This window comes from Schistocerca nitens, chromosome 11 (assembly GCF_023898315.1).
Source record: "Schistocerca nitens isolate TAMUIC-IGC-003100 chromosome 11, iqSchNite1.1, whole genome shotgun sequence".
NCBI classification, from domain to species: Eukaryota; Metazoa; Arthropoda; class Insecta; order Orthoptera; family Acrididae; genus Schistocerca; species Schistocerca nitens.
Window position 1 is genome coordinate 51,047,801 of NC_064624.1, and position 144,179 is coordinate 51,191,979.

General features: G+C 41.5%; 1 protein-coding gene across 7 annotated transcripts; it reads right to left on the reverse strand.

The window, feature by feature from the left end:
* Positions 1-3,742: 3,742 nt before the first annotated feature.
* LOC126213194 (zinc finger protein 726-like) lies at positions 3,743-121,562 on the reverse strand. Of its 7 annotated transcripts, XM_049940825.1 has the most exons (8): positions 121,481-121,562; positions 114,356-114,444; positions 93,212-93,274; positions 68,065-68,157; positions 22,440-22,477; positions 17,141-17,205; positions 10,094-10,406; positions 7,118-7,252 (listed from the first exon to the last, which is right to left on the reverse strand). In XM_049940825.1, the coding sequence occupies exons 2-7, from the start codon at positions 114,425-114,427 to the stop codon at positions 10,153-10,155; spliced, it is 585 nt and encodes a 194-aa protein (XP_049796782.1). In that variant the 5' UTR covers positions 114,428-114,444; positions 121,481-121,562; the 3' UTR covers positions 7,118-7,252; positions 10,094-10,152. The 7 variants fall into 7 exon arrangements, with proteins under 7 accessions (XP_049796777.1, XP_049796776.1, XP_049796778.1 ...); XM_049940820.1 differs by lacking the exons at positions 10,094-10,406; positions 17,141-17,205 and adding an exon at positions 3,743-4,309 and having other exon boundaries at positions 4,436-7,252; XM_049940819.1 differs by lacking the exons at positions 10,094-10,406; positions 17,141-17,205 and having other exon boundaries at positions 3,743-7,252.
* Positions 121,563-144,179: the final 22,617 nt, after the last annotated feature.

The following is a 144,179-nucleotide window of genomic DNA, read 5'->3' on the forward strand; positions in this document are numbered from 1 at the left end:
TATCACTACTGGGTAGGCCTACTGGCTCCTATTTTGACACCCTTGTCCTAAATCTAACATCATATTCACGCCAATTTACATAATGGACACTTCCAAAATGTGGTTTCACTCTCACCTTTGGTTTCCTAATGAAGTATAGAATTAGCACAACTACAGTAAATCATACACATTGGCCAAATGTTGACCTAATTCTGCAATATATCAGGCTATAACGTCTTTTGTTCTTTCTAAACGCCTGCCAAAAACAACTGGCTGTGTATTCAGTCCTCTCAACATTCAGCCCTACTTAACATAACCCATCACTATTTTTTCGAAAGAATAATAAACGCCAAACTTGTGCAAAGTTTCAAGACAACTAGCACCTGTGACAGGCTATAAATACTGCTGATCATCTTGACTGCAAAGCCATCGAACCTTGGTACCCTGTTGCAATTGCCTCTACATGAGTGCTAACTCTTGCAGCATGCAAGCAGAAACGACCAATGTGTACTATCATCCCTGTCTTTTCACTCTGATTTAATTCTCCTTCACTGAATTATAGACACTGTTCATCCTGTGAACAACGAGTCACAGAACCACTCCACAATGCTATGCGAGTTTGGTTTAATGGAAGTGCAGCTGTGCTGAAAACAAATTTGGTATCCCTGCTCAGACTGATGCTGATTGCTGTGATAAAGTTCCTTGTTGTTATGCAGTGTCACGAAATCTTAGTAAGCTGACATGTGCAGCTCAATCACACTGAAGACAATCTTTTGGCTACCACCTGACAAATTCATAATATAGCCACTGTGCTAATACTGCAATATTAGGAACTTAAAAATGCGATCCAACGTGATTAAATACACAGGGCACTGTGCAAACTGACTGCTACTTTGGGAGTAACCAAAGCCTTCCAGATCTTGTTGTATAACACCCACACAACAGTTGCATGTTAACACCCTGCACACTACCATTCAACCAAGACAGCAACAGAGACTCATTCCTAACTTAGTGCCCACTGAAACCTTCCAGCAAACCATAACTAATACTTCATTTCATGCATCAGTACACGTGCAAATGACTACTCCATGTAGGTATCAACCCTGCCGTATTATTGCACTGCTGCTATTGTACAACTGCCATCATCTATAGATGTGTTAAATGTACAGATATCCTAGACCGTAACTTGCACCAGTCGCTAATTTGAGTGTTATCACATTCTCTTTCCCTGTCCCCTATGTACCTAATTATGAACGTGATGTTTGGCAAACGGACATCCTGTCTGTTTGCAAGGGGTATCCATCAGACTGTCACGTAGTTCAAGATTCATCTGTGCTTTAACACTAATTATTACAAGCATCCTACCTTATTACTCTGCACTAGTGTCAAATGTGAAACTGCATTGCTTTTAGAGGAAACTAAAGAATTCCCTTGCTCTCGGACTGTTGAGGCAGTGCACAAATTTTTATTTAGGCCCACTGGGAACAGATTACTGTATTTGGTAGCGCAGTCAACTATAGTTGCAGTTCTCTGCTGTGACCATGCATTTACACTTCAGACTTATCGAGTTTTTCTAATGGTATACTTTTATTCAACTTTCTTATTGTATATGCATCACACCTACCATTAGGTTATCTGCTCATTTAACTTACACACACTACAGCTTTGAACGTTTCTGCTAATTTGCCTAAAACACCTTTTGTGCTGGCACCCAACTGACAGCCTGCCTACACAACCTAAAACAATCAAAGTTACCAATGACCATGGCACTGCACACATCACTGAGAGGAATAAGCTGGAATACCTATAAAGAGTGGTTGACCCAGTGTCAGTCTCTCTTCCAGTCACTGTAGTTGTCCTCACAAATGGTTATATGGATCATATGTAATCAAAGATATTGTGAACCATTCAGATCATGTGGTGCACAAGCAGCAGCTGTTGGGTAATTTTATACTTAAGTGGATTTTGGATCCTAGCACAATTCAGTCACGACTTTTTACAACTATGCATTAGGAGATGGGATGCTGATATGTATTAGTTTGTTTCCATTGTATAATTTTGTCATTTTGCAACATGTGAAGCATTACATTCCACTTAGCTAGGACCAAACCAATGACATATTACTTAAGAATCAATATCAATTAATTACATGAAATAAGAATTAATAGAACAATGCTAGTGTCACAGTTGTGTTAATAAGATTACTTTATTATGGCTATATTATCTGCTTGTAATGTATCCTTCAATAACTTTGCAATTTCAACTTTCATACTACAAACTGCAAAGATTATAGGAAAAATAATGAATCTTATCAATATGATTGAGCTAAACCTCCTTTTGTATTCAATCCACATCCTAAAATGTATTTGTCCTTGACCGTTCTTGTAGAATAGTTTATTCTGTTGTGATTAGCTTACGCTATGATTTTATTAGGTGCAGTTACACTCTTTAATTCATGGGCATGTATTGTGTTTTTGTAGACTCAATTATTTAGGTAGTTTTCCACACAACCATTGAATATGTTCATTTTCTGCTTACATCTCGTGTACCAAAGAAATGCTATATGACCCATCTTTAGCTCACACATATAGTTATTCAGTCCATACGTTGTATCTTTTTTAACACGTTACTACAAATTTTACTGTTTTTCTTAGAGATTCATAATATGTATACTCGCCACACATAGTGTATTTTTGGACTCATCGGAATATAAAACTACTGTCAAGAAACCCGGCTTTTCCTTCCTTTTATAGGAAAATAATATTTAATGCAAATGTATGCGGATGTTGCCTATTATGAATACTCTATACAGCAGTTGTGGATGTCCTATCACGAGAAAGATGGAATAAAATGTAATCACATCACTACAAAGTGTCATAGCTGAAGTGTAGCAAAACAGAACAGTGGCAATCACTTAATTATAACTATCTCCAGTTGTTACACATGCACTTTCACCAATACGAAATAGGTAGGAAATCAAAAATAAAAACAATCTTTCTGAAAATAAAAATGAAGCATGAATACAGATTTCCAAAAACGTCATGTTTATTTACACACATTAAGGAAACTATCCACAATGGAAACATCTTTGAATAAAATGCAGGAAATATTTAGTACTCACGTTCTGAGCTCTCCCAAGTGTTGTACTTGTGTATACGAATAACTGGATTCAAATCATAAGACCTAATGTTTGTTTACCTATTTCATTTTGTGTAGAACTTACATGGTATTAAATACTGAAATAATAATTAAGACCTTTAGTGCATAACACTTATCTACATCATCTCTCAATCATGTAAAGAGCTTTGTGAAACAAAAAAAATTTGCAAAAAATATAGCTATCGTGCACTGGTGTAAATGGCAGCCAAGAACAATGAATTTATTAGATTACACATTTTAGCATCTGACCCATTTATGTGAAGATGCACTGATGAGCAAAAATGTCATGAATACTCCCTGTGAGGAGAATGAATGCCACATGTTGTACATACATGATGCAATAAGCAGATTACAAGTATACAAGCAGACCAGAAATTAACAAGGAATTGTTCTACCAATTACATGGGTCACGAACATGTAAGCCTAATGACATAAGTGGCTTTAGCAAAGGGCAGGTTACAGTGGCATTGCAGTTGGGAACTAGAACCTCAAAAGTGGTGAAGCTAGTAGGCTGGATCTATGCTACTGTTGTGAACGTCTGTGGAAAGTGGCTGAAAGGTGATAAATCATTAACCTTATGAAAACATGTAATGCACCTATCCATCACAAATCATGGAGGTCACAGGCTTGCCTGCTCTGTGAAGCTGGACATGTGGCAATATGTAGCATATCTAATTACAGAAAACAATGCTTGAGCAGCTATGCACGTTTTTGAACCCACAATTATATGTACATTGTTGGACACAGGGCTCCAGAACATGTGGTAACTGTATGTTTCCATACCAATCCACCAAAATGTTCAATTGCAACTGCAGTGGGCAAGGGATCATTGAGGCTATAATGAAGGTCAATGCAAATGTCAACTGTCAGGATGGATGACATTTCCACCAGGTCAGCTGCCACATCCAGATATGCTATATCTAGGTGAATGGCACCAGGTGGAGTGCCCATTATGCTATGGGGACAGTCACTCGGGCTCCTTTGGGACACCTGGTAGTAATTGAAGGGATCATGACAGTTGCCGACTGTGACCTTTGTAGCTACCGCATAGATTCCTTCATGCCAGGATATTATCTCCCATGGTGAAGGCATCTTCCAGGAGGATAACTGTCCATGTCTCATGTGCAGACATGTGCAGAACGACTCCACAGTGGTCTGAGTAGCATGGTACCTAACAATGGCTCTGAGCACTATGGGACTTAACATCTATGGTCATCAGTCCCCTAGAAGTTAGAACTACTTAAACCTAACTAACCTAAGGACATCACACAACACCCAGTCATCACGAGGCTGGTACCTAACACATCTTGACCACACCATGTAGCTGATCTGAACATGTGGAATGCAAATGGTATAACATTCATCCCGAAACACAAATGACATGTCAAGTCCATATCATGAAGAACTGTCGAAGTATTGTGTTCCGAAGGTGAACAAACATGCTATTAAGCACGTTGCTATATTTGTTGTTACGTTTACTGATACAGGATTAGTACCAACAGAACATAAATGTACACACTATTAATGACATCTCCTGAGAAAACATATCTGAGTAAAATAATTGTTATAACCATGTTTCTCCAGTGTTAAGTGTACTAGCGTGAATGAAGGAAGTGCCATTAATATATTTTTACTGTCACTGTTTCTAAAATACAGAGTAACAAGTACTACATGATGACTATGCAAGTCAACACACATCCTTGGCCTTATACTGAATATTGCAAGGTACTTATGATTACTGACAAACATATGGATTTATCACAATACACAATCTTCCTGTCTCGAGACTGATAGGAGAAGAACATAAGTGTTAATGACAAATATACATTTGAGTCCTATTTCTGGAGTATTTAGTAATAAAATTTCTTGATGTCTCAAGCTGCAGATATGAATTATATCATCACATTATCTGTTACCAATCTATAGTACACATTATTGCACACTGTTTCACAGTTAAACCACATTTTTATGTTACTTCACAGCCATTATAATTTATTGTCCCCTTGCTTCATCCATTATTTTACAGGCCTTGAGGGCACCAACCACGAAAACCTATTTACATAAACTACCACTTGCTTGTAGTTTCTTTCTGATGTGAAGTAATGCATGTGTCTTGAGAGTGCCCAACTGAGTGCACCTTTTGTCACATATCACATTTGTGTGGTCCCCTTCCAATGTGTTCTAATGCATCTGCCTTGAGATCAGCTGATCTAAGATTGATCACTACATCACTTTTGTGAGGTCTTTTCCCAGCGTATATGAATGATGTGTCTTGAGATAGCCTGCCCTAACAAAAGATTCCCCACAAATATCAAATTTGTGATGTTTCTTTCCACTGTGAATTAATGTATGTTTCTTGAGATAACCTAACTGGGCAAACGATTTGTCACAAATTTCACATTTGTTAGGTATCTTTCCAGTGTGAATTAATTACCGTGTCTTGAGATTTCCCACAAATCTCACATGTAGGAGGTTTCTCTCCAGTGCAAAGTGATACGTTTATTGAGAACGCTTGAGAAAACAAGATTACCAATAAATCTCACATTTAAGTTTCTTTCCAGTGTGAATAAATGCATGTTTCTTGAGATAAGCTGACTGGGCAAAAGATTTCCCACAAATATCGCATTTGTGGGGTTTCTTTCCAGTGTGAATTGATGTGTGTGCCTTCAGATTAGCTGACTGGGTAAACGATTTGCCACAAATCTCACATTTGTGAGGTTTTTCTCCAGTGTGAATTAATCCGTGTTTCTTGAGACTGCCTGCAGCAGCAAAACATTGCCCACAAATCTCACATTTATAAGGTTTCTTTCCAGTGTGAAGTAACATGTGTGTTTTGAGTCCACTTGACAAAACAAAAGATTTCCCACAAATCTCACATTTATGAGGTTTCTTTCCAGTGTGAATTAATGCGTGTTGCTTGAGATAAGCTGACTGGGCAAAATATTTCCCACAAATATCGCATTTGTGGGGTTTCTTTCCATCGTGAATTAACGTGTGTGCCTTGAGATTAGCTGACCGGGTAAACGATTTGTCACAAATCACACATTTGTGAGGTTTTTCTCCAGTGTGAATTAATCCGTGTTTCTTGAGATTGCCTGCACCAGCAAAAGATTGTCCACAAATCTCACATTTATGAGGTTTCTTTCCAGCGTGAAGTAATATATGTGTTTTGAGTCCGCTTGACAAAACAAAAGATTTTCCACAAATCTCACATTTATGAGATTTCTTTCCAGTGTGAATTAATGTATGTTTCTTGAGATCGCTCGAGACAACAAAAGATTTCCCACAAATATCGCATTTGTGAGGTTTCTTTCCAGTGTGAAATAATACGTGTTGCTTTAGATCGCTTGGGAAAGCAAAAGATTTCCCACAACTCTCACACTTGTGAGGTTTCTTTCCAGTGTGAATTAATACGTGTTTCTTGAGATTGCCTGCACCAGCAAAAGATTTGCCACAAATGTCACATTTGTGGGTTCTGTTTGCAGTAAGTAGATTACCCTGGAAACTGACATTAACAGTTGTAGATAAAGTTCCATAATGATTTGTTTCCTCTGTATCATTTGTCAGAAGTGTGTTACCTATGTCATTATCAGACTTGTTTGCAGCTTTCCATGTTTCCTTGTATGAATTCAGCTTATTGAGTTCTGTGACAGAAACTTCTGGCTCACTATCTGAGAAGTTAGTGCTTTGATGCTCATCACTATAGCCATAATTTTCATGGTTGCCGGCAGTTGAGAAATGGTAATTCTCACTCATTCGCAAATGTTTTTTCAAACTAACATTACTGTGAAATACCTCACCACACCACTTACAAACATATAAAGGTGGTAGCATACCATCAATGTGAATAAACACATGCTTTATGAATCTGTATTTTGAAGGAAAGCTCTGTTGGCAGAAATTACAGTTATATACATGTAATTCCTTTTCCCACGTACTACAGTTATATCGCGTGGCAACTGAGCAGTTCTTATCAACAGTCATATCTTCTGTATTGGTACCAAACTCTTGTGCTGACTTCTCCATGTCTATCAACAACTCATCCTGGACCAGTCTATGGTGACAAGTTTCTTCACATGATATGCCACTGCTCCCACCAGTACACTGAGTCAATCTGAAGAGTAAGGAGGCGGATGTTAAATACTGATATACATACAACAAAGAAACAATATTTAGGTGTCCATAAATCCAGTACTATTAGAGAGAATTCATAAAAGTGCAGAAGAAATTGTTAGAGATTTAAAATTGTAATATTTCACCAGAAGGAAGGAACTGATGAGGTAAAAATGATTAATCTGAGTCACTGCCAATTTGATCTGAAATTTTTAGATGAGAATTAAAATAATTCACTTTCAAGTGTTACAGTCTTTTTAAAATACAGTGCTACAAATTAATAGTCTACACCGATTTATTAATTGTATCAAAAAAAATTTCAGTTACATGTTTTAACTAAGAGAAATAATTTTTAAATGTTCCTCTTCTATTATCGTAGCTCTGTAAATGGCTTTCCTTTGTCTGGCAAATACTTTCACCTTTGAAAATTTATTTCACCTAGCAAACAGTTTTTTTTGTTTGATTCCCAATGAGTCAAGAACTACTGGAAGCATAATTATTTTGGTTAGGTATCTTGTATGGATGTTTATCAGGTGGATAATGACTGTTCATGAACAATAATCAATGTCACAGCAATCTATGGAAAAAATGCATACTGATGAATGAATGTGAATGACAAACTTGCAGATGGTTTTTATCTAAGACTATGTTTTTGGCACTGCAACTTATATGAAGCCTTGTACAAATGGAAATGCTGTCTAAAATGATTGAAATGGTTCTAAATTTTCCAGTATATTTGCAGTGAGCCTTTTTGAAAATTTTTACATTTGGTCACCCGACACTGCAGAACACAAATAACTTAAGGACACACACATTAAACACTGCAGGCTGAGACTACATATCGAGTGGCAGTGACAATTGCTAATGCATGAGCTACCCCTGTAGTATATGGGTCCCATAATTCCACCTGCAGTTAAACCCTTTCCCACAGAACAGAACTGTGATTCCTTTCAGGTCCCCATGTGCATCATGTTGCACATGAAAGATCACAAACTACTGGAGGCATGCATGCTCCAGTGTTATCTTTTGTTCTGACTGTAACTTCTAACTTTTTTGCATTGTGTTTGGTATATAGTTCTGTTTGGCATGGTATCTGGTAAATTTCGAATGATTTTAAACTCTTAATTGGGATCACACGGGTTTTTTAACGTAACCAGTATCGTTGTGTGTCAGATTCTAGAAGTTGACAACTGAATCACTAAACATTGTAACTTTTTAAAACTCAGTTACATGTATTTTCATACATATGGAAGTGAAGTAACAGAATATAAATAATGAAGAAAGAAATCAAAAAGTATGCAAGTGAGGTTTCAAACAAATAGTTTTATTTCTACTACTTTAAGAAATAGAAAGGTAACAATTAAAATTTTAGACTATGCCAGTCAACCATAAACAAACCAGAATAAAAACCAGAATTTCTGGAAAACGTCAACAATACATAAATTTTGATGAATTATTTATCAATTGTTTAAGAGACCTCCACGTAAGCATTGTGTAGGTACTGAGTACTTGTGTCATATCCTTAATCTTTACTGCACAACATTTTTTGTGGCATGTACATTCATAGACTCTTAATGCAGTCATGATGGAAGTGCACATGTATTCTAATAACACACGTACTACAGCCTGAACAGCAACACTGCTGATGGTTTACACATTTGCTGAAACGTTTGGCACTATAGCTGTTACCTCGACTTTATTCCTTCCTTTGTTCTCTCAATTCTCAAACCAAAGAGCTGTCATTATGCACAAAAACAGTTTCTTACATTCTATCTAGATTCTCTAGTACCCCTGTATCATACAACTAGTGCGGTTGGGGGATTAATGGGACTTCATCACTTTTACTTGGTCTTTCGGCTGAGGATGGTTGCGAAGTGCCATTGCATATATACACTAGTTTTGCGATGGGGTCGCCACTCCCAAAGACTACCGCCACTCCCTCTACAGGACAGGATTAGTGTGCCCTAACTGCCTACATCCGGTGTAATCCATGGGAAAGTGTGAATGTCTGAAAATGGTTGCAAGCCGTGTAATTGAGACAGAATGTGGAGACCAGCCTGGTATTCACCCAGTGGGATGTGGAAAACCGCCTAAAAACCACATCCAGGCTGGCCAGTACACTGGCCCTTCATCATTAATCCACCAGATGGATTTGATCCAGGGATGGCGTGCATGCCTGAATCCAGGAAGCTGCGCGTTAGCGCTCTCGGCTACCCTGGTAGGTCGTTTCTTACATTACCATGAAAATATTACAGTTGGTTCCACCTAGTAAGGAAATATTGTCAATGCATTTGATGCCAGGGTTGGAGACTGCTGTGAATACAAGCAAGCCTATTAAAGCTTTTACTCAGAAAAATTAATATCATGCAAAGAAGGTATGTTCTTTTGAACATTTTTATATTATCAAGATTTTGTTTCATCACTGTTGAATCTCATCTAAAATACCTTGAGAGAAAACAAAACTTTGTTTCTTGTACAATGTCTCGATTTCTACCCATCATGTCACCACTAAGTTACAGGGCAGGAATCTGCAAAGCAATGTTCTATTGTGTAGCACAAACATTGCTTGGATTGTGCATTTCTCCATTTGAAAGAGTTTCCCCTACCATAAAAACAGGAATCATGGTGATATGACTGTATCCTCTGTTGTTATCATTTCCTCCTCCTCCACCACCACCACCACCACCACCACCACCACCACCACCACCACCACCACCACCACCACCACCCTCTTCTGAAATTGTATCACCAATTTCCATCGTGTAATGTTGATGAATATTACTGTCAACTAGAACTTCATATACCATTTATCTAAATATATATTAAAGTACAGTTGTCTTACTTTCAGAACTCATGGATGATTGGTTTGTGGGGGCTCAACTGCATGGTCATCAGTCCCAATTACTGCAGTCTTTTTTTACACAGTCCAATGTAGCCACTGTCACGAATGATGATGATCAAATGATGAGGACAGTGAAAACACCCAGTCATAACAACACAGCCAGGAATCAGACCCAGGATGCCATATTCCAGAAGCAGCAATGCTAGCCAGTAGACCACAAGCTGTGGACAGAACTCGTGGGGAATAAGAAGTCTGTTATGGCTGGTTTGAATGGTTAGAGATATGTGACACACACTGCATACTGTAAAAGACACTGAAAGAACACACCATAATTATTACACTGTAATAACAAGAATAAACACAAGCTGCTGATAAAAAAACCCTGCTGAGCAGTATTTGTTGAACGAGTGTAGTATCTCTGTTGGATGTCATAATAACTTTATTATGAATTTACTGAGTGTAAAACTGTCTGAAGAGCAACCAGTTTTCATAACAAGAAGTCGACCCAAGGCGTTTTAAGTGATTATAATTACACTGACAGTGTTCTGGATGCTGCTGTGTGAGCTCTATACTTTCCAGGATGCTGTGGCAGTTTAGGGTGTTCATTAACAGTTGTCCTCATCGAGTACACTGAAAAATAATTTTTCACTTTCCGCCAAAAGGTGAAAATATGGCGCTATAAGCAGTGAGAATGAGACATCAGTGCAGGAAAAGAGGAGAAACGATCAGACCAATGATACTGGTGGTTCTGGTATGTTTATAAGGATATGATGAGAAGTTACATCTTCAAAATGGTCTACCTGTACAATATGCTGTATCCATGACATGACATGTCATGGTTGCCTACAGCATATTCAGAGTGAGGGGGGCGAGAGAGGGCGGGAGTCAGACGGGGGGAGGGGGGGAGTGGGCGGGAGTCACGGGGGGGGGGCGAGAGAGTGCGGGAGTGAGTGAGGTGGAGGGGACGAGAGAGACGGGGGGTGGGGGGGGAGGAGTCGAGAGAGACGGGGGGTGGGGGGAAGGGGTCGAGAGAGACGGGGGGTGGGGGGAAGGAGTCGAGAGAGACGGGGGGTGGGGGGAAGGAGTCGAGAGAGACGGGGGGTGGGGGGAAGGAGTCGAGAGAGAAGGGGGGTGGGGGGGGAGGAGTCGAGAAAGACGGGGGGTGGGGGGGGGAGGAGTCGAGAAAGACGGGGGGTGGGGGGGGGAGGAGTCGAGAAAGACGGGGGGTGGGGGGGGAGGAGTCGAGAAAGACGGGGGGTGGGGGGGAGGAGTCGAGAAAGACGGGGGGTGGGGAAGAGGAGTCGAGAAAGACGGGGGGTGGGGAAGAGGAGTCGAGAAAGACGGGGGGTGGGGAAGAGGAGTCGAGAAAGACGGGGGGTGGGGGGGGAGGAGTCGAGAAATACGGGGGGTGGGGGGGGGAGGAGTCGAGAAAGACGGGGGGTGGGGGGGAGGAGTCGAGAAAGACGGGGGGTGGGGGGGAGGAGTCGAGAAAGACGGGGGGTGGGGGGGAGGAGTCGAGAAAGACGGGGGGTGGGGGGGGAGGAGTCGAGAAAGACGGGGGGTGGGGGGGGGAGGAGTCGAGAAAGACGGGGGGTGGGGGGGGGGAGGAGTCGAGAAAGACGGGGGGTGGGGGGGGGGGAGGAGTCGAGAAAGACGGGGGGTGGGGGGGGGGAGGAGTCGAGAATGACGGGGGGTGGGGGGGGGGAGGAGTCGAGAATGACGGGGGGTGGGGGGGGGAGGAGTCGAGAATGACGGGGGGGAGAGGACGAGAATGACGGGGGGGAGAGGACGAGAATGACGGGGGGGAGAGGACGAGAATGACGGGGGGGAGAGGACGAGAATGACGGGGGGGAGAGGACGAGAATGACGGGGGGGAGAGGACGAGAATGACGGGGGCAGAGGACGAGAATGACGGGGGCAGAGGACGAGAATGACGGGGGCAGAGGACGAGAATGACGGGGGCAGAGGACGAGAATGACGGGGGCAGAGGACGAGAATGACGGGGGCAGAGGACGAGAATGACGGGGGGAGAGGACGAGAATGACGGGGGGAGAGGACGAGAATGACGGGGGGAGAGGACGAGAATGACGGGGGGAGAGGACGAGAATGACGGGGGGAGAGGACGAGAATGACGGGGGGAGAGGACGAGAATGACGGGGGGAGAGGACGAGAATGACGGGGGGAGAGGACGAGAATGACGGGGGGAGAGGACGAGAATGACGGGGGGAGAGGACGAGAATGACGGGGGGAGAGGACGAGAATGACGGGGGGAGAGGACGAGAATGACGGGGGGAGAGGACGAGAATGACGGGGGGAGAGGACGAGAATGACGGGGGGAGAGGACGAGAATGACGGGGGGAGAGGACGAGAATGACGGGGGGAGAGGACGAGAATGACGGGGGGAGAGGACGAGAATGACGGGGGGAGAGGACGAGAATGACGGGGGGAGAGGACGAGAATGACGGGGGGAGAGGACGAGAATGACGGGGGGAGAGGACGAGAATGACGGGGGGAGAGGACGAGAATGACGGGGGGAGAGGACGAGAATGACGGGGGGAGAGGACGAGAATGACGGGGGGAGAGGACGAGAATGACGGGGGGAGAGGACGAGAATGACGGGGGGAGAGGACGAGAATGACGGGGGGAGAGGACGAGAATGACGGGGGGAGAGGACGAGAATGACGGGGGGAGAGGACGAGAATGACGGGGGGAGAGGACGAGAATGACGGGGGGAGAGGACGAGAATGACGGGGGGAGAGGACGAGAATGACGGGGGGAGAGGACGAGAATGACGGGGGGAGAGGACGAGAATGACGGGGGGAGAGGACGAGAATGACGGGGGGAGAGGACGAGAATGACGGGGGGAGAGGACGAGAATGACGGGGGGAGAGGACGAGAATGACGGGGGGAGAGGACGAGAATGACGGGGGGAGAGGACGAGAATGACGGGGGGAGAGGACGAGAATGACGGGGGGAGAGGACGAGAATGACGGGGGGAGAGGACGAGAATGACGGGGGGAGAGGACGAGAATGACGGGGGGAGAGGACGAGAATGACGGGGGGAGAGGACGAGAATGACGGGGGGAGAGGACAGGAGTTAGAGATGACAGGAAAGCAGCTAAGGCTTGAGGTCCACAGGACAAATGGGGAGGGGAGGGGGGGAAGGAAGGAATGAGGACTCTCCTCCCTGTGCTTTGACTAATTGTATGTGTAGCAGCTCCTATTCCAAGTGCAGTTCAGATGCATGTCATATTTCACTGATATGAGCCTCTGACACCTCTACTCCCATGGCCAGTGCTCCATCAACTTTCATGAAGCACACACTGTCCCGTGCATCTCACATCTCTGAGCCCATTACGTCATATCATGATACTACAACTAACATCTATGAAGTGCTGCACATGTTACATTGTTTAAAATGCCTGTCCATCTAAGAAACGTTTGAGAACTGATCTACCTGTAACTTTCATATGTTTTGTTACTATGTAAAATGACGATGACGCCTGATCTTTATGTACATGATTACCATTCATAATTATGGGCCTGGCAGAGGGTCATCCAACCATCATTTGTAATCTACTTCTCTACCATTCCACTCTCACTGCACGCAGGGAAAACGAGCACTTACACCTTTTCATGTGGGCGCTGATTTCTCATGCTTTACTATGATAATTTCTCCTTGCGTAGATGGGCATCAATAAAATATTATCACACTGTCGACAAAATTCGTGTTTCAAATTTCATGATAAATTAGTGCCACAGCGAAAAAAGTGTTTTAATGACCAGCACCCCAGTTCACGTATCATATCCATAGCACACTCTCCCTTATTTTGCGATGGTATAAAACGAGCTGCACTTCTTTCAATTTCTTTCACGTCCCCCACCACACTGCAATAGTCCACAAGATAATAGATAAGCATAATGTAAGCCGGTTCTTTAGTAGACCTGTTACGTTTTCCAAGTGGTCTGCCAAGGAATCAGTCTTTGGTTTGCTTTCTCAGAGCATTATCTATAAGGATGTTATGATTCAATTTATTCATAAGTGTATTTCCTATGCATTCAGTTGAGTTCACAGCTTTTATGTTTGTACGATTTATCGTGTGAACGAAATTTATCACATTCCTTTCCGTACTCACGTGGTTGACTTCATACTCTTCATTATTTACAGTCAATTGCTATTTTCCACATCATACAGATATCTTTTCTATCACTCCACAATTCGTTTTCATCATCTGATGACTTTACGATAAGGTAAATGACAACATAATCTGCAAACAATCTAAGAGATTGTCTCTTAAATCGTGTATGTAGGTCAGGGACAAGAAAGGGCCTATAACACTTACTTGGGAAACGTCAGATATTAATTCGATGACTTCCTGTCAGTTATTACGAACTGTGACCTTTCTGATACAAAATCACGAATCAGTGCACACAACTACGATGATACTCCAGGGGCACACAATGTAATCGGAAGTCACTTGTGAGGAATTGAGTCAATAGCCTTCTGAAAACCATAAATATGGAATCAATGTAATGTCATCTGTCCTAATCAGTCATTACTTTGCGAGAATAAAGAGCTTGTGTTTCACAAGAATTATGTTTTCCGAATAAGTGTTGGCTATTTGTGAATAAATGTCGTCTTCAAGGTAATTCATAATGTTCAAACAGACTATATTTTCCGAAATCCTACTGCAAACGACGTTAGTTGTATGGGCGTGCATTTCATCGGATTACTCACATTCCCTTTCTTGGTTTCTGGTGTAATTCGTTCAACTTTCCTGTCTTGGAGTACCAATCTTTCTGCCATTGAAGAGTTGTATATGACTGCTAAGTATGGAGCTACTGTATTAGCATATTCTGAAAGGAAGCTGGATGGTGTACAATCTGGACCAGAGGCATTGCCTCTCCCAACTATTAAGCTGCTCCACTACATTTATCCTGTGACAGAATTTAGAAAATCCGTCTTCAGTGACTCGCTTTAGCAGCACTGTTGTCAATAACTTTACCACTGTTATCACGCAGTGAAGGTATTAATGCACCTCTTAAATTATATACTTCACATACAACCAGAATTTCTTTGGGTTTACGATCAGATTTCGAGACAGAATGTCGTTCTGGAAACTATTAAAAGTCTCTCTAATTGATTTTGCGCTAAATTTCGAGCTTCTGTAAAACTTCGCCAATCTTGTGGATTTTGCGGTCTTTTAAATTTGGCATGTGTAATTCATTGCTTCTGCACCAGTGGTCTGACCTGTTTTTTTTTGTCAGTACCACATTTCATTAATTTGACGCGTATCTCTCAGTTATTAATCATTTGACTTTAAACCGCATCTGGACTAAGTTTAGAAAGACTTATCAGACGGAGTGGAAACTGTATCTTCGGAATGTGTCAAGTGAATTTTTACCTGCTTTAAGGGTGAATTTTGATTATTTTGGTCAGTCTCGATGTTACAGTATTCACTCTTGTGAACTCTTCATGGCTCAACAACATTGTGGTCACTAATCCCTGCTTGGTCAGGGCTATTATGATGTCAAGGATGTTTTCGCACTTCTGTACCCATTGTTCAAAATAATTTTCAGAGACGCCATTCAGTACGGTTTCGGACGACGTTTTATGCCTACCACTGACATTAAACATTTACTTTCGCCAATATATAGAGGGTAGTTTTTCTTCCAATTATTCGCAATATTACGGACTGTATTGGTAAAGTTCTGGCCAAGTTTCAAGTTCAAACAATCTTTAGACCTACAAAGAAGATTAGTGAGTGTAAACGTAAGCTTCCGCGTCCGTTGTCACACTCAATAAAATTCTTCTGGGATTGAAGCCGCATTGTCAACTATAAAATTTCGACGTCTTGGCGACTGTTGCAAGACGCCTTCCTCAAACCCAGAAGATTTTTACTGACCAAGATTAGTGAATGTATAAGATTGGCGAATATAAAATTGCATGTGGCTGTGGGAAGGTTTATATTGGAACAACGATAAGAAATGTCAATACCCTCTGAACGGAACACAAAAGAAATGTCGACTGGGAGATACTGACAAATCAGCTGTAGCGGAACAAGTTTTTTAAAGACTGTGATCATGAAATAAAATTAAGTGAGACAAGCGTGTTAGCCAGGACATCTATTATTATGCACGTATGTATAGGAAAGCTATAGAGATTAAGGAACACCACAATAATTTCAACAGAAAAGAGGAAGGCTTACAGTTACACAGGATACGGTGGTCGCCTCTCCACCAACCATTTGACGATCGATTACATTCGATCGAGAATAATGACGCTAGTCAGAGAGACTTATAGTCGGTCCCAATTGAACGTATGATGGTGCCCTCTATATGAACGGGAATTCCACTGCCTGGCAGCCATAATTGACACACCTCCAAAGATGTTCCCGCAGTTGGCAACGAAACGCCAGGAAGTAGTAGCTTTACAGATCGAAAACGGCATCTCAGCCCAGAGCTTTTAACTGATCACTACCCATACTACCTCAAAGGAACTATCTACTTAAATTTCACTACAGGGTAAACTACTTCCACCAGCAATTAACACTACACCACCAACTGTATCTCATCTATTCTTTGTGAACACTGTTAGGTCTCTTGAAAAATTTCAGCTTAACTTATTTCCATACCTTTATTGTGGTTGTATCTACCCTCTTTCGGTGTTCTACTTTCAGCCTTTGAAACTGAAGCCCTTTCTGCACTTACCTGAGACCCTCTAACCTAAAAAAAGCCCAGTCTCCTCTACACATCCCCATACTCGTGGAACTGCTTCCTTTGTGTAGTTGACTCCTGACCCACTCAGCAAAAAAATGAATGGAAATTTCAGAGAGTGACAAATACAGGATTGTAACTGTACCAGCAGTAGCAGTTCCACATAGTGCAGGTAAAATAACCTAAGTTTAGTCTGAAAGACTAAACAACTTACTTCTAGAGTATACAAATTGTGGTAACTAAATGAAATCATAGCTCAATTACAACTGTTTACAGCTTCAGCTGGTGAAGAGAATGCTGATCACATGAGCAAAATATTATCGATCTTACCTGAGCTTTGAAAAATATGCATCGTCGAGTAATTGGGGAGAGAATTGTCCACGAGCTTTACAGACCTGCATGCAGAATATTTCTGATAATACAAGGAATGGATTATGCATGGCAGGCTGATATCAGATACGCAAGGCTACTTAAAATCAAATAATGGTTTCAAGTACATTCTCACAGTCACAGACACACATTCCAAATTTGCTTGGGCCTTACCTTTGAAAGTAAAGACACGGAAGGAGGTTTGAGAGGTTTCTAAACAATTTTTGCAGACAGGACTAACTCGACGCCACAACAACCTTGAGGAATATGATTGAAGTGATTTTTACGACAGGCATTTCAAAGCAGAATTGGAATGATGTTGGATAAATCACTACTCAACATTCTCCCATTTGGAAACTAGTATTGCCAAATGGTTGAACTGGACCATGAAAAACCGAATGTGGAAGCAATTTAATCTTCAACGTATGTGCAAATGGCTGAACATACAGCCACAGATCATTGACAAGTATAATCGCATTATTCACCACAGAATTAAGAACAAACCTATTGATGTCACAAACGAACTACGGGATAGCTTTAAACCCATTATGTTCCTCATAGAGCAGATTGTACGATGTTGAGGGAACAGGGCTTTGATGAAATGGTTTAGTTTCTCATCGAAGCTCAACAGTTGGGTGAACACTCGCAAACTACTACGTAATACGAAAAGCAAAGTTCAAAACATGCAGTAATGTGACAAGTGCTAGGAAATGTATCAACAAAGTTGGAGGTGGTATTCTCGAGAATCTGTCATCAGAAGTTTGTATCTCTGGATATAATTTCTGTGGAGCTGGAACAAAATTGAAATAGCACCAAGATTATGGTGATAAGGGCTTCAACGCATTAAAAAATGTGTGCAAAGAGCACATCACCACCTACACTACAAATAAAGATCACCATACTGCACACCAAATACTCACTGATAACGCTGCACAGGTACGTCAAGAGACGGATATTCATGTAGAACAACCTATTTCTGCATATGCTGTTGATAAGGAAATGTTTGCTAGAACTTAAATTGGGTACTGGACTAACCTTCAAGCAATACTGAATGCATCTCACTGCATACTGAAGAAGAAGAAAAACCTATGGGATGTTTAAAAAATTGGTGACAGCTCCAAAAGGTGCCTCGAGGCAGAAAAAAGGAAGGAAATGATGTGTTAAAACGCCCAGGTTCCTACCAATACCAAAGACATCTGGTGGAATAATTCTGGCTTTGATACCTACATTTGCTGGGCTGTCAGCCACTGGTTTCATTAGCTAGGAGAGCTGATATATTTGAAGCACTAGAGAATGCCTGAAAAAGTGAAAAGTAGTTACAAGCAACTAAAAGGCGCAATATGACCACGGAGGCCATCGCTATAGGTAAAGGCCTCTATTTACAATACAGAAGATGGCTTGGGTTGTACATTAAAAAAAACGCCCACAGCAATGGTACTGGAAAGAAGGGTAAAAACATAGATCTGCTTAGACTCACCAGAAAATTTAAAATCGTGAGATTTTACAGCGTGTTTATGTAGGATACTTTGCCTGAGACAATGTGCAAAACCACAAAACGTGGAACAGTAAATTTAGATGTTGTTCGAGGTATGGAGCTCTTGGTGATTTAAGGCCACCTAAAGAATTGTGTTGTCACTTCACTAATAGGAACCAGCTGTTGTACAATGTTCGACGCTACCATGACTTCAGTTCATACCTCTGAGGATATTTCTGACTGATATTTTTCATCAAAATCGCATAAAAACAAGCAGTATGCAAGTCTCTGCATCATTTGAAGCTTTGAAGCTTTGATGTACTGACGTTCACTCTAATCCTAATTGGGCTAAAGTGAATGCAAACTACTTTCCTGCAATATATGAGCAGGGGGTAGTTATGTACAGCATTGACTGGCTGGAAACACACGAAACCATAGCTAACGTCACTGGCTTAAGGAGGCAAGTTGATTTAGAACTGAAACCGATTGTAAAATCCTTGACGAAAAGGGAGCTGAGATGCATGGAGGGAGAGTCCATATGGTTAATGGGGATAGCAAAGGCAATGCTACAACGAGCATTCAGGCATCCCGTTTTCCTGGATAAATGTGTGTGACAAATCTGAACCATATAAACCTAGAGAGAACTTTTGTCTTTCAAAACTTCCTCTAGTAAATGTGTAAGATGGCCTCTGAAGTCCCAGATGTATGGACTACAGGATACCAGAACTCCAGCAGATGTATCATGATGATTGTTTAAAATGTGGAGAGCACATCTCCGCAAGCGAAACACATTGCTGCATGCCTCAGTCCACCAGGGAACACAACATGCTACAGTAAACTTTAAGTACATGGCATGGAACATACTTGGGCGGTAAGGATAACGTTTGGAAGATACTTTACGTGGTCATCACAGCTGTGTAAATGTCGTGAGAGAGGGGTAAAGCCTCCAGTTGGCCTTGGAAAGCTGCCAATTGGAACTGCACTCAGGTGGGATAGGAGTCGGCCAATGGATAGCACACAGAAATTGATCACCTGAGTATGTGTCAGAGGGAATGGGCCATTCAAGATGATGAGCGAGCTATACAGTGCAGAACGAGAGGTCCAAACGGTAATAAATGTCCATGGAATCTGAAAGGAACGTGAGTGCTCCAGTGCTAAGATATGATTCAGGAAGTCAGCTAAGAGGGAACCTCTTGGACAGGTTCTCGCAGAGCACCAAAGCAGATGGTGGGCATTAAAGTCGCCAAGCAGCAAAAAGGCGTGAGGGAACTGACCAATGAGCTGGGGTAAGTCTGACTTAGTAAGAGCAAATGATGGAGGGGTGTAGAAGTTATGTAGACAAAAGGTGAAATGAGGAAGGAAAATATAGACTGCAACAGCTAGCAGTCGAGTGTTCAATGATATGGATGACCAGCATGGCTCCCCCATGAGGTACAATGCTGTCCTTGGGGGAACATCACAGAGGACCAGAAGGAAACATGAGCGATCAAAGGGGTTGTGAGGACAATTTTTAATATGACAATTTTTTTTTCTTGGAAGCAGAAAGAAAGTGGACACTGCAATTCCAAAAACAGCTGTAACTCCTCCTTGTTGGATCTAATGCCATGAATGTTCCATTGGAGAAGAGTCATAACAGGGTATGGGGATTGGGGAGGAGGGAACAAATGAAGGTTAGTCACCTTGGTGGCTGCTGAGTGCCAGCCTTCAAAAATCCACTGCTACAGGAGGCAGAGGCTGGAGAATCCTGTTCCATGAGCTCTGCAAACATATTGGCATTCTCCCTTAGTCAGCCTGTGAATTCTATGGCAGAAAACCAGTAGGCAGTGGGCACCAGCAAAATTGAGGTCAGCCAGGTGAGAGTATATGTTGCAACACCACTGAAAAAGATCTCTAAATCAGGTAAGGAGAAAACAGTTTGTTTTTGTTTGAGCTCTTAGAACTTTCTAGTTGGCAGATGAAGACTGTTTTTAACTGTAGAAAGTCTTTTGCAGGAGTACTGCTTTTGTCCTTTCAGCCTGACAGTTGTGTAACAGGTTATTTCACCACCAGGGGCAAAGATCTGATGCCTTGTTGCGCAGCTGTAGGAGCAGATGGAGACGCTACTGTGACCTGGGTGACTTCACTACTGCAATACTGAACTTGGGGTCGCAAGTCTGGGTGGGCATATCCTCTATTATGCACAACATAGCAAAAACGATACTGCAAATGCCAATCGTAAAATTCACAGATTTTGACTAGCTAACAACTGTGAGTGACAAAGTGGAGTTTGATGTCCCACTCAGATCTCCTAATCGGCTTGCTTGTTAAGACACATGGGAAATTCATGGGATTACAATTGATACAGCAGAAAGGAGGAGGCAAACTGCTGCCCTCGTGAGCATCTCTGCCAAGAGTAACACATTTGACCATGTTTTGACAGGATACGTGTTTTATTATAATGTTGACACTTGTAGGAACTCATCTGGTTTGTAATGTACGGTTGGACCATGATGACTTCATAGCCTGCCTTAATCTTTGAGGCAAACATTACTCAGTGAGGCCATCAAGCATCAGAATGTAAATAACACCTTGCAAAGAGTTAAGTGTAAGATCGTTCTCCACACGAACAGGATAGCTCTTAAGCAGTTGAGCTTGAGAATGACAATACATCTTCAGAAGCACAGTTGCATTACATAAATGGGAATAGGATTTCACAGGGCCTGCAACTGCAACACCACCTTTCAGAATAATGCACACATTAACTGTAGCAAAGGACGGACCACCTCCAGTACATGATACCATGAGGAACCGAGGTGCAGTTGGGAGGGCCTTCAAATCTTTAGCCTCATTCTGTTTACGTATAGTAGACACACACTAAGATGGTGAGTCATTGCAAAAAAATAAATAAATAAATAAATAAATCCCCATGGTTGCCAACATCTACAATGGCATGCTCCTTCCGACTGGGGGCATCCTCAGAGGGGGGATTCACTCCACCGTAAATGACTGTTCACACCTCAGGTCACATCTCGCGAACTCTTGACAGAGGGACGAATTGGGATTTGGGAAGGTAACAGCTTAGGCAGTTACCCATCTCTGGGCCTGGACTGTATAAGAGAGTACGTGCGAACCCTACCTGTTGACCTGGAGCTTGGCATTATCCATTACCTTGTCACCTGTAATGTGCGTAATGAATGGGCCAGCCTCCAGGAACACACCGGGACAAAGGAGAAACAAAGAGAATGAGGATTCACCAGTTAAGTCTTCACAGCCTTACTGAAAGTGGCACCAGCTACTTAAGATTCTTCTTGATGGTGACCTGTACACTGTCACCACTACAAACTTGTGTGCTTCCTGATCACCACTATGGCACAGCATTGAAAGAGCTGTTCAACACTATGTTCATTAATCTGGAAGGCCAGGAATCAGCTCCAATTTTTGGATATGTAGCCACTCACCCTTCCTTCTTACTTTTCTATTGCAGTATATTAGCTTGGGCTCATCAAGAGGAACCTGTTGAATTTCAGTGAGTCATGTGACATTCTGAATTCAGCCCAATACAGCTGCTGACATTCCACCTGAACTTTTATTTACCTGTACAGATATTAGACATTTGCTCTATTTATCTAGGAAGTCACATAAAGGTTGTTGCAGAGAATAGCAGTACTGACCATACTGCCTTGTAATGTTGTTGCTTATCGGTGATACTGAGTAATTAGAGTAGGGCATTTTATATCTGACGTACTTTCACAAGTAATAAAAATTTATATTTCTCAAAAAGTTCTGCAGTGAATTATGAAAACTTACCTTGCACTATCAGATGCGTATCTTGTTGAGGTTTCCACCTGAAATATATGAAGAAACTGCCTGTGACTTACAACTGATGAGACAGTAAATAAATATAATTGAATTAATGCCCACCAACATGTGATTGGTCCACAAAATGCAGTAAGTGAGGCTTGAAAATATCATTAAAGAGGACATGATAAACTGTTTCTGTTAATGAAACAGAATGTCAGTAAGAATTCACTCTCCATTTCCTCACTTTGTCTTCAGTTCTGTAAATATCTACACAAGCCAGTAATTTGGTTGTAGCCATACTTCCTACTAGACACTTCACAAAGAAAAGTGACCAAAACATCTTTCATCTGTCATGTACTTGTGTATTGTATAAGATTTTCATTCATTTTTTTTTTATTATGAAAAGTGAGAGATGAATCGATCATCGTAAGTGACACATTTGGGCCTTTGTGCTCTGGCCAGCCCAGACCAACTTGCAGAGGTGAGGAGTGACTTCTAAACCCAACTGTAAGTTCACACTCAGAACTACATACACGCTTGGACCATTAAATATACAAACATTAATAAATATTGGCAGACTCAAAATACTTTCAGACATTGTAAATGGACAAGTTAAAACTGGCATTACAAAAAAAGCACATTCACAGATGAAGAAATACAACATTCAGAGAACTATAGATTTTTCAAAGAGAACACAGGGAAGAAATTCGTGAAACTCCTCCAGTACTAGGCTCTGCATTTATAAATGGCAAATATATTTTGCAATCAGCAACAAATTTTTCATTACCTCCAGAAAGACTCTCTCCCTGCCATAATTCAATATTTAGATGAGAGGTACACAATAATTAATGCACATGCAATAATAAATCAGGGTAACAAGAACAGTTCAGAAAGTAAAACTGTCCTGAGAACAATATTGAGAAGCATCTGATGAAGTGCTACAGGAAAACATAAAAATTTTGTGTCTGTATAGTGTGGATGGATATATATGTGTGTGTGTGTGTGCGTGCGTGCGTGTGTGTGTGTGTGTGTGTGTGTGTGTGTGTGTGTGTGTGTGTGTGTGTGTGTGTGTGTGCGCGCGCGCGCGCGCGCGAGCGCGCGAGTGTATACCCGTCCTTTTTTCCCCCTAAGGTAAGTCTTTCCGCTCCCGGGATTGGAATGACTCCTTACCCTCTCCCTTAAAACCCACATCCTTTCGTCTTTCCCTCTCCTCCCCTCTTTCCTGATGAGGCAACAGTTTGTTGCGAAAGCTTGAATTTTGTGTGTGTGTTTGTGTGTCTATCGACCTGCCAGCGTTTCGTTCGGTAAGTCACATCATCTTTGTTTTTAGATATAAAAATTTTATTAAATTTTTATCCTCAGACTGGCACAAGATGCAGATGAGAATATTTTCTGCATAAAAGTGCTATTAAATGTATTTATTCACAACTGGAATTTTGACTTATGCCATTCTCCAGTGACATTTTACTATGAACTACATCAAAATTATTAAATGTCATAACTAGTGCTTAGGGAGTGGATATTAAGACGTGCAGTATGACATGACTGAAATAAATCAGTACATGAAGTACTACCATTGTCTGGACATACAGATTAGTAATTTTTTTTATTTTGATAAATATGCAATTTGTGAACATGGTTAACACAAGGAAAGTATTACCTCAAAAGAATTATAAAGGATTCAGATGTCACACTGGGCTACCACTTGAGAATTGTACAGCTGCCAAATTAATTTTGAATAAATACTTTCCATAACAGTCCAAGGAGAAAATGTTTATGTCTGCCTGACTGTGGATGTAAGAAAAAAGGAAAAGTGGTAAGAAAAAGACATTTAGCTAAATTGTTGGCAGATAAACCCCCCCCCCCCCACCCACATACACCACTAAAAAGATATGAGGTCAACAATAATATGATTTGAGAATATCAGATAGCTTATGTGCCAATAATGAAGCACAATTCCAAGAAGGTGATGATTTCCAGAGTCAGACATAGATACCTGTTGAAATTGACTATTATCACTGAATCATAAAAGTAAGATTCCTGGCCTGTAATAAGAGATAGCCATGTTCACAGAAGATTAAAAGAAATTCCACGAAAAGTTCAAGGAGAAAACAACACAAACAATTCCAAAATAGGAGATATATTAGAGATAGCTTAGGGCAGGATGGTCCTCTGAAGGGCAAATTGTTAAGGACTAAAGGAGCAAAATACTATTGGAATACATCTGTAAAATTTTAGAAGGCTTATGACTATAAAGCAAGACTGCTTTTATTCAAACTTCTTAAAGAATCTGAAATACAGAAGACAACACGGGTCCTCTGAAAAGAACTACAGCCTCATTTGAGATAACAACAGACTTTAGCCAAGGCAAAGGACTAACTCCATTCTTCTTCCAGACCATACTAGAAAAGTTAACATTGAACAGATGGAGCAGTTGTCAGAATCCAATACCAGAAGTTGAATACTACTTGGTTAGAAAATGGATGCCAAAATTGTCTGTTCAACTTTTGTAGATAATTTAGCAATACTCGCAGTGTAGAGAAAGCACAAAACAGAGAGAAAGAAAAACGGTAGGAGAAGCATGACTACTCATCTCCTCTGGTAAGAAGCAGTAATGGGTAACAACAGGACTGCAATATCCCAATCAAATACGAAGTATCAGGGGAAGAAAAATTTAAGGATCTATGAGAAGTCATGTAGCCAAATGGTGGGGAAAATGGAGCCACAAAAGGTAGACTATGAAAGATGGTCTTTGCATTTCTGTTAACAGAAGATGTTTACGGTAAAAATTCTTTCTCCAAAATTGCAGAACCTCCAACTTGCAAGGCAGTCATTTGGCCAGAATACAGATCTGAATCACAAACACTAAATTTAAAATCAACAAATGATAAGAGAAAATTATGAAAAAAGAAAAGATATTAGGAAACAGAACACCAGTACAAACATTTAAATTCAGAAACAATACAGAAGTATAGATAAATATGTACGAAAATAACTGGAGACAAAATTTGGCAAAGAAAGCTAATGAATCTTATCATACTAAAAAGAAAAACTGTGCAGAAGTACTAAAAACTTAAGAAAAGAACTCATTGGCTTACAGAACTGCACCAAGACCTACAAGAAACTTGTATAAATAAGCAAGAAATTTAAAACCAAATACAAAAACAGAATTGAGTTGATAAATACTCCACAGCAAAATAGTTCCAAAAAGAGAAAATAGAAACTGGATGTCACATGAGTGGAAACAAGAAAGTGTACAGATGGAGTAGTATAAAGAAATGTAAAACCTTGGCTGGCTTGTAATTGAGAAGGGAAAAAAAATAATATTGTTCCACATTTCTAGTACCATCTCAGTAAAGCACAGCAATTGTATTTGTACTGCAAACATATTACAGCAAGTAGGTCAAAGTGTCTCTGCAAATATGCAGGGAACAGTATTTGGAGTGTTTTGTTAGGTTACAGCAGTACTCAGAAATACTTTGCAGTTGTGTTATTCTGCCAGTACTGCTTGCAAGCAGTCACAAAAGAGCAACACATGTATGTGTCACTACAGCAAGAGCTTCATGCTGCTGTGGTTACATATCTAGTGAACGAGCAAGATCATACAACAATGTAAGTATATAGTGACTTACCAAACGAAAGTGCTGGCAGGTTGATACACACACAAACAAACACAAACATACACACAAAATTCAAGCTTTCACAACTAACGGTTGCTTTATCAGGAAAGAGGGAAGGAGAGGGAAAGATGAAAGGGTGTGGGTTTTAAGGGAGTGAGTAAGGAGTCATTACAATCCCGGGAGCGGAAAGACTTACCTTAAGGGGGGAAAAAAGGACAGGTATACACTCGCACACACAGACACAAGCAGACATTTGTACAGGCAAATGTCTGTGTATGTGCAGATGGATACGTGTGTGTGTGTGTGTGTGTGTGTGTGTGTGTGTGTGTGTGTGTGTGTGTGTGTGCACGCGCCAGTGTATACCTGTCCTTTTTTCCCCCCCTAAGGTAAGTCATTCCACTCCCGGCATTGGAATGACTCCTTACCCTCTCCCTTAAAACCCACATCCTTTCGTCTTTCCCTCTCCTTCCATCTTTCCTGATGAAGCAACCGTTGGTTGCGAAAGCTTGAATTTTGTGTGTTTGTTTGTGTGTCTATCAACCTGCCAGCACTTTCGTTTGGTAAGTCACATCTTTGTTTTTAGATATATTTTTCCCATGTGGAATGATTCCCTCTATTATATTCATAATGTAAGTATATATATAGATAATGATCCAAAACACACCTCTCTATTTTCTAAGAAATTCTTTTCAGACCAAAACCAAACTTTTTGAGTCATATGATTGACACTGAACATTTCTCATTTAACACTGAAACACCAACAAATATACACTTAATATTTTGCTCTGGTGAACTATATTCCTCCCATGCCATGAGAAATGCCACTAATCTGTTATCCATTGGGAATACCTTCCTGTGAGAGTAAGCTAACGACTGTAAGGCAGTATTTAAATTCACATTCATACAACTTTTTACAATTCTTTGAGGAATTTTAGGACTTTGCCAAGGTCAATGCCATGATAGCAAGTAGAATTTTTGTCACACATTTAAATATACTCATAAACTCACTGATGAACAAAAGATGAATGGCCAAAATAAGCGAGGAACGGAAATAAACAAAGGATGCAACAAATGAAATATTCTAACTCTGCTGACCATTGTCTCAAAAAACCAGATTTATAGCTAACTGCTAACTTGTCACTTTCCAGCTATAAAATATTATTCCCAAATATTACATAGAAAACCACTAAAATTCAATTCATCACTAATATATCAATGTTTATAAACACTGATTACAATAACACTAAATTGTACTACTGGTAAGCCAAAACTGCCACAAGCATAACCAATACATCAAACTGTACAGTGAATACATAATTTGTCTGGAACTCAACTAGATCCAGGGTATCTATAATTTGACAAACTACTTGATTAATTTGACCAGAGCTAAATATACTCCACACTTCCATACACAAAAAGACAGCATATTTTACACTACACCTTTACCTTTATCCTTAGTGAATGTGTCTTAAGTACTGTTTTTGACAAATTAACTATTATGCAGTATGAGATAAAGATATTTCCACTTCAACTGGTTGTAATTCATACTTGGTATGTGCTACATAGTAACCAAAAACACCAAGTAAATGAGCAGGAAATTATTATCTCACCTGATATGATACACTTGTTGGTATAGAAATATTTTCTTGTATTTACTTATTTTGACAGTTGCATATGATGGCAGTTTATCATGTTTTCACTGATATTTAATGTAGTATTTATCTTAGAAGGTTTCATAAGGTTCTAAAGTGACCAGCATGTGGAGGTGCTTATCTCAAGCCAGGCTTCAAAAAATCCTCACTAGAGTACCAACTAATCCAGAAGGTACATTGAGGAAGGAGGAGGGGAATATACAAAGACAGCATACGAGACACTGGAACTGCTCCGCAAAACTTACTTTCCTCAATATGCTCTGGCTGATAACGTAGACCAGAACGTGACCCCTGAAAGACAATGGTTCTCAGGCACCCTCGTGATGACTGGGTGTTGTGTGATGTCCTTAGGTTAGTTAGGTTTAAGTAGTTCTAAGTTCTAGGGGACTGATCACCATAGATGTTAAGTCCCATAGTGCTCAGAGCCATTTGAGCCATTTTTCTCAGGCACTCTAAGAGAGGACTGGGAATTGGCTAAGGAGTGTGACAATTTCAGTAAAATCCAGTGGGCAGTGGGAACATTCTAACTGTTCAAGCCACCTGGCCCAGATGGCATCTTTCCAGCTCTCTTGAAAAAAGTAGGAGAGAATCTTGTAAGAGTCCTGTGCAGGTTATTCAGGGTTAGCCTAGCAGCAGGAGTCATTCCCAATGCCTGAAGAGCAGTGAAGGTTGCTTTATTCAAAAGCCAGGGAGAATTGATCATAACAAGGCCAAGGATATGAGACCAATCAGTCTGGTTAATGTATATGTTGGGGAGAGGAGGTTAACTAGGGCTCCTGCGCATTCAAACCCCAACACGCACAACCAGGTATATCAAGTGAGACAGCTCTCCATGTATTTGTTGGTAGGGTGGAGAAAGCACTTTGCTTTCAAGAAATAGCCCTCTGCATCTTCCTGGACATCGAGGGGGCTTTTAGTAATTCAACCTTCGATGCCATGGTTAGGGCAGCGAAGGTGCATGATCTACTGACTTCTATATGTGGGTGAGCTAGGGCCACACTTAGTGGAAGAAGGGTAGAGGCCACAATAATGAATGAAATGGCAATTAACGCCACTAGAGGTTGTCCACCAGGCGAAGTTTTGTCCCTTTTGTGGAAGCTAGTGGTGAATGAACTCATTTAGGAACTAAATTCCAGTCAATGTTTTTGCCAAGGATAAGCAGATGACCTTGTCATAGTAATACTTGGCACAAGGTTCGCTTGACATTGTGGAAGACTGGTGCATTAAACAGGATGTACAGGTTAATCCTAAGAAGACTGATGTATCAATCACAAAGAAGCATATCCAACACTCAAGTTGGAATGTAAAGCTTTTCAATGAAATCCTACCTGTGAAGTGGATAGTGAAATATCTAGGGGTAATCTTAGCTGAGAAACTAACATGAATTCCTCACATTAAGATTATCTGCTCGAAGGCGAATTGTACTCTAGTGAGTACCAGAAGGGCTTATGGCAAAAACTGGGGCATAAGACCCTGAGGTATGCACTGGATATACACCACAGCAGTTAGACTTAGGAGAAAGGTAGAAAGGAAGGTAGAAAATCAGGTTGCAGCTAAGGTAAAGAGACTGGCCTGGTTAGCCATAACAGGGAAAATTAGTAGCACACCAAATGCTGAGATGGAGGCCATGCTGGACATGCCTCCACTACACCTTTGGGTTTAGATGAAGGCAGCAGCTGATGCATGCAGACTCAAAACTAGTAAAAACTGGATCTCAATGGGACACACACACACACACACACACACACACACACACACACACACACACACACACACTAAATCAGTAAGTGGGGCAAATATATGAATGGCTGGAGAAATGCAGGCTGACTACATAATAACTCCAACTGCTTCAACAAGCCTAACAATATAATAATTGGAAGCAGAGAGCAGTGCGAAAAAACAGTTCGACACCATATGGGTAGAAATCAGACCAAGGAGCTGGGGTCGGGGTGTCTCGGATTCAGCAAAGACTGGAGGGCATCATCACTCTAGGAAAACTGGCCTTGGTATTCCAAGCTGAAATTACTGAAATCAGTGTGTGTGTGTGTGTGTGTGTGTGTGGAGGAGAATATACATAGGTGCTACAAGGACCGTAGCATCTATATCTATTCAGCCAGGCAGCCTTGAAATCATTGGTAGCTCCTGCAACTAGATCTAAGATTATTGTAGTATGTCGCAGTGCTCCGGTGGAGCTAGTGGAAGCAATAGGGTAAACCTAATGTGGGTCCCTGGCCAGAGATCGGTGGCAATGAACAATCCTAAAAACTGGCCAGGATGGGGGCAAAGACTCCATTCATTGGACCCTAACCTGCCCTTACAATCACCACGACTATGATCGAACTATAACTACAGAACTGGCTTACAAGATAGTACATAGAATACTGGAGCAAGGTCTATAACCAAAACATGGTAAGATAATGATGCCAAAGCCATGTTTTAAAAGAAGCTCTATAATCCTAGGCTTGAACGGGAAAAATATTAAACTTATGGTTGGGATGAAGACCAGCCATGAGAATTTCAAAAAACACCTACATACCACAGCAAGAGGGGCAGAAATTTCGGGGCAACTAGAAGTGGAGAAATTGTGTCTAACAAAGAACTGGTAAAGGGACTCCTTGCACTACCTAAGGGCACTGGTTGGCTTTACTAGATACACAGGGAGCGATACCACACAAACTGTTTCAGTGCGGGCAGTGTCAGGTTAGATCAAAGCTGTTTTAGCTTCCCTGCCAAAATCAAACGAAATCAATCATCCTTAGTGAATTTGTGTTTAGGTATTTTTTTGACAAATTGACTATTATGCAGTGAGATCAAGATGGGCCGAGTTCAATTGGTTGTAATTCAAACTTGGTATGTGTTACATAGTAACCTAAAGCACCATGTACATGAGCATTAAATTATGATCTCATCTGATATGACAAACTTGTTTGTAGAGAAATATTTCCTTAGATTTGCTTATTTTAACAGTTGAATATGATGGCAGTGTAACGTTTCTTCACTGATATTTAATGTAAAATCAAACTTAGAATGTTTGGTAAGCCTCAAAGTGAACATCATGGGAAGGTGCTTATTTCAAGTTGTTTAGTTTCAACAAAAACAATGTACTTTCGATCACTGTTAGTTCCATTTACTTTTGTAAGATGCTTTGGAGCTGACTAGCATTGTATGGTTTCTTGAGGTTTTAAATAAGCAGTGCTTTTGCGCCTCATGCTCTTTGGTAATATATTTGTGTTTCTCACACAGTCTGGGCTGGTGAACAGTTTCTGTTAAGCCTGCGCAGGTTTTGACAGTAGTTGAACTGAAGTCTCTGGGCAGCCAACCAGTTGTGCGATTTAAGTTCTCTAAAATTGTATGGACGATATGATTTTGAGCAAAATTTGAGGATTTTCACATTTTCTCATTGTTGTATGTTTTTGTGACTGAAGAACTTTCACTTTGTGGAACTGATAGTTCTCTTTTGTGTTGAACTTTGATCAGACAGTGACACAGCGTGAAAAATGAACTTATATTGACCCAAAGTTGGAACTTAGATTTTAGTTCTGATTTCAAAGTAGCTCATGTAACTGGGGAATCTGTCAAATATTCTTAATTATTCACATAATTGAACTGCATTATCTTCAGTCTGAAGTGTTCAACCTTGCTATGTGAACCTATATAATTCAATTTCATGATTTTAAATATGGCTATTTCTACTTTTGTGTCTTACATTGACAGTATACACCATTCAACTTAACTTTGCCACTGTGTTTACATTTCCTTATTTAGTTTTCACTGCATTTAAATTCAGTTTAAACAACATGTTTAAGTATACATTAACTATTGCAATATATGCCTAACTTCATACTTTTAGATGTTGCTTGACTGACAAAATATAGTGTAGACAGCTGGTGGTTTTAACAGGGTAGATACTCAGTGGTGGATGGCTGTGACCCATGCATGGGACTGTAGAGGTACATTCCAACATCAGATTTGGTCACTAGCCTGAAACTCAGTACATCATAGGACCAATTTCAAAACATTAACATTACACGTCTTGAATGAAATTTCTCAGTAAGGAGTAAGCTCACAGTGTCAGTAGCTGGACTGAAACCATCATCAGTGACCCTACTGTCACACAAACTGAAGGTAACAGATAATACAAGGCCAAAAAATTCAATTTGCTCTTCCAAAGTTATTTTATCATGGAATATTGTAATGGAGTTCCTCCTTTCAGTACCGGCATAAACATCAAAATTACAGATTTTGAGATGATCAATAACTGTTGATTTTATACTGTGTAACCACTTAATAGAAAAAAGGCACCTGGACCATATGAGATGGCTGTGTAATACTGCTCATATTACAATGAACTACTCCCTTCTCTAACAGCAGCATATCATATGTCTCTGAGCCCATGAAAGTTTCCTAGTGATTGGAAGAAGGCACCAGTCAATCACATTCTCTATCTGTGTCACCTGATAGACGCACATAATAATAGCAAAATGAAGCATGTGCATGAATAACGCTGAAGGGCACATTTTGGACTTTTTAGGAAATTGACAAAAACCATTAATAGTAATGTAATAGCAGATATGTGTTGTTTGAAGATGCAGACTGTTGAAAATACTTGCTTGTCCTTTTTAAAATTTGCACTAAGGGTAGGTTTTAGAAAATAGATAATTATTGTAACAGAAAAACAGTGTATAGCAACTGATATACAGCATTACTGTATAATCACACTCTACTATAAGGTTACCTAGAGTCTCAAAGTTTTAAATAGGAAAATTATAACAAGACACAAACGGATTTTTATTGTAAACTGATTACTTTGGTCTTAAAATAATAGAACATGAGTTTGTTATCAAGTGGAGACCCAAAGCCGGCACATTACACTCATATTGTACACAATGTTTTTTATAATTTTGATTTCGTCACATCCAATAGATCACTTTTCTTCTCCTTACAAGTTTCAGTACCCCATTGTAAAGTAACCAAAAAGCAAAACGCAACAATTTCTTTTACCTCATGTTCACACCCACGTTTCAAAATGAAATGTCTTCCACATGGATGAAGCATCCTTATGCCTCAAGGATTGTCACTGCATAACTTCAACCAGAGCACACCAGAAATTTTTAAAGCATGTGGTGTTTTGATAACCAGCTCAACAGATCCTATGCCCTTGAAGTCTTCCATCGTCTCCTGAATGGTCAGTTTTGAAAGTTCAACAGAGGTCTAAGCTGTGACATGCTTCCATTCTAAAGGAGCCATAACTTTTGACACTTTCTTTTCTCAATCATAGCGAAGTTCCTGTTACAATGTAGGAAACTGTGACTTGAACATAATAACTTTTTATGTTTTTCCACACAGTACTTGCAGTTGACCAGACTGAAACAAAGTGCTAAAATTCTCCAGTTACTGTTCTGCCCAACATGGTGGTCATACCATATAATTAGTTTGTGTTCCACACCTCCTTCAAGCATAACAAATTTAATCAAACTGGAAACTATTTTGGCTGAACCAAATCTTGCATCAGATCCATCCCCTAAATTTACTGTGTTAGTTAAGTACCGAAGTCACGAACCATGAAATTATATGATGGCAGCTGTCTCTGGCAGAATACCATGGAATGTGCCAATGTATGACAAAGTAGAACCTGTTGTACGTCAACACATGTAACATTTATATTGTTGTTCTTTTGTAGCCATTTCTGTGTTGTCTTTTAGCAGTCTGTATGCTCGGTCTGCTTTTGCATGACAACTGACCCAAGTTCCATGTTGTGCATTTGTATCTCACCTGAAGCTGCGAGCATAAACGAGCGAAAAATTCTGAACAGATTGAGATTGTGGTACAGAAATTCTTCGGAGATTTATTCCTACTTTGAGAAACTGAAACCGAGTTCCCGAATCAGAGACTTATCATTTGATATGGCTGTGACCTACACAAATATTTTCCTCAACCATCTTCAGGAGTGGTCACTCCACTTTCCAGTTTATGCTGAAGAGAGAGTTTTCATTGCTGGGTGATTCAGAATGCGTAAAGATATGTTTGACACACTTCTTTTGACTGGACTTCGTATTTCAAAGTAGCTTGTTTCAATGATGTACCATCTGTCTTACCTTCCTTTCGTCTGCCTGGCACACCTATGTACGTGGAGTTTATCAAGTTAATTGACTTTTCATTGTGCATCAAGGCATGGTATTCTTTGCACAACTTTAATTTAATTTACATACTTAAATGTCCTAGAATCCTTCTTTTGAACACACTTCAGTATTGCATACATGATCCTGAATCATGCTGTCAATATTACTACACAATATTCAACTAAAGTATCATACCCCACATTGTCTTAATAATATAGCAGTGTGTATTCCACTTTTTCATTAATGATAAAGACATAACTGTAGTTAGTTTTATCCATGTTACTTATTTTTACTATAATATTGTCAGAAGATGCACATCAGGTATGTTGTTAGAGCCATGTACTCTACAGGGCACATATGCTGTCATTCAGGACACATGTTATTCTATTAACATATGTCCTTTTACGAAACCAAAGAAACCAATCCAGCATTATTCCACTCACTTGCATTGGTGGCTGTTTCACAGGAACTACCTTACCTTTTGTGATTTCTGTTGCAATCCACCGTCATGAAGTCTTTTTCTCTTAATATGCTGCCAATTACCCGAAGTTAATTTTCCTTTTCTGTGCATTATTTGCACTTTTTGGACCACTTACTGTTAGTGTTACTTTGCTAAACTATGCAATTCCTGTAACGCCTTGCAAGCAGACAAGATTGTGGTTATCTCACACTGTGGTCATATTGTGTCCTCCAGTACCTGGTCTCCACCGATTCCACATCTGCCTCACTGTTGATGCAGCTTGCCTCGTGTGAGCCACAACATGACAGAATAACCAATAATTCTGCCCCATTTGAACACACACACACACACACACACACACACACACACACACACACACACACACACACACACACACACACACACACGCGCGAACACACACACACACACACGCGCGAACACACACACACACACACACGCGAACACACACACACACACACACACACACACACGCGCGAACACACACACACACACACACACACACACACACACACACACACACACGCGCGCGCGCGCGAACACACACACACGCGCGCGCGCGAACACACACACACGCGCGCGCGCGAACACACACACACACGCGCGCGAACACAAACACACACACACGCGCGCGAACACAAACACACACACGCGCGCGCGAACACACACACACGCGCGAACACACACACACACACACACGCGCGAACACACACACACACACGCGCGAACACACACACACACACACACACACACACGCGCGCGAACACACACACACACACACGCGCGCGCGCGCGAACACACACACACACACACACGCGCGCGAACACACACACACACACACACACGCGCGCGAACACACACACACACACACACGCGCGAACACACACACACACACACACACACACACACACACACACACACACACACACACACACGAACACACACACACACACCGATATTTCACCTTGTGAAACTGGCAAGGAATAGTGGCACTTGATTACATGTTGCTATTTCATATGACATCTCTGCACCCAGTGCTGTGTAACACTGACCTGGCCTATCACACAAAAGAAGGCAATACTGGGCCTATGCACACACGACTCTCTACCAATTAAATCACATATTATGTTTCTACTGTTCTACAGTCCTTTTATCATGGCATGGTGCAGACCACTGCCTCTAAGTGTGTTACACTCTTGAAACAGTAGGGTATTACGGGGAGTACATGAAGTCCAGGAAAACTTTCAATCATTTATTGCACAAGAACCAAACACTGTACAGATAGCAAACATATGTCATTTTGAAGAGAAACATGAAAATGTTTTTTGATGTATACCACCAGCATAGTTTGGTAATTTGCCGGTGATAGTCAGTACGGCAAGTTCAGGTGTGGAGCGAGCTTTCTGTGTGTTGGAGTTTGACAAAAACCAGTATGCTACAGCTCTTCAACAGATGTTTAGAACCAGTAAGAAGCCACCAACAAGGAAGGCCATTTACCACTGACACAACAAATTCGTTATGACAGGTTGCTTATGCCCAGCAAAGAGAAGTGGACATCCCAGTAAGAGTGAAGTGACTGGAGTACATACGAGAGACATGCTGGGATGGATATGGCAAGAATTCGATTACCGTATTGATGTCTGCTGGGTCACTCATGGTTCGCATATCGAGTGTTCATAAAAAAACAACTTTCAGAGTTTCTTTTCAAACTGCAATATGTATGATATATGTACAAAGCTTAGTTGCTGTGCAATAAATAACTGAAAGTGTTCTTTGACTTCATGTACACCCTGTATTTTAACAATATTAATGTATCCATATTCGGGAGCTACATATACACACCACAAGATGACAATAAGTAATCTAGCCAACTTCAGAATTATTATGAAATTAAGTTACCTATTTTTTATTTACATTTTGATCATGCCAATTATGTTAAGAACAGTGAACCTCCTACAAAATGTACTTCACTTTAATAACGCCAGCTGCAAATTTCAAGGAAAGAAAAGACAAAAAAAAAAAAAACCACAGAGTGAGACCTATACTACTACTATAACATGACCTTCATTCATTTACACTGCATTTGTGCATTGCAACATAAAAATATTTGAAGTAGGAGATCTCTGTCTCCAGTTACAGGTTAGAAACCACACACTTACACAATGAATGAAACACAAAAGCAACACCAAAACAGTATTTCACGAACACTTTACCTACTCAACAGTGTAGTACTTGTTGCTCAGGCATTGTGTGGCTCCAGTGGAGTGGAGTAACAGACAACTTGAGAATGTCTATCTTTAAAAGCTGTCCTTTCAGTTGGTCATAACTGCGAAATATTAGAATTGTAGCCCAAATTTCAATGTCGCATCAACTACAGCACTGATGTCCTGCAAGTATAGACTCAAGTAATGGAAAACCATTGATGAAATGTAACAATATTATGAAGAACAAAGTTGATTGGTTGGTTGGTTTTGGGTATAAAGGGACCAAACTGCAGAGTTATCAGTCCCTTTCTCTTGACAAGCAAGGCTCAAGGTAGAAAACACTCAACACCACACCTAAAAATAAAACAAATGGAACAAAGAAAATGGGAAAAACATACACCACAAGGAGAAGCAGAAGGTATTAAAACCATAGAGCATATGGTCTAGGCTGGCTGATCACAATAATAAAAGAGGATGAGCCAGCCACTCTGCAACACATTAAAATTTCCACCCCAAAAAGGCAAGGCAAGATGAATACATGTAGGGAAAAGACGACCACAAAGACAAATAAATGCAAAGAAAGTGCGGCAGAGTTAAAATGGAGGGAGGGTGGCGACCTCAGAGAGAAGGCTAGACACCTACCCTAGATGGTACAATAAAACAACCCCTCACAAATAAAATGTAAAACAAAATCTGCTGTTGAAGCACTGTTGCTGGGAATGTTAAAAGTCCACCGTAGAGCGACTAGATTTGGGCAGTCCAGCAAGATGTGCATGACAAGTCATATGTGAGCCACAGTGACACCGAGGTGGGTCCTCGCGACAGAGGAGGTAGCGATGTGTTAGCTGCACGCAGTTTATTGTGCATACTGAGTGTATGCCATTCCATCTCCCAAACCTGAAAAACCTTGTGGCATAATAATGATCACAGGTCAGTCACAAGGATGCCAATCTCCAGAAGTGGTTTCCATGTAGCCTGTTTGGCTAGCCTGTTGGACAGTTCATTACCTGGATTTCCAATGTGGCATGGGGTCCACACAAACAACAGGGATCGACTGGATCGTTCCAGGGCACAGATGGACTCCTGGATGGTCGCTACCAAAGGATGGTGAGGGTAGCACTGGGCGATAGCTTGTAGGCTCCTCAAGAGAAGAAACGACTCACCAGCACATGATCGGATGCGCTCAAGAGCACAAGAAATGGCCGCCAGCTCTGCAGTCCAAACACTACTGCAGCCATCTGGCAAGGAGTGCTGTTCAATATGACCACCACGAACATATGCGAAGGCAAATTGACCATCACCCATGGAGCTGTCAGTGGCAACCACTTCATGGTTCCGGTACGTGTCAAGAACCGAGAGGAAGTGACAGCACAGAGCCGAAAGGTTAACTGAGTCCTTAGGGACCTGTGAAAGGACCAGGCAAAGTTTCGGCCTCAGTGTACACCATGCAGGTGTACGTGAATGGATCTACAGCATAGGTGGTAAAAGCAAGGACTCCAGACAGAAGAGATCGGATGCGAACCGCATTCTTAAGCCCTGACCTGGGCCCTGATGTTGGAGATGAAATGCCGTGGATGGGAAAAGGAGATGGTAGTTCGGATGCTCAGGAGAACTATGAATGTGTGTAACGTAACTGGCGAGCAGTTGTGCACGCCTAACCTTCAATGGAGGAACTCTGGCATGGTCACTGGACTCGTCCTGAAACTTCCTGCTGCCAGTCAAACATCACAGTAGCACACTGGGTCAAGTAAATGTAATGTTCAGGGTGCCGCCAAACAATAAACCAGACTCCCGTAGTCAAAACAGGATTGAACAAGGGCTGTGTAGAGCTGCAGCAGCGTAGAGTGATCTGCACCCCTGATGGTGTTGTTCAAGCAGCAGAGGGCATTGAGGTGCCGCCAGCTCTTCTGCTTCAGCTGATGAAGATGAAGCCACATCAATTGGGCAGCGAAATCCAGTCGTAAGAATCGATATGTCTCCATTACAGTGAGTGGACCATCATTAAGATGAAGTTCTGGTTCCAGATGAACAGTATGAAGCAGACAGAAGTGTGTGACACATAACTTTGCAGCTGAAAACTGGAAGCTGGGGGCTAAGGCCATGATGACTATGCCTCGTGAATGGTTCCCTGTAGGCGCTGCTCAGCAACACCAGTATTGGAGGAGCAGTACGAAATGCAGAAGTCATCTGTATACAGAGAAGCTGTCAGGCCATTGGTCTCAGCAAGACCGTTAATGGCCACTAAAAATACAAATACACTCAATACAGAGCCCTGCAGGACGCCATTCTCCTGGACATGGTGGAAACTGTGGGGAGGCACCAACTTGGACATGGAAAGCATGGAGCGATAGGAAATTTTGGATAAAAATCGGGAGCGGGGCCCAGAGACCCCATTCATATAATGTGGCAAGGTTATGATGTCGCCAGGTCGTGTCTTAAGCTATTCGTAAATAAAAAAAGATGGCAACCAGGTGTTGGCATCTGGGAAAGGCTGTTTGGATGGCAGACGAGGGAAACTAGATCATCAATCGTACAGTGACCCTGGCGGAAAGCACCCTGGCATGGAGCCAGTAGGCCACGTGACTCCAGGACCCAACACAATCGCTGACTTACCATACATTCTAACAGCTTACAAATAAAGTTGCTGGGGCTGATGGGCCGATAGCTATGCACATCAAGTGGGTTTTTGCCGGGTTTGAGTACTGGAATGCCATTGCACCAGATCTGGTTAAAGATGTTCAGGAGATATTACTTGTAGTCGAACAAAGATGTTTGATCATCTGACTGTGGATCCTATCTGGCCCAGGAGATGTGTCAGGGCAATGTGCAAAGATGCTGAGGAACTCCCACTCTGTAAATGGAACATTATAGGTTCAATGTGACATTCAGTGAACTAAAGGTCTTTCCTTTCCATTTGCCGTTTGAGTGTGGCAAATGATGGGGGATAACTCTCTGATGCAGAGGCTCAACCATAGTTCTCAGCAAAGTCTTCAGCAACTGCGTTTGGATTGGTAGATAACACGCCATTGATGTTAATGCCAGTAACATCGGTTGGAGTCTGGTACCCACAAACACGTCTGATCTTTGTCCAGACTTGGGATGGTGACTTATGGCACCCAATGGTCGAGACGTACCTGTCCCAACACGCCTGTTTCCATCTTTATAAGCTGGTGAACGTGGGCAGGACCCCTTTAAAAGCTATTAGTTGTTCTAGGGAAGGGTGCTGCTTATGTCGCTGTAGAGCTCTCCGATGCTCTTTAACAGCCTCAGCGATTTCCGGCGTTCACAAAGGTACTGACTTTCGTTGGGGGCACCCTAAAGAACAAGGGGTCATGTTTTCTGCCACAGAAACAATCGTTCTACTGACCTGCTCAACTACCACATCGATGGTACTATGTGGGGGAGTTTCAATGGTGACAGCAGAGGCGAAAGCTTCCCAGTCTGCCTTGTTTAAAGACCATCTTGGTAGACGTCTGGGGGAATGGCGCTGTGGGAGTGACAGGAAAATGGAAAAGTGGTCACTACCACACAAGTCATCGTGGGCTCTCCAGTTGACAGATGGGATAAGTCCTGGGATGCAGAGTGATAAATCAGTGGCCAAGTAAGTGCCATGAGCCACACTGAAATGTGTGGAGGGCCCTTGTATTTAAGAGGCAGAGGTCGAGGTGAGACACAAAAGTTTCGACATCTATACCTCGGCCATTAAGCACAGTGTGATCCCACAAGGGGGTTATGGACGTTACAATCTCGCAAAAGTAGGAAAGGTTTAGGTAGTTGATGAATCAGTGCAGCCAATGTGTTCAGGGGTACTGCACCATCTGGAGGAAGATGTACGTTGCAGAAAGTTATTTCCTGTGTCATCCTTATCCTGATGGCCACAGCTTCAAGAGCGGTTTGAAGGAGCACAGGTTCACTGCATACTGTGTGCGGTGCAGACACGAACTCCACCTGACACTATTATATTCACTACAGTTCTTGTAATATCCCCTATAGCCACAAAGCGCAGGGGTCCGCATTACCGCGAACCAGGTTTCCTGGAGGGCAATGCAGAAAGCAGTTGTAAAGCCAAACAGCAGCTGTAGCTCAGGCAGGTGGTGGAAAAAACCGCAGCCGTTCCACTGGAGGACGACGTTATCATAAGGCTGGGAAGGTATGAAGTATGCTTGAAGGCAGGTTACGCCTCAGGGTCACCTGCTGCCAATGACTGAGCATTTGTATCAATTCCTATTGTGGATGAGGCATCAGTGGCATCTAGATCCTCAGGAGATGCTGAGATCTCCACCTCATCCACAGGTGCAGAATTGGTAGGTGGTGGTGGTGGTGGTGGTGGTGGTGGTGAGGCCACTGGAGGGTTCTTTTTCTTAGCAGACTACTTTGTTTGTTTGCCCTCTCACTTCTCTTTAGGGGCTTGCTGGGAGGACTTCTCTGAAGTAGCTTCAGGCACAGAGGAAGAATGTGAAGCTCCTCATTCAGCAGCTTTTGGCTCCGTTAGCCACTGGCGAGCGTCTGCTGCAGCAGTAGTTAGGTCCCAAGGAACCTCTTCTGCACAAGATGAGCCAGAGGATGCTGTTGCTTCTCCCCTGCATTTGTGGGGTCCTTGCTCCTGAAATAGGTACTTATGATGGCGATGGTAATGTAGCTGCAGCATATGTGGACGTCAACTGAGTGGGGTGTAATCGTTCAAATATACGTTTAGCCTCTTGATAAGTCAAATGGTCCAGGGTCTTGTACTCCCATTACTTTCCACTACTTTTGGAGTACTGTGCAGTCTGGCGAGCTGCGGAAGTGCTGCTCACCGCAGCTGATACAAGTGGGAGGAGATGCAGAGAAAGTATTTGGATGCAGTGGACATACGCAGTCTCAACATGTAGCGTTGGAAGTGCAACAGGAAAACATATGCCGAAATTTCCAGCACTTAGAGCACTGCATAGGAAGAGGGACGTATGGTTTAATATCACAGCAGTAAACCATCACCTTGACCTTCTAAGGCAATGAATCACCCTCCAAGGCCAAGATGAAGGCACCAGTAGGGACCCTTTTATCTTTGGGTCCCCTGTAAACCTGCCAGATAAAATGAACCACCATTCTAGAGTGGTGTGGAGCTTTTCAGACTGCAAAGAGGAGGTCGTGATAGAAAATAATCCCCTGTATCATGTTGAGGCTTTTATGGGGAGTAACGGAAACAGGAATATCACCCAGCTAGTCACATGCAAGTAATGTCTGGGATTGGGCTGAGGATGCTGTCTGAATCGAGACTGCACCACTTCTCATCTTTGCCAGTGCTGTCACTTCCTCAAACTTATCCTCAAGATGTTCAACAAAAAATTGAAGCTTCATAGGTAGAAAGGAGTCCCTGACCATTCTGCTACAGACTAAATACCGAGGTGAATATGGCTCTCTTCTTTCTGTAGCACTACATTCCTCCCATTGTGTAGCAAGGGAGGGAAATGATTTAGGATCATATCTGTCAGCATTGTAGAGGATCTTGCCCTTCTTAGAGACTGCAGGTGCTGTACAGTCACCAACAAGAGATGACTTAGTACGCTTCATTGTGTGTCAGCCACCCTGATGCCACCGACTCCGATCAGGGGCTCTCCCCATGGGCAGCACCCAGCCACAGCAAAGGCCACTTGGCATGATGACCATTGCTGTGAGTCCTGATGCCCCAGGAAGACAGGTATCTACTCCTTGGCATACGTGGCAGTTTACAGCCCAAGCATCAGCAGTGCTATCCCTGTGTTGTCAGGGGACAAGATGGCCCCACCCCCAACGAACTGACTACCATGCTGGATATTGGGCTCAGAGAAATCTAATACTGTCATGGGGGCAAAAGAGTACAGGAGACAATGTAAGAAGATGACATACCCCGGAAAGTGTCCTCATCCAAATAGTTGAATTGCAGGTGGAGATGCAAAGCCATGACAAGAGGCTCAGGAGATCAAATCTAAGGGCACTATGGATAACTCATGCACCACATAAGGCGTCCTCCCCATATGGCCTGTGCTTCTGTAGAATTTGGAAAGAAGCAGGTGAAACCATAAAATGGTACCTGAACTTATAGGGCCAAAAAGTTAGAGACTCCTGTTAGTCACCTCTTACAACAGGCAGGGATACCTCAAGCCTATTCTAATCCAGACCAGCAGGGGAAAGCAAAGTTGACACTCGTCATATTGCAGAGATGCTAAACAAAAAGTCTCTCACAAATAAAACTTTTGGCCTATAAGTCTTTCGTCCAAAAAAATCACACAAGACTGCAACCACACTGTGAGCAGCAGCAGCACTACTGCATGATGGGAGTGGCCACTGGGGGAGGGATAGTAGGGTAGTGGTGATGTACAGCACAGTGCTGCTGGGGAGAGTACAAGGATGAGGTGCAAAGAGTGTAGGGCAGCTATGTACTATCAGGGAGTTACACAGTGGGCAGGGGAGAGGTGGGGAAGAGGCTACCAGAAAAGAAGACAAGTGAAAAGACTGGGTGTGATGGTGGAATGAGGGCTGTATGGTGCTGCAATGGAACAGGAGGGTGAATAGGTGAGGACAATGGCTAATGAAGGATGAGGCCAGGAGGGTTATGTGAATGTGGGAAAGTTCCCACCTCCACAATTCAGAAAAGCTAGTGTTAGTGGAAAGGATCCATATGGCACAGACTGTGAATGAGTCATTGAAATGAAGGGTCATGTTTGTCAGCATTCTCAGCAACCACGTGGTCCACTATTTTCGCAGTCATTCATGCAGACAGATGGCTTGTCGGTTGTCATACCCACATAGAATGCAGCACAATGGCTGCAGCTTAGCTAGTAGATCACATGACTGGTTTCACAGGTAGCCTTGTATTTGATGCAATAGGTGATGCTTGTGATGGTGGTGGGAGAATGTATGGGACAGGTCTTGCATCTACGTCTACTACAGGGGTATGAGCCATGAAGTAATGGGTTGGGAGCAGGGGTTGTGTAGGGATGGACGAGTAGATTGTGTAAGGTTGGTGGACAGTGGAATACCACTGTGGGAGGTGTGGGAAGGACAGTGGGCAGACCATTTCTCACTTCAGGGCATGACGAGAGGTAGTCAAAACAATGGTGGAGAATGTAATTCTGTTACAAGGGGAATGCTCCTCTGTGGCCAGACAATGGGAGACTGCAAAGATAAGGCATAAGAGATTTCTTTTTGTACAAGATTGGGAGGATAATTACGATCGGTGAAGGCTTCAGTGAGACCCTCAGTATATTTTAGACTAAGAGGCTGTGGGCTATAAAGCACACTTATCATTTTTAACCACTTTTTAAAAAGTAACATTGTTACAAATATTAATATTAGATTGCAAAGCCAGGCTAAAAAAATTTCTTAGTGTATAAAACCGAACTGATGTAAAGGCCCCTGAATATCAAAATTTAACTTCTCCTTCATGACCACTGTCTTCTTCATATAAGAGATGGTCTTCACTGCCCGTCAGAGCATTACTTGTGCTGTACTTCTTGAAATATTTGACCATAATGTCTTCTCTTACTCTACACCATGACTGTCTTTTCCACTGACACACTTGTTTGATTGTAGGCCCTTTCAATGCTCTCTCTGGTGAGAGTCCTTGTTGGGTTTTGTCTGTAGCATGTCAACTGAATTTGGTCTGAAAAAACGCAAGAGCAGAACTGAGCCACAACAGAGCCAGCCGCAGGTGGGTGGTAGTATCACATGCTGCACAGCTAAACATGACCGACTGATGTTGCGAAGTTGAGTCAGTTAGGCATCATATAGCAACAGCCAACACTGCAGTACATTAGCGGAAGTTCGGGAGCCTTTCCTCACCTGCCAACAGTCATGTTAAAATATTTGCCCGAAGCCCTCAACGAACATAGTCTGGAATGTATAAACGTTCAGCCATTCGTGTACTAAATGATTCTTCTCTCAATATCAGAGCGAACAACACCCACAAGCCTGCGACACCCAGAGTGACATCCTAGAATGCAGTATGGGGTCAGCCGTTTGAGCACTACACAGGGTAGCCTGCTATGAGGCATGAGGGAGCTGGCTGCTCACTGGAGGAAGTTCACGGCCATCATCAGCTGCACCACTGTGGTGTCATCACTGTCGCAGCCAGAGACTGCTGACAGCGGCATTGAGTGACCCCATATTCATCCTTGCTCCTTGCACTGTCAGATGTCTACTATTTCACATGAGAGGCAGTTGGAAGCCTCTACGAAGCTATTCCTGATGTACTATGGCTGAGGGTTGGAAAAACGAAAGCAATTAAACATATCTACAGTCGCCCTGACGTCTCATTTCACTCTCCACATGCGACACTCCAAGAGTCATGCAACACTGATGTCAGAACTTTGTTATCTCTTTGTAGACCTATGTTAGAACCTACACCTTATGTTACAGTGAATCAAAAACAAAAAAAAGAAAGTTCTTATATTTTGGTCATGGAAAAGACATCTGACAGTTGTGAATATTATGAACTAGATTTTATAGCAAATAGAGAACACGTTGATATTTCTATGCTTAGAGGTAATGGAAGGTATGATTAGTTTGTGACTGTTAGATGTGCACAGTGTAACCTCAAGGGTCACTAAGTGCAATGTATGAAATCACTTCTAGGAAAAGGTCACACATGTAATCACTTGGGCCATACGACTAGACAGTGCTGGGAGTCAAAATGGCTCATAATTACATATAAGAATAAAATTAATGTATTTTGTCTTCTTGTCTTGTGAACGTTAGTTCTCAAAGTGAGTGTTGTTAAGGACAAAGCTTCAATAAAACTAGAGACATCAAGTGTGTCATAACCAGAAGCAGTATGCATATTGTTAGAAAATGTAGCACAATTGCCAGCAGAAAATAACGAACTTTGTGGGTTGACAAGATCACGATCATTCAACAGAGTGTAAATTTGTCAGACAAAAGTTTAATTGCTACTTGTCCTGGTAAAGCAACTGACAATGACCAGGTCTTCACCTTCGGTATCTTGCTCAGATGCAAGGTTGGTCTAATGAAGTATTATTGACTGTTCCAAAGAGACTAAAAGGGGAAGTATAAACATATTTAGGCTATACAGGAGCTCTGAAGGGAGCCACAACATTCCAAGAATTTAAAGAAGGGTTAATTCAAAGATATATGGAGCAAAATATTGCCAAACACTACAGGGAACAACTAGCAGCAATAACTAAGAAAATACAAAAACTGTGGAACAATTTGCAAATAGGATGAGAAAAATTAATGCATTAGGGTAGGATGCTGAGGTCACTGATATTTTGCAGGAAGCAGAGCAGAGGGTCTTCAATTCTTTTTTAAGTGGACTGCATGCAGAAATGACAAAGTGTGTGTGTACAGGATGTCCCACAGATTTGCGCACAGCAGTGCAGTTAACTACAGAGTGTGAGGAGATCAATTTGTTGACTGGAATGCAGGGCAAATGGACACTGTTCGCCACTAATATGAAACATTTCAAGTTTGGACAAACAGGCCATATAAGGACGAAGTGTCGCCAGCCTCATGGTGATGTGAAAAAGTAAGCAATTGGACCCACCACAGCACAGACAGCAAGGAGTGGGAATAAAGACATCACACCATTAGGACAGTGGACTTGGGCATCCACCTGGATACGGCTTAATTGAAACAATAATTAGAGATTGTGGCACACTAAATTGAGGGCTATGACCTGATTCTGGGATTAGATTTCTTTTATCAGCATTGTGCCATAATCAACTTCCAGCTACACAGGGTGGAACGTGGCAGAAAAATGGTTCAGTTAGGTTAAGTCAAGGTAGAGAGGTGGCAAGGAGAGTGTTGCGAAAGGTGAATCAATTAAACCACGAACACCCATAGAAAGACTTGATACACATGATTATGTATCTAAGGGTACTGGGAAATTACTTTGGGTCACTGTTGAGTCTAGCTTGCCGGTAGGAATTGTGTGTGTGATGGAACCATTAGAAGAGAATGAAGTATTAGATCACGTGGGTTGTTTATTTAACAGACATATCATGCACATACCAGTTTCTATGTACCATTTAAGCACATAGGGCATATGATTAACAAATCATTTGTTAATTGCTAATATGAATATCTTGGAGGAAGAAGAAGAATGGGACATGTGGGGAGTCGGCCATGGAGAATTGCCAGCAAAAGTGAAGCCTCTAGAGGGAAGCAATAGGAAACAGGTAACAAAACTACCTTTGGAATTCAATGATTTATTTTTTCCAAATGGACCATTATCAGGTACGCATATCACATAACACTGCATACCAATAGGAAATAAATCCTCAGTCTACCACAAACCATACAGAATAGCTAGGAACTTTCACCCAATTTAGGAGTTATAAATCTATCAACAGCTGAAAGATGGAATAACTGAAGAATGCAATGTCAGCGGAATAGTTGTGTAAAAAATATAGGTTTTGGTTTGATTAGACGCACCTAAATGTGAAAACAATAACGGATGCCTACTCTTTCCCAAACATCACAGAAACTATGGATAATTTAGAGTTATGCTAATATTTTTCAACAATGGATTTGAAGAGTGATTATCACCAGATAGAGCCTGCACCACAGGACTGACACAAAACAGAATTTCTGGAACCCTGGGGCCACTACTAAATCAGACGGATGCCATCCTCATTAAAAATGCACCTGTAACATTTCAGAGATTGTTGGACGCAATACCCAGAAGTCTGAAACCATGGTAACGCTCTGTGTATCTTGGTGACATAATTGTCTATGGAAGTGATATCAAACAGCATATGCAGCGATTAAGGGAAGTATTCTTAAGGTTAAAAGCAGTGAAGTGAACACTGAGTACAGAAAGGAGATACCACAAGATGGAGTTAAGACAGACCCAAGATTAATTAGAGCTGTATGGGAAATTCCTGTACCTTAATCTGTAGAAGAGTTGCAATCATTCTGGACTTGTGAACTATTACCAGTGGTTGACAAAAGGATATGCCGATATTGCCTGAAGGTTACACAATTGTTAAAAGAAGGGTACCAAGTTTGTGTGGTCAGAACAGTGCCAGCATGCTTTTGAGGAGTTAAAAGAAGCTTTAACATTGAGTCCAATTGTGGCGTTTTCTGATTTTAATAGCAAATTTGTTTTATTATGTGATGCATAAAACTATGCACCAGGCTGTGTCTCATCAGAAAAGGTGGCATGTGCAGAACATTTAGTAGCTTACGCTCAAGGCAACTGAATTCTGAAGAATGAAATTATTCCACAATGGAGAATGGATTCGCATATTTCAAATTTTATCTGTAAGGTAAGCATTTAGAGTAATAACAGATCATGTGGCATTAAAATGGTTGTTGGGGTTAAAGAATCCTTCCCTATAGGTTGACACGACGAACAGCAAGACTAAGCGAATAAGATTTTGAGCTTGTGCATAAAACTGAGAAGAAACATGGAAATGCAGATAGCTGAAGTAGAAAAGCAGCAGTATTACATATTACTCAGAATATCAGGGAGCTACAAACCCAAGTAAAGGTCCTGAATACGGAAGTAGTTATTACAATGGTTGCAGTCCATAGAATATAGTGTTTCAGCTACGGGTAAATTTGTTGCAAGAAGAGCAGTATTTAAAGTGTCTAAGGAAAGTACAGAAGGAACTGTCACTGAAGATGTGGTTGGTTTCAGAACCTGAGTGCAAAGACTTGCCCTTTAATTTCGAGTAGCCACAGCATCAGTGAGAACTGGTGGAAGAAAAGTTTCCATTTCCATTTCTGTAACAACAGCAGGGAAACAAGCACATCATGAGCACTACATAATTCACGCGTATCTCATCAAGTGGGGAATACTGAAGTAATTTGTAAGAGTAACGACTCAGCGACTGTTATTAACTGCAAAAGATTAAGGAAGATATGTAGAAATGGAGGAAGCAAAGTTACAAAAATGCCACCGAGAGAAAATCATAGTCTGTCCGAGTATGGTAATAAGAGTGGGGCAGGATTCCTGTGCAGTGAAATTGCTAATGGGACAAAGTAGGAAAGAGAATGCAAATAAATAGTGGTCCAGCCAGAATCATACTTTCAACAGGTCAAGGCACATGGATTGTACCCTAGCTTTGAGAAGATGGTAGTAGCAGCCACTTGTTTCAAGAAATGGAGGGGTACATCAACGAGGGTAAAATGAAAGGTGAATGCCTTCGTATTAAATAGAAGAGCATTCTACATAATGGGGCCTACTTTCTGCCTGTCCACCGTGGCTGCAGGGATAACTCACTTGAGTATTTCCCAGTCACATTTGTACTGGCCAGAGAAGCCCATGGAAGTGCCACCTGCCACGAATCTGACCAACTTAAATAAAACTCTAGGGCCAGAACTAAAGTAATCTATAAACACAGTTCTGAACCAGCAGGAGGGACCAATCTCCATGGAAACCTTAATGCAGAATATAAATTCATATTGTGAAAATCAGCACCGGAAAGAAACAACACTGACTATTGTCATACTAACCACCACAGCAGCACTAGTTCTGCTGAGACTGGTGTTGTTCTGGTGCATAGAAGATAAAGAACACTGCCATGTTCAGACCCAGCCGTAGTTCAGATTCCACCGCGTTTGATAACCAAAACATAAAAGCAGCAGAATGAAGCAAAATGCACAGTGATATAATGTGAGCAATAATTGATTTATTTTCGCTTTTAAGTGGGGAGTACAGAGTTAGAAATGACTGTGCAAGAAGCATAGTAATGAAATTAGTACCATGGTGTTCCAGTGAAGGTGCAGGTCAAGGGGCCCTATAGAAATGCGTAAGATTCACTGAAAGGGTTACGGTAACTAATTGTTAGAATGATACTTAAGAGGCAAAATAAGGCTGGAAATAACTGTCGCCAGTAACTCTGGTGTAATTGGTAGTATAGTTTGGTCAACCCGAGGGACAGAGTCTTGTTAAAAAGGTCAATTTAGTGTATCAACCATCAATGGTAAAAAAATATGCCAGAGCAGAAGCGAGTTGAAACAGAGCCAGCTGCAGACAGGTGAGTGTTATGCATTGCAAAGCAAACCATGGCCAACTTGCTATGCAAAGCAGAGCCAGCAGGGCATAGTATAGCATGCTGCAACATGCTAGTGGAAAGACGGATGTGTTTCATCACTTGACACCAGAGTACTATTTATAACACATGCCTTAAACCCTAAACAAACAATTGGGAATGCCAAAGTACTCAGCAGTTTGTATACTACATGATTCTTGTCCTACTATCACAACCTACGCCACATGCCTGTAACACACAAGAGTGGCATCCTGGAATGCAGCATGGGGTCCACCAAAAATGACTGCAAGACAGGGCAGCCTGCCCTGAGTCACAAGCAAGCTGCCTGCTCACTCTAGATGCTAACTTATGTGAAAATGTGTCAGAGCTAGACATACAGCAGGTCTCCAACAATAAAGGCCACTCTGCCAAAGCCATATGCACACAGTTTACTTTGATACAACACGTCCAGTGGATGCTTCAAGCTCATATGCCAGTTGCCGTGCAGTACTAAGGCAGTCTGTTGTGACCTTACAGCCAAATAACAGTCCTCTCTTCTTAAGTCACACATGGTCGACCCTACCCTGGACTTTGGGATACAGTTTCCGTCTCTATGAGCTGTCGCCCCACCCAAGAAACAGCAGAACCATTCACACTAAGCCATCAGGACACATCAAATTTTGACTGTCCTGCTTCCTTTATTTCTATGGCCCTCCACTGCCGAGTCTAGTAGGCATTTTCTCTGTGTCAAACTGCACTGTCTGCAGTTGTGTACATGGTGATTGTGGATGTAGGGTTACCCAACAAACACTACCTGATTTCATACGTGCCCTGACATCATTGGCGTAGTTGTCAGTTGACCAGAATGCCATCTCCCGTGCAGAACATGATCGTACGGATGTCTGGTTGACAGTTTGTAGGACTGTATCATGAATTGAACGCAGGACAGGGGTGTTGTGGTTTGTTGCTCTAATTTTGGATAACAGTGTAGTTTTGGCCATATTGCATTCAGTCCTCAATTTGCACATGTAGTCTTCATTTTTTCACTTCTTCCATACTAGCATGCCAATCACGAATGGCTCTTTCTGTTGGACGAGGACCAAAATTCCACTCAGCTGCTCTGTTTCCATATTGTTCTGCATATGCTATTACCTTCAGTTTATAGCCTACATCATATGAAACCCCTATTTTTTTCCATTAGGAAACTCCTAAAGAAAATACTCTTCTGTTACCAGTAATACAAATGACTTGCAGTTCAAGTTCACTGGCACTATAGACTGCAGTGACACATCATAGGCTAGACAGTTTTCTGGGTTTGTGATGGTAGGGCAGGAGGGAGACAGTGTTAGCAAGCTTGTGAAGCTCCACAACTCATGTTCGTCGCATCGGTGCACTGCTGCTGGCAGTTGAATCCAGTGTTGCCAGATACAGATAGGTTCAAAAATGGCTCTGAGCACTATGGGACTTAACTGCTGTGGTCATCAGTCCCCTAGAACTTAGAACTACTTAAACCTAACTAACCTAAGGACATCACACACATCCATGCCCGAGGCAGGATTCGAACCTGCGACCGTAGCAGCACCGCGGCTCCAGACTGGAGCACCTAGAACCGCTTGGCCACCGCGGCCGGCAGAGATAGGTTCCCACAGCATTGAATATATGTCCTGTTTTAAGCCTGCAGGAATTTTACATCAAACAATGGACATTTTTACATTTTGAGTCAAAGACACACCTGAATGTTGTACGAAATTTTTTGAAGATAAAAGTGTGTCGTACTCCATAAAATATGGTATGTTTTTGTTCTCTCTAAAATATAAGGTCAAACTGATGATGTTTCCTTGTGAGTGACACTCTCTGGGTTTCAGTGGCCTGCCCTTCTTTCCTAACCTTCCTGTATCTTTTACTAACTCTTTCCAGATGAAGGAACTAATAATTCCAAAAGCCAGGGAAGATCCTTATACTTTTGTGTGCATGTATTGTCGGTACTAACTATTTCACCTCCTGAAGTTAAGTGGAGGCCAGCCATTTTGTCTGACCAATTTGTAGTTTTGAGCCATTCCAAAATGTAAGCACACAATTAAAATATAATTTTCTGAACCTTATCTTTGTTTTTGCATTGTGGTTTAGCTGTAGTATCTATTTTCCTGTCTGAGTAGGAAAAATGTAAATTTCCCACATCTACTTTTTGAAAGTTACAAGTAGAGGTTACAATGATATGAAGACCCTTTGTCTTAACATTATATACCTAACTTACTCATCAGTATGACACTTCCTGTGTGCTGATTTCAACTGCATAGACCATGTTACAAAATACATTGTGTTTGCCTACAGTGTTAGAGGCATTTTAAGTTTAAATTTATCATGTTTGCTGCCATATATGGAAGTAAAAATACTGATTAAGTTGTGATATCCAAAGAAGAATATAACATCAAGGATTCTTACTACACAGAAGGTAGGTCAGGAAGAATGTTTAAATTTTTGTTAGTTAACTTCAATCTAAAATTTTTTTTTCAGAAAATGTACAGTAAAGCAAAGAATTTATGGGGGAATTATTTTGTGGATGAAACAATATAAGTTTCGTTTGCTGAATAAGTTACAGAGTAATACATCTGTATATGAAGGCTGGTGCATTGTTACACATTAATGCTAGCTCTCTGTTAAAGGTAATGGATAGAAAGTTTAAGAGACTGAGATAAATTTTTCAAAACTATATTCAAATCAATTACAACTGGTTCAATGCAGAGAAAAAGATAATAAAATGTTGCAAGACTTCAGAAGAAAGGAAAGAGAGCAATTTAGCAAATGTCTAAATTTAAAGTAAAGGAAAAGAGGAAGTAAGAGTTGGGAAGAGTGTATAAAAAAGAAGTAAATGTGCAACGACGCATGTCACTGGAGTGTAATCATCAGAACCCTATTTAGGTTCATACTAATCCCCATAAACTTTAGGAAAGGCAGTGAAAAGATCAGAATAGCTACATCCAGCAGCCCAACTTGGAAATATGTAGTAACAAACATTTTAATTGTTCCAGTGCAACAACTTCCATAATGTTGAAGGACACATTAACAACACAAACTGAATAACAAGGTTTTTGAAAAAGGGAAGCAAACAGTTGAATTTTTTTACAACAAGGATGACAAGCTGTCAAGCACCTGACAGATGGGGTACTAAATTCTTTAAAGATCCGAAGACTAAGATGCACAGAGTGCTGCAAAAATACTACATAGTATTTTCAGCTCAAGGAGCCTATAAGCAATTTTATGCAGACACAGAAATAGGGCGAATAAAACATTCTTTTATTCATTACACATTTTTTTGGTTTTGAATACACCTCAATGTATGCATGTAGGTATCATGCCAACTCTCATTATCTGGTGAATGCACTGAAAACAGCCATTTTTCTTGAGGCAAGGACTTACTGGAACATGTGGGCTACTGTTAATTCATGTATACTATCAACTCATGAAAGAAGTGTAAAAGCTGTAACTCCTAAACTTCGCTTCACATTAAATAATGAAGTTCACTGACAAAGTAGTAAAATGGAAAAAATGGATTGATGTTGGCAGGCAACAAAAATATAAAGTAGTTAATGGTACCATCGCTGATATAGTGTCTGAAATTGATAAACAAATTTTATATTTAACATTTCATTTCACTGCTTCATTAAAAACACAATCTAGATGCCACGGAAACATTTTATCATGCCATCATCACTAATGACATCTAACACATTAAAGTTTCTATTGCTGTGTTCCTATATAGATTACAGCTGATTTAAAGAAGATCTCATGTGTCAAATAAGTTGACAATTGTTGAGATGGCTGTACTCCCCTATTTGAAAACAAGTACATGTTATCCAGTTTGCGTTCAAAAGTATTTAAAGTGGAAATGGACTGCTATTCTTTGCTGCATGTCATGGCAAAGTTGTGATGGATGCTACTGGTAGTACAATGAGGAGAGGATTGTGGAACCAGACGAAACAAAGAAAATGGCAAGCTGGCTGATTTTTATGAATGCGCACAAACTCAGATTCGAGGAAAAACCACGTTTTATGGTACTGGAAGATGGTTTCTGGACAACTGCGTGAGCATAAATTACATTCAGGTCAAACTTTTTGCTCATATTCAAAACTATTATTATTTCCTACCTTAAGCTATCATAATACTGTTGACCCAACCAACCTGAAGCTTGAAAAAACCAAACATCTTCTCATAACTACGGATGCAACCCATCAAAGATGTGCTGGGTATTCCGGTGTAAAACTATTCTTGCGGGGACCAAATGCTGCAGATGAAGACAATTGCAACAGATGCTGGCAAAGATGTGCATGTTGACATGATAAATCCTGGATTGTTTGTCACTGTAGAAATTTTAAATGAGAGAGGTACAAAACAATTTCTATGGCATCTCTGAAAATGCAGAAGCTATGGTAATGTTTTTGAAACCCATTCCAAAGGCAACAATTTTTTCACACAATACAAAAGTGACAGCACTTTTTGTTAGAACTGAACAAATCTGAACATTTTAAATCAATTAATGATTATTTAAAAAGCAACAGATATTACTTATGTGTTTAGAATTGGAACATACGACTGTGTTGCAACATGAATCTTTTTTTTTTTTTTTTTTTTTTTTTTTAGAAGAAAATGTAATATAATGAAAAACTGAAAGACTCGTGTATTTAAATCATATGATTTATGTATAGTTTTAGTTTTTTAGAGTATCAAAAGTTGCACTATGAATGACACTATTTGTGCGAGCCATGTATAGAATCTATGGTGTCCCAAATGCAATTAGTTCTTGACTTTTATCTTCAAGATTACAAGTTTTACATAGAATTACTGCATGCCTAATTTAACACATTCCTTATGTATTTGTATTTTAAGGGAAGGGTGCAATTCAAACAATTTCTGATTTGAATATAATTTAAAAAAATTCTTTCAGGAGCTATCTTTAATTCCACACAGCCAACTGTATGAACCCATCATTCATTTAGAAAAGCAAATTTTACTATAACAATTAATGAAACTCACTTTACATAGGTGTGATGCCCAAGAGGAAACTTGTAATCACTCTTTCCTCAGCTGAATTCTACTTTTGATTCAACTGACCTTTAATGAGTAAGTATACTGTTGTATTCCATAAAGAAATAATTGCATCTCTATCCACTGCAACTACCAGGAATACTGATTATACACCAAATTCAAATTATTTACAACATCAACTGGCGGATATTTAGTGCTTCAGTCATTTCTACACTGAAGTAAACAAATTTATTAACTAATTTACAGATTCTGTCAATTATTCATACAAAATTAGTTTTAGAAGCTATGCTCATTTTGTGATAATATTTCAATGCACCCTTTGGGTTGTTCATTAAAATTATTCAAACCAATACCTCAGAACAAGAGTAATTAGCTTTTATGTTGGATAACTGTCACAACACAGCTGACCCCGACACCACTACTAAAATTTTCTCAGAAACAACCATGCACAGGTTACATTAACCTCTCAACAGAGCCACATCATTTTGTGACAAGAAATTAAAAATCTTCTGTCATTTACTTAGCCATAACCTTACTGGGGGATCAGAATTATTTTGAGAAAATATTAAATTCTTTATAAACTCGACAACTAAATACAATATGATTCATCAATGAAGCCTTAGCACACATTCACAGAGTTAATTGCATTGTGAAAGATGTGTACAATACCAATATGTGTTAGCAACATCTGTACACAGACATTGGGCTTAACAGACCAAGTATTATTTTGAACATTATACATACTGTTTCATTATACATACTAGTTAGAGATGAAAGGAAACACAATTTACCAGTAAAATGAAAAAAAAAAAAGGCATATGTACCCTTTTGCAGTTATCACTTAGTTGGTATATGGTTCATGGCATATTCCCTAATTTTAATATATAACATATACAAATAAGAGAAACTTAAATAATCAACAAAATATTTTCCTTCACTATTTACAGCAGTCTCCCAATGCTGGGATGACTTTTTCGTTCTGTAACTGTAGAAGTCACCTGGTTTTAAGGCAAAGAACTCATTAAGCAAGGCTATGAACGCATTTTCATCTGGAAAGGAAGTTCCTTGCAGCTTGTTCGATTGAGAGCACAAAAGGAGAAAATCTGAGGGTGGAAGATCAGTTGAATAAGGTAGGTGTGCAATGACTTCAAAACCCAACTCCTGTGTACTGTTTATCAGTCTAGCAGATTGTGGGCAGGCATTATCCTGGAGTAGTGTCTTCCTGGTCATTGTTCATATACAGCATCTGCAACCAATCTCAGTTGTTGACAGCAAATGTCAGCAGTAATCAGTGGTTACATCTCAAGGATGCAATTCATAGTAAACTACACAGGATGTACATTATCTTTTGTTGGTTGGTTGGTTTTGGGCTTTGATGGGGGCTAAACATCGAGGTCATGAGTCCCCAGTTAAAAACGGACATACGAGGTGTGGCTAGAAAAAAACCGGACTAGTACTGGTGAAACAATAAAACGAATGCAATAAGGCTGAAAGTCGCGTGGCCTGTCACGTGACTCTCGCTCCGCCTACTGCTCGAGTTTCATCTGCCTCCTGCACTCAGTCTGCCCTTGGCGTCTGTTTTAAGTAGTTGACGTTTTGTCTGTGCGTCGGAAAATGTTGAGTGTACAGAAAGAACAGCGTGTTAACATCAAATTTTGTTTCAAACTAGGAAAATCTGCAAGTGAAACGTTTGTAATGTTACAACAAGTGTACGGCGATGATTGTTTATCGCGAACACAGGTGTTTGAGTGGTTTAAACGATTTAAAGATGGCCGCGAAGACACCAGTGATGACACTCGCACTGGCAGACCATTGTCAGCAAAAACTGATGCAAACATTGAAAAAATCGGTAAACTTGTTCGACAAGTTTCCTTGTCAACTCCTGTTAACTCAGACACTGCTCTGATTGTTAAACGGCGATCTTGTCGAACAAGTTTACCGATTTTTTCAATGTTTGCATCAGTTTTTGCTGACAATGGTCTGCCAGTGCGAGTGTCATCACTGGTGTCTTCGCGGCCATCTTTAAATCATTTAAACCACTCAAACACTTGTGTTCGCGATAAACAATCATCGCCGTACACTTGTTGTAACATTACAAACGTTTCACTTGCAGATTTTCCTAGTTTGAAACAAAATTTGATGTTAACACGCTGTTCTTTCTGTACACTCAACATTTTCCGACGCACAGACAAAACGTCAACTACTTAAAACAGACGCCACGGGCAGACTGAGTGCAGGAGGCAGATGAAACTCGAGCAGTAGGCGGAGCGAGAGTCACGTGACAGGCCATGCGACTTTCAGCCTTATTGCATTCGTTTTATTGTTTCACCAGTACTAGTCCGGTTTTTTTCTAGCCACACCTCGTACTTGTAAAACGCCTATACAGGAAAAGCATAGCCTCTGCACCCAGAGGGAGGGAACACCAAGGGGTACAGAGCTAAAATGAACACCACAATAACACAAAATAGAGGACACTTAAAAGGAGCAGAGCAAATAATTGACTAGAGTAAAACAGACTACAGTGGTTGATGGATCAGGTTAAAGGTCAACCACTCAACTACAAACGAAGAACCTCCAGCTGGAAAGTGTTGATAGAGGTACCAACACAACTTAATACCATAAAAGACACTATTTTGGTATCCACTTCACATTTAAAAGTCGCTGGAGTGGGTCTAGCCTGAGAAATCATGCGAGAATGCCCATACTAGAGTGAGTGATAAAACCCAGCTGCATGGATAAAACGTAAAACAGAGTTAGCTATAGAGGCATCGTCACCGAGAATTAAAGGAAGTGCAGCTGTTAAATTAAAGGACTCCCACAAGGGGGCTAAAAGGGGGCAGTGCATCAGAAGATGGACCACTGTCAGCCCTGCATCACAGCGACACTTGGGCGGGTTCTCACGACGAAGAAGATAGCTGTGGGTCAACCGCATATGTCCAACTCGCAGACAGCAGAGAACAACTGAGTCCCTATGCGTGGTCCTCAAGGATAAGTTCCATATGGCCGTGGATGACTTTACCATGCGGAGCTTATTTGGCGTGTTCAAGACAGACCATTCAGAGCTCCAGACATCATGCACCTTGCGATGTAGGGCTGACTGGAGGTCTCTTTCCACGAGACCAAGCTCCAGGGCTAGCGAAGTGGTGGCCTGCTTGGCCAATTGACACGTTTGTTTCCTGGAACGCCGATGTGGCCTGCAGTCCACACAAACGTTGCTGAACGACCACAATCGGAGAGAGCAGAAACAGCATCTTGAATACCCTGTACAAAAGAGTCCCGAGAGAAACACTGGTCAAGTGCTTGCAATCCACTCAGGGAGTCACTGCATATGACAAATGACTCCCCAGGGCAGGAGGAAAGGTGATCGAATGCACGATAAAGAGCAACCAGGTCTGCACTGAAAACACTGCTCCTGCAAGGCAGGGAATGCTGCTCAACGTAGTCGCCGTGAATGAAAGCAAACCCACTGCGTCTATCGACCACAGAACCATCAGTGTAGACTACATCTGCATCGCGAAACGAGGCAAGAAGAGCCACGAATTCTTGACAAAGACTGGCAGGTGGAACGGAGGCCTTGGAGTCACAGGACAAATCCAAGCAAAGCCGCAAGTGAGGGAGGGACCAAGGAGGGGTAGAAGAAGAGGGCCGGAAGGATGGAGCAAGAGGAAAGGACTCTAGTGACGAGAGAAGGGAATGAACGATGACTGCGATTAGGAGACCTGACCTAGGCTGCCATCATGGGGAGGGGAGTGCAGAAGATGGAAAAAGGAGCCTGCGGTTTGGGTGGTCGGGGTGGCATGGATGCGGGCGATGTACAATGCAAGCAACTGTTGTCGGCGGAATCGCAGGGGAGGGATTCCAGCTTCTACAACAAGGCTAGTCACCGGACTAGTGCGGAAGGCACCTGTCGCCAGTCTGACGCCACAATGCAGAATCGGGTCGAGGATCTGCAACATTGAATGTGCTGCTGAGTCATACACCACGCTCCCGTAGTCGAGACAGGACTGGACTAAGGCCTTATAGAACTGTAGAAGGGTTGTTTGTGCAGCCCCCCCCCCCCCAAATGGTGTGGCTGAGGCAGCGAAGGACGTTGAGGTGCCGACAGCACCGTTGTTTAAGCTCGCGAAGATGAGGTGTCCAATTGAGCTGAGCATCAAACAGCATGCCAAGGAAGCAATGCCCTATGAAGGAGTTCATTGGCAAGGTAGAGCTCTGGATGGAGGTGGACCGTTCGACGACGACAGAAATGCATCACTCAGGTCTTGGGGGCTAAGAACTGAAAACCATGGTTGGACGCCCAAAGATGTGCCTTACGGATAGCTCCCTGCAGCCGCCATTTAGCGACACTGATGCTTGGGGAACTGTAATAAAGACAAAAGTCATTGGCATATAGAGAGGAACAGACCGATGAGCCCATCACAGCCGCAAGACCATTAATCACCACCATAAAGAGGGCAACACTAAGAACCGAGCCCTGTGGCACACAGTTCTCCTGAATATGAGGAGAGCTAAAATAAGTGCCAACTTTGAGCCGAAAGGAGCGATTGGAGAGAAAACTCCTTAGAAAAATCGGAAGTGGACCCTGTAAGCCCATTCGTGCAGCATAGCAAGGATATGATGGTGCCAGGTGGTATCGCACGCTTTCCGAAGATCAAAGAAAACAGCAACTAGATGTTCTCGCCGAGTAAAAGCTGTACAAATAGCCGACTAGCGAGACTAAATTGTCGATCGCTGAGCGGCCCTGACGGAAGCCCCCCCTGTTTCTGGGCTAGGACGCCCCGAGCTTCGAGGACCCACATGAGCCGCCGACTCACCATCCGTTCCAAGAGTTTGCACATAACGTTGGTAAGGGTGATAGGGTGATAGCTATCAACCACCAGCGGACCTGCACCATGTTTCAGCACCAGGATGGTAACGCTATCCTGCCAACGAGTTGGGAAAACACCCTCCGTCCAGATGCGGTTAAACAGGGCGAGTAATTCACACTGACAGTGCGCCAAGAGATGGCAGTTTCTGTTGTGAATTTGTGGAGAGGTATCGGGGCAAGCTGTAAGGGCACTTCGGAACTCCCATTCACTAAATGGGGCACTGTATCGTTCCCAACGGTGCGTGCAAAACGACAACTGCGTACGCTCAGCCTGCTCTTTAATGGTGCAGAATTCTGCACTCTAGCCTGCTGTCACGGAAATACGAGCGAAGTACTCTGCCAGATGTTCGACGATGGCGATTGGGTCAGTACAAAGTGTACCCCGAAGAGAAAGGCAAGGAAAAGGTGCATGAGGGCGAAAGCCAAAAATGCGCCAAACCCGCGACCACACCTGAGATGGGGAGGTGTGAGAACCTATGATGGCAACATATCGTTCCCAGCAGTCTTGTTTGCTCCGCCGGATTAACCGCCGAGCCCAGGCCCGCAGCAGTTAAAAGGCAACCAAATTCTCTAGCAAAGGATGATGCCGGTGTCATTGCAGGGCTCGCTGGCGGTCCCGGATAGCTTCTGCAATCTCTGGTGTCCACCAAGGAACTGACTTACGCCTTAGGGTACTTGAAGAGCAGGGGACAGTTGCCTCAGCAGCAGAAACATGGGCCATAGTGACCTCGTCCACTGCCAAATCAATGTCACCAGGAAGCGGAGCAATGGCCATAGTAGCTAAGGTGTAGGCTGCCCAATCAGCTCCATGAAGAGACCATCGTGGCAGCTGGTCAAGGGGTTGGGATTGATGAAGAGAAACCAGGATAGGAAAGTGGTCGCTACAACAGAGGTCGTCGTGAACCCTCCAACTGAGGTATGGAAGAAGACCAGGGCTACTAAGAGAGAGGTCAATGGCCGAGTATGTACCATGAGTGAAGCTAAAATATGTGGTAGCACCAGTGTTAAGGAGGCAAATGTCCTGCTGTGTCAAGAGAGCCTCAACATTCCTACCCTGGCCCGAGATCTGGGCCCCACCCCATAAAGGGTGGTGGGCATTACAGTCCCCCAAAAGGAGGAATGGTGGGGGGAGCTGGGCGAACAAGGCAGCTAGGTCGGCAAGAGGGACAACCTCATCCAGGGGAAGGTAGAGGGAACAGATGGTAAGCTCTATTCCTGCCCGGATTCTAACAGCCACAGCCTCGAGAGCCGTATGAAGTGGCACTGGGGCACTAGGAACAGTGGCAAGAACATAAACACAGACACCACCAGACACCTTGTCGTATTCTACGAGGTTCTTATAGTAACCCTAGTAGCCCCAGAGGGAGGGGGTCTGTCGAACAGGAAACCACGTTTCCTGTTGGGCCAGACAAGTGGCAGGGAAGCAGCACAAAAGCTGTTTCAACTATAGCAAGGTGATGGAAAAAGCCACTGCAATTCCATTGAAGGACAATGGTATCCAACTGTGAAGACATGAGAGACCATGGGAGGGGAGGGGGGGGGGGGGGGAGGAAGCTTGCCGCCACCAATTGCGAAGTAGCCTGATCAACTTCCATAGGAGCTGCGGGTCGAGCAACATCTAGCTCCTGAGTGGATGCTAGATTCTCCACATCATCTTCAGGTGCTGTGGTGAACTCCTTTTCTGTCTCTATGTCCTTCTCCTTTTGCTTTTGCTTCAGCCACTGGCTAACATCTGGAGGGGCAGTAACCGTGGAAGGGAGGGCACCAAGTGATCCATTCCACGCGAGGGGAGCCGGAGGTGGTGTGCACTTCTCCGGCTCAGAGGTGGGGACTGAAGTCCCCAAAGAAGGAGGGGTTGTTACTCCCGATGTTGATAACAGGGGAGCAACAGAAGAGGGTGTTCCCCAACTACCTGGGGGGCAGGAATAGACAAATACTGGTTGAGCTTGGGCCCTCGTTGCCAGGGATGGCGACACCGATGAAATGCGCACAGGGTGAAGTTGGTCGTACTTGCATTTGGCCTCTGTGTAAGTGAGCCTGTCTAAGGTCTTATACTCCATGATCTTCCGTTCTTTTTGATAAACCGTGCAGTCTGACGAGCAAGTTGAATGTTTCTGTCCGCAATTGACACAAACAGGGGGCGGCGAACATGGGACGTTGGGGTGGGAGGTATGTCCACAATCCCGACAGGTAGAGTTGGAGTCACATCTCGATGACATATGCCCAAACCTCCAGCACTTAAAGCAGCGCATGGGAGGGGTGATGTAAGGCTTAACATCACATCGATATATCACCACCTCGACCTTCTGGGGCAGGCTGTCACCCTCGAAAGCCAAGATGAAAGCGCCGGTGGCGAACCTACTATCTTTAGGTCCCCTGAAGACACGTCGTACAAAGTAGACACCGCGGCGTTCCAGATTTGCACGGAGCTCGCCATCACACTCCAAAAACAGATCACGATGAAAAATAAGTCCCTGAACTATATTGAGGCTCTTATGAGGCGTAATGGAGACTGCAACATCACTGAACTTGTCACAAGCAAGCAATTCCCATGACTGTGCTGGGGATGCTGTCTGTATGAGGACTGCTCCAGACCTCATTTTAGACATGCCCTCAACTTCTCCAAACTTATCCTCTAAATTTTTCACAAAAAACTGAGGCTTTGTGGTCAGAAATGTGTCCCCATCTGTTCGGCTGCAAACCAGAAATCGAGGAGAGGAGAATATGTCGCACCAGGTAATTTAGACTGCCGTTCCTCCCCTGGTGTGGACAGGGAAGGGAACAATTGAGGGTCATACCGTAAAGCATTGAACTTTCCTTTTTTAGAAACTCATACTTGCACACTATTCGTATTTCGTTTCATGGTGGTCCCATGAGCAGCTAGGGGAAGGAATGTCCACCCACACAGAGCCCCGCTTGCCTGGGTAAGCCTAATACAACCAGGGGGCGGCAGGTTCCCCAGAGGTCACCCGCTAGCAACTGTTCTACCTCAACAGCCATGCATCTCCTCAGCACAAAGCACACCTTGAGATTGAGTTTTTTTTTATAGAGGTTTATACCATCCTCACGACCCAGGCAGTTAAGCCAAGATCCCGGGGCTCTGTACCGTACAATGTTCCACCATCACACCTTACGGTGGTCATTGAAGCATGCTCAAAGCTTACGGTATTGAGGACTGGTGGTGCTTCCCAATCCCCAGCTCAGGGACCCCGGGGTCACCAAGCCCGTACCCAACAACTAAATGCTGAGCCCCCTGAGGGGCATTATCTTTTGTGGATGCTTTTTGTTGCTGCTTTGTTTGGGCTCAATCATTCCTTTCTTTTCCTTATTTTAGCACAAAGTCACCATTTCTGATCAGCATAATGTAGAGGGCAGGAATGATTAGTGTTGTTCACAAATAACTGATTACAGACAAGCAAGAATGCGCATATGGCCATATATTTTTGTGATTTTGGTTTAGTGCATGTGGTATCCATACACCCTATTTTTGAGCCTTACCCATTGCATGCAAATATTGGAAGGTCATGAAGAGATCACAGTTCATCGAATTTGCCAGTTCTCAAGTACAGTGACAGGGATCATTGTGAATTAATGCATTTAAATGATCTCCATCAAGCCCTGAAGGTAAGTCACTAATGGAAAAACAATTCTCCTTAGAATGAAAAAACAATTTTCTTGCCAAGCTCTGTCCAAAGGTATTAAACACAAACAGGATGCAAATGTTTCTGGCTGCCTCCATTGCTTTTACACCTATATAGAACCCAACAGTGCTCCTATTTCTCCACTGGGCACTCCACTATCTAGTGGCCACAGTTCCACTTAGTATCTTCAAATGACAAAATGACAATGTGTAAACTCAAAGAGCAACAGTTAACTACAAATGAAAAATGACAATTGATAAATAAATCCTCAGCAACAAGTATACCAACATGCAAAACTAATGTTAATCAACTTATGCAGCAACCTAATATTTAGGAAAAAACTGAGATAATATCAGGCCATGAAAACAATAATTTCTTAACAGTAGCTGAAAAAAACTGGGGGGAGGGGGCGAGTGACCATTGAAATTAGATTCATCAGACTCAGTCAGGAAATGTATAGTTGACCAGACATCAGGTGAATGGTCAAATCAGTCACAAGAATCATCTGCTGACAGAAGCAGGAACTCTTCTTGTTATGATTGTAACAATCTAATAACTAAAATATTGTGCTGACTTTACAGCATGACTGAAATATGCAGTATAAGTGTAGAAACCTTATTGGCATCACGTTACAACCTTCATCGCCCTTTACTCAGGAAACTACGGTGTTAAATGAATTACACTTACAAGAACTGAATCTTACCTTAGCAACAAAAACTGGGTCACAGTAATAAATGATACCTTGGGAGGAAAACTGAATACAGAATGGAGAAACAATCATACCATGTCCCACAGGGTTCAGCATTTGATTTATCCTGACCTAAAACCATTGCAGGTACCTTCAAAACCTGCAATACTTGCTGATGACACCAAGTACACTGATAACTGGCAAACACATTCATACTAGAAACAACCAGGAAAATAAAGGAACACACTTTCAACTAGTTTACAGGCAACGTAACAAACAATTCAACCTTTATACTTACATAAGCACACTTGATGCAATTCCAAACAAATCCAAATGACTTACAGATACAAGGAGATATCAATGACAGGCACTGAATGAGAATGCATAAGTTCTTGGGCATTTGGATGGATATTAAATTAAGGAAGCACCAGCATGAGAATGAGTTAACCAAAAAGCTCGCATCTCTTTGCCTTGCAATTAATGAATGTTCTTCCAGAGTGTCAGCTTGCAGAGATGCTTCCTAGCATGCTTTCACTCAGTACTATCCTATAGTCTGACCTTATAGGACATGGCAGCTATGAACAAATTAGTATTTATCCTATACAAGCTTGTAGTACCAATGATGTGATGATGACAACTGAACACCTTGCATAAACCTCTTCACTGACCTAGGGAATCTTGCGCCTACATCTGACTATGGAACTCCCTATTGGCTTTTACATTAAGTAACAAATATTTATTTGTAGTTGACTGTCCCAGAACATATTTCCAAAAACAAGTCAAAACTCCAAAAGACGCTATCATAATTGCCTCCAGGTGAGTAGTGTTGAGGGGATCAACTCGAGAAGTTTACCATTTTGTTGATCCCATTTCAACTGAAACCCAAGTAGACACCAAGGAATTGTATGCAGTATGTATCATTTAGTCTGTGACCAGTAATATCTACATCTTCCAGTAGCAGGTCATTTCTAATTAAATTGCATGTTATAAAATGAGTCGTCAAGGGATGACTTGAACTGGTAGCTGCAACATTAATAAGGGTAATGTGCTGTGCAATATGGGACAGGAAGTTTGTTGGTAGTGATCATGATTTATTATTAAACTCAGGGGATGTGATAAACAGTTTAGTGAGATTGGCACTCAACTGAATCTGAAGAGAAGGGAATTCTGTAACAAACTGAAGAAAATTGACAATATTAGAAAACACATAGATCAACCAAAAACAGAAGAGATGGAAAATTATCAGAAATATCATTGTTCATATGGATTGTGTACCACTGTATTGGAACCGGCACAAAAGAACACTTCTGAACAGTTAGCTGCCTGAGGGATTGATCAGCTATAAGGGGCTGCAGACCTGACCTGGAAATTTGCTTCATCTCACAGTATGCTATCTCCTATTGGCAGGAGTTTGTGAAAGGCTCCACCTATGTGCCTCCCTTCCAACATCATTGGATGAATACTACATAAGAACAGCAGTGAATTTCCTACACTGACGTGCTTGGAAATACATGGATCAATTGTATCACATGGTTGCTTAAATGTGTCTAAAAGAATTTTGATATTTATGATCAGCAAATGATAAATCTGATCCTAAACACAGCTGTTAAAAGCACCTTAATATTATATGTGCACACACACAAATTGTGATCAATGGGAAGATCATATGGTTCCTTTGTAAATAAAGGCTTTGCAGGCATGTATAGAAATAAAAATCGGACCCCAATTCTGTACCTTTATTTAATACAAAGTTATAGCTTTGTGAAATCTGATGATTTTAAACATCCTGAAGAATTGCTTATACAGGTATAACTTCTTTCAGAAAAATATGGTAATTTATCTTGATGGGTTGCATCTATTGTTAAACGTTTCAGAAATTTTTTCATAAAATTAAATTTGCTTTCAACACTGTAACCGCTGCTCTGGCTAGAGATGGGTTCTGAATGTTATTCATTTGTTCATTCCTTGATTTACACATTGCATTCCATAAACGAAGATGTGGATGTAAGCGGGTGAGCCAGGCTGCAAATCTTAAGGCAGAAGCTCCCACAGGAATTTACCTCTGATGTATACTCACAACCAGCTGTTTGTGAATAGTGCTAATCTACTCACACTGATAATTATGGGAACTGCTAATGGATTATTTTGTATGTATGTCAATGTACATTTACTACTATAAAAAATATCATTGTTGCTCCTACTACATTAGTCAGCTACTTATTTTACCAAGTATCTCCACATACATCAATACTCCGCTATCCAGCTAATGGTGCATTGGGAAGGGTACCCCATAACCCTGCTGGTCATTTTCGTTCCCCTTCCACTCGTAAATACGAGGGAAAAAGACTGTCTATGCGCCTCCATATCAGCCCCGATTTCTCAAATTTTATCTTCATAGTCCTTATTCGCAATGTATGTTGGAAACAATAAAATTGTTCGGCAATCAGGTTCAAATGGCAATTCTCTAAATTTTCTCAATAGTGTTCCTCGAAAGAACATCACCTTCCTTCTGGAAGTTCTTATTTGAGTTCCTGAAGCATCTCTGTAACACTTGTGTACTGTTTGAACCTACCAGTAACAGATGTGGCAGCCTACCACTTAATTGCTTCTCCAGCAAAGTATTATTTTGCTATTTTGCTCTAGCTTCTCATACAATTACTTAAAAAAATTCCCCCAAATCCACAATTAATACAGAATATTGCTGGCCATGTGCCAGTATCAAGATGGTCAGCCCAATTTTTCTGCATCTTTAAGCCCTAGCATTTTATGCTCCTGAGACCACAAAGACTGCTTGTCACTCTGGCTGACAGAGCTAAGATGTTCACTGCACAACTGCATGTGCCACTCAGGATCACTCTTATGGTCACACATCCTATTCGTAGATTTGCTCAGGTGTCTACCACTATTTAATTTAAGTTATGTATTTTCAAAGTAACAAGTGGGGGGTACACATCAGTGATTTCAGTGCCAACCACATGACATGGTTTTCCAGACCACACAATTAGAAACACACTGTTCTGCACACTTGCTATGGGAGCAGCACTCCATGCAGTGGACACTATCCCTGAACATCTGGCCCTGGTGCTATGGAGACATCTTGTTTGACCTGTGATCTCTTGGGCTGCATACGAAGGCCAGTATGGCCTTTTGTATTTTCATGGTAAGTGGTCACCAACTACAATCCAGCCACTTTCACAACTACAGCTATGCCCTAGGACACTGTACAGTTCGTTGTTTTGGCCTAGCTTCTCATTTGCACATGCCTGACTCCTCATTTCTGTAAAACCCTTGTTGTGGAACAACACTACTACTGTTTCACTTACTGTCCTGCCTACTTGTGATGCCAATGCAGCCCTTTAATTTGTTTAAAATGGCATAACATGAGTCTCTGTGACACTCCTTTACATAATGTGAGCTGTTCCTAGCATGATCGTTTGGTTCCTTGACCTGTATGCTTGTATAATCACTACACATTTCTTTGTTGAAGATGCCAACATTTTGTGCCTGAAGAATGCTTTGAAACTGGTACAAGTTTGTTTATGAACAATGAGATCAAGAGCCAGTACCTAACCTGCAATTGTATGTTAAATGTTCCCCAATCTTTGTCTAATTTCATTCCTGTGACATATTTATCAATGTGAGCATCTCTTTCTCTTACCAAGGTCAAAAAGCATGTGAAAAAAAAAATCTTTCTTCTTTAAATCTGCCAGGACTCTAATAGTGAGGTCATACATGGCTTTATCTATGTACAATCATTCACCAAAAGCCATATACAGAGTTATTCTATTACTGAAAATTTTATAACTAATACAACAGGCACCACAGAAGCTGCCACAATATGAACAGGTTTTGGCCAAAGTATCAGGGCTGATCTGCAACACACAAATTTTATCTCTCTTTTTCATAACCCAAAAAAATTTTAGGACAAATGTAAGAATAACTATGATTCACACAAAAGATAAGAACAGCCAATGATCTTTTGAACTGCATTTATCAGAAGTTATTGAAAGTAGGAATATTTCTCAAATGACCTACACTTTTAGAACTTACACTTCATCTAAATGTGAATTTTGTGACCATCGCACACAGCGATTATACAATACACTTGATATAAACAAGGGCTACAAAAAACATGATTATACCAGCTACCTGTCCCTTTCCACTTCTATTTCTGTTTAAAACAATCAGCATGTAACAGTTGAAATGAAAGTCAAGTGCAGGAATACAAGAATACTCTACAATTATCAGCAACAAGTTCCAGAAAACTGACAATCTGTGACAATTTCACTGCAATGCATCTTTTACTCTAAACAAAGACTCATTAGTTGACTACAGGCAATACATCAAACATGTAAATACTTACAATATTCTCAGCTACACTCAGTTCCAAATTTAATTCAGGATCCTCCTTGATAAAATCAGTGGACCATGATATTCCCAATGGATCTTCAATGGACTGAAAGAAGGAAACAATCTGTGAATTATAGCTGCTTGGTAACTTCTGTGTGTATATGACAGCTCTCCCTATTCCTCTCTCATGAGTAGCATCCAACTTCAGAGATTCTTATCGACTGGGGAGGGTGAGTGTCAGAATGCAACCAAATCAATTCTCTGAATTTGCTATCAGCCATTGTGTAGTATTTATTTGGCAGACTTTCTATTTCTTTTCCTGTCACATAATCCACTCTGATTTCAGAGGCACTATGGCCTGCTCTATCGGATGGTCGTACTCCCATATACAAACTTGATATATGAGTGTGGCAACATTTCAAAATTAAACTCAGATAATAAATAGATGCAAACAATCTTCCAGCTGTAAACCCATAAACAAGAGGACTTTTTGGTCATTAATCAAATGACTATGGCATTCCACACATTATCAGCAAAATTAACCAAATTTAATGCCATTTACACAGCTTCTTGCTCTGTCACCACGTATTTTCAGTGCCAGCTCTTTAGGGAGGCGGGGAGGGGGGAGGGAGGCGGGGAGGGAGGCGGGGAGGGAGGCGGGGAGGGAGGCGGGGAGGGAGGCGGGGAGGGAGGCGGGGAGGGAGGCGGGGAGGGAGGCGGGGAGGGAGGCGGGGAGGGAGGCGGGGAGGGAGGCGGGGAGGGGGAGGGAGGCGGGGAGGGGGAGGGAGGCGGGGAGGGGGAGGGAGGCGGGGAGGGGGAGGGAGGCGGGGAGGGGGAGGGAGGCGGGGAGGGGGAGGGAGGCGGGGAGGGGGAGGGAGGCGGGGAGGGGGAGGGAGGCGGGGAGGGGGAGGGAGGCGGGGAGGGGGAGGGAGGCGGGGAGGGGGAGGGAGGCGGGGAGGGGGAGGGAGGCGGGGAGGGGGAGGGAGGCGGGGAGGGGGAGGGAGGCGGGGAGGGGGAGGGAGGCGGGGAGGGGGAGGGAGGCGGGGAGGGGGAGGGAGGCGGGGAGGGGGAGGGAGGCGGGGAGGGGGAGGGAGGCGGGGAGGGGGAGGGAGGCGGGGAGGGAGGGGGAGGTGGGGGGGGAGAGAGAGAGAGAGAGAGAGAGAGAGAGAGACTGACTTTGAAAAATATATCTTGTGTAGAAGCTGTCAAGGCCACAACACTAATAATCACATATATTCATCAATTAGAAACAGGCAGCAAGAAAATATGGTGCACAAGTCTGATATTTGAAACCGAATCTGAGTTTATTCTTGAATGCAGGCACAAAATAAGCAACTGAACCCAAAATATCAATCAAAATTGTTTCTTACATATCAAGCAGCAACCAGCATAGACAGTAACCATACAACTATGAAAGTGGACGTATTTTACATCAATGGGCCAAAAAGGTTAAGTTGCCCTCCCTTGAAGAGAGCAATAAAAGCCCTCCTCATGAATTAGATATAAAACTAAGTCAGCCACCGTGGCATCATGGGTAGCAAGTCAGGGAGATTAAGATTCTGCCACAGGGTGGCTAGGCTGGACAGTACAGCAAAATGTAGACCACTGTTGAATGGGAATGATGACAGTGGGGTGGCACTGGAGGAGATGACCATGAGACCACCAGATACAGCTGACGTGGAGCTGGCAGAGGATGGTAGAATGCTTGTGAGAGGCCTGCATGGAGGACCTCCATAGATTCATAGTCTCCTTATCACTGTTTGAAGTCACAGTGATTCATTCCGTATTTCAGGTTCCTAAAACTTTATGGCATAATACTGATCAGAGGTCTGTTTCCAGAATACTGACTACAAGAGCCAGTTTACTGGTAGCCCATTTGGGCAATCTGTCAGTAAGTTTGTTCCCAGGGATCCCAACATGACCCTGACTCCAATCAATCATCACTGAGCATCCCCAGTGCTGAAGGGCATACTGGGAATACTGGTTAGCAATGACCAAGGTATGCTGAGGGTAATACTGGTTGAAAGATTTCAAATTGGTCAAGAGGTTGCTGAAGATGAAGGACCCACCAGTGGAGGAAAGGATATGCTTAAGAGCATGAGAGATGGCTACCAACTCTACAGCTTCTGGCAAGGAAAATTGGCGGTAGAGGGCATCAGGAGGGACCGTGTCTTTAGGACCTCATGATGGATCAAGAAAAAGCTGTGACCAATGGGTTTCCCACAGAGGTGTACGTGAGTGGGCCCAGAGGAGAGGTGGAGGAAGAAATAACTGGAGTTCAGAGGGGAGCAACAGGGTGTGGACTGTGATCAAAATCCCTGAACCGGGCCGCCATTATGGAAGATGGGTTTCCGTGTTTGGAAAGAGGGGATGATAGTTTGGATGCTTAAGAGAGTTGCAAACATAGGTAGCATAACTGAGAAGCTGTTGTTGGGTCTTGATACACAATGAATGGATCCCAGCCTCCATACATAATCTGTCCACAGGACTAGTTCAAAAGGCTCCTGTAGCAAATCAAACACCACAGTGGTGCATCAGATCCTGTATCCACAATGCTGAGGATGATGCCGAACCATATACCAGACTCCCATAACCAAGGGAGGGTTGTATTATGGCTGTGTAAAGCTGCAGAAGGGCAGTGCACTCTGCACCCCTGCTGGTGTTACTCAGGAGACAAAGTGTACTGAGGTGCAGCAAGCACTTTCACTTACACTGCAAAATACTGGGAATTCATATCAACTAAGAAATAAAGACCAGTCCTAAAAAACAGTAAGTTCCTGCTACACTGAGTAGTTTGTCAGGAAGATATGGTTCTGGTTGTGGATGAACCATATGATGTTGACAGAAAACCATGACATGGGTCTTAGCAGCTGAAAACCAAAATCCATGGGTGAGTGCCCATGACAGCATCTTTCATATGGTGCCTTGCAGTCTACATTCAGTGGCACCCACACTAGAGGAGCAATAGTAAGAGGCCCAAATAGTCAGCATGTAAGGATGGTGATACTGATGACCTCACAGCTAGAGGTGACCATTGTTGGCTTGCAGAAAGACAAGGACACACTGTACAGAGCCCTGCAGGAGTCCATTCTCTTGGGTATGTAGAGTGTTGTGGGAAGCACAGACTAGAACCCAGAACATACACTGTGACAGGACATTATAGATAAAAATTGGGAGTGGCTCTCACATAACCCACTCGTGTAAGGCAGCAAAGATATGGCCTCACCTCCTGGTGTCATACAGCTTTTGCAGGTCAAAGACGGCAATAATGCATTGACGATGGGCAAAAGCTGATTGGCTGGCAGACTGCAGGCAAACCAGATCATCAGTAGTGGAACAGCCTTGGCGAAAGCCACACTGGGATGCAGCCAGAAGACCCCGAGACTCAAGGAGGCACACAGCTGCCAGCTCACTGCGCATTCAAGCAATTTATGGGGAACATTGGTGACACTTACTGGGTGATAACTGCTCATCTCTAAAGGTGCTTACCCTGTTTCAACACTGTGACACAATGATGCTTTGTAATTGTTGCAATGGGAACTGGCCCTCACTCCAGATCCAGTTATAGATGGCAAGGATATGATGCTGACAATCCACTGATAGGTGCCTGATCATTTGGTTGTGGATATGACCTGGCCCTGGTGCTGTATCTGCACAGATGACTAGGACATTGATGAATTCTCACTCAATGAATGGAGTTTTATACAGCTCCAGGTGGCATGTAGTAAAAGATAATTGCTTTTGCTCTAATCATTGCTTGATAACATGAAAGACAGGTTGATAATTCTCAGATGCTGAGACTCGAGCATATGCAGAGCAAAATGTTTGGGAATGGTGTATGGGTCAGTGAAGACAGTGCAATTTCAAGGCAACAGCAGATACACCTACTAGTGTCTGGTGTATGTAGAGAAATCTCATCTTAGGTCAAACCTGTGGAGGAGAGGTGGTCCGATGGTTGAAACATGCTGCTCCCAGCATTCTTGTTGGTAACATTTCATCAGATGGCACAACTGGGGATGAAGCCACTTTTAAATAAATAAGGTTCTCCATCGATTGGTGCCACTTATGGTGCTGGAGAGCCTGCCTACTACCACTAATTGCCTCTGCAATCTCTGATGATCGCCAAGGTACTCTTTTTTTGTTTAGGGCACTCAACTATGAAGGTCATCAGTGCCCAGTTACAAACGTTAGTGCACTAATAGTGCAGAAAAACGCAAGGGGGCAACACCAGAATGTACTTGCAAAGATGCAGATAAACAAAGTAAAAGAGTTAGATCTCTTTGGACAAGTCTGTCAATGTAATACAACTAAGGACACAAGCAGCTCATCGAGAGTCATCAGCTAAAGGTCCCTGTAAGGTAGACAGCAGAGACAGGACAGCACAAGAGTGAATAAAACGGGGACAGGACAATAGAATATGGTGCACCATCAATGGATGACCACAGGGACACTGCGGGGCAGGGTCACCGGACAACAGGTAGCAGTGGCTAAAGCGGCAATGCCCAATCAGCAACTTGGCCAAAATGACCTCTCGCCGGGAAGGGTGTGATGAGGTCGTCCAAGCCGCTGGGATTGGTTTGATGCCCCGAAGCTTATTTTTATGGAGAGAGGACCAAGCCTCATGCCACAATGATGAAACGCACCGACAAAGAACCCCATGAACATCAGCTGATGGGACACAAAAGGAAGCTGTCCGAGGCAGGAGGACAGCAGCCTTGGCCGCAGCATCTGCAGCTTCGTTCCCAGGCACACCAACATGGCTAGGAATCCACAAAAATGGGACATGAGTGCCAGTATCAGCAAGGGACTGAAGGGATCGTTGAATTCATTGCATGGGAGGGTGTTCCGAATATGGGTCACAGAGAATCTGAATGGCGCTCAAAGAATCAGAGCAAATGGCATAGGGAGAAAGACAATCATGGCAGATATACTGAACAGCCTGATAGACAGCAAAAAGCTCAGCTGTAAAGCTTGAACACTGGTCAAGGAGCCGGTATTGAAAGGTATGAGCCCCAACGGCAAAGGCACATCTGACGCCAGTAGTAGTCTTGGAGCCATCTGTGTAAATAAAGACGTTATTAGCGAGCCTCGAACGAAGTCCGACAAACCTCGAGCGGTATACGGAATTCGTGGTCCTCTCCTTAGGGAGCGAGCTGAGTTCAAGGTGAACGCAAACCTGAGCCTGGAGCCAAGGTGGCGCCGGGCTCTCACCCACTCAAAAAGACGTAGGGAGGGTAAAATCAAGTTGCTGAAGCAGGCGACAAAAGCAAACTCCAGGAGGTAACAGGGCAGAGACATACAGCCCGTGTTGGCAGTCGAGAGAGTCGTCAAAGGAGAAATGTGATGGGTGGTCGGGCATTGACATCAGTTGGCAGGCGTACCGACAAAGCAACATATTGTACCGGTAGTTTACTGGTAATTCGGCAGCTTCAGCAAACGGACTCTCAACAGGGCTGGTGTTGAATGCACCAGTTGCCAGACGTAACCCCCGATGGTGGATAGAGTTTAGACGGCGTCAGATGGACGGCCGGGCAGGAGAGTATACAAAGCTCCCATAATCCAACTTTGATTGGGCAATGGACAGATATAAGCGAAGCAGGACCCTTCAATCTGCTCCCCATGACATACCGCCGAGAACAAGGAGGACATTTAGGGAACGGGTAAAACGAGCAGCCAAGTAAGACATGTGGAGACCAGCAAAGTTCCTGTCAAATGTAAGACCTAAAAATTTTGTTGTCTCCACGAATGGGAGAGCAATGAGACCGAGATGTAAGGATGGTGGAAGAAACTGTTTGTAACGCCAGAAGTTCATACAGACTGTTTTCTCACCAGAAAAACGGAAACCGTTAGCGATACTCCAGGAATAAAGACGGTCTAGACAACACTGAAGACAGTGCTCCAGGAGACATGTTCTCTGAGCGCTGCAGTAGATCGTAAAGTTGTCCACGAAAAGGGAGCCTGAAACGTCAGCTGGAAGGCAATTATTGGATTGATAGCTATGGCAAAAAGGCCCACACTCAAAATGGAGCCCTGGGGCACCCTATTCTCCTGGCAAAAGGCATATGACAAAACAGAAACACGTACTCTGAACATTTGAGCCATTAAAAATACATTAATAAAAAGACAGAGGCGACCATGAAGGCCCCAAGTGTGCATGGTGCGGAGAATGCCTGCCCTCCAACAGGTGTCGTAAACCACCTCCAAACCAAAGAACACAGCAACCGTCTGGCGCTTACGCAAAAAGTTGTTCATAATTAAGGTCGACAAGGTAACTAGGTGGTCAACAGCAGAGCGGCGCCTACAAAAGCAACATTGGACATTGGTAAGGATGCGTAGAGATTCGAGGAGTCAAACCAATCGAGAATTTACCATGCGCTCCAGTACCTTGCAGACGCAGCTGGTAAGGGAGATGGGGCAATAACTGGAAGGAAGGTGTTTGTCCTTTCCTGGTTTGGGTATGGGAACAACAATTGCTTCACGCCAGCATGTGCGAACATGACCTTCAGTCCAGATGCGATTAGGCGCAAAGAAGAAAGCCTTTACCTGCAGGAGAAAGGTTCTTCAGCATCTGAATATGGATACCATCGGGTCCCGGAGCACAGCGTTTGGACCGGGTTCCCGCACAGTGAAGGTGGCAGTATATCTTTCACGATTCAAAGACTGGAAAGAAGGTGGCCGTGCCTCTGCTTGTTTTCGGGGGAGGAAGGCAGGGTGGTAATGGGCAGAGCTCGAAACCTCCGTGAAAAAGCGGCCGCAGGCATTTGAGGCATCCTCAGGATCCGCAAGGATTTCATTTGCTACAGTCAGGCCAGAAATCGGGGAGTGGACCTTGGTGCTAGATAGCCAGTGCAGACCACCCCAGACAACCGGAGGAGGAGTAAAACTGTTGAATGAGCTGGTGAAAGCCACCCAGCAAGCCTTTTTGCTTTCTTTGATAACGCGACGACATTGTGCACGGAGTCGTTTGTAACTGTTACAGTTCGCCATCGTAGGGCGAATTTTTACAAAGGCACAGGCGGTGTTTAGAAAGGATAGATTGCATGCGACCAGTGGTGGTGTGTTTGTCGCTGTAAGTAGTAGTTTATCCTGTAGTGAAGTAGAGATGGATAGTTCCTGTGAATTATTATGGGTGGAGGTTACACTCAACAACCGAGCTAGGTTAATAATTGGCTCCTTTTACCAACCTCCCAACTCAGCAGCATTAGCGGCAGAACAACCGAGAGAAAATTTGGAATACATTTCACATAAATTTTCTCAGCATGTTATAGTCTTAGGTGGAGATTTGAATTTACCAGATATAGACTGGGACACTCAGATGTTTAGGACGGGTGGTAGGGACAGAGCATCGAGTGACATTATACTGAGTGCACTATCCGAAAATTACCTCGAGCAATTAAACAGAGAACCAACTCGTGGAGATAACATCTTGGACCTACTGATAACAGACCCGAACTTTTCGACTCTGTAAGTGCAGAATAGGGAATCAGTGATCATAAGGCCGTTGCAGCATCTCTGAATATGGAAGTTAAAAGGAATATAAAAAAAGGGAGGAAGGTTTATCTGTTTAGCAAGAGTAATAGAAGGCAGATTTAAGACTACCAAACAGAACAAAACGAAAATTTCTGTTCCGAAACTGACACCATTGAGTGTTTATGGAAAAAGTTCAAGGCAATCGTAAAATGCATTTTAGACAGGTACGTGCCAAGTAAAACTGTGAGGGATGGGAAAAACCCACCGTGGTTCAACAACAACGTTAGGAAACTACTGCGAAAGCAAAGAGAGCTTCACTGCAAGTTTAAACGCAGCCAAAACCTCTCACACAAACAGAAGCTAAACGTTGTCAAAGTTAGCGTAAGGAGGGCTATGCGTGAAGCGTTCAGTGAATTCGAAAGTAAAATTCTATGTACCGACTTGACAGAAAATCCTAGGAAGTTCTGGTCTTACGTTAAATCAGTAAGTGGCTCGAAACAGCATATCCAGACACTCCGGGATGATGATGGCATTGAAACAGAGGATGACACGTGTAAAGCTGAAATACTAAACACCTTTTCCAAAAGCTGTTTCACAGAGGAAGACCGCACTGCAGTTCCTTCTCTAAATCCACGCACAAATGAAAAAATGGCTGACATCGAAATAAGTGTCCAAGGAATAGAAAAGCAACTGGAATCACTCAACAGAGGAAAGTCCACTGGACCTGACGGGATACCAATTCGATTCTACACAGAGTATGCGAAAGAACTTGCCCCCCTTCTAACAGCCGTGTACTGCAAGTCTCTAGAGGAGCGGAAGGTTCCAAATGATTGGAAAAGAGCACAGGTAGTCCCAGTCTTCAAGAAGGGTCGTCGAGCAGATGTGCAAAACTATAGACCTATATCTCTGACATCGATCTGTTGTAGAATTTTAGATTATGTTTTTTGCTCGAGTATCATGTCGTTTTTGGAAACCCAGAATCTACTCTGTAGGAATCAACATGGATTCCGCAAACAGCGATTGTGTGAGACCCAACTCCCTTTATTTGTTCATGAGACCCACAAAATATTAGATACAGGCTCCCAGGTATATGCTATTTTCCTTGACTTCTGGAAGGCGTTCGATACAGTTCCGCACTGTCGCCTGATAAACAAAGTAAGAGCCTACGGAATATCAGACCAGCTGTGTGGCTGGATTGAAGAATTTTTAGCCAACAGAACACAGCATGTTGTTATCAATGGAGAGACGTCTACAGACGTTAAAGTGGCCTCTGGCGTGCCACAGGGGAGTGTTATGGGGCAATTACTTTACACAATATATATAAATGAAATAGTAAATAGTGTCGGAAGTTCCATGCGGCTTTTCGCGGATGATGCTGTTGTGTACAGAGAAGTTGCAGCATTAGAAAATTTTAGCAAAATGCAGGAAGATCTGCAGCGGATAGGCACTTGGTGCAGGGAGTGGCAACTGACCCTTAACATAGACAAATGTACTGTATTGCGAATACATAGAAAGAAGGATCCTTTATTGTATGATTACATGATAGCGGCACAAACACTGGTAGCAGTTACGTCTGTAAAATATCTGGGAGTATGCGTGCGGAATGATTTGAAGTGGAATGATCATATAAAATTAATTGTTGGTACGGCAGGTACCAGGTTGAGATTCATTGGGAGAATCCTTAGAAAATGTAGTCCACCGACAAGGAGGTGGCTTACAAAAAACTCGTTCGATCTATACTTGAGTATTTCCCATCAGTGTGGGATCCGTACCAGATCGGGTTGACGGAAGAGAGAAGATCCAAAGAAGAGCGGCGTGTTTCGTCAGAGGGTTATTTGGTAACCGTGATAGCGTTACGGAGATGTTTAGCAAAATCAAGTGGCAGACTCTGCTAGACAGGCGCTCTGCATCGCGGTGTAGCTTGCTTGCCAGGTTTCGAGAGGGTGCGTTTCTGGATGAGGTATCGAATATATTGCTTCCCCCTACTTATACCTCCCGAGGAGATCACGAATGTAAAATTAGAGAGCACGCATGGAGGCTTTCAGACAGTCGCTCTTCCCGCGAACCATACGCGACTGGAACAGAAAAGGGAGGTAATGACAGTGGCACGTAAAATGCCCTCCGCCACACACCGTTGGGTGGCTTGCGGAGTATAAATGTAGATGTAGGGTGGCGTTGGAAGGTGCGTAAAGCATGTCACCAAGCACGAATAGCGTCGCTGCATGCTGTAGTCCACCAGGGGACTGGGACTCGATGTGGAGAAGAGGAAGTACGAGGGATGAAATATTTAGCAGCAGTGAGACTAACGTCTGTGAGGTATGCGACCTGACTATCACAGCTGGAGAAGTTTTGATCATGGAAGGTCGCCAGGGAGGTGAACAGCCCCCAATCGGCTTTGGTGATGTTCCAGCTAGTGGAACGTGTGATGCCGGAGATGGATTATGCAGGGGAAATGGTCGCTCGAGTATATGTCAGACAGAGCATACCACTCGAACCGATGTGCAAGTTGGATAGTGGATATTGAGAGGTCCAAGTCGAAATAGGTATGCATTGCGTCCAAAAGGAAGGTAGGTGCACCAGTATTTAAGCAGACTAGATTGAGGTGGTTGAAAAGGTCTGCCAAGAGGGAGCCTCTGGGGCAGGATGCTGGAGAGCCCCAAAGGAGATGGTGGGCATTAAAGTCTCCAACCAACAAAAATGGTGTAGGAAGCTGAGCAATCAGTTGTATCATGTCTGCCTTAGTAAAGGCAGACGATGGAGTGTAAACAGTACAAATGAGAAATGTGAAAGTTGGGAGAGTAATTCGGACTGCAACTGCCTGCAGATCTGTGTACAATGTGATTGGATTGTAGTAGACATCATCCCAAACCAGCAACATGACCCCTCCATGAGCAGGAATACCTGCCACAGGGGGTAGGTCAAAATACACGGAGGTGTAGTGTGCCAGGTCAATACGATCGCATGGGTGCAACTTCATTTCTTGGAGACCTATGACAAGCAGGAAGTGCATTCGAAGGAGCAATTTTAGTTCCTCTCGGTTGGACCGAATGCCGCGAATGTTCCATTGAAGAAGTGCCATTATGAAAACAAAAAGAAAAAGAAGAAACAAGAAAGGGTCACCTCGATGGCCGCTGAGGGCCTGGCTTCAAGGGAGCACTGCTGCTGCAATCGATACGTGGTGAGTTATGGTCCATCAACTAAACAGTTGTGTCTGCCACCTTCCTGAGCTGGTCAGGAGGGGCAGCTTCCTATGCCGGTGAAAGGACAGATGATCAGCTACCAGCGATGCGGCCTGGCAAAGATGGAGAACTCTTTTCTATGAGCCTTCTTTGAAGAATTATGTTTTGTCGAAAGAACAGTTGATGGCTGTGAAATTTGTGTACACAAGAAATCTTCGCGTGTCGGTTCTTTTTTTAAGGTCCAAGCATCTGATTTAGAGGTCCTCATCGTAGCAGTAGCAGATTAGAGTCCTGCATGACCAAGTACGCGAACATGAAATACGAGATGGGGCGAGCACACCCTAACTGGGCAGGCTGCCCGCACTAGCTCTGGTGACGGAACATAGAATCCGTGACCAATTACGTAGCACGTAGCTTCAAACACGTTACACGTGTCATTATTGTGTGAGACTGCAGCCAGTACAGGCTTCTCATTTGTGGTGTGAGTGTGTCTCTCTGTAATCATGCAGCTTGTGGAAGCCAGTGCAGTAAGACCTAAGATTGAAACCAATGTTTACACATTGAAGGAAAGGGAAGGTCTAAAAAGCCAAGTATGGAGTACATTTCTGTTGGTTGTAGACAAAAACAGTGCATCTACTGGGTACGTATCGTGCATTAACTGCTCCACATTATTGCGTTTCCAGTAGGGAACCCCTCATTTAAAGACACACAGTTGCAGGAAACTTTACGAAGATACATCTCCTTCAGGGATACCGGCAATAATAGAAACTAATATTACAGCAAAATGTGTTGCAATGTGTGCTAAAGATATGAGACCTCTTAATGCTGTTTCCGGTAAAGGTTTCAGAGAACTAGGTCAAGAATTAATACATCTAGGTGCGCATTACGAGAAGTTAACGTGGCAGGTGTCATGCCACATCCCTCTACTATAAGCAGACATGTCAAAGATCCCGATGCAAACTTGAAATATAACAGAAGTTAACGTGGCAGGTGTCATGCCACATCCCTCTACTATAAGCAGACATGTCAAAGATCCCGATGCAAACTTGAAATATAACTTATTTCATGACACATTTTTAAGGGTATTTGAAAATAGTTTTCCCAAGAAAATAGTTAAACATAATTCCAAGAAAACATATAAAAAACCTTGGATAACTAAAGGAATAAGAATACCTTGCAGCCGTAAAAGAGAACTATATCTGACAGCAAGAGGGAGTACTGATCTCAAAATTATTCAATATTATAAAAACTATTGTGTGGTACTAAGAAAAGTTATTAAAAAGTCCAGAAGCATGTGTATCATGTCTGAGATCAGTAACTCTGATAAAATTAAAGCAATTTGGAATATTATTGAAAGGGAAACAGGGCAACCAAGAGCACGGGAAGACTTTAGTGCCATAAAACTGAATGACAAGTGTACTAACAAACAATCAGAAATTGAAAATATTTTCAATAATCATTTTTTAAATGTTGTGGAGAAAATAGGATCTAGATCTTCACTAGAAGAGGCAAGGCTACTAATAGAGGAGGCCATACCTGTGCAGTTTGAAACAACTGTAATTCTACCAACCTCTCTCTCTGAAATCAGTAAAATAATAAACTCACTGAAAAGTAAAAGCTCTTACGGAATTGATGGCATTTCCAGCAAGGTACTTAAAGCTTGTTCCCCACAGATAAGTAGGATTCTCAGCCACGTATGTAATAGCTCTTTGGAGCAAGGTGTTTTCCCCGATAGACTGAAATATGCCATTGTACAACCATTGCATAAAAAGGGGGATACGTCGGATGTCAACAACTACCGCCCAATCTCTCTTCTGACAGCTCTATCAAACATTTTTGAGAAAGTAATGTAAGCAAGAGTAGCCTCCCATATTTGTAAAAATAAAGTACTAACAAAATGTCAGTTTGGTTTTCAGAAAGGCTTTTCAACAGAAAATGCTATATACACTTTCACTGATCAAATACTAAATGCTCTGAATAACCGGACATCACCCATTTGTATTTTTTGTGAGCTCTCAAAGGCCTTTGATTGCGTAAATCATGGAATTCTTTTAAATAAGCTAAATCATTATGGTTTGAGGGGGGCAGTGCACAAATGGTTTAATTCATACTTAACTGGAAGAATGCAGAAAGTTGAAATAAGTGGTTCATGTAATGTTAAAACGACAGCTGATTCCTCAAAGTGGGGGGCTACCAAGTACGGGGTCCCACAGGGTTCGGTCTTAGGTCCTTTACTGTTCTTGATATACATTAATGACTTACCATTCCACATTGATGAAGATGCAAAGTTAATTCTTTTTGCTGATGATACAAGTATAGTAATAACATTCAAAAACCAAGAACTAACTGATGTAATTGTAAATGATGTTTTTCACAAAATTATTAAGTGGTTCTCAGCAAATGGACTCTCTCTAAATTTTGATAAAACACGGTATATACAGTTCCGTACAGTAGATGGCACAACTCCAGTAATAAATATAGACTTTGAACAGAAGTCTGTAGCTAAGGTAGAATTTTCAAAATTTTTAGGTGTGTCCATTGATGAGAGGCTAAACTGGAAGCAACACATTGATGGTCTGCTGAAACATCTGAGTTCAGCTACATATGCTATTAGGGTTATTGCAAATTTTGGTGATTAGAATCTCAGTAAATTAGCTTACTATGCCTACTTTCATTCACTGCTTTCGTATGGCATCATATTCTGGGGTAATTCATCATTGAGTAGAAAAGTATTCATTGCTCAAAAATGTGTAATCAGAATAATTGCTGGAGCCCACCCACGGTCATCCTGCAGTCATCTATTTAATGATCTAGGGATCCTCACAGTATATATATTCACTTATGAAATTTGTTGTTAATAATCCAACCCAGTTCAAAAGTAAGAGCAGTGTGCATCGCTATACCACCAGGAGAAAGGATGATCTTCACTATGCAGGGTTAAATCTGACTTTGGCACAGAAATGGGTAAATTATGCTGCCACAAAAGTCTTTGGTCACCTACCAAACAGCATCAAAAGCCTGACAGATAGCCAACTAACATTTAAAAATAAATTAAAAGAATTTCTAGAGAACAACTCCTCCTACTCATTGGCTGAATTTTTAGATATAAATTAAGGGGAAAAAATAATAACAACAACCTAAACATTAGTGTCATGCAATATTTTGTGTAATGCAACATCTTGTACAGACATCTTTTATTAACCTGACATGTTCCACAACATTACGAAGTGTCGTATTCATGATCTATGGAACAAGTATTAATCTAATGTAATCTAATCTAAGAAGCTGATGCAATGCGAAGCAGCATAATGCCTTCTGTTATTGCTGAAGTTATTAATAAAATAAGTGCTGCGACAGTTGATATGTGGACTGAGGTGCACTATTTGATGCTTACAACACATAACATTAACACAGATTGGTCTCTTGTGAACAATGTTTCATTTACCACAAAATTCCCTGATGTTAAGAAGACGGGAGTAAATATTATGAAAGAAATTGAAGAGAGGATGGCTGATTGGGACATTTCGTTGCACATGTTACATAGTTTTGTTTTTGTCTCCGACCAGGTTGCTAATGTAATAAAGGCTTTGGAAAATCATGAAAGGATTCCTGGTGCTGCTCATTGTATAAACACAGCACTTAGCCATACTTTCGATGAAGATAACTTCTTGTTAAATCATGCCCCGAACATCCCATCAACAATAAATACTGCAAAATGCTTTGTAAGGTACATTAAAAAAAAGATGTCTGCACACGCTGGAACAGCTTGTACACTGTGCTGGAATCCTTACACACTCAGTATAACGAAGTCGCTGCTTTGCTGACGGAAAAGGACTCCGCTTACAGATTGTGAGGATATGATAATGTGCTTACAGGAAAAATTGCGCATATTCTGAGACCATTTAAAGAGGCCACAGATGAATTAGAAGGCGAAAAAGAACCGACAATCCAGTTAGTTCTTCTTTGGTTTCACAAACTGCAACAAATGTGCAGTGTCAATGACACTGACTGTCAGGTGAGTAATTACTGCAGTTAAAGGCAGTTTCATTATGATACACTTTAGATGTATAATTAACTAGCATAATTGATGTGTACTAACAGATATGCATTTTTTAAGAGGAGGTACAAAGGATTAAAAATCATGCCTTGACTTTCATTTGTGAAAGACTGATCACTTCCAGACATAAAATTGATACGTCTCCTAACTGCGATTGTATTGAAATATCATTTTACTTTCCAAGTGCTTTATGTATTTATCTGTGTCATGTACTCATTCTTGGAAATGTTACTTTTGTATTAAAAGAGAGATAGAGAGAGAGAGAGAGACACACAGAGATAAATACAGTGAGTGTGTGTGTGTGTGTGTGTGTGTGTGTGTGTGTGTGTGTGTGTGTGAGAGAGAGAGAGAGAGAGAGAGAGAGAGAGAGAGAGAGAGAGAGAGAGAGAGAGAGAGAGAGAGGTGTTGGATTTGTACAGTACAGTGCAGCAAGCCGGTGCGAGGTGAGGTGAGGTGAGACGTCAGCGGTGACCGGTCAAGCTTGGTTACCCGTGTGTCCGGAATCCGGACAACAGACATGGGGCGAGTACGTGGCCGAGCCGAGTCATATGGGGCCAGACACGAGCGGCTTGGTCCCCCCGTCAACAGGCGAGCCGTGTCCGGTCAAACATTGCGCGTTGCAGCACTCTATAGCAGATGATGTTTGAGCCTTAGGGTTGGTGGGACGAAGAGGAGACGTTGATCGGGCGATCTTAGCACTGGCCGACCTGATGACCGAATCGCTAAATGTTAGATTGTATGTCTGTGTAGCTACCTCCCTGGTAGGCCCAGGAGAGGTGAGAACGGTACTGTATGTATCTGCCGGAAGCACAGTGGGCTTTCTGCTATTGAACAACTTGCGAGAAGCTGAGGCTGACACCTTCTCTTTTACTCGAATTTCCTGTACACTTTTCTCATCTTTGTAGACAGGGCAGTCGCGAGAGGAGGCAGCATGGTCGCCCATACAATTGATGCAACGACGGGATGGAGGTGGACAGTTACCCCTCATGGGCGTCCCTGCTACAGGTAACGCATTTAGTTGGATTTGAACAAGACTGCCATGTATGGTTAAACCGCTGACATTTGTAACACCTTGTAGGGCTGGGTACATACGGCTGAACAGAAATGATCTCATAATCCGCTTTAATTCGTGAAGGTAATTGCACATTGTCAAATGTCAGGAATATGGTTTCGGTCGGTATGAGGTCCTTGTCGCCCCTTTCCATGACCTGATGGATGGCCGTCACTCCCTGATATGAGAGGAAAGACAGAATCTCCTCATCTGTTAGTCCGTCGAGTGACCTGGTATACACCACGCCACGCGACGCGATGAATTCAAGGTGTGGTGGGCCTCCACCTGCACAGGAAATGTGTGTAAGAGAGTGGCCCAAAGTAATTTTTGGGCCTGGAAGGCGCGCTCTGTCTCCAACAGCAAGGTACCGTTGCACAACCGAGTACAAGATTTCACCGGTCCTGCAATTGCATCTACATCCTTCTGAATGACGAAAGGGTTGACTGTTGAAAGATCGTGACTGCCAGATCTGGTGACAACAAGAAACTTCGGTGCTGGTAGTAGAATTTTTGGAACAGGAGTCGCATCTAGCTTTCTTTTTTGGGCAAAAGACAAGGGGGGGGAAGAAGAAGAAGAAGAAGAAAAATCCATTGCAGATGAATCCCCCATGATTGCCAGTGTCTCCGATGGTGCGCTCCTTCCTTGTGGGGGCCCTCTCAGAGGGTACTTCCATCTTAGGTGATTGGTCACACCTCAGGTCACACCTCCCGACAAACGGCAGAGGGACCAATTGGCACGTTTGGAAGGTAACAGCTCAGGCAATCACCCCTCCCTGGGCCTGTCCTTTACCAGGGGGTACATGCGTGCCTTACTTGTCTACCCAGGGCGGGGAATACATGTTACCCCGTCACCAGCTATGCGTGAGAACGCGTGGGTCGGCCTTCAGACATGAACAGGGAGGAAAGAAAAAAGAGAGAGAGAGAATCTCAAACACCGAAGCGGAGAATAAGACTCGGAGAAGAAGACAAGGAGAATAGGGCAAGGAGAATGAGGCAGAGATAGAAGTAAGTGCATGAAAGCAAGGAGAACAGTGAACATAGGGAAAGACCAATAGAGGAAAAAAGCGTGATGATAGAGAAAAACAAAGGAAACAGGATCCTGGAGTTTTCAAACGTCCATCTCCGGACGAAGGCTCGATACATTACTCCCAAGAAGAGGGAGTGTGAAGGGGAGGTAAGGGGGGGGGGGAGGATCGGGGACAAGTAGTGATGGGGAAGGGGGGTAGGGCAGCCTGGAAAGGAAGGAGAACTGCACTGGCTCGGGGCCCCGTGCTCGCCACGCACATATCCACAAAAGAGTTCTAGACCCCTTGGAGGGTAAAGTACTCTGTTGTCAGAGCTGGCCCGAGGAACAGAGGATTGCTAAATCAGCTGCCAAATGAATGGCTGTAATTATATTCTGGGCTTCCTTGTTGATGCCTCCATGCGGCGGAGAGTCCAGGCCGACAGCAAATGCAAAAGCACTCCAGTCACCCATGTTGAGAGCCCATCTGGGCATGCATCCAGGGCAATGATGCTGGGGGACGGACAGGAAGATTGTGGCTTGGTCACTACCACACAGGTTGTCATGAAATCCCCAGTGGATGGATGGGAGAAGCCAAGGGCTGCAAATGAAAATGTTAATGACCAAGAAAACTTGGTGTGCCATGTCAAAATGTGAGGGGGTATCAGTATTTAAGAGGCAAACAAAGTTGTGCCAGTCAGCCTCTGAGGTCCTTATGATGGCCAGTGATCATGGTTAAAGCTCACAAAGGGTTATATGTATTGAAATCGTCCAAGATTAGGAAAGATGGGGGAGCTGAGAAACCAATGCAAACAATATCTCATGAGGTGCTTTATCATCAGGAGGGAGGTACACACTGCAGATAGCACTATGCCGAAATGCACTTACCTGAACAGCCACAGCCTCCAAAGCTGTACCAAGAGGCAAAAGTTTGATATACAGTGTATCCAGAACATATGTGCAAACTCCTTTCCTGGTACCATTGTGTGGTTCAAACTAGGGTCTCAGGGGTTGCTGGAATCTCTGCCTTGGCCACAGGAGTTGAACAGATCGGATCTGCTAGTATGGGGGCCCACTGGAAGGTGGTCCTCCTTTACACACTTTTCTTGTCTTTTCTCTCCTTACAGGATTTTGATGATGCCAAGGGCTTCTCTGAATCAGTTTCAGGCAAAGATGATCATGAAGCAGTGCGACCAACAGTTTGTGGTTCTTTCAGCCACTTGCTGGTGTCCAGTTGGTAAGTGCAACTCAGGGAACGAAGTGTCCCCAAGGACACCTTCCTGGCAAGATAAGCCAGAAGAAGCTTATTCATCTCAGGCTGGGAGGTGGGGACAAATATCCCTGGTGGATGGAAAGCTATCGATCCCAAAGCAGGCGTGGAAAAAGCAGCAAAAGGGGATCCCCAAACCATCAGGGGGGCAGGGATTGTTCAGTGGCCCTGAGGGCTCACTACAGAAAGAGTAACAGGCAAGAGTACCACCAGCAAAGGGGAAATGTCTTTGTAGCTGTAGCATATGACATTGTGTACATGCTGGGGGCAAATGCTTGCACGTCCTTTTGGCCTCTTTGTCAGTTGGTTTGTCCTGAGTCTTATATTCTTGTTCCTTCTTCCCTCTCTAGAAAACAGTGTAATCTGGTGAGCACAAAGTATGGTGCTTTCCACAGTCGACACAGATGGGGGGAGAGGCACATGGGGCATTTGTAGGCGATACTCATCCACAGTCTCTACAGATGAGGTTAGTGCTGCAATGCAAAGATGTGCCCAAATTCCAGCACTTTAAGCACCACAGGGAGGGGGAGGGGGGGGGGGAAGAGATCTACAATTTCACATCACATCAGTATACCATCACCTTGACCTTTTCAGCCAATGAATCACTCTAAAAGGCCCCTGGGGAGGGGGACATGGAGTGAAAGGTAATGGCGTTCGAGGAGTTAGAATTGGAGTACATGCATACCCAGGTGAAGCCAAGAAGTCCACTAGTTTTACTTAAATAAAACTTCCTTCATTCTGAAAAACAATGCCATATCATTATTGTACAAAATGTAAGACATGTAAGATATCATGACAACTTTCTGCTTCTTTCCAGTGTCACAGTCACGGTAGTGATGTGGTGAATTATGGATGCTATGTAAGTTACAAATTTAATTCTCTTACAATTGAATGTAATTGTCAATTTGTCCAAAATCTTTACAAATAAAAATAAATATAATCGTTTTGCTTGCACCACTAGCAATCCTTCAGAAGTCACAGAAAACAACTCACATATGCCATCTGGACACCCACTGTCATTGTCCTAGGAACCCAAAACTAAAGACAAATTTTCCATGATAATGAACAGGCACAAGGAATGGCCTTTGATGTAAAAAGCAGTGATCACCTGTTGTATGTGCAGTAGAGTACAAATTCACAGCTGGTTTACTCTCCCTCCCTTTTACTAGTCAAATGGTGGAATGATGCAGTCACACTCTTAGTACAATTATAGCTGTCAGTGAATATCTATGCAAGCCACCAAAGTTAAGTTTATAGCAATTTCCCTCTTGTTACATCCATATTTGTTCTTCCATGATTTTTCTAAAATCTCCTACCTTATGGGTGGACTTTCTCTGCATCCACCATATCCAGTATCTCAAATGTATCCCTATAAAAGCAGTGGCATAACAAATTCTGTTTTTGGACCACTCAACAAAGATTTTCATGGCATTTGCTGTAAGAAAAAAACCTAATTGAGTGGTACAATGTGAGCGGAAAAAATACAGCACTTCTGCAGTTGCAGTGTTAGCAGGTGCATAAATATATTTGTGTTTATTTCCTTTTACTGTGTCTTTCTGTGTGGAAACCAATATTGTAAGCTTTTCTCTATCTGTATCTGTATTTAGCTTTCCTTGTTTGTGAGAGCCTTGCACTCATTTACTAATTTCGAAGTTCATCTTAAATCTGCTGTAGCTGCCACTGCATGTGACTTAGACAAGCACCTGTTGAAAAGTTAGCTCAGAGAGGGGGGGCAGGGGGGGGGGGGGGAGGACATCACCAGTGTGACTTACAAGTGGACAAAAAAGTACATTTGACATTCTGGCAGTGAATGTTCTCAAAACAACCGAGCCACATATGAGAAGCAGAGTCGCTGCCAGGTAGTCAGTTTGAAAGCTACAATCTTCGCGATAACTTGGAAGTGATAAAAAGTGACCACCTCCATTATTAGTTATTACTGCAGACTTCAGTCAGCATTGTGCTTAGTGATATTAGAAATATGGGGAGCATGGCGGAGAGTGTTTTAGTGCTAAGTGTACCTGTATTGCATTTCTCATTGCGAATAAAGCGTTTATTCGAGAATAATTTGCATATAATTTACCTACATCATAACAATATAATAAAATGGATTGCTATGTAATAAAGAAAAAAGTAGAAACCTCTGATGATTCTAGTCACCATTCAGCTGCAAAAACCCCATCAGATGTAAAGGCAGAGCCCAGCATTTCGTCGAAAGTTCCACAACGAAGTTCATCGACCGATTCCTTTAATCACACAGATATTAGCAATTAATAGGATGCATCACCATCAGGATATTACTGATGATATAAAACACAAGCTTCACACAGCTCCAAGGAAACCTGCAAACGGTTGTCTTTCCTACTTATGAGCACAACAAGGAAGGGCGGATTGAATGTAGACAAGTGCATAATAATCATTTTAAACACTATCCACGGTTGTTGTTCTCCTAAGTTACAAAGGGACTTCTTTGCATTAACTGTTTACTTTTTGTGAATAATAAAATGGCTGGAGTAAAGAAATCCATTATCGCCAAAAAACTTGTGACTGAACCACTAACAAAGTTTGCCAAACTTACTGGTAAAGATGGTGACCTTGAGACTCACTCTCAACTCGAGTACCATGTTGAAACATCAACAGATGCAAAATTAAATCGCTAAACTAGGAATGCTAACTTTATGTCATAAATCCATTAGGGAAAACAGAGACCATCTTGTACCTATAATAAAAACAATCGTATTTCATGGAAAGCAAAATATTCCCCTGCGTGGTCATACAGATGATGGGAGTCTATTAGAAAACGATAATGATAGTGAAAGTATAGTGAGTAACACGGGAAACTTTAGAGCGCGTGTAAGATTTAGAATTGATGTTGGAGAGTTGCAACTAAACCATCACCTTGAGACCACTAAAGCAAATGCCACTTACATATGTAAAACAACGTGTAAGGAACTTAATTCATGCTGTGAAACAGTGATGTTATCGAGATTACTGGAGGAAATCAAAGATTCTCATGATTACAACATAATCTTCGATGAGGCTACGGACATAGCACACACTGCCCAACTGAGTTTAGCTGCAAGATATGTTGATGGTGAATTACACAAAAGATATTTGAGTTTATTGACATCAATAAAGAGAAGGATTGTAGTGGAAGACGATGAACCTCAAGTGTGTCAAGATGAAGAGCGTAGCGTTACTGGTGAAGTATAGGTACTACAATTCTAAGGAGAATGGAAAGCCTTTCTCTGTCCCTGCGGAACTGTGCAGGTATAGGCTGTGACGGTTGCTCAGTTAACATGTCAGAATCAAAAGGAGCTGTGGCTACAATAAAAAAGAAAGCTATCAACGTGGAAGTAGCACCATGTCGAAGTCATCAGATCAGCTCAACCTCGCTGCCTCTCGCAGCTGCAAAGTTACAAGTGTGAGAAACTCACCTGGTACTATTGAAGTAGTAGTATCGTTCTTTACAGTGTCTATCAACCCTCCCCATTTATGTAAATTAATGCCCACAGACAATCCAAGTCTCTACTTCCTTTGTCCCCTGAGTCATTGTGGCTGCAGGATCAAGATACTGTCTGTCCCCTTGGACATGTTCAAAAGAATAGACAACACATGCATATTTGATGTGTGAAGATTGGATATGAATAAAACTTTATTTTGCAGTGATAGTGACTCCTTCCATTTATGTTTAACCAAAAATATGTAACTTTACTTCGGACTAACATTCATGACCTCGTTTAGTCAAAAATCTCTGCTCCTTGAATGTAGCATTATTGAGCACCCAAATTCTGGTTGAAACTACACCCATAGCAATCAAAACCAATTAGCATGTACGCATTACATTACCGTTACTTAAAACAAAGATTAAGCCAGTACTTTATTCAACTGCTAACAACACTGTAATTTAATTGGTGTTGTTTCAGAATCAAGATACATATGTAGCGCTTCCCTCACCCTCCTCCTCCCCCTCCCCCCCCCCCTTTTTTATGATTACATTCCTTCCATGTCTTTGTAGTCAAAAGGTGCAATCCCATATTTTAGTAACTTTGAAGTGTATACGCGGTCTGTTACACAGCTTAATTCTTTTGAATGAACAACTACACAGCGCAGTAGTGCATTAGCCTCCACTGGTGAAACGTCAGAACAATAGCAAGTTACATATACTGCTTTCTCTGTGTGTTTTATAGTTAATTCTTGAATATTAGTGCTGAAATGGACATAACGTGTGCACACTGTGTGCAGATGGAGGAGCTGACCTCAGCTAAAGAGCAGCTGAAGATGCTTTTTGCCATGTTCAGTAGCATTCAGGCTGCTGCCTACTGTAGTAGCAGTGGCCGATAATCTGGCAAGTCAGATGGGATGCCTAAGGTGCCATCTTTCTGCCCAATGGCTCTGCTGTCAAGACACCTTGTGGTGTACCCAATGTGGCAGAGTTGTCCTCACCAAATGGTGAGGAATGGGTGGTAACTGTTAGCACTGAGGCAGAGAGTGAATATGGAGGCTAGCCTCGCCCATTGATCCTGTGAGTGGACTGGCAGGTGTTCATTCACCAGGGTCCAAACAGCAACAGGTGGGGAGGGAATTGCTTGTTAATCAGGAGCTCCAACATTAAATTCATTATGAAACTCCTTAGGAAAATGGTGTCCGGGCCTGGAAATGAATCCTACTTGTACTGAATACGTCTGCCAGGGAGCCTCATCCGAGATGTGGAGAATGTCCTGCCTGTGGCTATCAAACATGCAGGGTGCAGCTGTCTCCAAGTTGTGGCTCATGTTGGCACCAATAATGCCTATCATTTGGGTTCTGATGTGATCTTCAGTTTATAAGGACAAGTAGCACAAATGGCCAAGAGCCCCTGAGCCACACATGGAGTGCTTGCAGTACACAGCTTGTATCAGCATTTCCAGAATTGATTCAAGTCCTTTGGTTTGGAGTGAGCGGAGGGTCTCAACCAAAGGCTTCATCGATTCTTTGACTGTCCCGACTGCAGACTGCTAGACATGTGTGGAGAATTGTAGGAATACTTGATAGGTCTGGGATGCACTATACAAAGCAAGCTTTTTTAGGCTAGGCAATAGTTTGAGGTCCTCTGATGAATGCACGCTAGTCAGTGCAGAGATACAGAAATACAGACTGAATAAAAAGTAAAGACCATACTACCATCAAAACATTGAACAGTAAATTCTTTATGTATTTGTAGTTCCTGAATGTAATGTCCTCCAAGAAAATTGTCATGTTCAAAATACTCTTTGAACAAAGCTGGCTGAAACCTTGAGCAGAAACCCCAGAAATATTTAGCAAGCCATGGAATGTACACTGAATAAACAGATTATACACCTCTTGTATGGTAGTGTCAGAAGAGTGGAGGGGAGACGAAGGGCAAGAATGAATATGGATTAAATTTGTGCAATAAATGAAAGCCTATGCTATTGGTGGTAAAGCCCAAACAGTAGTGAAAGTAGGATTCTCAGACTCGATAATATTTTTATCTTGCCAACATATAACTATAGTTAAAATACTTTTTGCCACAAATAAGTAGGCACTTATGCAAACATTCATTTTCATTCCATATGTTTTGTGTGTTAGCTATGACTGTTGGACACTGTCACAAGAGAAGGTACTTTTACAGTTTACAATGTGGCAATGGCAGGTACTTCACACCTATCAATTTGTACCATTCAGTTCTAATGTATCTTACTGTTTTCATGTAATTTAAGGCATAAAGTAATGAATAACTGCATAGCAGAAGTGCTAAGTCATTGAAAGGCACATCAACTTTGCTAGCTTTCCCACAGATACTGCTTCAGAACTATGGTCTCATTTTACAGGCTGACTGCATTGTGGCAGCACTGTGAATAAACAGACTAAATAGTTTCACATGACCAGTAATTACGGGATCCATTTCCATTCTTGCAGATGAATTTTTTTTTTTCAAGAACCATCATACAGAATCACAAAATCATTCAAGATTTTACACCAACTAGGTATGTCTGTAGTTTTGCACATATTTCCTGTGACTTTTCTAACAGACTGGAGTGACCTCTGCCTTTTTCTATACGTGCGACAAACCACTGTTCCATAAATGAACAATTCGGATGGCAGGGAGGGGCCAGTTCGGCACCATTTTTTGTGTACCTGAATCTGCTAACTACACTTTGTCATGTGGGTCTTTTCTGTCTGTAATCCAGTTACTCACCACATACTTTTTCAGTGTGTGATGTACAGACCATTTAACATTTGCAAATATTTCTCTATGTAAATGATACTGGAAGTAAATGATATTCACTCATTGCCTACATGGGATGCTAACAACTACTAGCCCTGCTCTTTCTAGCAAATCTATTCAACTAGCCTTCTTGAAAGATTCAGTAACTTCATTTACTATTGTTGTTGCACTGGAATCATGATCACTAACCCCTCTGTGCACTAATACCATCTGTAAGGACATGCCTGTTCATAGTCACAAGGTCTAAAGTATTATAATTTTGTGTGGGCTACTATACTAGCAGCTTACCACAGCTTTCAGAAAACTGCTCAAAAGTACCTCACAAGACTGCCTGTTCGCAACACCTGCAGTGTATGCACAGACATCTTAGTCTCTACTCAGAAGGTTATGATCATCTCCCTTTTCTGCACTACTTTGTGTAGGTTTTTCTTGAATAATTCTGTAACTGTCACAGCAGTATCACATGGCAAATAAAAACATACAATGCTGGAGTTCACATACGCGGAACTATTAAGAGAACTACTCATTAAAACAGGAAACCATAGCTTGAAACTTGGGACTTGGTACCAATTTTCATATAACTTCATCAATGCAATCTCACGTAATTCTTATTTGTGCTTATAATGTAAAGAAGCAATTCTAGGAACTCACAAGCTAAACTACTTCACCTGCTCAAAGGCAATGTTTAAATCCATATGGGTATACTGTAACAAAATGTTCTACTTTACCTGTTTCCTCATTTCCAACCTGTGGCATACTATAATACCTCAAGTCTTGTCATCTTTACCTTAAAGTAAACACAGGACTGCTAAAGTGAATACACACACAATTGACAACCATCTCATTATTTCCACCACAACTCAGCAATGAATAATTCCACGTGGTCGTATAAATTCTATAATTACCTCTTTATTTGCACCCTCCTCCAACTCTTCTTTTACATTCATGCTTAATGGGTAAACTTGGGCCTGTGGTAAAAATAACAAACTGTAATTAATACATTTAAGCAGTCACAGTCCTCCCATATTATATAAAATGTATAACATATATGAAGCCCAACCGTCATACTTCCTAACAACGAAATAGTAGTTCTGGTTAATTGTTATCTTTTGAGTTCGAAATTCTTGGTGATGAGTTCACTATGGTATATTTCAATGGGAGCCAGCAAAAAATTAAGACTGATTAATGACAACACCTTTTAAAATTCATTATGATCTTCAACTTCAGCCTTCTTTCTATTCCATTGTTTTCAATCATATTTTCTAGCTTCATTATCTTCATATGCATATCATGGTAGTGTAATCAAATAAAATAACACAGCTACTACCTCAAACAATGAAATCAATGTTGTTCATATCAAACGACACAATACAGTGTACATCAACTGTGTGGGGAAGCAGGAACTGGACTGTCAAGTGCCACATCACTCATACTACTATCACAATCAGAATCATAAAATGTCTGGAACAGTTACATCAAAACCGTTTGTTTCACAGAATGCTTATTTATGATAAAATTATTAAAAAAAAAAAAAAAAAAAAACACACACACACACACACCCCTACCTTGGCACACTACTTACTACTTTTCTAACCTCATTAATTCCTTTTGGTGGGACAAGTACGTTTCTAACAGTACAAAAAGAGTGTAGGCTACAGACAGGCTGAACCAGCCCTATTCTAAGGATCGGAACTATGGGTTTTACTTATTGATCTCAAAAGAAGACAAAGTTCTAGAAAGATTACTTATGGAGCAGCTCCAGCATATCAAGACTGAAACACCTGTAATGTTGAAGTAAGTGCTGGAATGAGAACAAATGAAACAGTGATAGCATAGGAAGAAAATCGTTAAACTGATATCAACATCTGTTGAGAATATTAGATAATTAGCAGCCAAAGAATAATTTTTGGTTGGAAGTCACCTTACTGATAGAAATAAAGTAGACCACTTAACTTTCAGAAAGAGCATATCGACAAAATAATGAAGCAGCATGGTGTATGCGAAGAGGATGCCTTGAAGAGAGATCCTGGGCAGGAGATAGAAAGAGTACAGCCACATCATGTTATTAATTGATCTTTCTATTGATTAACTGCCTACAATAATACTAACATACTAGTACAAATAACAACAATATGATTTTATTATTATTATACTATCTGAGCCATGACAGGCTCCCTCTGACTTCCTGCCCCGCACCTGGTGTATGTCATTTCTTTTCCTTGGAGCTTGTGGCGCCATGGGGTATGGTACAGCCGCACAGGGTACATTGACAGTATCTGGCATTCATCTGAAACTGAGACTGGAGTGACTGGTAGTCCTTTAAAAGTACTGTCAAGTTAATAGTTGCAGGCACAAGTGTTAACGGAAGATGGAACATTGGTGTGGTCTCGGCTATCTGTATTTGCTGTTGGTTGTTCTCTGTGGAAGTCACATTATGCAGGGAGCTTTCTCATCCACAAAACTGCTTGATTTGCATTGTGTTGCACGACTTAATACTTTGTGGCATGGACTTGGAAGGGGTTAGGGTAATGTCTCGCAACCAGACAAGCTTCTTATTGCTATTCAATTCCTCATGTTCAGCAGTGGATTCTATGATTTGGTAATCCTGAACACTGTTTTAAGTGTGACCATGTTTAGCCTTAGACTAAGTTTTTGATGAGAATCATCTGACGAGTCCGTTGATCTGTGCAACTACTGTGGTCATGTGGTTGTATTAAGTGAGAATGACAGTGGAATTTAGATGCTCCCTTAGTCTGCTCCAGTTTTCTACTGTTGTGACACACCGATTGTTTAGGACCTGGACTCTTAGGGCCTGCTCATCATACTGTGGCTGTTAACACTGCCTTTGTACATCAGCCTCATGGAATGCACCACTGCCAGCTACCAATGGGCTGCCTTCACTCAAGTTATGTAAATTACTATTTGAAATGTGTACTAAAATTCTGTACATTTTCATGTTTGGGGGTTTGATGGGATGAGTGCTCTTCTTGTACATACCACTGAGCACTGTTAGAATCGCATGCTGATCAGCTCTATGTGAATCACTCATGTCATATTTAGATGTCATCCAGACTTGTGAAAATATAGCCTGTTGGCACATTTGAGGCTCACGGGCTAGAACAAGCAAAAGTGTGTAAAACTTCAAGTCTTACTGAGCTCGGAACGTTTTTTGTGTGTTTGTTCACTGGCCATTTGTGAGCTGGAGAGTGAAAGAAATTTATTCCATCTCAGGGCTAGTTACTGCTTAATAGATTTAATTGTCCAACTGTTTGTTATTTTAAAGTTGTCATGGGGTGACCTTTCCTCACCTTTTATTTATTTACTGCTAAAAGTTGGTTCTGAGTACTAAATACTGGTTTTCCTTTTTAAAGGGCATTCTTGAGCTCCTATGCATGCACATTCATTTACTGAAACACTTACACATCTTCTACGGCATACCTTAATAGAATTTCCAATGTGTCTGAAACCAGTTATATCAATCTGTGCACACTAATTTCAGTTAATTACTTAACTGCTCATTGGGGGCAAGATTTAAAGCAACTTGTCCTGTCTGCTGAAGGCAGCTCCAGAAATCAGTGCACCTGTTTACTTTATTAAATTATCTAGATGCACTTTGAGGTGTATTTTAAGAATTTCCTTTTTCTAATGGTCCTGAGGCAGCTATAAATTGCTCTGTCTTCAGTTTTAACCTTTGAGATGAGTTATGCTTCTGTGTTGTCTTAAAGAGCCATCTGTTTCCAAATAATTATTTGTCCATTTGTTGAAGCATTTTCTGAGTTGCGGTTTGTGAAGATGGAAATTTTGAATCTAAAATCTAAGAACTGCTGTAAGACACAGCTTTTGTCTTTAACTATTGCCTTATTCAAATGGTCACTAAACTAAGGTGTGTAATGTCTTAAATTTGAAACTTCAGAGTGTTGTTTGTAATCCTGCTAATGTATCTGATTTTAGTTATTTTCCTTAAATAAAAACATTTTAATAAACAATGGAGACTCATGTGAACCCCAATCCATCCAGTCACTCCACTTAATTTCCCTCTTTCCTGCTGGATGTTTGGTTGGTAATGGAGGATGGTTATTTTCCTGGAACTAAAGGGGGAGGTTATCCTCATACTGTCATTCACCACGAGGTGTGTGTCTGTAGGTATCCACTGCTGAACATGGGGTCCCATGACTGTCTCAATTTGTCCTTATTGAAGAAGCTACAGTTTATCTATGAATTACAAGTCAGTCATCTTCCATGTAGTAAGGGCAGTGTGGCCGAACTTGTGGCTCGTCTGCATGTTGGTGATTAGTACCAACTGCACTGGGGAGGTATATGTTGCACTAGCTGACTGAGCTCCGACCATGACTTCCTTGTGTCAGAACATAGAGTGTTTAGAAAGTAGTCAGCCCCACCATAAGCAAATACATACAGTCCAGGCACAATTGATCCAATGGGATAATCACTTGTGGGGTATTCCACAATGTAATCTCTATCCTGAGCAGGTTACATTAGCTCTGCAGTTAAAGGGGCAGGTGCATGATTTGCTAAGTGGGGTCAGCCACCTTGATTTAGACAAATTAGGAGCAATAGGTGGAGAAAAAGATTCTCCCACCAACAGATAACTGCTGTAAGTAGAAGTAATGCTACAGTCACCTTTAAGGATGAGAAGGGAATTCATTTGGGAAATTACCTTACCAAATATGTTACTGCTTCTAGCTATAATGGAACTTTCAATTTCGAATTTGAAGACAGGTGAGATCCATCCTTTGGATCACCAAATTTATGTTTGATGCTGACACTTTGACCATCTCCAATAATGTTGTTGTTCAGGCATTGTTAAGTCATGTTTTCAGTTGAATTTTACACAGAAGTGCAACATTGAGGGAGTTGTGGGAATCAATTACTGGGCTGACATTTCACATATTTAGAGGCTGCTCAAGCATGAACATTTTGGCTAGTGCAGTTTCCTCATGAACCTTTCCCTAGGCACACAGATGAATGCATATGGTCATTCCATTCTTGCAATTGCAGGTCACAGAGATACAAATACTCCATAATATATTAGAGAAGCCACAGGACCGTTCATGGATTACCTCCACTAATAAATGCACATCTTTTACTGAATTAGAGGATTTGGTGTCCGCTATTGAGTTCAGAGTTTCGCAGACCAGCAGTGATGGGGCTTTAAGTGTCTTCATCAGGATGGGAATCGAGATTCTGGGCAATTTAAAAGGGGACCACCCATACGGAACAAGTGTAGGATTTGTTTCCAGTGTAACAAAGAGGGGCATTTTGTATAGCAATGTCTGGTACCATGGAAGGAGAGTCAAACAGCTGGCATCACAAGGAATGGAAGAGGCATGGTAGTGTTCTACTGCCAAAGTGCTGTCTCTGTGCCAAGTCCAAGGTAGGGGAATGCCTGCCTTACCTTTGGGTATAACTTATCCAGGAACCAGTGTACACACTCCTCAACTCTGGTAGTTCAGTTTCTCATTTAGATTATCTGTGGTATTTGGAGTTCCACAATACCTGTGAACTGCCTCATTTGCATCCATCATCCCAATGTCAAGCTCTCACTGGGCAGATGTTGCCTCTGATTGGCTAAACTGAGTACTGGAAAATTTTCTTGGCATATGAAGTGAATAGTAATTAAAAAATTTTCAGTAAACTTAATTTTGGGGTGTGTTTTGTAAGTGGTAGTGGGTTTGTGTTAGTTTGTCAAGGCAGGGTTGTTTATTTTAAATTTAACCCAGTTGAAAAATTCCAGTTGTGCTCCTATCAGGTTGCCACAAGAGTTCATAGTGTGTTACCACAATGTTCGCCATTTGAGCTCAGTCACCTTGGTCCAGTAGAGGTAAAGCTGGTACTGGAAGTTCTTGATTGTTTACCGCAGGTAGTTAACTAACAGATTTGACGTCACCAATAATTTCCTGTACACAATTCGCCTTACAAATGACATTCCAGAGAGGCAGGATCTTTAGAGGCTTTCTCCATCAAAGACGAAATGTATATGTGCTTTGATTAATAATATGTTGTTCGATGGGGTCATCAGGCCCTCAATCTCAGCCTATGCATCTCCCATATTTTCAGTATCTATGAGCAGCAGAGGGGTGTTTCATCCAGTTGTGGGTTATCATATGGTTAATGAGAAGGGAGTTTTGGAGTCTGTGCCACTTCCCAATCTGCATATTTCTTTTACTTGGTTCAGTTGGGCTCAGTATTTTACTGTCCTGTATCTCAATCTCTCATATTATTAGATCATGTTAACAGAGGATTCCAAGCATATTACTGCCTTCTGTACAGACTGGACCCTCTACGATTTTAACAGGGTGCCCTTTGGTATGTCAATAGGAGTTGCCATTATGTCTTGCCTTCTAGATTATGCTATGGGTGATTTCACGTTCAAGTGTGTGTATAATCACCTAGACGGCATGGTTATTTACTGTTCTGTCTGAACACCTGCAACATCTTGAGGCAGTCCTGGTTTACTAGAGGGAGGTGGGACTTACTGCGAAACCATCTAAAATGACACTGGCACATAGGTTTCATTCTTGGGGCATCTTAGTTCCACTGATTGCATTAGAACTGTCCAGAAGCATAGTGGTGATTTGCGAAAATTTCCAGCTCCTAGAAATAAGAACGGTGTTGCACAGTTCATAGACATTACAAATTTTTTTCGAAAGTTTGTGCCCAATTTTACTAAATTACTGGGATGCCTTAATGATTTAAGAAATTTCAAATGGGATGAAAGTCATCCAGAATCTTCTGAAACCATTAAAGTGGCGCTTTGTAACCCACTAGTATTAGCCATACCCAATTTTGAGCTCCTGTTCTTGCAAATGGGCACCTAATTCTTCTAGGGTAGAAAGTGGAAGCTGTCCTGCTACAGGAACAGAATGGGAGGGGAGGTGTTGTGGGTTGATGACCTATAGCCTATGGACCTTGGAAACTTTCACCTGAGGAGACGAAATATTATATGTATGAATGGGAAGCCTTGGTGGTTCTGTTTGCCCTTGAGAAATTCATATTTTATTTTAAACACCAAGAATTTTGTTTAGAGACTGACAAGCTCTTAGTTAGGGTTTGGCTCATTATTTCCTTAACGCCCTCTTAGGCAGTCATTTGGGCATTTATAATACTGTTGTCAAGATAAGACAACACATCACCTGGTCCTCCCTGTATAATGATGTCCAGAGGTTGGTGGGGGATGTGAGAGCCATAATCAAGCTGAGCCCAACCCGAACCACCTGAAGGGCTTTTGGAGTCTACCCATCAGAAATAACTGATGCATAAATTTTATATTGATTATACAGGTCCACTATCTCGTATTTGTGGGTATTAGGCACCTATTAGTTATCATGGATGACTTTTCTCGCTTTTTGACTCATTCCAAGCAGAGGAGTGATCATCCTGATAGCTATCCAGCATTTGTAATGAATTCTTTCTGTTTACAGGCCACACAGAATGCTTATTAGCTTTTGTTTCCCAGCTATTCGTGAGGTTCTGCTTTGACAATGGAATTAAGAATGTGACCACAAATCCTTATTACCATCATACTTTGCTGACCAGGTGAACTGCATGTTGAAGGATGTGCTTATCTTTCACAACAAGGCTCAGACGAAGTGGGACATTTCAGTACCATGGCTCAATTTTGTCTTTAAAACTGCACAACCCAAGTCCCTGGAAGCTGCTCCAGTATCCCTTATGCTAGCACATCCAGTAAATTCTCCTCTTGTCAACCTGTGGTCAATCAATGGTTTGCTTCCAGAACAAGTCACCCTAGCAGTAACACAGCACAACTGGAGCCAGGCTAGGCATAATACCAAAATTGCCCATCACAGGCTATCCATCTGCTGGCTAGCCATCTGCTGCAATCAGGGGCTAAATAGTTCATTGCAAAGGCTGGGGACAGAGTGTTAGCCCGAAACCCTCATTGTTCAAAAAAGGGAGTTAGGGTTTGCTAGCAAACTAGCTCCTCAGTTCTTGGGACCCTGTGAGACTGTCAGGGTGGTGAGCCTGACAAACCTCCTGCTTCTGAATTTATGCACGCATAAAGCCTCATGCATGCACATTACCCATGTCAAGGAGAGTCATATGTAGAGGGCTCCTCAATAGTGGGGAAGGGGGATTTTGATTTTGTGGGATCCCTCTTTGAATTCCAGCCCCATGTGCCTGGCAAATGTCACTTGTCACAGCTCAGAGTTCATGGCACCAGTGGACGTTGTGGAGCCAAAATGGATGTAGAGCAACAGCAGTGCATCTCAAGGGCAGTCGGTGTCTTGAAGCTGGACTGGAGGGTGAGCCATGCAGCGCTTGAGGGCAGCATGTGCTGTTTGGCCGAACTTAATGTGCCACTATCATTATCACCATCACCACAATAAAACAATCTTCTTTCAATAATGGTAACTGCCACAGTCTGATCAGCCCCAACATTATTATCACTCATTTAAAGTCTGGTATGTCCACCTCTGGCACAGGTAACAGCAGGGAGACATTGTGGTATGGAAGCAATGAGGCCTTGGTAGATCACTGGAGGAAGTTAGCACCATATGTGCACACTCAAGTCACCTCCTTCCCATAAATTCTAAAAGGGGGGATGATCTCCGACATTTTAAATTACATCCCAGATGTGTTTGACCAGGTTCGCCATCACATCAATTGGAATTCACCACTATGTTCCTCAAACCATTCCATCACACTCATGGCCTTGTGAAATGATGCATTATTTTGATGAAAAATGCCACTGCCAGTGGGAAAAATCATTGTCATGAAGGGTGGACATTGCCACTGGTAGCGAGGCTTGCATGCCTCAGTGACATAGATAGCTGTTCTGTAGGTGCAGCCCCAGCGGAGGGTATTTGTTGAGGGGCCAGACAAATGTGTGGTCCCTGAAGAGGGGCAGCAATCTTTTCAATAGTTCAATAGTTGCAGGGGCAACAGTTGGGATGAACGACTGATCTGGACTTGTAACATTAACCAAAACAGTCTTCCTGTGCTGTTAGCAATGGGGAAACTATAGCCACAATATTTCCCGAGGGGATACAACTTTACTGCATGGTTGAATGATGATGGCATCCTCATGGGTAAAATATTCGGGAATTAAAATAGTCCCCCATTCAGATCTCTGGCCAAGAGTAACTCAAGACGTCATTATCTGGAGAAATAAAACTAGCATTCTATAGAGTGAAACAGGGAATGTCAGATCGCTTAATGGGGCAGGTATGTAAGAAAATTTAAAAACGGAAATGGATAGGTTAAAGCTAGATATAATGGGAATTAGAGAAGTTTGATGGTACGAGGAACAAGACTTCTGGTCCGATGAACACAGGAATATAAAAGCAAAATCAAAAAATGGTTCAAATGGCTCTGAGCACTATGGGACTTAACATCTGTGGTCATCAGTCCCCTAGAACTCAGAACTACTTAAACCAAACTAACCTAAGGACATCACACACATCCATGCCCAAGGCAGGATTAGAACCTGTGACCGTAGCGGTCACGCGGTTCCAGACTGACGTGCCTAGAACTGCATGGCAACACCGGCAGGCCAATACAATATCAAACTGGGGTAATGCATGAGTAGGTTTAAGAATCAATAAAAAATAGGAGCGCAGATAAGCTACTACGAACAGCTTAGTGAACGCACTGTTGTAGCTGAGATAAACACGAAGCCCATGCCTACCACAGTAATACAAGTTTATATGCCAACTAGCTCCGAAGATGAAGAGACTGAAAAAATGTATGATGAGATAGAAGAAATTATTCAGATAGTGAAGGAAGACGAAAATTTAATAGTCATGAAGGAGTGGAATTCGATAGTAGGAGAACAAAGAGGATGGGGGCAGGGGAGGAGGAGGATCAAGGCCAAGGCCATGAGGCAGCAGGGGGGGCAGGCAGAGGCAGACGGGGGAGATGGGGGGCAGGCAGAGGCAGACGGGGGGATGGGGGGGCAGGCAGAGGCAGACGGGGGGATGGGGGGGGCAGGCAGAGGCAGACGGGGGGATGGGGGGGCAGGCAGAGGCAGACGGGGGGGATGGGGGGGCAGTCAGAGGCAGACGGGGGGAATGGGGGGGCAGGCAGAGGCAGACGGGGGGAATGGGGGGGCAGGCAGAGGCAGACGGGGGAAAGGCAGAGGCAGACGGGGGAAAGGCAGAGGCAGACGGGGGAAAGGCAGAGGCAGACGGGGGAAAGGCAGAGGCAGACGGGGGAAAGGCAGAGGCAGACGGGGGAAAGGCAGAGGCAGACGGGGGAAAGGCAGAGGCAGACGGGGGAAAGGCAGAGGCAGACGGGGGAAAGGCAGAGGCAGACGGGGGAAAGGCAGAGGCAGACGGGGGAAAGGCAGAGGCAGACGGGGGAAAGGCAGAGGCAGACGGGGGAAAGGCAGAGGCAGGCGGGGGAAAGGCAGAGGCAGGCGGGTGAAAGGCAGAGGCAGGCGGGGGAAAGGCAGAGGCAGACGGGGGGAAAGGCAGAGGCAGACGGGGGAAAGGCAGAGGCAGACGGGGGAAAGGCAGAGGCAGACGGGGGAAAGGCAGAGGCAGACGGGGGAAAGGCAGAGGCAGACGGGGGAAAGGTGTCGCCCTCCGTTTCTGGTGGTGCGCAACTGTAGCAGTTGCAGCTTTGGCGTCTCCCTCTGGTGGGAAAGGGGTAGCCCGTTCGTGTGTATGTAAGGGGCGCTATGAGCTCACCAGTCGGTCAGTCAGGGTCAGTCTGGGTGAGTCTGGAGTCAGCCTGGGGTCAGTCTGTCGTCCCCAGCCTGCAAGTCTCTCATCCGAATTTGTGACGCAATGAGAGAACTCAACAAGTGGTCGCCCGATCGCGGGCTTAATTCCTGCATCTGAGGCTGCACGTTGGACCGCCAGTCTGTTCGAGTTGCTCAGGCAATGGTCATTGGTGGTTGGATCAATCGGTTGGTCTGTCGCACACTGAGACACAAGATGGCTTGTCCGCCTTGAGTGTCAGCACATGTGAGGTCGCCACTTGAGTCCAGTGGGCCGCACTGTATAGCAAGGGGTAGTGGCTTCGTGGCCGACACGAGAGCAACAGGAGTCAACCCACGACATCGGTCTGGGCAGTGCGAGCTGTGACGCCGTGAGACGGGAGATTGGCACACCTTCCTGCGTCTCTTGAAGCGGCTGGCAGCAGACAGTTCCGCAGTTTATTAGAAGTTAATTGATTCATGATATGTTGTTTCATTTACTTGTTAAATTCTACTTGTTTTCTTGATGAGGTCACCAGCCCCTTTGTTTTGGGGTCGTCCCACTATTCTTCTCCGTTTGCCCACCCGCGGGAAGGTGGTTATTTATGAATTGGGTGGTCCGTTTTTCCCTTGTGGACTAGGGGCGCGTTAGAACAACTTGCGGTTTGGGTTGTTTGGTAATCACCTTATCAGTCTGCCGTATGTTAATAGCTGCCTCTGTCATGTTTGTCGGATTTGGTGTGTTAACGAATTTATTGCTTGAAGTGTAATGGTCTAATTCCAGAAATATGTTTTTACCTTGCCTATCATCTTCAGAGGTGGTATATGTGTACTGTAGAGCGTGTTTGGCCAACCTTGTATAATTTTATGTAAGATTGCATTTCATGGGCTTTTATTTAAATGGTCATTTTTGTATATAAAGTTGCCACCCTTCCACCATAAGACTTCTCTTAGAAATTAAAATCAAGTTGCCCCTTCAGTGGCAAATTAATCTTTTAATTTCCATCTATTCTACGGTGTGCATACTTTGTGTGCTTGTGTGAATTGTTAAAACTTTTACTTTAAAGTAATCTGGTGTGTTGCAGATTTGCACCTGTGTAGTCGTTCAGAGGTGGTTGTTAGCGGTCATGACTATGGCCATGTCAAAAGGGAGCGGCAAGGTTCTCAGCCCGAAAACTCATACACTCAAAAATTTGTTTCTTTCTGCCTCTGAATAAATTGTAACTTGATATTTAGAGGGTGCTTTCTGCTTATAATTTTAAATCTGTATCTTAAAAAAAGGGCTTTTAGGAATAAAATTCCCATTTGTTAAAAGCAATTTCATTTTGATTTCATCAGTTACTCCCTGGCAACTACTTCCACACTCACATAGTGTGATTAAATGTGTTAATGTTCTTGACGAATCGCTAGTAAATAAAGTAAATTCTTAAGAAAAAGTTCTGAAAGTAAATTCACGGTTCACAGAGAAGGAAAATTAGTGGGTGAATATGGAATGTGGATAAGGAATGAAAGAGGAAGCCATCTGGTAGAATTTTGGACAGGGCATAACTTCATCATACAGTATGTGCTCAAAAGTATCCGGACACTGCCAGAAACATACTTTTTCATACTAGGAGCATTGTGCTGCCACATACTGCCAGGCACTCCATATCAGCGAACTCAGTAGCCATTAGACAACATGAGAGAGCACATAGGTGCTCTGCAGAACTCGTTGACTTCGAAAATGGTCAGTGATTGGGTGTCACATCTGTGGCACAGCTGCAAAATACTAACATGAATTATTTACAGACGAATGGAAAAGCTGGTAGATGCGAACATCAGGGAAGATTAGTTTGGATTCCATAGAAATGTTGCAACACATGAGGCAATACTGACCCTAAGACTTATCTCAGAAGACAGATTAAGGAGAGGCAAACCTACATTTCCAGCATTTATAGACTTAGATAAAGCTTTCGACAATGTTGACTGGAATACTCTTTCAAATTCTGAAGGTGGCAGTCATCAAATACAGCGAGCAAAAGGCTATTTACAATTTGTACAGAAACTAGATGGCAGTTATGAAAGTCGAGGAGCATGAAAGGGAAGCAGTGGTTGGGAACGAAGTGAGACAGGGTTTTAGCCCATCCCCAGTGCTTTTCACTCTGTATGTTGAGCAAGCAATAAATGAAACAAAAGAAGAATTTTCAGTATGCATTAAAATCCAGGGAGAAGAAATAATAGCTCTGAGGTTTGCCGACAGCATTGTAATTCTGTCAGAGACAGCAGAGGACCTGGAAGTGCAGTTTAACAGAATGGACAGTGCCTTCAAAGGCGGATATAAGATGAGCATCAACCAAAGCAATACAAGGATAATGGAATGTAGTCTAATTAAATCAGGATATGATGATGGAATTAGGAAATAAGACACTTAAAGTAGTAGATGAGTTTTGCTATTTGGGTAGCAAAATAACTGATGGTTGAAGTAGAGGATATAAAATGTAGACTGGCAATGGCAAGGAAAGCATTTCTGAATAAGATAAATTTGTTAACATAAAGTATACATTTAAGTGTCAGGAAGTCTTTTCTGAAAGTACTGGTATGGACTGTATCCATCTATGAAAGTGAAATGTGGACGATAAGTAGTTTAGACGAGAAGAGAACAGAAGCTTTTGAAACGTGTTGCTATAAAAGAATGCTAAAGATTAGATGGGTGTATCACGTAACTAATGAGGAGATATTGAATAGAACTGGGGAGAAGAGGTATTTGTGGCACAACTTCACTAGAAGAAGGGATCGGTTGGTAGGACACATTCTGAGTCACAAGGGATCATCGATTTAGTACTGGAGGGAAGGCTGGAGGGTAAAAGTTAGAGGGAGACCAAGGCATGATTACACTAAACAGATTCAGGAGGATGTGGGTTGCAGTAGTTACTCAGAGAAGAAGCAGCTTGAACAGGATAGAGTAGCATGGAGAGCTGCATCAATCCAGTCTCAGGACTGAAGATCACAAACAAGAAATGCATCCTTCCAAAGGCATGATGAATGTATCAGGATTCATCAGACCATGCAGTGCTCTCCCAATGTGCCAACATCCAACACCAACAGTTACATGCCTATTTCAGTTGTAGTTGTCGATGTCATGACATTAACACTGGCACATTCATGGGTCATCAGCTGCACAGACTCATCATTAGGAGCGTTTGGAGCATTGTGCATGCCGACACACTTTTATTCTGCCTAGCATTAATTCATGATGTTAGTTATGCCACAGTTTACTGCCTGTGTTGTTTTACCAGTCTGCCTAGCCTATGATGTGTACCACCTGCCATGAGCAGTACTTGCCCAACCCCCTAATGTCTGGACATGGTTTCACCTGTGTTTTGCCATGTGTTGAAGACAACTGCCACAGCACTCCTCAAATGCCCAACAAGCAGTGCAGCTTCCAAAATGCTCATCCCAAGCCTTCAGGCCATCAAAATCTGCTCTCAGTCAAACTCAGATAGATTGTGTGCATTCCCTATTTTACACCCAGACAGCATGCTCACTCATACTCCATGCACCGTGTGCATGTGGGACTAGAAGACAAGGTGAGGTGCTATTGCCTGGATAAGTTTATATTGATAGCAGATCAGTGGTCATAATGTTTTGGCTGATGTTATGGATATAGTATTATGACTTCCAAATGGATGCTAGGCCATTCCAAGGGAACCATTCTGCAACATTCAAGGCAATTGTCAAATGCATCAAATTACTACAAGAGTGTACCAAAAAATAATGCCTCCTAAACTTTGATTGTGTTCTTCATATCAGTTGTCGTGCACATTACTCTGTTGATGTTACGACTTTGCTGACACAATATGCAGCACCCTCCTGCTGAAGGGTTCTGAACTGCAGTGTGTAATGCGTGTGTGTTAGTTAACCGTGTCAGCATGTCAGAAAACAAAACACAAATTCAAATAGTTTATCCACATGTGGAGTACCCTCTCCTTCAGCATGAGAATGATAGATCATACACAACTTTTTTTTGCACCCACAACAGTCTGACACTTTTGATTCATTGTTATTGTTCATACTTCATAGTGTCCCAGATTGACCCAGTTAATTTTCAACTATTTGCAAAATCTAAAGCACACCTTCAAGAACTTCACTTTGCCGGCCGGTGTGGCCGAGCAGTTCTAGGCACTTCAGTCTGGAACTGCGCAGCCGCTACGGTCGCACGTTCGAATCCTGCCTCGGGCATGGATGTGTGTGATGTCCTTAGGTTAGTTAGGTTTGAGTAGCTCTAAGTTCTAGGGGACTGATGACCTCAGATGTTAAGTCACATAGTGCTCAGAGCCATTTTTTTTAACTTCACTTTGATAGTGGTGAATTGGTGCGAGCATAGATGAGGCTGTGCGTCTGCCAACAAAGTCAAATATTCTACAGTGATGACACCAACAACCTGGTGTCTCATTGGGAGAAAGGTGTTCAGTGCCATGGTGACTATGTTTGAAATAGATATTTAAACACTAAGAATAAAGATGTAAAATGTTAATAAAGTTTGTTTTAATTAAAATGCTTCAATAATTTTCAAATAAAAATTGTGTACCATTACTTTCCAGCATGTCCTCATGCCCAAAATATACACCATTTAAAAACTAAGCTTTATTAATTTGACCAAGAAGGTGGCTTTTAACTAACATAATGTCTACATGCATCTGTTAAGGTCATAGGGAAGTTCAGTCCCACTAACACACCACACAACATAAAAGAAGACTTCTCGTAGTTAAAAGTTACATTCTGGGCACAATTTGGATTTTTGGTTAGGCTGTGCTACAGGTCAATTTGTTAGCACATCCTTTACTTGGCTTTCACCTAGCAAGGCTTCGTCAGCTCACAGCCACACTGCCACCTTTCAACCTAGGCTAAGCCTTGAGCTGCACTATGGTTCAGTCTCTCAGCACAACCAATATTTCTAGGGGGGAGGGGGTCTAGAAACACATTTTAACCTTTTAGCCTTTGAATAGTTCTCAGGTTCAGGTCCAAGGTCAATGACTCTTCAAATTGCTTTTCATTTACATGATGTGTGTCGTGCATACATATCATTCTGTATGCCAAACCATCACTGTGTCAGGGGTGAAAGCCAAGGCTTCAACTATGTTGGGTCTAACCACTCTTTTAATGTATTTAATAAAATTTAGTATATTTACTTTCCTATTGTTTACTCACAGTGATGGTTTAGGATTACTGTTGTGATACTGCTTGTCAAATGAATTGCAAGCTGATCACAGTTTGTACGAACTATAATGAAGCACATATATTCAAATGCAAATGCTGCATTAATGCTATCACAGTACTTCTGCAGTTGCACCTAAGATGGGCGTTGAAGCAGACTTGTTCACCACAGACAGTACACAAGCAGTTTGCATGATTGTGTCAGGACCCTCAATTCTGGTAGGCAGAATAAAAATACTAGTGGCACCAAGTGAATTTGTTTTCCTGCTGATAGCTGAATACCCTACAAATAGCTGCACTGTATCAGATTTCAAGTGACATGTGTATGTAAGATTATTTACACCAGTAACTGTAACATTCTGGCAGTTTCGCAAAAAATATGTGTGACAATGTGCAGCAAACACAGAAAGTGGTTATGAACAAACCTGTCAATATTCCATGTGTAATACCATTGCTTCATGAAAACTTCACTGCCAACATATAAATTCATTCTGCAGATATGGACCGTTTAATAATTTATGTTTTCATGTGGTATTTGTCTGAAATTTAACTTTACTATTGGGTCATTCCATGTCAAGTGGCCTAAATTTAGACAAGTTCCCCACTTGACCATCTCCAATTTTATGAAATTTTTACAGGATGTACATATAGATCTTACATGAAGCACTGCCAAATTACAGCTTCATAAATAGTATGGTGGGGCCACCAGCCACCTTTTTGTAAAGGCTCGTTTTTTTCATTGTGACTGAAATGAATAAATGATCAACTTTGTTTTACCACTGTTCAGGATCTAAGAGACCTGTTGTGCTCAAACTTTGTGATCCTGTTCAACTTTTTGGGTACAATAGCTTCGTTTTAGTACAAAAGGTCAAACTATGGTAAATTCATCATAGTGTGCTATTGAAGTGTTCCATAAATCTTGTTGTATCAAATAAACTCACATTTATATTACATTAAAAAATACATGTACCAGTCGTACTCTTTATGGCTCCCAAGCCAAATATTTCAGTTCTTATTAATTCATTTGCTGAAATTTGTTACTAATAGAAATTACAGTTGATTCTAACAAGCTATAATGTCAGCCCATTCTTGTTGCTGATGGAGCTGGAATGATAGAAATAATGTGTTGGTTTGGAATCCAACAAACATCCTGCCTAGCTGGCCAATAGAATGAATGTGCAGGTCCATTGGGGTGCATGAAAATGACAAACTTTTCTTCTTCTGAAACTTCGGACACATTACCAATCCACCATTTTCCATCATATATACAGGCAATGTATTGGCCCAGTTGTAAGGCTTTAGTATTTCTGAATGAAACGCTTTGGTCAACATTTGCCACAAAAAAGTTTGTATCATTGAATACTCTTCTAATACAAACTTGCTTTTCATTTAATGGCACAAAATGGCGATTGTCTCTTGTTCCTGATACTGTGCAGCCATTTTTTAACCTTGCTTCCTGCTCAGTTTTTAATGTTTCAATTTGTTCTTTTGAAACAAAAATTAATTGGATTCCTCTGATATTCTTTGTACAGTATTTAAACAAGTCAGTTGGTGTCACAATCTGGTACTCAGTTGGTCTTTGAAGGCTTGCTCTTGCTGCCACGCACTTTACAGTTCCTCCAATTCTATCACATGGAGATTTTCTGTGGCTTGTAGCAGGAAAGTTCCATTCAGCTGAGATTCCAAACTCATTCTGATGGTGGCAGAGATTCATAAAATTTTTGAAGTTTTTGTACTGCACTGCTGACCCATCACTGAAGTAGTAAATGTGTGTCATTTTTCCAAGGAGACACTTTAGATCTTCTATTAATTTCACTATAATTGCATTAACAACAATTGCATTATGTTTCAGGCTGTCGCTTATTATACAGTAGCTGATGTCCAAGTTATTTCTGAAGTACACAACAAATGGGTGTAAAGTTGCTTGGCTGTTATTCCAGTGAAAACCTTGAACTGCATCCTGGACAATGAAGGAATAATTTTCAGCAAAGTCCATTAATATGATCATTTCAGTTGGCTTAGAGTTTTCTTTTATGCATTTTAGGTGCTTGCTCTGGTACTCTGCAACATAATGAGTGGAAAGTTTGTCAATTTTTTAAATCAGATCTTCAGTAAAATCCTCAGTGGTCATCTGCTTTGTTTCTAATGTATCTATCAGTGTGCACCCACTGTTTGAACTCAATGGTATCATCTGGATCACTGTCTTCAAAACTACTTTCTAAAAACTGCGCAAGTAGTTCCTTTCCCGGACCTATTTCACGGGGAAGAAGCATGCAGTCTGGATTCCAAATCACATACTGTTTTAGCAGTCAGACTCTTATAATCTTCTTTAATTGGAGTGCTTGCAAGCATCAGTTTCACAGTTTGGTGTAAAGTGCAACCAGAAACTGAGTGGGTTCCTGCAGCACCCACAGCGATGCACGATTTTGGCCTCAATTCACAAAATTTACCAAATCCAATTTCAGGTCCATGCTGAAGTTGATATGCAACAGATATTTCTTCCAAATTATTCAGAAGAAGGTATTTTTGCATCAAAACTATCTTTCCTTCTATTCTAATTGATACATAGTCTTTTTACCTGGACAAATTCGACTAAATTCTTCACTCTGAAAAAATGTTACCACTCTTTTACGGCATCTGAAATCATCTTGCCACACTTGTTCTTTGGCAGATTTAGTACACTATTTTCTGCCTGTAACTTCCTAGCTGCTTTTACCATCCTCTCTGAAACACCGAATTCTTGCATTGTCTCTTTTATAGTCCAGCTTTGTGGTACTAGTGTCAGTATCTGCAATTTTTCAGGCTGCCTTGACAATTGCAACTTCTCTTTCAATTCCTTAATCAGCTGCTTATAATCTTCACAATCAGGACATGTCTTGCTTGTACTAGGTGTTTGAAGATCTTTTGGGGCTAATCCTTCAAGCAGCAGCAATGTTATTCACAATTGCCTGTTGAGCTTTGCTTATTTTTCGTTTTGCGTAACCTTTCACATCCCTTTTGGATATTATCTAAAATTTTAGAGGGAAGACCGAAAAAGCAGTTAGAATTGAATTGATTGATTGATACCTCTGGATATGCTTCATCTTCTGACTGGTTTGAAGTTCACTGTGATTTTTCTGCTTTCTTTGGTAAAAATTGTTTCTGCAAGTTGGACAGATCTTCCAACCAGGTTTGACATTGCTCTTAGTCACAGCTTGGAATTGTTTTGCCGTTTCCACATTGACAATCCGTAAACCCTTTTCAACAGAATGGTTCTCTGCTCCAAAACGATTACAACAATATCTCTGTAGAAAGTCATGAATTCATATTACTCTACTGAAAATTCTTTGATTGGAATGAAGCCTCGATGTGTGTATGTTTTCAGCTGACATGCAGAATTATATGTAGGACCAATGACACACAGTACTGAAACCTCATTGATATCCATTACACTACAATTAAATTTATGCTTCCAATTGCTGTTTGTTTCAATATTAGATAAAGTAGAATTGGTGTATATTTCCAACTGAAAAATATTATAAAGTAGAATTGGTGTATATTTCCAACTGAAAAATATTAAACAATCATAGCAGGGTGTATACGCCGACATGGAAAAAAAATAAATTCCCGGGTTTCCCAGTTAAAGATACACTTCCTCCCGGGAGTGCAAACATACTGTTTCCCTATTAACTGACAATATATTTTCTCTCGGAACTGTATATCATCAGTCTTTTGAATGGTTACATACGGTCGTAGAATTTCCCGGCGCTTTAGAAAACGAAACACAGGGAAGACAACACGTATTGGAAAGATCTTTGATGAGCAGCAACATGTACAGTGCATATTTTCGTATTACGAAAGTATAAATTCGAATTCCACCAAACACCGCATGTTACTTTCTGAAGCATTGAAATCAAGATTGCAATGCGTTTTTGTAAGCCAGTCATAGCTCATGTCACGTGATCTCGCCAGCCGATGACAGCGGGTATTCAGAACTGAGGACACATGATGTAGTCAGCCAAAAGCAACATCACTTAAGAAGCGCGAATGCACAAACAGAAAAAGCTAATGGTTTAAATTTATATACATCGTGTTGCTACACAAAAAGCAAAGCTTTCACATATAATATTGGTCTCTAAGATTAAGACGCTGCAAGAGAAGCAAGCTTTCACATATAATGTTGGTCTTTTATGTGTGAATTACAATGTAATATATATTACACAAATGTGCCAGCAAAATTTTTAATAACGACGTTAATGTCTTGTCTTCTGGGCTCTAAATTCATCTAAATGGCTCATCATCATCATCATCAAAGAGTTGATTTTTAAATGAGACTCAAATGCTCTGTGATTTAAGAAATTTATCGTACATTCTCACACATAGTTCAACTTACGTAGGATATTTATTTTGAAAGTAACACTTTTCAAACCATCATTCGGAATATTTTCACGCGAGCTATTGGAAATAGGTTCATTTGTGCAGTTGCCAGAGAGCGTCAGATGACAGGTGCCACCGGCCTTGCGCAGCTACGATGGCGTAGGGAGCCCGTATGTTCGTTAAGTGTAAAACATTAAAACATCTTACATTATGTCATAAAACAAACAAGACATCGGAGGATACTCTAAGAGCATCGGAATTTCGTGACCGATAATAAAATGTGCACATTTAAAGTGCACATTCGTATGTCCAGATTCCCAGTGAAGTGGGCCACGACCTGATATTAAGCTTTTCAATGTAGTTTTTGGAATGTAAATTTTCTTATAATACCAGTACTATATTATCTCATGTTTGGTTCTTTATTATGGCATAATGCCATACGTGTTACAAGTTGAAAACGTGCACTTTAAATGATGCAGCAAACAGTGTGCAGAATTAAACACCTCGTTTCAAATATATTTTCTGCCTCAGCAGAAAAGATTAATAAAAGAAAATTTCTTTAGCAAATCGACAAAAATAGCCTCATTGTTCAGCAAGGCAATAAATGCTTGACTGTCAGAAAGGTGGAAATAAAATAAAATCTGCAACTAACAACACATTTTAGGCTTCCGTAATTATGTGTATGTATTTTCATTCACTCGATAGCCTCCCACCACAGCCATCTGTTTTGTTTTCATTTGATGTGAGAGCAGTAAACGAAGAGGAAACAGCAAAATCACTAAATGTATACACGGATCACGTGGAGACTAACCACATGCCCACTATAACTCAGACTGCTCTGGGCATCAGCCCCGAATTTACGATACTTCCAAACTGGGCCAATACGCCGCCACTCCCTCAAGCGTTTGAGATAGGACGTCAAAAATTAGAAAAAAAACGAATTTTCAAAAATCTTTCAGAAAGTTAATCCTTTCAGTAGATACAACGCAATGAAGTACAGTCAAAATTTTATACAAGATTTATGAGCCACTTTGATAGCACACTATGATGAATTTACTATAGTCACAATGTCAAAAATTGAGTCTTTACAAAAAGGTTGCTAGTGGCCCCACCATACTACTTATGAAGCTGTAATTTGGCAGTGCTATATGTAAGGTCTATATGTACAACCTGAAAAAATTTCATGGAAATTGGAGATGGTCTAGTGGGGACCCTTAGACCACTTGACATGGAATGACCCTGGTGACCGTTCTACTTACACTTTGTTCACATATTCAAGGTCGACACCTAATGTTAATAGTACTACAAAATTTACTTCTCAGATTAGTGAAATGCAAATGTCACTTCAACATCATCAATAAATTACATTTCTTATTCCATACCACGATACACTGCAATAATGCATTAACTGCGCCATACCATTTATAAATTTAATAGCACTGCTAAGATTCACTATGGTCATAGTTATTCTTAAGTTGCACATTAAGGCTGTCATTTAAAAGAAGCACATCAGAGCAGAATATACCCACTTTATGGCAACCACGTTATCAGTATAATTGAATTGTGCATTAAAAAAAGGTTTCCATGTTTACTTAACATTAAATTGAAACTCTTGCTGAATTCTACGTGAGGTTTAATAACAGGCTTAGTTCAATGCACTGTGCAAAATGTCATATTTAAGAGTGAAAGTTCATCAGTTGTTTAGTAAACTGAATTACTTGTGTTTCCAGCAGCACGACATCAATTTTATGTACTCACGCACCATACTGCACACAGAAATTAACGAAACACTGTTAAGAAATACAAGTAAGCCACTTACCATGAAGGGTATCTCTGTTTTCACTTCGTCCATTTCCTCTTTTTTTATCCACGTAGCTGGCTCCTGGTCCATTGCTTTAGTTCTGCAATCTGAAAAAAAAGAAAAATAAAAAAAAGCAATTATATAAGAACAGTGGTACTCAGTTTCTGTTGTTACCATGAAGTACAGCTCAAAGGCAGTATTTTCACTTGTCTAATGGGTGCAGTAAATGGGTGATTACACAGGAAGCAGATTCAGAAAGGATGAGGAAAAGTAGGTTCAGTGATATAAACTCATTTACATTTCTCAGGTCATGAAGAGTGAGAACACTGAAAGTAACATGCACTGGAAACCGAGTATTTATAGTTGCTACTGCTCTTTTTTAACACTGAATCATGGATACTTTTCTATTGCGACAATTATGGAAGATGTGTATTTTTTGTGCATGCACGAACTTCAGCATTACAAACAGTCAGAGCGGTCAAGACATTGCAGCAAAATTACTGAATAACACCAAATAATTCATTTTACACTTTGTTCATTGTGTTAATTTCAGTCCGATAGGGACATGATGAGAATCTGGACGAACGGATTGTTCGTTTGTCAGTGAATATGCATTTTCAACATAGGTATTACCTTGAAACTTCCTTCACCTGTATTCCTCACGGATGTATACACAGTTTATAGAAAGCATCATCATTTTGGAATCTTTACCTGCTATTAAAAGAAAACCATATAAATCTCCCATAGATTGCTCACTGCAGTGCAAAAGTTCTCATTCTTGATTAACATCAAGATTAAAAAGTGGTTCGTTTTTTCTTACAAAACTGATTTACTAAAACGACTTCCTACTAACTGTAAGTATGATGAATGATCTATTCAGTTCTGATGACATGTAACGCTTTATGTTAGATGAATTACAGTTAATTTGTACCTCGTATTTCGCCAGTTCCTAAATTACAGTATCCTTATACAGAACTCCAATAAAACCCACACACTACAACAAACTGGTATTTACACATGATTAGATGAATACTAATGACACGAGTAACCAAAGCACAGGGAAAACTAGCAAAATGCAACAGAATTACAGCGTTTCCTTTCATGCGAACATACTCAAAGCATGAAATGATGTAACTGTGGGCACTTGAAAACATGCTTACGTTAGCTCTAAAATCTGGAGCCACTATATGTCTACATCACAGCAAATTATCTTCACAATTATTATAGCTGAGTAAGTCAACATAACCATACTAACATAGCGAATAGAGGTGGGCCAAACGGCTATTCTGGAGTAACCGTTATCACAGTTCCAGTTATTCTTTGATAATCGTTATTTTTAACTGTTATTAATAACTGTCAAGTTATTTTTCGCTAGCGAATACCAAATACTCCGAGGGGCTACAGTTAAATAACGACATAGTTGGAATCCTTCAGTTTAATTATCAGTATAACTGTGAGTAGTGTGAAATGGCAGGAATGTCATTTGAAACGTTTCATAACCTTAGCTTATTAACTCCGGGTACATTTTAGTTGGTGTTAGAACGATTATTAGTGTTTCATATTATATGTTTGTAGGTTATCGGTCGCTATTAGAAATATTATCTTCGCAGCTGCAACAGAAAGTATGCGGAACTTCGCCACAGCACTGTTTAAGTAAAATGTTAACAATGTGCGTTTTTAAGTATGAAGTAATATGTAAACTGAATACTGTAGGTTAAATTCGAAGATTAATTTCTTGTGCTGCTCACTTAATAGAATAAGTGTACAGCCTTGTAATACAACAAAAAATATATGTAATGTGACAGATTCGTTTACTCCTGTCATGTAAAAGATAGTCCTATTGGGGAAAGTGTGGGTACGCTAATCCAAGTTTTATGTGAGATTAGGAAACTGTTCGATTTCTCCAGCTACGACATGTTTATAACATATGAAGGCATGCAGATCAAAAAGGTTGACAGTGTTACATTTCTGGGACTACAAATCGATAAATTCAGTTGGGAAGGGCATATCACATTTTTTCACTCTATTATTTCATAAGGGAGCATATTCTGTGGTAACTCATCAAACGTAGCAAAAGTTTTTCGCATCTAAAAGTGTGGAATAAAAATCGTTTGTGGTATAAATTCAAGAACATCATGTAGGAACCTGTTCAAGGAACTTTGTATTCTAACCACTGCTTCCTAGTATAATTATTCCTTAATGAAATTTGTTACAAGTATTTCCAACCAATAGCTCAATACATAATCAGTACTAGAAATAGGAACAGCAATCTACATAAAGACCTAAAATCACTTACCTTGGTCCAAAAGTGGTCCAATATTCAGGAACATGCATTTTCAATAAACTGTCAGCAACCATTAAAAACTCTGTTTCAGATAAAGCACGGTTTACAGTGTGTTTGAAAGACTTTTTGATACAGAAGTGTCTGATTCCACGTGTCTGCTTTGATCTGGGACGTCCTCAATATGCCGGAAATGGCTATTTTAAGTGTGTCTATGACATCACTACATACACATGGCAACAAACATGAAGATACATATAAATAATACAATAACATCTCCCACCAAAAATACAATCAAACCAACGGGACAACTGTGGGAAGTTGGGGGTTTTAGGGTGAGGACAAGCTAGTAAAAAATAAAAACACATCATGATCCCAAAACACAAAATGAAGAACAAAAAGAAAAAAAATACAGGATTCTGGTACACCAACAAAAATCTGCAGGAATCTGACACTTCCCTTGAACAATATAGGTCAACCATAGGTGACAACACCAATGCCCACAGCTAAAAGTACGAAAATTGGAACCTGATAATTCTCAACCTCAGATGACGATACCAAAACATCAACACCTACAACTATGAAAATGGGAATCGGTCATTTCCTGTTACCTATATAGAACCACCACAACTACTGATACCAAAAAACCAGCACCTATAACTGCGAAAAATAAAACCACAATCCCAAAAATCCACAAATCAAACATCCCTACATAAATTAAATCACATTCAATACTCCATAAATACACAAAACATCACAACTAGAAAAAAAATTAATTACCACCAGCAAATTCCGGCACTGCAAACTAGATCGGCTAGCCCCCCCCCCCCCAAAACACACACACAAAAACCAACTCAAAGACTGTGCCGTAATGACATTCACTCACAAAAACACCTTTACGTCGAAGCAGACGGGTGGAATCGGACGCTTCAGTTGACCCTTCGTTCTACTCTGTAGATGAATATCATAAGAGAGACTGATAGACCAGCTTAGGTAAAAATTCTGATATAGGGTGAAGTGGGGTAAGTGTAACCATGGGGTTAGTGTAACCACGGCTTATGGTGCCTTAAAGAAGCTGTATTTTTACCTCTGACCTATCACACGTGTTAATTTACTCCTTTCTTTGTTATATTTAACCCTAAGTTGTCAAATCTGACATAAATTGGTAATTAATTTTTGGACTTGAATCGACATTACATTTTCACTCTGCGAGAGAGTGACATGCTCAGAATTTGGTGGTCTGTCATTTTTGCAGTTTTAAAGATAACTGCACAATTTTTTGGTTACAAACTAACTTTTGCATGATAATTTCAAATATGAGAGTCATTTCACTCTACTGATAAAGCTCTTGATATGGCAGGCATGGTTACACTTACCCCAACTTTTTCCCATGTGGGGCAAGTGTAACCAATCAGCTGGGGCAAGTGTAACTAGGGGGGGGGGGTTACACTTGCCCCAAACAAACTTACCAGAACATATTTATTTATTTAAGCCATAACACTGTTTTTGCCATCACACTAGATCAACTAAACTGGCCTTCCTGTGTGTGAAATCTACTTGGGACCAAAAGTTAACTCATCACCAGAGACGTAATCAAGGGTAAAAATTAGCAAACGTGACTTTTCCAATCTCTTCACTCTCCTCACTGCTGTATGGAATGAAACACCACCTGAATTGTTGAACAGTGGTTTTCAAAAAGCAGGAATATTCCCTTACAGTAGAGAAGTAATTGATAAAACTAAATATGATCCGGAGGCATATAAAAGATATGTAGCTCATACCAAATCTTTGGCAGAAACAAATCCATTGCCAGCTCACAATAATGCAGCCAGACTGTGTGGAAGCTAAGTCTCTAATAGAAAGTACTCAGATTTTTGGGAAGCTTCCAGCTGAACAACCTCCAGAATTTTATAGGCCTACATCTACTGAGCCCTGTAGTTCTCCCAGTATCAGAGTTCTTTCTCAACCATTCCCAAGCTAACCAATGTTTCATTATGTTCTGGAACTTCTGATGTCATTTGAAAGGTTATTATTGGAAACAGTCCAACAGTGTAGTCCCACTGGTAAAACAAAGAAGAAAAGGATTGCACCAGGAGCTGAAGTTATCACTTTTCAAGATGCTATCTATAAAGAAAAAGATTTTAAAGGAAAAAAGAATATAAGGAGAAAGCAAAACAAAAAAGCATTATTGGCATAAAAAAGGGCTTGGTAATAAAAAGTAAATCTTCCAAACAAAGTGCTGTTACTTTATCTGAAATGTCATCTCAGAATGTGGTGGAAAAAAATCCCTAATTGCTCATGTGGGTAACAAGAAAAAAAGACGAAGTTGAATCAACAAGTGAAGATAGTGAAACTGAAGGAGGCCTATCTTTAATAAGTAGTGATGAAGATGAGAACACTGGATGATCTCAGGAAAGAAATGATAAGCTGTGAATAAGAAGAAGAAGCAAACATTTTTTAAGCCAAAGATAAAATTACCGTTGGAAACTGGTAGCTTTTGCAACAAAATGTAAGAAAGTTCATTTTATTGACCAAGTCACCAAAATTATTCATTCAGGAGATTCAGAAGTGATTTTCCTCAGATGCAAAAGTAAGACAAAGCATGGAACCACATTCTATTGGCCTGATAGAAGAGATGAGACGCAAGTTCCCTCCTCTGATGTCATTTCAGTGCTGCCTGTGCCTACTTTCGGTCACAAGGGAGACCTGACATTTGGTGTTACATTTGATTCATACAATATTCAGTGACTAAATAATAGTTAGGGCCTAAGTGTGAATATAATAAGTTTAATTAGGGCAGTTTAGCATTAAACACAAATTGCCAACAACTTTAGTTCGATTACTATGAAAAATAATAGAAAGTGAACTTATAAAGTGATTTTTTCTTTTCTCTTGAGACTAGATATTTTATTATTTCTGTTAAATTGCCTACTAAAGAAAAAAAATATTACTTTTGTAGAATTTAAACTAATAAATTACTGGCCAAAAACAAAAATAAATCATCTATGATGCGGTCTGTTTCAGTGTTTTATGGTTTAGGCTAACACTTATTTTTTAGTTTAGCTAACATTTTCTGTGTATTTCATAATATACAAAGAGGCGTGTGCAAAAAAGTTCATATCTTGAGTAAAATTTAAGATATTTTAATAATTTAAAAATTCTCAAATTTAGTAAAAATTGGGTAATCGGGTCACTTACCCCAAGTCTCTCTTACAATGCTCTATATGGGTACAACAATGTGGGGGCAAGTGTAACCTCACAACACAAAATTTTGAAAACAATTATTTGACCATATAATTTTTTCTTTAAAAAACAAAATGTATATTGTTTAAAAGTCAATAAGTGAAACTTTAAGCATGAGAAATTTCAAAATCATATCTTCAACAACAAGTTGGCAATTTGGTGTCAAAGTTGAACTATGCCAAAACGTGGTTACACTTATCCCACTTCACCCTATTTCAGTTTTGACAGCACTTGGTTGCAACAGTGAAGATCGGGTATTCTGTGTATGATAAATTTATTAAAAGTACGTAACTGTTTTATTCTGACAGCGTTTCAATTCTGTAAATATTAGCAGTTACTGTAATATATTCACATATTTTGATAATCTCCTGACAAATGACGACGATAATTATTAATTCAACTGTATTATGTTATACTTTCTGACATGTTACTTGTCATTTGCGATGGCCAGCGGCTATTTCCGAAGAAGTACGTAAATATTTGTTCGCTCCAGTAACTATCGTCTCTGAAATATCACCGGGGTCTAAGACTGGAGTCACTGTATCAGGAACACAGACACAGTTACTCCGTTACGAACTTCCCGGTTACCTGTAATGGTAGCCCGACAACTGCCAGGGAATGAGAACTGTGAGCCAGTAACGATAACTGCCAGAGGAAAATACCGATCTCTCACAGTTATTTCCATAGTCGCTCGTATTCCTTATGGTAACTCTCTTTATACTATCCGTTCAAGCTAAATTGACATATGAGGCGGTGGCTCAAGGGAACGACCGTACTTGTTAATGCCTGTACCGCAGTTCCTATCAGCCACCGCTCGGATATTAACTTTAATTAATTGTTTGTACTAAAAGTAACGAAGTACAAAGCTCTTACCAACAGATGGCGTGCAGTCTCAGTTATTCCCATGGCCTATAAAACGCCTTCCAAATGGTCTATCACTCTCCTTCGTTCGTAGCCAGATCTCCGATGAATTGACGGGAAAGCGTATTACGATCTTCGGTCAACAGATGGCGCGAGGCACTGTTGACACTAGACAGTTATTGAAATAACTGCCTGTATCAGAGAAACGGTTATCGCAGTAACAGTTACTTCTCAATAACCGGTTATTTCTATCACGTTATTTTTTGCCACCTCTAATAGCGAATGTTTGAATGTCACACTGTCCACCTTTTCTCGTCAGTCTCGAAGTACATGACGGAGATCACTGCATGGACAAACTACTCCTAACAACACGTCGCATTCTAAGCCATTTCTTTTACAAAGATACACGTAGCGATTTTACCGGACAGGCCAAAAACAACAAGCTCTAATAACTCGGGTATTTAGTTGTTATGAACATAACCTGAAAATTTATAGCACTCGTACACCTTCACCAAGCACACTATAGGTGATGTGATCACGAATACAGAATAAAATCTCGTCCTTATGTACCCATTAAAAATTAAAAGACAGAAACCTCAAATATAGCTTCCACAGCGTCATCACAAGATATTCACGAACTATTAGACTCGCCAAACTCAACTGTTATTGTGTTAGAAATGAAGTACCGCGCTAATTTACTTGCGAAACAATTTTCTTCATTTACTCTAGCTTGCAGTTTATAAACGCTTAAAAATTACCTGGAGAATATCACACAAATTTCCGCTAAACCACGAACTTGCAGCTGACTACTCACTGAAAGAAACCAGCTAAACCAAAGATCTTACAGCAAGACAAAGCACTCTGCCGTGGGCTGTGAGATAAGGAGCTTGGAAAAACCGGAAAGATAAAATGCGAAAATTAAATTAAGGTAGAATACCTACTCTATCACTTTGGTAAATCCTTATCGCTATTTTAGTATAACAACTACATAACTTAAAATAGCTGTTATTGAAGAAATGCGTTTGAAAATTTCTCGCAAATTTAAATCTTCACTGTACCACAGTCTAACTTAACAGTCGCAACACTCACCACTGTAAAAGTTGTTGCCGTTTGACAGATGGAGCGACACTAGCGCTCCAAGCGGCAGGTAAGGTGAACGTCAGACGCGTTGTAAGCATATGTTTGTTTACATCCATTTCCTACGTAATTTCCGAATTATTCGAGTTATTTTCTTGCCTCCAAGAGTTTGTTTAGTATCGGAAGGCATATATGTTTATATTAATGATTCTAAAACAAGTGCAAGTATGGACAAAAACCATGAATAGAGTGGTAAGCTACAACACATTCGTGAAGAAACACTTGTGACATTGGACAGAATTCAGCTTACCACGTTGATATCAAAAGAATATAAACACACAGATTCACATGTAAGAAGCACAGACATGTACATCTACATGCAAAAGCGATCGACAGCGCGTTTATCGTTCTGTAGGCCTACTGTGTGTGTCATTGTTGCCTGTTGCCACAAGTACGACCTTAATCTTTATATTATTCAATGTGGGTAAAGCAACTGCCAAATAGTGGCAGAAATATGCTGAAAACATTATAATGAGCTGATTACATTACATTTCACGAAAAACCAGATATTTGAATAATTTTCAAACAATCTGTCTGTAGGCACTTTCCTTGACCTGTAATAGTTTCACTCGATCTGCACATTCTGACACTTCACACGCTTTTGTAAGACATGAACAGCTGCACCTAATCTAACCACTTTATCGTCAAAGCACGTCTGTGGTGACGATTCGCACGATTCTGGCACTGATACATGGAGAGCTGAACTGGCTGCTTCTGTGTCATACGACTGTTTTACAGCTTTAGATTGTCGAATCATTGTGGCAGTTTCCTCTTCATCGTCAGTTGAGGTGGCTTATTTAGGATGTCAAACAGTGTGGGTACTGCATTCCACACGAGTTTGTTATTGTCTGCGTTCATGAACTGGTTTTCTTCGAAATGTAGCGAACAAAACCTAATATTATTATACAGGTAAACCGGGTCTTTCTTCATAAGGTCTTCTCGTCTGCTATTAACTAGCCATTTTCTGCTCCTAAAACTATACATTCATCATTTATACACATATAGTTTGCAAGTGAATCCTGACGATACAGTTTATTAACATGATGGTATATACCTCTCAGGATCCTTAGGAAACCTAAAAAGAGTCAGCTGTGGTGTCTTCTTCCTGTTGTTTCTGCAATTTATTGCGCTACAAACGCTCCCGATAGTATAACCCATTGTATAAATCAAGATAATCAATCACTATTCGCTTTCACGATCGCGCCGAACTCACATTTCAACCTACCAGCCGCTTGGGGCGCTGCTGGCGCTGTAGGAACAAAATCGAGGCGAAGTGTCGCGACTGTTATGTTAGACTGTGATTGTACTGTGTGGGAAGCACTGATCTGCACATGGACATAACATCGTCGTAATTTTCCTTTGTTACAGGCAGGACGAGCATGTACAAACCGTTTGACAGTGAGGTCTTGTTGATTTTCCTTGTTTTCTTGATAGAGTTATGAGTCTAAACTCTTCCCCAAAGTTTTCTTTAAATCACTTAACAAATGGACGCTGTTTTATGACATTCCTATCCAAAGAGGGAAGGAAGATTAGATTTAACGTTCCATCGACACCAAGGTCATTGGAGACAGTGCAAAGCTCGGACTGTGTTAAGGATGGGGAAGGAAATCGACCATGCCGTTTCAAATGAAACATCCCAACTTTTGCTTGGAGCGATTTAGACAAGTTACGGAAAACCCAAAACTCTATGGTCAGATACTGGTTTACAACATAGTTCTCCCAATTGCGAGTCCAGTATATTAACCACTGCACCACCTCATTCGGTCTTACCCATCTAACTGGTTTCCTGATCACATCTCCTTTCGTTGTAGTTGTTGTAATCTTCAGTCCTGAGACTGGTTTGATGCAGCTTTCCATGCTACTCTATCCTGTGCAAGCTTCTTCATCTCCCAGTACCTACTGCAGCCTACATCCTTCTGAATCTGCTTAGTGTATTCATCTCTTGGTCTCCCTCTACGATTTTTACCCTCCACGCTGCCCTCCAGTACTAAATTGGCGATCCCCTGATGCCTCAGAACATGTCCTACCAACCGATCCCTTCTTCTGGTCAAGTTGTGCCACAAGCTCCTCTTCTCTCCAATTCTATTCAATACCTCCTCTTAAGTTATGTGATCTACCCATCTAATCTTCAGCATTCTTCTGTAGCACCACATTTCGAAAGCTTCTATTCTCTTCCCGTTTAAACTATTTATCGTCCATGTTTCATTTCCATACATGGCTACACTCCATACAAATACTTTCAGAAATGACTTCCTTAAATCTATACTCGATGTTAACAAATTTCTCTTCTTCAGAAACGCCTTCCTTGCCATTGCCAGTCTACATTTTATATCCTCTCTACTTCGAACATCATCAGTTATTTTGCTCCCTAAATAGCAAAACTCCATTACTACTTTGTGTCTCATTTCCTAATCTAATTCCCTCAGCATCACCTGACTTAATTCGACTACATGCCATTATCGTTGTTTTGCTTTTGTTGATGTTCGTCTTATACCCTCCTTTCAAGACACTGTCCATTCCGTTCAACTGCTCTTCCAAGTCCTTTGTTGTCTCTGACAGAATGACAATGTCATCGGCAAACCTCAAAGTTTTTATTTCTTCTCCATGGATTTTAATTCCTACTCCGAACTTTTCTTTCGTTTCCTTTACTGCTTGCTCAATATACAGATTGAATAGCATCATAACAAATCACATAATACTGTCAACTGACAACCTTCTCATGGGTTGTTTCACGAGCAATATAAGGTTTGTCACCCCCTTCTTCTCGCACATTCAGCAATAGCATTCCAGTCAGCAGCCCGTCCACTTTTACCAACTTTTTTAAAATTCTGTAGTGACTGCCAAATGCAATGAGATACATTCCATTTCACTGTGATGAATAAACATGAATTTTAAATCAATGGATTCTAGGCTAGGTTTTCCAGTGTTTGATTAATTCTAGGTTAGATCTTCCAGTGTTTGATTAATTGTAGGTTAGATATTTCCTGAATAGCGGACGAGCACATCAGCAAATTTGTTGGGATTCTGTCTTCCACAACAATCGCTAAAATGAGCTTTACCATTGCAGGTAGAGACTTCAACATCCATACAAATAGCAACATCCATACAAATAGCTTGCTATCTCATATCTTCCTCGTTTTCCCTGTATTTCCGAACACATGAAACACTCTTCTTGTTTTGACTTTATGTCATTGTCTGAAAAATTAAAAAAAATTCAGTCGCTGCTTATAAAACAAACCATTGTTAATGGGATCAGTTGCTGTCAACAAAACTTGCTGGAAACAGAAGTTTCAGCTTACAGATGTCCTATATAAGTTTTGGGCTCACTCCATCTCTTGTTTCTTCTCCTCGCGAGCACTGTCTGTTTTTAAAAGTTGAGCATTATAATTAGGTGTCAGTGCTCCTTTATTGACCCCAGCGGTACTCTAGGCAATGTAGAGACGTTACTGATCTTTTTCAGGATGATGAAAACAGAGACTATAATCCTCTGAAACTGTCTTTTTGTAAATATGCTCTTTATGCACAGATTTGTACAAGTGTGATGTTTTAGTGACAATCTGAGGTATTTTATTATTTTTCCATTGTGAAAGTAGTAAGACTGAGCCACTGAAAAACTTTCAGTTTGATTCCTCACACCATCCCAAATTTCTGGTCAATTAAATTTCCTTAGATGATGGTTCTTCTACCTTCTTCACTTGTGTTTTCGACTGCTCTTTTCTTCATCACTGTTACCACAACACCTTAACAGATTCCAAGTTTATTCATAAACATGGTCTTGCAGTCTTGAATTCATTCTGTTCTTCATAGGAAGTTGAACATAACAGTGAAATTTCTTTTGGAGTTCACTCATGTGCTAACTTTTTTAAAGATCTTGCTTGAATTATTGCAAATAAAGTCTCTTTTTTTATACATCTCTAATTTGTAATATCTTTAAAAATGTTCAGCCTTTCTGCATGGACATTCTTCTTATGACATTTACTTCTGCAGTTGTCTCAACATGGATTTTTCATGTAAGCTCCTGGAACATGGAGTTCCCTGAATGAAATGTAGGATTCTTTGCACTGGTATCTGATTTTGAAAACATTTATATCCCTGAGTTATCAATGTTCTTATATTTTTTATGGCGTTGCTTGTCCTTGAAAGTGTTTCTCCTATGTCTCTAAATTCTGTTCTTTAAAGGGGTGCACATCAGTAATGTCACATTCATTGGCTGTCCAGAATAGCTCTGAACTTTGTTACCAACAGTTGGTTTTAATTGCTTCAAATTAACATTTGCTCATTTTTGTGGCTCTTCATCTGATTCATGACCAGATGTTAGTTGATATTCCAAAGTAGAAGGAGAGATATCTGATGGCGAATATGAATCATGATTGTTGTCACTGGCAAGGAAATTATAGGGAAAGTGACTGATATGAGTGGTTTTTCACACAGGAAACATGAAGAATGAAGAATACTTACAGAAGAACAGAAACATATTCTAGTATATTGTGCATTCTATACTTCAAACTTTCCTTACTCTTCAGCTTGAAAATTTTTTTAAAAAAATGTTTGCAGTCTGCATCCATAGAAAATGAAGGAAACAGAAAAGAGAAATAAAGTGTTGAAATTTGATTTCAAAGCTATAGTATTTCAGAAGAATGTTGTTATACATACAAGCAAGAGACCGCAAATTCTATAGAACAAATTCCATCATATTTTCCCTCTGGAACTCATAACTAACACATTAGTACTACAAGAGAGCTCTGAAACCAAACAAACACCTGCGATTTTTTCACTCTGTATGACATAAACAGGACAAAACCATAAAGAATGGGGAAAAATACTCACCAAACTTTGTTGCCAATATAAACAGACAACAAATATTTCCCTGTATGAAGTTCAGGTATTACAGTTGTGTAGTTCAAGATATCTGCCTCTGGCATTATAGTTATCATATCATTCACAGTTCTTATTAAGGAACACCTGGGCAATTCAAGATAGCTATTTGTAGCAGAGAAATGCTCTAACAGTAAATCCTGAGAGATACCTAGTTATAGCAGAAGGAGGTGTAATAATGATGACTCAAATGTGAAAAAGATCGAGTAACCTAGATATTGTACTAATGTGAGGATATTTTTTAGCAGTTGTAGAGATAGGTTGAAATGCTATGAATAACTGTAAAGCAGCTGAGGACACAATGACTACACTAGTAAGAATAACCTTATTCAAAGCAGCCATCAATATTTGAAACTGTCAATAGAAAAAATATTACAAAAAATACTAAGTTACAAAATATATTATGAGCAAAATAGAGGCCATAGCCTTGTAATAGTTTAATGTGTATTAAGGTGTAATATCTCAGCTTAACATTTTATCTGGAAGCATCTATCAGATTTTAAAGAAATTCAAGTAAAGCAAGCTTGATCCCATTTTAGCAATGTTATCCTCATTCAAAAAATCTTTCACCCAGAATTTAAATGTATATCAACTTGAAACAAAATGCAGTTTCGAGAATTTTCGGAAGTTGCAAATGCTATGCTTAGGATATTTCATAGTAAATCGTCGTTTGTGTTTATATGAACAGTTTTTCGTTGTGATGGGATTTGATGTCAGTTCAAATTAAGCTTTAAGCATCTGAAAGCACTAATAAATTTTATGTTGCCACTTCATTCTAACATTTGTGACCGAAAAACGAAAATTAATTTATTATGCTTGAGTTAAGAAATCTTAAAATACTAATAGTTGTGCAGTAATGGAAATATCTATGTGCCTGTACTCAGTGTTTTCTAAAATTATTGGCACTCCTTGGTAAGGAAAGTAATTGCTGAAGTATAGAATCAGATTCCTTTCACAAAGTTAAAGTATATTTTGCCACTTAACAAAAATTTTGTTTACATTCCATACTTGTAAAATGATTGCTTGGAGAACATGTTAAAAGAATGTCTATTCATTAACTAATTAGTATCAAAACCCAATAATAGAAAGTTGCAACATCAGCTACATTTACACTGACTTACCTAATTTCCTTTTCTTGTCAAGGCTATAGGTTTCCTTCTTCTGTAGTGTTTAAAAAAGTACTCTTGTTCAAGCGCAGTGCAACTACTCATACTAGGCTCAGTATAGTTTACATATAAAATGAAGTTTCATTTTTTCAGAGATGCATGTGCAAATTATGCACCAAATTGAAGTTGACTGTAGTCTCTACTAAATTAGTGGCAAAAGTTACCTGCTGATACTAGACAAAATAAAACAAAAATCACTGTTTAGATGGCATATGTCTTTTTTTTGTTGCATGACAGCAGACAGGCAAATACATATTAATTAAAACACTGGATGAAAGTGCAGTTACAAAGCCGGTTGTCAACTGCAAATCTAGAAGCTCATTCGGAATTTTCTATGGCCCCTAAAGAAAGTTAGCTGGTATTTTATTCTCTTAGGTTACAATTTAATCACTTAGTCACAGTTTTTGGCCAAATCAGAAATAAGACGCGCAGTAGGTTACAATTTAATCACTTAGTCACAGTTTTTGGCCAAATCAGAAATGAGACGCGCAGGTAGATTACTGCAATGTGAAACATATATCTCAGGCTACAGCACACATCAGTTTTTTATTTCAGTCGTACTTCTGCCTCGAGCTTCATTGGCTTTGTAGCTCACCATGTCACATTCCAATGTTTCAAAGTCTTGCAGTACTAGTACTCTGCAGATCAGTCTGTCAGCACACCTACATTTTCTTCCATTCACATTTGTTGGCTTCGCCAACTCATGGTAAAGTGATCAAACTCCAGCCCTAACCTAGGCCTCAGGTTTCATTACAGGTGATTGTGGCACTACATCTAGTTTTTTCCATTCATCAAACAACTAAGAAAATCAGTAACCCACCCTAAAATTCATAATAACCAGAAACGTATAAGTTATTTTGGCACTCTGCATTTTAAAACTAAAACAATCAATTCATTTCACCTACTGAAAGTAATAATTATGTTAGGCGATTCTTATTGGCTTCCATATACTGGCATCCAATTGCCTGTGACCAGTACCAATAAATTTCCATCAGCACACAATTCAAGAGCTACCAACCCCGTATGTGTACTCCAGCCAAATTCTGTAATGAAATATTAATCTTAATCACCTGTTATACATCAAGTGCATCTTAGGTAATGGTAACAAATGATTAAACTCACCAGACTGTTATGACATGTGATTTACTTACTGTTACCACGTATCATTATTCATACTTGTAGATATTTTAACCATAATGAACATCCCACACTTAAAAATGCTAAACAAAAACCAAAATTTGTTCACATCCTGCAGATATGCATCCATCAGTAACACGTACCAACAAGAGCTGATAGTTTGCTGCACACACAACAGAGATGCAACGTGCCCAACAAATACTGGATGTCACCTCGAGACACATCTAGTATCACAAGTCGCCCCACCCTCTTCTGTAGCATGTCAAATCTTCAAAAAGTATGGGAATTTGTGGCCGACTTGATGACCCATGCTTTTGCAAACAGTTGTCAGGGACTGTGTAGCATTAAGGGTGTCCTCAGTAGAGTATGTTGGTGTAGGTGTTGCTGTCATCTGTGGTTCGATGAAATTGCTCGTCCCTTTTTGTAACGAACGAGATTGGTGCTAAATTTGTAATTGGTCACTGTGTAACAGGTAAGCTGTTTTTACCCTTTCAAGTGACGCTGTTTTTGGGCTATCGTTTTATACTGCATACAGTTAATGCAGGCAACAAGCCCACCACTTTTGATTTTACATAGCCTAAGGAAACCTTTCCCTGACGTGGTTTTGGCAGTTAGAATTATTAGTCAGTTTTCCACAGATGTGAGACATGTTAAAGGGACTGAAAAGATGATGGCCAACTATTTTTCGAGGTCAATGAAATTTGTTATTCCATTGATTGGCCAAATACGTGTCAGAATAAGCAGCCAACATGCAGACAGATGAGCTTATGTGAGTGGAGACATGTCAGTTCAGCTGAGAAGAGCTGTATTTTAAGGGAATAAAAAACTTCATTGTGGTTTAGTACATCTCAACTACCTCCCACACCTTATCATGTCTGCTGCTGTTTTTCACATGCAAGTGTTTATAAAGGTGTACAAGAACAGTCACTCTCGAGCTAATACCACAATTAAACTTGTCAAGAACAGCTACATTTGGCCAAGTACTAGGAAAGGCTGTTGATCATGCAAAAGATAATTTGTTTCACTTCAGACAGCAAAAGCTACCACTATGTACATTGGCCAATATGTCGTTTTTCTGATTCCACACTGCCTTTTTTCCTATGTACGCATTGAATTTATATGACTACTGCCTCCAGCAGAAGGGCTCTGGTAAGTTCTCAAGGAAACTGAGAGACACCTGTTGGGCTGATATGACTCCAATTATATACTTTTCTGTAGAAAAACCAGCCAAGACTTTTCTTTCTACATGACCCACTTGGTTTGACTGCCTGGTACACATTACAATGGGCCACAGACAACAGTTCATGTCACATCATTCCACAAAATGGATAAGTTGTGAGGTTTCCAGCACCATCACCCCACTTTTTATGAAAATCTTGTACAACACTGTAGCACAGAATATATTTCTCCTAAGTATGCTCTCATCAGGTAGAAAACTATGTTACTATCAGATTAATATTTGCCATGTCCTCATTCATGGGACTAGAATATTAAGCTCATTTTTGGTTCATGATCTACCAACCTAACACCTTTCCCCCAGAAAAAATGGCGGGTAGTTCAAACTCCAACAGGATAATGTACCACACCACGTTTATCTCTACTAAACAAAGAAAATCGTGGGAAGATAGCTCACTTGGGCTGCCTCCACTAACCTAAGTCACCCGACCGCCATTTCCTCCTATGAACTGGCGCCAAGTTTGAATTTTGGGGGTAAACAAAGGTCACTTGGGGTTTCTCTACTAAGCTAAGAAAATGGCGTGGAAAAAAGGTCACTTGTACTAACCTGTCACCCAACTGCCACCTCCTCCTGAGGATTTGTGGGAAAAAAACTTGGATGTAAGTCCTTATGTAAACAATTTCATGCAAGTGTGTTCACCACGAGGGCCAGTGCCCAAGTGACTTAGTACACAGCACCACTGCCAGAGGGTGCTACCGTGACATCCGCTGATGACGCAAGTACTGTTATCCAAGATGCTGCAAACAGTGTTTTCACCATGAGGCCTAGTACATATTGGCACCACCAGAGGGCTCTGTCATCCAAGATGGCTACTGTGGCGTCAGGTGATGACACAAGTACCATTATCCATGATGCCGGCAAAAAGTGTGTTCACCACAAGGTCTAGTACATATTACGGCCGCCAGAGAGCGCTACTGTGACATCAGCTGATGATGCGAGTGCCACGACCACGTGGACTCGGAATGAAATACTTAAAGCCTCCACCATGATATTCAGCCGACCCCCACATCCGCCTACCAATCCATGTTGGTGGGCTGATGTGTACTAACGTGAACTAACGTGTGCTAACATGCACTAATGTGTACTAATGTGCACTGCATATAACCTCATCCAAGATGCCCTAGGGCCCCCCTCACCCCCCCCCCCCCCCCGATGCTTGAAATAAGAATTTTGGATGGAAGATAGGTCAATTGGGCTACCTCCACTAACCTAACTCGCCTCCCCTCCCGCAGAAAATGGCGGGAAGTTCAAATTCCAACAGGATAATGCTACCTCGACTATCCTAAGAAAATCGCAGAAAGAAAGGTCACTTGGGCTACCTCTTCCTAGGGATTGGTGAGAAAAGGACTGAGCCTGCACTGGGCTGGTGGAGAGAGGGAGGACTGTACTTTATTTATTTTGGACCAATTTATTTAGGGATGGAGTATATTTATCACAGAAAACATGCTCTGGCATGCTTGGGACCACGCCACACAGCCTACAGACATGCAAACCACTAAGACTCTGCAAACATGCCTGCTAATCGTCAACTGTCGAAATCATACACCAGTCTATTTAAACAATTTCAGCCACTACATCCACCACAAGATCTAGACTCCAACTGACCTAGTACGCAATACTGCCATCAGAGGGTGATGTCATCCCTCCTGTGACGTAATCCAAGATGATGGGGGATAATGGGGGGAAAATTACTTGGACACAAGTCTTTATTTTGCAGGCAGTCTCACCATCACGAGATCTAGAGTCCAACAAACCTAGTACAAAGTACTGCCACCAGATGGTGCTGTCCTCCCTCCAGTGATAAACTCCAAGATGATGGTCTGTAGGGGAAAATGGCGCGGAAATGACTCAGCCTGCACTGGGCTGCTGGAGAGAGTAAGGAAGGAGTACACTCTATTTATTTTGGAACATTTTATTTACGGATAAAGTATATATATCACACTGACACAAAACACTAGCCCTGATGTGCTTGGGATCACAATACACAGTCTGCAGACACGCAAACTACTCCTAATTTTCCTAAACAATTTCAGTACAGACATGCAAACTGCTCCTAAATAATGCAGTACACTGATGTATAGACACACTCAGTACTCGTAAACTGTCCAAATAACTCATAGCACAGCCTACAGGAACGCTCGCAAAATAATGCAACAGACACGCAAGCACCCTCCGCTGCCCCCCATCCCGTGGAGCACACAGGAAGTTAGAGGCAACCACCACGAAGTGACGCGGCTGTCAGCTGTCAAACCACGTACAGATGCCCTCAAGCGTGAGACGGTGACATCCCATTCATATTTTGTACCTGAGAAATTCCTATGTAAATACGTGTTCACCTAGACGCTACTGATGAGGCGACCAGACAAATGCGACCGGACAAATGCGAGCCGCCACCGGATGCAGTTGAAAGTTGTCTCTATTTCTGAGTATAAAGTCACCGTTATACCGATGTCGCAGAACTCCAAGGCGCATCCCCTATATGCGAGATACCTCAGCGCAGCACTTGTCTTTACTGCTGATAGCAGAATAGCACAGGCTGCTTTCTCCCTAACCGAGCATATGAGCTGGGTACCCACCCCAGTTTCACTGACACCTCGCTGAGAAACGTCCACGTGGCGACTCGCCATCTAAAAGGTTCTCAATGTTATTCTTAAGTCGCATGGCTTTGTAAATAATAACAGACAAGTCGACCTCTCGGGAATTGTATAGTGTCCCAGAAATAGTTAACGCTCGCTTTCTTGATGTTTCAGCTTGTATGCACGAAAATTATTGCCCTAACAGAACCTGTTTATGAAAATAGCGCAGAATAACATCGTATGCACTCTTCCCAGTGCTCCTAACGTGATAGTCCTCCTGCTCCCAACATATGCAAATGTTCTCACCACTTTGTAGAGGCTCCTATATCCCAGACAAAGGATGTGAATGAATCGAGCATTATGATTGGCTCTTATCGAATTTGCCCGCCGAATTACTGATGCTGCCGGTATCGAAGCACCATCAGCCTTTTTTTCCTTCTGCAGACGAGACCTTCAGCGGTTATTTTACACTGACCACCATATTGCACCCACAACTAAAACTCGCAAAGTGCCATACATATCGTCAAGTACGGAAGGACTCTTACTCAATTACACTGCTCCTCCACCGATGACAGTAGCTTGAATATTGAGCTACAACGACTACATGATAGGATGAACTCCAAGTGATGTATTTCAGGGGAAGTGTGTCACGTACATTAAAGTACATAAACGTGTAATAACGTGTACTAGCGTGTATTAACGTTCCCTAACGTGTACTAAATTGCACTCGTTTTCCCTCAGCACAAACGCGTTACTGTTTGTGCTTCCTTGCTTGTACGCTTTTCTACGCACGTCTCCAGACTTGATGATTACAAGAACACACGTACACTCCTGGAAATTGAAATAAGAACACCGTGAATTCATTGTCCCAGGAAGGGGAAACTTTATTGACACATTCCTGGGGTCAGATACATCACATGATCACACTGACAGAACCACAGGCACATAGACACAGGCAACAGAGCATGCACAATGTCGGCACTAGTACAGTGTATATCCACCTTTCGCAGCAATGCAGGCTGCTATTCTCCCATGGAGACGATCGTAGAGATGCTGGATGTAGTCCCGTAGAACGGCTTGCCATGCCATTTCCACCTAGGGCCTCAGTTGGACCAGCGTTCGTGCTGGACGTGCAGACCGCGTGAGACGACGCTTCATCCAGTCCCAAACATGCTCAATGGGGGACAGATCCGGAGATCTTGCTGGCCAGGGTAGTTGACTTACACCTTCTAGAGCACGTTGGGTGGCACGGGATACATGCGGACGTGCATTGTCCTGTTGGAACAGCAAGTTCCCTTGCCGGTCTAGGAATGGTAGAACGATGGGTTCGATGACGGTTTGGATGTACCGTGCACTATTCAGTTCCCCTCGACGATCACCAGTGGTGTACGGCCAGTGTAGGAGATCGCTCCCCACACCATGATGCCGGGTGTTGGCCCTGTGTGCCTCGGTCGTATGCAGTCCTGATTGTGGCGCTCACCTGCACGGCGCCAAACACGCATACGACCATCATTGGCACCAAGGCAGAAGCGACTCTCATCGCTGAAGACGACACGTCTCCATTCGTCCCTCCATTCACGCCTGTCGCGACACCACTGGAGGCGGGCTGCACGATGTTGGGGCGTGAGCGGAAGACGGCCTAACGGTGTGCGGGACCGTAGCCCAGCTTCATGGAGACGGTTGCGAATGGTCCTCGCCGATACCCCAGGAGCAACAGTGTCCCTAATTTGCTGGGAAGTGGCGGTGCGGTCCCCTACGGCACTGCGTAAGATCCTACGGTCTTGGCGTGCATCCGTGCGTCGCTGCGGTCCGGTCCCAGGTCGACGGGCACGTGCACCTTCCGCCGACCACTGGCGACAACATCGATGTACTGTGGAGACCTCACGCCCCACGTGTTGAGCAATTCGGCAGTACGTCCACCCGGCCTCCCGCATGCCCACTATACGCCCTCGCTCAAAGTCCGTCAACTGTACATACGGTTCACGTCCACGCTGTCGCGGCATGCTACCAGTGTTAAAGACTGCGATGGAGCTCCGTATGCCACGGCAAACTGGCTGACACTGACGGCGGCGGTGCACAAATGCTGCGCAGCTAGCGCCATTCGACGACCAACACCGCGGTTCCTGGTGTGTCCGCTGTGCCGTGCGTGTGATCATTGCTTGTACAGCCCTCTCGCAGTGTCCGGAGCAAGTATGGTGGGTCTGACACACCGGTGTCAATGTGTTCTTTTTTCCATTTCCACGAGTGTATTTTCGCATGGATCACCATAATATTATACCATTTTCGCTGTACCTCTCGATATCAAGCTCTAGGCAGCATCCTGCCGATCGCTAGCGCAACATAATTCCCAAGACAGAGACTGGAAATTATTTCTCTACAAACCCCAAACTTGAGCGAGGTCCAGCGTGCTGTAAACCACTGACTAACTAGAAAGAAATAGAGGAAACTGATATTTCCCCTCTCGAATACCGATGTCGGTGATGTAACAGATTCGAAATCATTCCTATAATTTACAGGTCAACTCAAGTCTATCCGATGCCTAGAGAACCGGCAAACGTGTCCTCCACACACCACAGTCGATCTTCTCTCAGCTAAATAAAGGCACGAAATAAGCAGAAGCAGTCAACCGAACAATTTACATGGGAGGGAATAACAGTCCAGCGCAAACGCACCTCCACACGCAATCTTCTCAAATTTCCACTTGATCACAAAAGTCGCCCAACACACACTAAGTATTAGTTCACTATTCTGTCGTCTAGAGGACGGCGAAGTTAACTCAGATACATTCCTACACTCCAAAAGGCCTCTGCATTCGGACGCCTGCTGCCGTTAACGGGAAACGTGAATCATTCCAGCACAGGTCACTGGCGCTGCAGGTCGAGTATGTACAGGTACAATCAATCATCCAAAGAAATCGGTCACATATATATTTTATCCCTGTACTTACAACTAAATGTTACGATCGTGGTCTCAATTGAATCGCATTCGACAATGAGCAGAGTATCGAAACTACACCCTGCTGAAGGTTTTGGCTCTGCAAATGGAAATATCTGTACCTTACTTACGACTGGACATAGTCATTTCCTTTCCATGAACACATACTTTATAAGCCTGATGCTCAAATGCGAACATATAATGCACCGCCCCCACCCCCCCCTCACCAATACTACTAAGTATAATACTTCGTCAATAACTGATTGCCTCTGATACGAAATAATACTGAGATAAAATTAGCGATGGGTGGACATGTCTCATTAGTTTTTTCTTGCGAGTCCTACCACTGTGTCTTAGAAAGAGAGACGTAATCGGCCAGATCGCAACAACTACTGTATGTTATTGTCACAAGCAGTCTTGGTTCTACAGGTGCACACAAGTATCCATGTTAAAAGCTATACCCGCTTTACAAATCTAGGTACGACATAACCTCTGAATGAGGTGGTTTTCCTCCAGACAAATACCGTGACGGTACCACTAAGAACGCGTATTATTAGCCCACGATGCAACCTCGTGATAAAATCATTGAACTTTGCTAGATAATTCTATAGTATTTGTAGTGCATTCTTTCTTGAGACAATATCAGAGGTTCTGCGACACACCCACTGGGTTATAGGCGATGACTGATTGATAAGGAACACAAACAGTAGTAGTAGATGATGTGCCGCTTGAGGTCATAAGAAAATGTACATTAGCTTTGCAGATCTCTAGTGTAACGCTATCTGCTAGAAATAATATCCATGATTTGGAATGGAGTCTTTCCATTCAAGCACATACTTGCGTTGGATCCTATTGACAACTCCTTTAATGATTACAACCACTACTCAATCATATTTCTGACACTTCCATATCTCAAAACGAGTCACCTGTCCCTGAGCCTAGCTGCTACAGTAAAATTCCAACATGGTTTTAGTCACCCCATACGCATCTTGCAACTGCTCCCATTTCTACAGCTTCCTGTATGTGACCGTTCCAATTTAAGTCGGAACTGAGCAGAAGTCGGAGATAGACATATCCACCATCTTCTGCAACCCATGTAGAAACAGAACGACCTGAGTTACTGCAACAGGACCTTGTTTTGACCATTCGGTGGAAATGCACGCAATGTGGTACGTCCCCAAACTAGATACAAGTACTACAGATCCACGTCCATTCAAATCAGTCAGCCCAACAAATAAAAGTTACGAACTATAAAAGCTGATACGATTTAGAAGTCATCAAGGCACCGATGCAGGCGCAATGATGCATAGCTGCAGTGTGGTCCAGCGCTGAGAAAGAGACTTTGCAATCCTCCGTAGAATAGCGCAGTATGCAACCATCCAAGCATTCCTAACGGTATACCCGGTCCCTCACCGAATTTACATCTCAAACGGCTACTGCTACTGCTGTCTATTAAATATATAGGCACTGTAGAGGCCGCTTTAAAGTTTGATCACCTATGCTCTAGGTGAATGATCATATCCCACAGATTATACTAAATCGCATGAGACGCTCCCTCTGGTCCTGTTTAGTTGTTTCAAACACTGTTTTCTAACGCGCTTTTGTACAATGCCAAACATCTCGTTTTTTCTGTCACGATTTAGAGGCCTGTGCCACATTCTAAACCGACATTAAGAAGTTCTGATCCATGGCCTTTCACAGGAAACTAGACATTGGATGGTGTAAATCATATTCTTACAGTGGATAGCATAACATGCCACACATCAGCTGATTTTAAATGGAAGACAGTTATAACATAAAAACTGGAAGAGTTTTATGGTTTTGGCATGGGTTTCAAAACTACAGTCTGAAGGTGATTCACGAGCTCTACATTTAGACTCGTCTCTCACTCTGGCAGAATAGACGATGTCTCTGCATTCCCTTCCACTATTTCCTCATATTGCACTCATGTACGCGATCAGCGTTTCGGTGCTATCCACCCCAGAAGATGCTATCCACCCACCAAAACTTTTTCCCCAACTCAAACAAGAGGTATCAGTCAATCATTATGTGGTAACCAACAGTATGCCAATGCATGGAGGGGATGGAAAAGACACCATCGATATACTCTAATAATGAGCATCACAGTTGATAGTGCGAACAAGTTTAGCACTTTTACAGTAACTCCAACACCAGCCAATGATGTGAGAGCATGTGTCCCCCAGTTTCAGTATCATAGCTAAACCACCCCTTCTCTACTTTGCGAGTACCATTGCAAATGTATATAGATGACTACTCAATACGTCCTTTCAGTGTTAATTCTCGAACACATAAATTGTCAAAGTATACCAGACAGCGCTCTACATATTTCTAACACCTCGAGCATAGTGCTTAATTTACGATCTACCTCTCTTCGTATGAGGGTCACAGAGCATTATCACTGTCTTCGGGTAAAATTAGAGAATCAAAGACCTTCCTCACACTGTCATTGACCAACCTGTCCTGCAGCACCATTACCGAATTAATCTGCAACCAATCAGAAGAAGACCGCTACACTCCACGTCTCATGACTGAGTGGAGCTTTCCGAGTCCTAACCCCTCCAAGTGCACGAGATTTCTCGGGATGCGCCCATGTCGAGGAGCTTACCACTCCTTATCGGCGTATAGTAAGTGAAAGTGCCATGGTGTAATAGCAGACAGTTAAGAAGAGCAAGAAACGATTATCAACTCTAGAGTATTGTTATGGAGTCTAGGATCGGTACCTGGAAGGTATTGGTAAGAGAGAGAACATAAACACATGCGCTCCTAAGGCTACAACATTCTGCACTTAAAATGGGCCATTATCAACCTAAAATGAGCTGACACATTTATATGCCGTTGTCATTATAATTAAATACTTTTCTTGATGCTGTTACGTAGTGTGAGCACACATTCCCATATGCCATGAAACAACAAAGTCTGTAGATACACATGTTCATTAGCCCATCAGGCTACCAGTAGCCTGTAAACAGTAATCTGCCGCTGCAGTTTGGTGCATAAGTGATTAGTGATGGGCTAATGAACATTTGTATCTACAGACTACGTTGTTTCATGGCATATGGGAATGTGTGCTTACACTATGTAACAAAGTCATCAGTGTATTTAATTGTAATGACAATGGCATATAAATGTGTCAGCTTATTTGAGGTTGACATGGCTTAAAGCCATAACATCTGACTTGATAATGGCCTAAGGCCGAAATTGCAATTGTGAAATTAAATAAAGTGTTACAGTCACTGACGCAAATATGATGTCTTTTATAAGGTTACAGGTAAGTTTGTGGTCACACCAGGGCTTCTGATCTGACATATTTAATATTGTTTCTCTACATTTCTATGCCATCCATATTAAACAGTCTACGCAGGCTGTCTTATTGTTGTCGATGATCACTGTTTCCCTGAGTCACAGTGCTTCCATTCCGATTTTTTCTCATATCTCTTTTGCTGTCACATACACGTTTCCATGAACAAGAACTTGCCAGCAGTAAACAGACACATAAGTACTCTCTCATTCTCCCTCAATTTTCCCGCATTTGGTCGTATATCTCCTGAGTTTATATGTACTTTCCCTCACTTTTCGTACTTTTTTACCGTTTTTAGGTCATATTCTCCACATTTCTTCTATATGAATATGCTCATATTGCTAAGATAACCAAGTGTGCTTTGATTTTATACATATAATAAACATCAACCTACTAAAAAAATTCATACGAATATCCCTCTTTCTGATGATCTACATGCATCCATTTCCGATTTAATGAGCATGAAAGCAATCGAACTACACAGCTGAAGGTATAGTAATAGTCGTCCTGTATCTATGTGAGACTCTACGTGTGCAGAATGTGAAGGATATACTGAAAACTCGAAGCCTGGAAACATTTCAGTGTCTGACACCGATACATCATAGAATGTATCAGCAGACTCGTGTAGTGCTGCAGTTGATGGGAACTCAAAAGTCTGGAAAAGTTATGCATGCTGACTTCATCCCCACTGCAAATTGCAGGGAGGTACAACAAGGAGATAAGTAGTGTACACAGGTCCATGGGAGCGACTTCTGTCACTGATGGCCTGCTCCAGTGCACAAATACATATATATTTAATGAGATCAGCACTATGGTCGATGGTAATACGCAAATGCTATTTGTTTCCGATATATCGGAAGAAAGAGATGCAGTAAAATGTTGTTGAGTTGTCTTGCAGGTTACGTTCGTGTAGTTTTTATAGTTTGTAGTCTTACTCCGCTGGACGTTACAAAAATAAGGAGGAAAGAGAGAGAGAGAGAGAGAGAGAGAGAGAGAGAGAGACAGAGAAAGGCGGGGGGAGACACTGTGCTGTCAACATTACACTGTCGTATTTCTAGCGTGATAAACACTGTTTTCCCATACCTTTCAGTTACGACTTCTTATCGTGCTTTTACTTTTGTTATCCCTTTTCTTGGTTCACTCTCCCTATGCTTCTCAATTGCAGACATCAGTTATGTGTTTCATACATGGAACAGAAAATACACGTGATTAAAAACATGAAATTGTAAGCATTATATACACAATACGAAAGACCACTTCAGGTTGTGAACTATTTTCATATCATAATGAGAAGCAATGGCGGCTACGTTAAAAGAAACTGGAGCTTCTTTCATTAAATGATTAACTTAATTCAGAAGTTTTACATAATTTAATGCAATGTCTTCTGAAAGTAGCAAATGACCCACAGCTTTGGCTTGGAGAGGAAATCTTTTGGTAAAATTTATTACTGACTGTGAATTGAAATATGTGTTCTTGCGGAAATTAGTATTAAACTGATCATCGGAGTTTGTGATATTAAAATGACTGCAGGTTCTGTCGTATTTCACAAACAAAAGACTATGGCGCATGAAATATAATAACCAAAAGAACAGCTTCCTCTGTAAAGGGAGGACAGGTTTATAAACTAAATATGATTAAACTTTAACAGTATATTTTAAGGAAATAAAAGTCAATTTACACTATTTCACACAGCATAATATTGAAAACAAAAGATCCTCTACATGAAATGAGAGATACTCAAACGCACGCACTTGGTTTTCTGATTTCTAATAACAGTTGCAAATAAGTAAGTAATAATCTAAGAAAGATCTTTAGATTCTTCAAATTCATAGAATTAACTGCGTAATGCGTATCAAACCAACAGAGAGAGACAAACACAATGGCAGAAAGAAAAGAGCAAAGGAGCAGAGCAAAAAACGAAAGAGAACGGCGCCCTTGTTTGAGGACTGTTTGTACTACTTACGCGTTATGATCTTCGTATGATTATCGATGTATTATCTAGAGGTATCTGGCATAGTTACATTACTTTGGGTAAATTTTATGTAAAAGTTGGGGACGTTTTAAAATGCCCCATGAATGTTGAGATGATACTGTTTTGACTGTTGGAGATCAGCATTTAACTAACGTCACTTTATTTGTTGTTTTCATAGTACGGGGCACAAATTCAGTTTTATGTTACACGGATATCACTTCTTTCATTTCAGAAAAAGGGCGATAATTTGAGTACATTTACATTTACACTTCACTATCGCCCATGTTATTTGACTGAAGCCAGTGTTCTAACTTGTACCCAACTGTAATTACTACTCCATCTATTCAGATGCGGTCCCAAGGAATACAAGGTAAAAAACCAAGGGATGGTTTTACATTCCTCAGTCTACTTTTTTAACTGAAAATCATTTGAAATTAGGATAGCAAAGTACAATAATATGTAACATGTTACAAGACAGTACAAATATTACAGAAATTCATAGGTATTTTGTCATGTCATTTTGAAAACACATTAGATTCTGAATTCGATAAAACGTTCATGATAATACATGTCAAGCAGAATTATTACATAGAACATTCAGTTTTTAAACAGTTATTTCGTGCAAGAGTCTGTTACACAGCTTTTTCGTTTAATGGTCACATTATGTGTTTTTGTAATAAATGTTCTTTCTCACAAATCAAAATCTTAAATCTTTACAGAATTGATTACGATTAAGAATTATCATATTTTTACAACATCTAACACAATTGTTTGTAGTTGGGATGCTGCAGTGAGCTTTTGCTACCTGTACTGTTGTCCATGTTGTCGCTTCTTTTCGATTGCATCGTGATTGCTATTTGTTTGCAATGAGCATTGCAGTTTATTTTTTTGACATATCATGCTATCACTATTTGCACTAAAACAGCGTTCATAGCTTAGCAGTAACAAGTCTATGTTTTGAATTACTGCGCGTACTGAGCGATCACATAGCTCGCATTCCACATCAACATTCCAAAGCTTCATATGGAACATTGTTGAGGTATGGTTTGCGTTGCACTCTATATACACTCGGTTCGTAGCAGTGTGAGTTCCCTAGAACAGCTACTTGTGCTTTACCTAAGAGTTTTTTTATTATTATTTATTTACATGTCAAGTTCTATAGAACCAAATTGAGGGGCAAATATTCAAGAATATGGAACGTGTCAGTACATGAAATTACAACATAAAGATAATAAAAAATAAAAATAAAATGTTTATGAACCCGAAAAAAGTCATGCCATAAGTTTCAGTAAACCCAATCAACAATACAACAATAATCAGCTTAATTTTTCAAGGAACTCCTCGACAGAAGAGGAGTGACTCATGAGGAAACCTGTCAGTTTCAATTCGAAAGCACGTGGATTGCTGCTAAGATTTTTAAATTCTTGTGGTAACTTATTGAAAATGGATGCTGCAGCATACAGGATGCTGCACCAGCACGCAATTGAACACTTTACTGAAGTTAAGCGTCAACGTTATTACACACTTTGCAGCACTAGTATTTTCACTTTTCCGACAGGCGAGTTCAGTTGCACAGTTTTGTTTATTTGTACATAAAGCCCACTTACTATGGCTCTCTCTGAAAGTCTTTAATAACACTGACTTTGGCATTCGTTTTGTTACTCATCTGCAGTTACATACAGTCTTTTGAGTCAATTACACTGATACAAAAGCTATGCATTTCATCTCACGTCCAAATTGGCTTGTTTGTTTTCTGTGTCAAGAATCGTTGGATAGGAGATCACTTTACAATACTTGCTTAACATTTACATTGGAACACGGCTGCACATGAACGTTAATTATATCAGTTTTTGCAATATCTTTGAAAATTCGCGATGCAAACTCTTTGACCATTATTTTATGTATTGTGCGGCCTTGATTACATGTATTTGCTTTGTTCGTATTTCGCTACCAGTTTATTTCTGTATTCCAAGGAAAACCCGGTTCAAGGGCCATTTCCAGTCTTGTACCACACTAATAAGAATGCACACATAAAAACAACTCTAAAATGAAAAACAAATACCCCAGGACATCAGTAAGTGCCAAAATAAGCATATAGTTTAATTGCAAGATAGAGGACATGAGACCCTTGCCTCTTGGCTAAGGCATTGACATAGGACATCATCCTACAGAAAATATGTCCTTTAGTACTTATATACATGAGTACATATACTATTATTCAAAACTTTTACCTTTAGCTTGTAGGACATGTACTTCTGATATGAATAGTGCACACTTATTTACAACTAATCACATATTTTGTACCTGAAGCATAAATTAATAATCTTCAAACTAACATAGTGTCTACAAAGTCCGTTTAGAAAACTATACTACAATTTACAATTTATTATGTGAGGTATCTTTACAACACAGGTTATGGCTCTACAAGTAAAACTGAGTTTTGACAGTAATTTTTTAGTTCTTTAGTTGCGGTTCATCTTCTCTTTACAATATCCATATATCTGCTTTGAGACATCCGTTCTCACAAATAATTCTACTATGTGCATAAAATAGAAATGAAATATTTACACATATATATATACAATACAAATGTTACATTTATGAAATAAATTTCTTGAGATGTTTATGTTGGTATTTTTATTTGGTAGGAAGTTTGCTGGTAAATATCTTCCTTCATGAGGAATGTCCTCAATTTTGTGTAGACCATTTTACTTCAGCTGCCACTTCTTATTCTTCTTTCTCAACAAGGACTGTTTAAAAACTGGTTTTAGTAACACTGTTCCCAATTCGGTTCCTCTATACCTTACCCAACGTTTTATCATATTTATGTTTTCTAAGCTTTGCTTAGTGAGCTAACAAAGCTTCAGCACGTATAATTTTTCCACCACGCCATTTATGATCTAGGCATTCGTGGAAGGGATTTAATCCATTCATTATTTTCATGTTTCTTTAGCAAAAGTTCTACAGGTGTAAAAGTGCCGGATGAGTGTGGCAAATTGTCGATTATTTCCTTGAAGGGTTCTATATATTCTATCCTCTTGGTCTGTCTACGAGGTGTATCAGTTCTGATAAATCTATTGAATTCCCTGAATTTTCAGTGGAAT

Excerpts from the sequence above, each read along its gene's own strand:
- LOC126213194 (XM_049940820.1), bottom strand. The coding sequence starts at position 114,427 with ATGGACCAGGAGCCAGCTACGTGGATAAAAAAAGAGGAAATGGACGAA. Across the intron at positions 68,158-93,211 it reads AGGAGGGTGCAAATAAAGAG|TCCATTGAAGATCCATTGGG; the intron begins GTAATTATAGAA and ends TCCTTCTTTCAG. Across the intron at positions 22,478-68,064 it reads TGAGTGTAGCTGAGAATATT|GTGGAAACCTCAACAAGATA; the intron begins GTAAGTATTTAC and ends CATATATTTCAG.